The sequence below is a fragment of the Lates calcarifer genome, linkage group LG1 (assembly GCF_001640805.2).
Source record: "Lates calcarifer isolate ASB-BC8 linkage group LG1, TLL_Latcal_v3, whole genome shotgun sequence".
Lineage (NCBI taxonomy): Eukaryota > Metazoa > Chordata > Actinopteri > Centropomidae > Lates > Lates calcarifer.
Window position 1 is genome coordinate 6,448,714 of NC_066833.1, and position 117,306 is coordinate 6,566,019.

Here is a 117,306-nt window from a genome sequence, read left to right on the forward strand (position 1 = left end):
GATAAAATGTAAAAGAAAGTGGATCTCCTCTGTAGCTACACTTCTCTGAAATAATCATGCAACCCTTAATGATGTGTTCCTTGAAGCTTGAGTGGCTCTTATATTTGACTCACCCCAGAGAGAGCAACACACAGACACAGAACAGACAAAGGAAGGCTGAATACGTTTACATGCCGCAACAGAGCTGCAGAGGACATACAGATGACATACAGTGCACCACAAGCTTTTCATCGTGGAAATGCTAGTTTTAGTATCCCATGACAGTAACTATACTCATTCAGACCCTGCTGAAACTTTGTGCTTTTAAAGAACTGATGTACAAAATATTACAAAATAATCAAATAAATTAATGAGGGGGTTGGCAGGTATGAACAGTCCTGCTCCCAAACCTGAGTAACAGGATGTTTAAGTTGTTCAAAATAGAGAATTCGCCGGCGTGGTGTTGCTGTTGTCCATTCATGAAGGCAGCAGCCTCGGATCACATGAAAATCCTGCAATAAGTTAGATTTGTGAAATGCACTAATGCATGTTATCACTGTTTTAACCATGAAACTTTTTTTCTGTAAATGATTCTTGCTTTAAGTTTGAATATATGTTAATAAAATGTATGTTTGATAATAATCTTTATTGTGCTTTATTAACTAATTTTATTTACTAATCGCTTTGCTGTAATACTGTGTACGCTGTGGAATAATATAGAAAAGTTTCTGTGAAGGTTGGTATGGTGGCTCACAGGTTGGGTGTAGGCCTCTCTGTGGAGTTTATATGTTGTCTCTGTGTCTGTGTGAGATTCCTCTGTTTCCTCTCACAGTCCAAAGACCGGTAAAATAGAAACTCCAGGTTAAATGCTAGTATGAATGATGGTTGAAATATTGTACTTTGTACTCCAACACATAATGTCTTTTATTGAAGAGCCAAGTAAAATGATGCAGTGTTTGAGTTAGAGCATCAACACTGTCAAATACTTTTAACAGAGCAGTAATGTAACACTATTTTATAGGATTATAACATTAGAAATCCCACAAGGACATTGGTCTCCCGGAATGCTGGTTTACTGGTGGTCCCCAGAGTTTCAGGAGTAGAATGGGAGGCAGAGCCTTCAGCTAGGAGGTAGACATCCTCTGTACCTTTAAGAGTAGGCTTAAAACCTTTTTGATAAAGCTTATAGTTAGGGTTGGCCCAGGCTTGAACCATCCCTTAATTATGCTGCAATAGGCCTAGACTGCCGGGACATTTCCCATGATGCACTGAGCTTCTCTCTCTCTCTCTCTCTCTCTCTCTCTCTCTCTCTCTCTCTCTCTCTCTCCATCAGCATGGATTCATATCCCATATTACATGTTAATAACTCAATATCTTCTAGTATGGACTAGACCTGCTCTATATGAAAAGTGCCTTGAGAAGAATTTTCTTGTGATTCGGCGCAACAGATAAAATTGAACTGAATTGAATTGACACATACATTCAATTAAACATACACATCAAACCACTTTCTTTTAATAAAGTCAGATTTGCCATGGAAATGTGCACACATTCTGTTTTGCAAATGGACTGAACATGCTTCTACTTTACAAGATGCTTCCCTGAGAACATTTATTACATTCTTAAAAATACATACATGTATGCCGTTTGCAGTGGTGTTGAACTAGATTGCACTACAGTAAGGGGGATTTTTTATGTTTTGGCACTGCAAACTATAACCTAAGTGATAAGTACATGGTAAAATAATACCTCTGTGACAGAGTTAATGAAGTAAACATTATTATATTTATACAAAGTAGAATTAATTAAATTGGCATTAAATTTTACAGGTGTGCCTGGTAAAGTTGGCACTGATTGTATGTTTTTATGTATGTACATGCGTATGCACGTGTTGCCTCGATATGAGCCTTCACTGAATTTGACTTGGTTATTTCAGCAGGATATTTCTGTCACACCAAAATGAAATAAATGCATCAAAGAAAACTGCTTAAATTAGATAAATGCATGTAACTTCCATGTGCGCACATAATATATCACTCAAAAGTGACAGAAAAATCCTTGTGTAGTTCTCATTTGAGGATGAAGAAATGGAGGACAGTGGGTAACAGCATGACACTGTAGTTGAATACAGCTACTAATTTAAAAGCATTGAAACCATGTAAAAGGAAAGTTGATCAAGAACACAATGTGGTGGTGCCACTGCACAACATCACATGCTTGCAGTACATTAAAGACTGATTTGATGTTACAGCAAACACACATTAAGGAAAGCTAGAAGGTGCTGTTCTGTCGAGCCAGAATGTAATCCATTTTCTTTTTCCTTTTAGGTTTGAAGAGAATGTAGAGGAAGATGGAAACCACTGTCAGGAAGCAAGATATGGCCACTGCAGCTACCACCAGCCATGTAAATTTGGAGTCTGCAAAGAGAGGCAAAGGTAAATGAATGTTTTGATATTCAGTAGGGGCTATGGAAAATAATGCCACTGTATTAGATCTTGGATTGGCTATTATTTAAGATAACATGCTTTAAGTTATTTACTGAGATCTTAGAATATAGTGACATTTCTAAAATGGGTAAAAACCACTAGTAGTTCCAGATGGGTTTCAACATTTATTTTAGCCTAACTTATTTGGAAGCAAAATCTCAAGATTATTACCCAAACTGCTCATTTTAAACATCCATCTCAGTTTATCATGGATAGTTTCTTGCCCAGTCACATGATGATCAGTATGGTCATGTTGGTGTGTGCAGTATTGTCATGTTACCAATCTTACCCTCTAGTTGAAACTGTGCCACAACTTCCTGTCTTCCTCCTTGGTTCTGAGTGATACACTTCAGCTCTGTCTTCACATTTTCTTCTGTCATCTCTACAACAACTAGCCTCAGTTCAATCTGGCAGCCTCCAGACACCTTCGATACCCTAGGAACGCACAAAAAGCAACTTACTTGTGTCCAATTTACCATAAGTCCCCTATTAGTAGTCCTACTCACATCTGGAAAATCTTTGCACATCTGTCAAAAAAAATAAACAATTACCTCCTCCCTCCCTGTAGAGCCCACCCATTGAGGTATGATGACTCCACTGATTGGCCATTGACCAGCCACATGACCACAGTAGAATCTGCCATTTTACATTCAGTGAGCACCTTGCAAAACAAATCCAGTCCCGAACCTAAACAAAGTCAAAGAGGTAAATTGACACTGGAACTTTAAACAGTCTGTTTCTTCATTAAAGCAACAAAATGTTACTTGTGCTGTGCAACAGCCGCCGCTGCAGCCAGGAGTGGTAATTATCTCTGTTGGACTTGGAGTCCAAGTCATTAAGCAGTTTCAATTTACAGAAAATAAAGCGTATTGACTGCGTAGTCCCACTCACAGAACTGAAACATGGCTGAACAGTGTATATTCCTCATGATCCCTGGTTTCTGTAACTGGAAACACTGTTGCTGTTACAAACACTGCAAACTATGTTTAGAATTTCTTGATATTTTCAAGGTTTCCTTGCTGGATAATGGAAATGATTGCTGGTTTTTAATGTCTTCCAAGTCTTTTTAACTGATCTACAGTTTGGTAATATTCCTACTTGGAGGGCCTGATTCAGACAAATTAAATCGCTGACAATCACTCATTTACACGTCTCACAGGAGATCGTATGCTCTCACTAAAGTTATATGGTGTAAGAACAGACATTTTGGATATGGACTGGGAATGACACCCTGTCCCTGTTAAGTCAGTATACAATCAAAATGACTGTGACTTGTTTTAAGGTAAACTAGTTACATAATGTTTCTGTAGTGCATTTTGCACATGAGCAAATCTGATATATTAGGACTCAAAAATCCATTTTATCACTCACCATGTGGACTTTCAAAAATGGTTCCATTCAGTGGCAAAACAATCACAGGTGGTGGAATTATTGGAGCTAAGACATAAAGACAAAAAACATTTAATCAGTAGATACAAACATTAGGAATAAAAACAAAAGCATATAAGCAATATGGTAGCAACAGCATTACATTTTTGTGCCCACAGGGAAAAGTAAAGAATGAACATATACACACACCAAAAAACAAACAAACCACAAAAAAAAAGAAACAATAAATAATTCAGAAAAGCTCACTGTGAGCAGTGCTGTCGCTACTGCTGTTGTCTAGCTCTGGGTCAGATGTCATAGAGAGATCAGGGACAGTGGTAGTGATTGCTGGATCTGTACCTAGTGGACACAAATTAATACATAAGGACACAGATGTGAACAATTACACCCAGTTGGCCAGTAGAGGGCAGTGCATGCTAATAAGTTATGGTGTTGTGAGGAAGTAAAATGGCATTTCCTATTAATACATATGATTAGAACTCATGACCCCATAATTACAGCAATTTTGGTGACATATCACTCATTTTATTTTATTTCTAAACATTTGCTGTCATTCTGACTCAATTTGTGGATATTAAAACTCGATCTGAATGATCTTTTTATCAAATCAAATAAAAATCTGCAATTACCTTTTGCATTCTTATCATTAAATGGAGCAAAAACAAAAGTGTTGTTTACGCTAATCTGCAAAACAAGTAAGGCACAGCCTACTCTGTAGCAGTGTGCTTCATCAAGCACTGCATGCACAATATACACTTGGTTGTATTTTTAAACCTGGAATTAATAATAAATATTAGAAAAATAATGCCAATCTTCATTTATAGGAGTATTTATAATTAGGTTTCTAAATGAAATCTGCAAGAGAAATATTTTAAATAACATACTGATTTACCCAACTCTCCTCAGCAGTGCTATTCATAAAAGAAATTATGTCTGTTATGACATCACACATCACCTACCTTGCACATGGAGCCAGAGGATTCTGCTGACTTTGTACTCCTGGTGATTGATGAGCACTGTGAGCTGGCAGATGTAGACACCTGCATGGGATCGCCTCACAGCAGGGATCATTAGTTTGCCACTGTCCTGGCCAAAGGGGGCAATGCTGTCTGTGGAGCTGGATTCCTGTCAGAAAGCCACATACTGCATCACTCATGGGTAAAGTAAAGCTCTCAAGCTAAAATGGTTTGGTGTCGGATCTAGCTGAATAATGGTCAGCGTGCACATTAATGGGCCATTAACCAATGTATGATTTTTGTAGACCTCTACTGGCAGGTAGCAGAAATAACAACAGAATTCATCTCCTTCCTTACATGTACTGTGACTCCTCTTCCCTTGAGCTATATAGTGTCCACTGACATGCACCACAATATCTTACTGTTTAAATTTTTAGCTCAAACAGTTATAACAAATTATTTTCACCTAAAGCCTCTTGCTGAGATAATAAGTTATAACACAGATTCTCTTTTATAGCTGTTAAAAATATTGACCACAGTGGAAACCTCTGGAAAAAAATCTTTGATTGTGCGATACATGAATGCATTAATTTGACTGGACAAGATCTACACCTTAATAAGCACCTTTTTTTTTGGGTAACATTGATTAATTGTAATTCAACAATAGTGTCTTTTTATTATTAAAGTCTTATTGTTATAAAACAAGTACAAGAATGTGCCTTCAGTGCCTTTTTTTTCAAATTTCAATTTTTTTCAAATCTTGAAAATAAATGATGGTTGAACTAAACTGATTTGCACTGGCAATTGACTGAAGTTTAGGACTCACAAAGTTTAAGTTTAGAAGTTTAGAAATCACAAATTTTAAAATGTGAAACAGACTAAAGGGCAGAAAAATAGTTTTAAAAGATTGCAAACTGACCCAACTAGTCATTGAACTATTGTTGCTGATCAACATCCAGTATAAAAAGTATTTTTCTTCTCTCACCTTGTGCCACTCTATCAGTCTGTCTGTCTTGTTGAAGTTATCTAGAGATGGACATTTGAAATTCAGCGTCTCTCCCACTACAAGTGGGATGTTATAGGACAGTTTCTCCATGTCCAAAGATGTAGACTTGTACACATACAGAGTGATGCTTCCAGTTACACAGTGGGTTCCATTTCTAGAGAGAAAAGTAAGGAAATTTTAAATTGCAGGTAGCAAGAAAGTATAGCAAGTAAAGATATAATTTTTCACCAACAAAGTTTGAATCTGCATAACGGCATGCAATATGCCTCACTGAAATCTCTCTGAGCAAAAATATAAAATCTCGCTAGTTTCAGAGATGCTGTTTTGTTGCCCACTCTGAACCTAAACTCTCTAAAGAGGAAGGTAAGACAAAGGGCAACCTTTTGAAAGTCTGAACATCAAAGTTCATTTCCTTCCTGGGAAAACCCACCAGCTTATTGATTGGTTGCAAGACTATAAACCATTTGCAAAAGATGTTCAATAGAGCATAAAGAAAATGGTGTGAGAAGTGCTTTAAGTCTTGATGGCTACCTGTAAGTGCAGATATAGTCCCCTGAGTCTGAAGCCTGAGCTGGAAGGAACCACAGTTGTTTGTTTCGCTGCTGGACACGCCCATCACCCTCATAGGCCACATGCTCTGTCCCATTGTCTTTGGTGATGAGGTACCTTGCTGTTGGTGGGGCAAGGTTGCGAACTTTGAGCTCTCTCTCGAACAATGAGAAGGAGAGGATTACAGCTTCGCCCTCCACTCTGAATATCTGCACCTCTGGAGTCACCAGGTAACAGTTGTCTGCAGGGAAATTATTATGGTTATGGCAACATATTGTTGTTGTTTGCCCTTTCACCTACAGAAATTGTTTAAATGAATACCAAGAAATTAAAGATTGTCCAGAGCTGAATTTTTATGGCCATGATTTTACAGTTTCATAGCAGTTATATCTATTGTTTCCATGATAACCTCGCTTCCCTATAGCTTGCCTCACTTCAGCACAGGCGACTCAAGCAAGTTTTTAATTATGTATAATTAACAATATGTGCAGCTACATAAAATACAGCATGCTCACCTTTCGTAGGCAGAGGAGGTAATGGAGGTCTTCCATAAACGTATTCAGTGATGACTACTGCAAATATCAGTGCCAACCGGACCATAATTGCAGTCTGTAGGGACATACAAATCTGAAATAAAAGATCCACCAACAATACTTGAGTTTAATACTAGGAAGTAGAGATGAAGGCATGAGAGAAGGGCAAACCAGAGGAATCACAGTAAGGATAACAAAATGATGCTGAGCTTTATTGACGTTTAGCTTTAATTTAAACTCATTTATAGGTTGTAGATGAAACCTGTGACATCACGGGAGTCATCATCTGGCACTCCCATTCATCCCGCCCCCACACTCGGCAGCTAGATTTAACCACAGGGATTTACCAACAGTGACACATAAGATGAGTCATATTGAATGGCTAAAGGGCATTTATATCAGAGGTCAGCAAAATGTAATAACTAACAATAATAATAAACATTTTTTAAAAATATTAATTTATGTTTCTAATTAATTCTTTCTAATCAAAAATTGAGATCTGTTTTTCTACTGTACACATCTTTAATGGTTCAAGAAAACATGAATAAATTAGTAGATGATAATAGTTAGTATTAAACATGTGTCTTTTAATTTTTGAAAGCAGGTGTCCCCTGTGATTTTTGATGATTGATGATTTTTATTTACACACAGAAGAGGGCACTTAATGCCATAGAATATTTATTTGTTCATATATTCATTAGATATGTGCATTATCAAATCTAATGTAATTAACCATGTTCCATATGCAATTGACTTAATTTAACATACTTTATATTGTATTAAGTCATACAAAGTTATCTCTTCTCCATGTTATTCTGTTCTGTTCAGTTTTAGTTAGGCCTCTGTCAGACAGGAAGATAAACTCCTGGGTTCATTCAGAGAATTTTTGCTGCATAGTTAAATAATTTCCATGGAAACTAGCTGATTTTCACTTCTGCTTCTGTTCCCTTGCCTGTGATTACAGGATCAGCTGACAGCAGGCGGCACTAGCTCTAGCTCTAACAGACACACACAAACACACACACACACACCCTGTCACTGACATAATGCATTCCCTAGCCCCTTACCCTAACCTTAACTATCACAACTGAGCCCTAAAAGACTTATAACTCAAACAGCTATTTTAATTGTCAGACATCACAGGTATAGTGAGCTCCCAGCCTTCAGACCCCACAAATATAGTAAAACAAGCCCATGTTGGTCTTTCTACAGGTGTGAGGACACTCACTGACATAATGCCTCCCCTAGCCTCCCATCCTAATATTAACCATCACAAATAAATATATAAATTTAAACCTGATTCTAACCTCAACCTTAAAACGAAGTCTTGACCATCAAACAGCCTCATTGTAAGGACCAAACTTTCTCCACACAACTATAGAAGGACAAGAGCACACACACACACACACACACACACAAATCCTTTCCCCGAAAAAATTGTTTCAGTATGTCATCAAGGGGCAATTCCATTCATAAAATCTGTGGGAGTGCCACTGGTGTATACGCATGAATGACAATGCATTAAGCATGACATTATCTGGGATAATATATTGCAGATGGATAGTATCGATTAAAGCAAAACATATCCTGTTTGAAATCATCTTTAAAGACCAAATGCCTGACAATCTGTAATTTCTTATTGTTTGCCAATTATATAATTCACGTATTATACTGTAAGACGGAGGGTGACTCAGTTTCTGTCTAATAGGAGACAGATAATGAACCAGTTTCAGTGGTCCTCATTGCAGTACTTTGGCTGCTTTTGAATTGACTGTAAATGTGACATTGTGTTTTTATGATAAAAATAGATATATGTACACAAACAATACATGAATATATACATGTATATATTTAGAAATTATGGATTGATTATGTGGTTTTGTCAACTGATTATTGGCTGAATAAATTTAGAAATTAGACTAAATTATTTTTCAAATTCACTATCTATAAGCCAGAAAAAAATAAGAAGTGTAAAAAATATTCACAAGTCGCAATATTATGATGTAAAACATAATGCAGTAAAAGTATAAATATAAATACAAATGTCAGTCTATGTATATACACTGTTGCTCATAAAGGTGGAATAATATATTTTGTACCTCTTCTCATGAAATGATTGTGACAATGTGATTTATTCTTGATAAATCGATATTCTTGATATTCTTGATTCTTTTTAAAGCAAATTTGGTAACTGGGACTCAGTATGTAATCATTGCACCTGGTCAAAGATAATTACTGATGTGTATAAATAGGAATAAAAAGAGTAATGTGTTTGAAAAAGGTATTCCAACCCTATGGGCAACAGTGTACATTATGCAAAATTATATTATTATATTTAGATATTGTAAATAAACATATATGATATACTGTATAATACGTAAAAGCAGTGGTCATTATCATAACATACACACATACATATGCAGATATGTATATAGATTTATGCATATGGAATATACAAATACACATGTATATAAACATACATAGATAAAACGAATAAAATCTATGCATGTACACTTGTATATTATTACACCTACAGCAATACAGTGTACTCACGGTGTATAGGAGAGCGTGGCCGTGTGACAGCGAGGACAGGCAGATGTGGTGAGAGTGTGGACTTAAGCAGCATGTAGTCAGGGGGAACCTGCACTCTCTTTTCAAGGTTCCCACCCCTCTGAGATGGAAATTTCTGAGGTTTCCCAATGTAACGCAGTGTACTGTACAGCTCATATGTGCTGACTCTTCAACACACTCACATACACACACATACATTGTAGGGGAAAATGTACAGTTTTTGCCACTCAAGGATATTTCCTGCATTTTGTTCATTTTGAAAAAAGCCATTGGTTTAGTTTTACAAGTGTTTACAACTGTTGTTGCTGTTCTGACATCATCAGCCTCTTGCGTCAGTGGTGGACATCTCTATGTTTGTTTTAGCACAAAAACACACACTTAGACGCACATACCACACATGAGAGAAAGAGTGGTTGCTCACCCAATTTATAAAAAACATAGTCTCACTACTAGCATTATCTAGCCATGCAGATGCCCAGTTTTTGAGATATTAGTCTCTGGCATTTCACCCCAATACAGTGGAAGTGTAAAGAAATTTATTTACTTTGTGGTGGTGGTCTTGGGTATCCTTTTGAACTTTGGTCAGAGCAAGGTTAGCTATTTACCCCTGCTTCAAGTCCTTGTGCTAATTGTTAAGATTAACTAATCACCTCCTGGCTCCAGTTTCATGCTTGACACACATGAAAGAAGAGATATTTGGGGTGGCTGTGGCTCAGGAGGTAGAGTGGGTCGCCCACTAATCAGAGGGTTAGCGGTTTGATCCCTGGCTTCTCCAGTCTGTGCCAAAGTATTCTTGGGCAAGATACTGAACCCCATGTTTCCCCCAATGTGTGAATGGGTGTGCATGTGTTAGAGTGCTTTGTAGAATACAGCAAGTGCTGTATGAATGTGTGTGTGAATGGGTGAATGTGACACGTAGTGTAAAGTGCTTTGAGTGGTCGATACGACTAGAAAAGTACTATATAAGTAGAAGTCCATTTACCATATTGATCTTCTAATCTAACTCTCAGAAAGAAAGCTAATTATTATATGCACTTTTGTGCAATTATATTACTGTTGTACAGCTATATGTTGGGGTCAAACTGGAGGAGTAAGCTTACAGGATGTGGTGACAGTTTCTGTATTTTTTCTTCAGCATTTATCCATCATGATTAGTAATTACCAATCATACTATAATGAAATGTGTGACACTCCCTAATTGTCTTGTAAGGCGGTACGTGAGTATGCACACACTCATCAGTACAGGTGGCATTTGATAGTGTAAGTATAAACCAGGGAGGAGTGGCAGTGTGGGTTTTTGGGATAGGTTTTTATGGTGTGACACAACAGATTTCTGCTACCAGACCCAGCCATTTTGTTAAGAGGAGCTTTAAGCTTAGCCTGGGTTCAGGTTTTCTTGAAAACTTGACTGAAGCAAACTGCCTTAAGAAGGAAAAAAAACTGTCACTCAGTCAATCTTTCCTGAAAAAAAATGTTTAAAACAGCTGTGTAGTATTGGTGTGACTCACTGCTCGATCATTGTCCCACACAGAAACGAGGGTATCCATCATTTTGCATTCTTGTACATTACTCATTTTTGTTGACATATTGATCATGATTGGACATTTTCCAATATAGACAAAATTATGCAGATGACATGGACACTCAATGATGCAAGCTGTAGGGAGGCACGTTTGTCATGGAAACAATTAACATAACTCAGGGAGGGGGTTGCTGGCTGAATTTCGAGGAAGTGCCATATTCTATGTTTTATTGAGTCTGAGGCGAAGCAGAAAATGTATTTTGTTTAAATTTGTGCTTGGTCTGTTTGGATTAACAGCGAGTGATTCTAAGCAGAACCGCCCACATGACAGAGATTCTGATGTCATCCCATTAGGGTGTGGCCACACTATAATTTAATATGTGTCTGTCTGCCGTGTGTTTTCACAAATTGGTTCATGAAACCAGTCAAAGATGACTTATTCTTTGTAATATGGTGTATTATCATGTTAAATGTAACCATTAGAAGTGGGAAAGGGTAGCCTTGAAGGGGGATGCACATGGTCAGAGACAAAACTTAGATAGCCTGTGGCACTGAAATGACTGATTGGTATTAAGGGGCCCAAAGTGACTGAGCAGAAATCAAGACCAAGCTATATTTTTTCACTCTTCACTGTCCAGTTTTGATGAGTCTGTGCCCACTGCAGCCTCTACTCTTGGCTGACAGAAATGGAACCCAAAGTTGTCCTCTGCTTGTAGTCCCTCCACCTTAATGTTCGACAAGTTCTGCATTCTGAAATGCTTTTTTTCACACCACAGTTGTTAAGAGTGGTTAACTGAGTTAACATAGCCTTTCTATCAGCCTCAACCAGTCTGGCATTCTAGAGTAAATTCTAGGGACCGTTGTGCTTAAAAAATCCCAGGAGATAAGCAGTTTCAGACAGCCCATGTGGCAGTCATACAGTGGTCACACTTTCTCCTCTTAATGTGAACATTAACTCAAGCTCCTGGTGCCCAGCGATGCCACAGTCACCACTTTCTTGTTCTTGGTTTTTGCCACCATTTTGATTTGATTTTTAGCACGCATGCACAGAATACTTAGATGACAATCTATTGCACATGTATGGAACACTTCCTCCAAGCAGAGTATAAATGAAAACAACTATGCGTCCATGGTGTAAGCGACTGTTTTCATGCATGTCTGCAAGGGAGTATAATTGAGGTCTTAGGGTTAGGGTTAGAAGGAGAGAGACATGTATATTCAAGTACTGTGTTTGTCAGGTGTGTTCTCCTAGTTGCACTAATGTAGCCTCAAGCAACTAGTCTCAAGTAGAGCTACAAAAGTCAAGTCTGGAATGCTCACTAATTTTCTAACTCCACACCATCTGCAGAATTTTATCATTAATTGGAATGTGTTTATTATTGTATTTTTGGTATGGGAGGGTAAAGATAAATACAGAATGAGCAATAAGTAAGCAAAAACAAGCCTTTCACATGCAGTGACAATGTTCTTCCAGTATCTGGTTAAAAGGTGACAGACATAGAACATACCGTTCATTAATATCTAATGGCTGGTTATTGAGAAAGCAGGGGATGTTGCATATTTTGGGAATTCTCCAGTTCGCCTCATTATCTGTGATATACTGGTGCTCAATAACACTGGACAAATGACTAAACAGTTTGTAAAGCCTGCTTTATTTTTCATCTGCTAAGGAATTTACCTTCCAGCCATTCAACAACTGGGTATGTTACACTGTGGCCAAGTGGACCAATTTCTGTTTAAGAACTATTAATCAATTGGATAGCAGAATATCTCTGCAAATGGTGGGATCTATAAATTAAATATTCTGGTGAAACAATTGATTTAACATCTTAAAATTTGCATATTTTTAAGATCCAACACAGTAGGGCTTCATGGAAAGATCTGAAGACAGAAGCCTGGTCCCACAGGAAATGAATGTGAAATATGACACCACACTGCATGGACTCAACCAGAGTAGTTTTTACCATTAAACCTTCCCCAAACTATGACTAAAGCAATGCAATCATAGCTTAACCAGATAATCTTACCCTAACTGGAAATTGAGATTTAAAAAAAAAATCAGAAATGTGTGGCACTATTTTTGTTTTTTTCTGAGAACAGTATCAACTTCTGTAGGATATGCCAAAGACTGCAAATGAGATGGTGGCTGCAATAATATCAGTCAAATGATACAAACAAAAATTGTTGTGGATCTTTAAGGAAAGTCTCTTCTATTTTTTATTTCATAGTAGAAGAGCAAACCCCTCCCCTCCCTCCCTGTTACAACATTAAAGCAGCAACTATTTTACCTTAAAATAACAGCATCAAAAACATTTTGATGGTACACTGACCTGTAATTGGGATGGTCATGTCTCTTTCATTCCTGCTCCACATTCTGACCCCTATTCTTGCACTGTGCAGCTTCAGTTGAGCAGGTATGATCTCCCAAGAAAAGTGCATAACGGTAATGTAGTGGAGAGTGACACACATGCACTCCAAATAATAAGCACTCAGAGAGAGCCGGTAAAGACATGGACACAGGCAGTATAAACCTTAGGGATTCTTAATATCAATAGTTAGTATTTATTATTAAATTAAATTAATAAAAATCTAATTAGCTAATGTTAGCTAATAAAATATACCCATCTCTGTCTCTTCCTTTTTTTCCTCTTCTTTTCTCTCTCTCCCTCTCACGTCAACCAGGTTTAACTACTATCTCTACTTCCTGTAACCATCATTTCAAATTTAAAGCCCTCTGCAGTCATGTGACTGCAACTTCATGATGCTGCAGTGGTGGAAATAATTTTCCAGTGACTGCTGCCACAAAATGTATACAGCAAAAACACTGCTGACAAAAAGTTTGTGTCTTTGTCATAACTCAGTGATGAAATCCTACCTCACCGCGAAGTTAGGGTCTTCCCACCCGATGTATCAAATCATCGTCTTTTAGGGGGCAGATGTATTTGTTCAGTGAATAGACAATTGGAGGTTCAGTTAAATTAATAGGATTTGTTTTCTGTACAAGAGCTGTAGGAGTATGCTGCTTCCACTACCCATAACCGCTCAGACTTGGAGTCCAAGAGAATTTAATGCACCAGCATCCTGTAACATCCTGTGGCTACAGAGGGCATTGTTGGTTAGCAAACTCTACTTAGTGTTGCTTTAAATTACTTTTATATGCCTATAAATTATGACTAAAAGTCTTAACATCTCATTTAAATTTTAATTAAAGGAGTTAAAGTCATTTTAGGCTTTGGTGACAAAAAACAAAAGCAATGAACACTTTAACGCTGCTGCACCACAGCAGCTAGCGATTGAGAGACCAAACAGTTGTGTGCACCAAACTACATGAACTATGTAAATTGAATCTAAAAACCCCATCATCCAGGCAACTAACTTTTCATACCAATAAATGACCCCTTAAGATTGTCAGAAAATCACATTTCACATCACAAATCATTACTTCTCTTTTCAGCAGCACTCAGACACCTACTCACACTGAGATCAGACATAGAAACACCACAGGATGGCCTCAACAAGAAGTCAAAAATTACAACACAGAGATAATATTTGAGTGAATGGCTAATACAGTGTTACTATGAATGATTGGACAGTTTACACATTGTATTGCTTGAGTGCAGATTGTAGATTTATGTGAAAACAAACAACTTTAAAAATATATTTCCATGGAATTATGACATAGCAGTCAGTAAAACTTAAATCTGTTAGAATAGATCATACAAAAGCGCAGCTGTGCTAGTAATTTTCCAGTTAGCCAACATGTTACAACATGTCTTTTTTCAACATGGTTTGTATGTGTGTTTGTGGAACAAACAGCAGCAGAGGCCTATTAAAGACAAAGGACAAACTATTCTTTTAAAATTACTTTTAAAGTTTATTCAAAGAAAAAAGCCTTCAGGAAAATACATGACTTCCTGTCATACACAGAGAGGACATAAGTTAGAGTAGCATGGCAGAAACAGCAGAGGAAAAACATGTCGCCTCACGTCCAAGCCTGCAGGGAACGTTACTGCAATGTTTCCACGTTGAAGCAGCGTGATGTGAACATGTGAATACCTGAAATGAACAACATGTGTGTTCTTTATTGTTTTGTAAGTAGGTGATTTAGTAGGGTAAGGGACATGACAAAAAAATTCGAATATCCAATAAAAAACAGGCTCAATGAGCAAAAATAAGAATTAAAGAACCAAGACGCATATGCGTTAAACATAAATACTGTGATGCACATTAGTGTAACAAAACATTGCTCCTGTAAACATTTTCTCCACCTAAGGTGAGCGGAATAATATTAAACCACCGCAGTCGCATATTTACGTGTACGTAGACTTACAGAAACAACAGAAACTATAGTTAAGCCTCTCCACTAGCTCTAAAACTTAAGAATACACAATGCTTCAAGTGATTTTTTTTTTAAAAAAGGATTTCAAATAGTGGTTTTCATAACAATATGCTTACATATTTTAAATGCTGCCCTCTTAGCACTTTTTCCAATGTGTGTTGGCAAGAGACTGCTTTTTCTCATCAGATGTAGGCTCAATTTTTTTTTTTTTTTAGCCCATTAAGAATATCAGTAATAACCACAATGTTTTCATGAAGTCAATACAGCCACTCATCAAGGCCTTGATGCAATAAGAGACACACACTGGGAACTACTGCACACACAGACCTCAGACGACACAGCACTGGGGTCCAAACAGCTTCTCTGTACAAAGGGAGGGAGTGTCAAAACACTGCTCATGTGTGTAGTTGTTATTGTCAGGGTAAAAACACATCCAAGATAAACTTGTTTGTGACCTGACATGTTTAGACATGAAGTCAGAGCACAATTTGAACTTTCCCTTGCCCCCTTTTTCTGTGAACAATGTGCAATCTTTTAGAGTTGTTGTGGAAACAGAGGAAAATCCAGCCCAGTAGATGGCCTGAAGGAGATCAATGCTGCAGTTTGCTGCTCAGTCTTTCACATATACAGACAACTTAAATAACAACTGGAGCAGGAAGTGGAGAGCACATAATAGACAAAACAATTCCTTCCCGAAAAAGTGGGTTTCCGTCTTCAGCTTCTTCACAAACAGCCAGGTGAGGAAAAGTTCTGCTCCATGTTGCCTATTTTGTGACACTTCATCACAATAACTCTGAAATCCAAGTGTTGAAGTCAAAGTGTTGAATTGATAAGGTTTATGTCCTCATTTGATGGAAAACAGTGCCTGACGTATGTGAGCAGACTCACAGAATGCCAGATAACCTTCCTCAGCTCTGACTCAAGGTGTTTGTTTCCTTATAGATTCTGACAGCTATGGAAAATGTTGCTGAAACAAATACAGATCTCCTGGCCCCCCAAATCCAGGAAAATATCTACATCTGACGTAGAGGCTTGGCTGCTGCAGCTTCCAATCAACTTAAATCAATTGAACATCTAGGATTGATCACTTGTGACAAGATACAAAGCAAAAACATCATCTCATGCCTTGGACCACCACACAGTAAGTAAGTCTTTCTACATTCTTGACACTTAGTGCATTGTATTCATACAAATGAAAAATGAAATGATTTGAAATAATGAAATGGAAGGTAGAATATTGTCTTCTAGAAAAAATCTACTGAATCAAGCCTGTTGACTGTACGTTTACCTCTCTGCCACAAAAATCTGCCTCTTTGATGACAGTGAACTCTCTGACCGCACACACACATACTTACTGAACTTTCCTCTCTAGTTTATCGCTCCATTGTTTATTTATTTATTTATTTTTTCATTTTATATTTGACTATTCACAGTAGTTCAAGATTCTTGAGTTGAGATACATTGGATAACCACCCACCCCGAGTTCAGTTTAGGTTGTCATGTTTGACTGGTGGGGGAAAAACATGACCACTGACACTATCAAGAAGCTTAAATTAACTTTTATTGTACATAGACACCTTTTATTTATTTAATTTTTTGGACCATACCCACATCACTTTCTTCTTAGACAAACACACCTTGCACTTCTGTGGGTTCAGAGTAAAAGCAAGCAAACGGTAGACTGTGGGTGGATGTGCGTAAATCTTAAAAAACAAGGTAAAAGACATGTTTAACTCCACATAGTTACACTTATCTTCAAGGAATCATAATAATAATAATAATAATAATAATAGTAATAATTCAAAAAATACTATTCTGAAATCCATCTGCTTCAACATCTCTTTCTCTCTCTCTCATCCCCCTTCTTTTTAAAGCACCTGTCCAAACAACACAATACTTCAACAACACACATACCTCCTACTGTCGAATCTCATCAATCAAACTTACAGTAAAACCTCAATTATTAGGCCCTTCCCTCCTGTTTGTCGCCTGGCTGACAGTCTCAACAGTCTCTAACCAGTATGTCAGCTGACCAAACAGAAGTACATTTACACACACTACTGTAGCGTTAACACAACAGACTCCAACCCCACCAGCCCCATGAAATGCTCACATGAAAGGGCAGAGGGCAAGAACGTGGGGCAGAGGGGGAACTCTCTTACAAGAGGCAGACCTGCAGAACATAGTAGCAGTAGTATTAATAATAGTGGTAGCAGTACTAGTAGTTAGAGGACCCCAAGCTTACTGATCAGCCCAGGAAATGATGCAGAGGTACAAAATCTATCCCATCGCAATCTGATGAGCACCAAGAAAACGGAGGGAAACTTTGTTGTTTGTCTCCTTTTCTTGAATTCACATTTCATTTTTTTCTACTTCCTTTCATATATTAATAAATCACTAATTTCATTTTGTACGCAAGCTGTCACTTCAGGTATTTCAGCGGGCGATGACCAGTTGTCACTGTGTGGTATGCAGCCCTAGAGCTTGGGTGCGGCAAGGCTGTGGCTTCAGAGGGAGGGTGAAGCCATTGTTGTTGACTGCTCCAAAGGGCTGGTCGGTCGTTGTTTTTGTTCTCTTTTGTTTGTCCAAGGGCTGACGAGAGGTTGACAGTGGGTTCTGAGATCCAGTGTTAGCAAGGGAGGAGGACAATAAGGAAGATGAGGAAGAGGAGGAGGATGAGGAGGAAGAGGAAGACAGGTATAGGGTGTGGACCTCTACCAGCTGAGCAGGTTGCTTCGGCCCAGAGTCATAAAGTAGACCTGGCTGGAGCCTCCGGACCGAACGGAGGCAAAGAACACCTGAGGAGGAGGTACAGACAGATGGAGCTTTTACTGCTAGGTATCATTACACACTCCATTCACTCACTTTCAGGTGCAGTTTGAATTTGAATACAAGAAAACTTTTATATTTTTTATGTCTACTGATATGACAATGTGAAATGTATTGGTTGTCTGACTACGTTTTTTGATTCTTGATCTGGATTTCAATGAGACTGAATAATAATGACATCAATATTAATTTAGAGTAATATAACTTAAATTCTAGTCATACAATTTGAGCAGTTGTTTCCCATCTTTGTTGGATTTAGCGATAGAATTGCAACTCAGGAAATGTGTCAAAAAACTGTAGTTGATTCATACAAAATGATAATTTCATATGCAGTATTGGTCACAATAATTGCAATTAGATATTTTCTACAGATTTTTCAGCCCTTGTTCAGTCCATCAGCAAATCAGCTAGAATAGTAGACAGTTGATTATTTTTGTGTAAATGTCACAGGATTTCCCTAACTATTTGATCAGTGAATGTAACTGGAAAAATGTGTTGAATTATTTCTACCAAGAAAAACTGTAGTGCTGCTTCTTTTTGCATTGACTAAAATTGGCTACATTTCTTATAGGGACAAACTCTGTCAATTGATTAGTCAACAAATTGACTAAGAAGGGGCATTGAGAAATGTTTCTGAGAAAAAAACAGAAAAAAACTCCCATATATGACCAACATCTCACATATTGTTCCGCATTACTGAGGAACCACAGAGAGAAAAACTTGTTTAATCTGTAATTCTTTACTTCTCGTCAGTCCAAACAGGACAGAAAAGTTGAGAGGAGAAAAGAAACTAGAGCATTTTGAAGTTCCTTCCACAGCTAACAGAGGTGAACCAATAGAGGGTGAGCAAACTGAAAGTGACTTTGGAACACCTCAGGGCAGCAGACTGTAGCATTAGTTTAAAATCTATAACCATATTCACTTCGAAATGGCAAGGGGAGACAAGAACAGGCTCCTCTGTGTCTCAAATGCCCTGCAATGATGTCTGACAGCAGAATCAAGCATTAGAAGCAAACAAACAAAACTGTGTGTAATGGATGGTTTAAACTAACATGCTGTGTTGTGGCTTAAGGTTTATGTTTGTTACATCACCACCATATTTTGGTATTCATTTTTATCTAGCAAGCCAACAGCTGGCTGAAAGATCTCAAATTTGAGGGAATCATAATCTTAAAGTAACCAGATACCAGTACTGATGAGAAACTCATTCCACCTCACAGATCAGATTATAATGTGTTGGTAAATATTTACTTGGAAGTCTCACCTTGTCATTTCTTTCACAGAGGAATTTGAGTCTCTGGGCTCTCTTGTGCATGAAGACACCATCCAGATGGCCTGTCTCCACTGAACGGATCTCTATGGCCTTCTCCCCCCAGCCCATGATCTGGTTGGAACGAATGTAGGCTGCAGAGAGGTATTTATGTTAACAAATATACTGATAATTTAAAAAATATTAAAAGTATTAAAAATGTTAAGATCTCACTGAACTGTATTTGCAATTGTATGTGTCTTGTGTTACATAGCTGAGGAAGTAACAAACATTACAAAATGAAAGATAAATATCACTTTCTTTTCTTGCATATGTTACTTTATTCTTCTCTGAGAGGTTACAAGATAATTCTGAGGGGTCACACAGGTTAGTGGAAAAAAAAAAACTACACAAATTTAAATAACATTTTACTGACTGAAGTTTTTCCTGGATCAATTTACTTATTTAAGGCCTGAAAATAAATATTTTTGTTAAACTGTTCCCTATGACTGCATATTAGGCAGGTTGAAAACCAAACAAAACTAGAATTACCACCTGGCAGTTGTATGCTTCCACCAACGAGTCCAAGTTGCAGTTAATTAGAGTGGAAATTCTTAAGTTGAAAACATGTTTTGTGCAGTCACAGTGAACTTGACCTTTGACCACCAAATCTAATCCATTCATCTCTGAGTCCAAGTGAACTTTGGTGCCAGTTTTTTTCAAGGCATTCCTTCAAGGCTTTCTTGAGATGTTGCGTTCGTGAGGCCAAACGCATTTGTACCAAATTTTAAGAAATTCCCTCAAGGTGAGATATTGTATTCATGAGAATGGAATGGATGGACAATGGTAATATGATTTTTACTGGGGTCTCTACCATAACAATCATGTTCCTTTACATCTGGGGCATCTCTGTAACATTACAATGCTACATTTTTCATTTATAATGTTATGTGATGACACAAAAAAATATGTTCCTGCATTGTTATTTTGATAATACTGAATATTACCCCTCTCCCCTGTTCCATATTATTTTTAACAATATCTGAGGCCTTGAGGGAAATTCTAGTTTTTACCTACAATGGCCCTAATACAGCATATGTACAATGTGAAGAAATAGACACCTAGACGTCATTTAAGGGAGTTGTGAGGAAAAAAGGTGGGGACCCTCATACATAAATGTACCAAGAAAAACTCCTAGGTGTGTGTTTGTGTGGCGTTTGTCCCTATAACTCACCCACTGAGGTGGGCATCTCTCCCCACTGCAGTACCACATCCTTGGTGATGCGTCCATAGGTGTTGACGTAAACACCCTCATCCTCATAGCACACCAGCAGCTCTATGCCGTCTGTGTTGGGCAGTATGATGATGGCGTGAGACTGAATACTGGTTTGGATCTGCAGGGACACACAACACCACGTTTAGATTAGTTAGAGGAAATTCAAATCAGCCTAGTTGGTACATAAGTCAGGCCCAGAAAAACACCATTAGTGGAAAAAAAAAATTCAAACACAAGTCAGATATTATATTTGTGTGTTCCTACGTGTGTGGGCAGGTAGATGTCGTAGACAGCCCCAGAGTCGACATCAACAGCGTGGAAGCCTGAGCATGAGCCGTAGATGACCTTTAGCCTCTGACCTTCCTCCACAGTCAGGTCAACCAGCAGGGGTTTGTGCACCAAGTCACCGAACGACTGAAGGACACAAGTCAGAAAAACATTTTGTTGTCCAGTCAGCCAGCAGGAGCTTGAGCATCAGATCAATAAATATTTGCCAGAGCAGAGATTATCAATACGCAGCATTCTGGATAATAATACAGAGGCATGAAAATCCAGCACTAAAGATCCAATTCACAGAACCAACTTTAGAAATGTTTATTCACCTTGAAGGCCATGAACTTGTGGTAGGGCTTGGGTGCCCAGGCGTAGACCTCCACTGAGTTCTTCAGGGCAAGAACCAAGAATTTGATCCTCTCATATTTCACTGGGAAACAAATATCACAACAAAACATTGGAAAACACGAAAGAGCATAACCAGCATCAGAGTGTAAAAGCATCAGCTGGAAACTAAAATGTGGGTCAATATTTTGCTACTGTTGACTTTCTAGCCACTTTGATAGGTTATCCATCTGTTAAAGCGTCTCCTCTCATCTAATGGGTAAAATCAGACAGGTATATCATATTTATGATGTCAGACACACTGTTAGACAATAGATTTCTTTGTCTGACAAAGAACCAATAAGGTTCAACTTTTCCATCTTGGTTTTATTTTTAAAGGCAGAAAAATCAATTTACTGAACTGATGTTCATTTAACATGTAGGACAGTTGTTTCAATGGACATGCATGAATAGAATTTGACAGGAAGTGGATGTCATGACTGGTAGCTCTGATCAGCGGAGAGGAGTTTCCAACAGGAAGGGTTCAACTTTGCTCAGTGGCATTACCATCACCATGGGCATTCTAAACTTTAGACAGGACTGTGTAATTACATGTCCACTTGAATGTCCGTTCTGCAATATTACTTAACTAAGGGCTTTCCTTCCATCATTTATCAGTGACTTGCTCTCGTACACATATGTTTTGTATCTTAAACTGAGTTTGTGAAGTTTGTAAACATAAACTCCCCTGTTTGAGTCCAGATGTGGCTGGGTTTATTTCTAATGGGAAACATGGACAAAGCAGCGACAGTTAGCTGTACAGATACCACTAAATCAGATGGATTAGTGATGAAATGGTAATGATACTGAGATTTAAGTGCAGTTATGGGTATGACATGTAAATGCGAACCATATACTAGTCTTAACCACACCTCGCTTAACATATCAATTTTAAACAATAAAAATATACTTAACTCTCTCAAGCTCTAGAGTTTTACATAACCACTCTTTTTATAGCTTTTGAAAACAGCAGAAAGACAGCAAACATGGGAGAAAAATGAAGAGGAATGACATGCAGCCAGGAAGTTCTAGGTCATAGGGAAGCCCAACCATAACCATACTTAATATCTCAAGCCTCTATCCAATCTACCGTTTTGGTATGCCATTTGCAGTGTTTCTGGACATTAATGTGGTGACATTTCCAGTAGTGCTTAAAGTGTTTAAAAATATGGGCTGATAAGTGACCTACCAACTTTGTAGTGGACACAGCCCTCAAGGTCTCCTACAGTGGTCCAACCCTGTTTCTTTTCCACCTCAGGATCATTGTGCAGGATCTTGTTCCTCAGCCAGGACAAGTAGTACACACGAAGCTTGTTCTTCTTACCTGCCATCGATCGAGAAAGGTCAAATCAGGACAAATCTATTTTCTATGCCTACTTGTTAAGAAACAGTAAAGAGCTGCAAATACTTAATTTGAAGTTCTATTTGCTGTAAAGCTAAAGCTAAATTCTCTCCTAAATCCTGCATTAACTATTAATATTGCTGACTTTGCATCTGTGAATTTTACAGCCTAATTTCCAATCTTAGAAAACCATGTGGTGGGATTTTTCTCCTCCATTCTGTATGTCTGCAGTGGTTTGCAACATATCAGGAAGTAGGTGATTGCAAGTGTGGATCAAATAAGGACAGAACAACATGCAAAGGACCACCATGTGACCAGAAGTCTCTCTTGTATTGTTCCAAATAATAATAATAGTAAATAGTAAACAGAGTTTTGCTTTGGTATGAGAATAGTCTGATACAAGTTGGCTGATAGCGTGCCATATTTTGTTTACAACATATAAATAAAGTAATACTTTCCAATCAGTGGTACAGTCAATAAAGACTTATCTGAGCTCCTTGGCTAAAACAGTCAATGAAACATGCTCAAGACTTTAGTTTCTACCCATACAATTTATTAAGGTGAACATTGGGCATGCATCTTTTAAACCTGCAGTGCAGAACTTTTCTCTCCCCATTCTGGCAGTGAGAGTAATTATGATCCGTGTTTGTCCTTGCCAACAAGAGCATTAACAATCTTCTTGGATGCTTCCTAGGTTTTTTCCACCACAGGTTCCACCATATTCCTAGCTACCCTCCTTAGCTCTGGCAAACCAATCATTTCTGATTGACATAAAATGCATCAGTGTACAAGCATAGGAATAAAACTCTGGAATACTACAAAATACAAAGATTTACTTGGCACTGATAGGCTTAATCTGCAGCGAGTGAACTTGTTTGGACAATGTAATGAATGAATTGAATGTAACAGAAGTTAATTTAGGTGTCAAGTCCCACACTCCAGATTTAAAACAACATTATGCAACTACTTTACCTTAAAAAAAAACAGCTTCAAAATCATTTTGATGGTACATTTTGATCATAATATGGAGCATGGTGCCTCTGTCATTCCCAATCGATGCCCCAAATGCCTGTTCTTACACTATGTAACTTTGGTGAATAAGTACAATCTCCCATGAGAAGTGCCTAACTGAGTGATGGTTAGCAGCTGAAACTACTGGAATGAGTTAAAAAGACTAATTCAAAATAAGTGTTCTCTCCAATATTCAGCAAGGAAACTTTGATCAAGAATTCTAGACAGAGTTTGGTGTGCTTGATGCAGTGACAGCATTTCAGCCATATTTCAGTTCAGTGAGTGAGACACAGAGCTCCGGTCAAATGATAGTGAGTGAATTTGGTATTGTTTTCCTTCACCCTCTAATGTTCCCTGATTCCAAAAACACAAATGCTACAACAATATAAATTTAGATTTAGTCTTTTGACAACAATGGAGTGAGTTGTCAAATCAAGAAAGTTCAGGTGCACAAAAAGCCAGTGTATGTCTTTTCATGTTTATTACAGAGGCAGCCCGCTCTTGCCACACTGCCAGTCATCTCCACTTATGTTATAAGATTTTTTTTAACAAGCTAAGCTGTGGTTACATTTGGTCTTACAAACTATTTGTCAGCCTCTCAAACCTGTGGAATGATACAACTTCCCATGACGCGTATTTTTACCTGTTGGTAACGCAAACAAATTTCGGGGAAGGAAATCGACGCATGATTCTCTGTGGCATTTCCTTCTATCATGGAAAGCTCAAGTGTGTGACAACATTACATATTGTTCACACACGACGTGGTCTCAACAAGTGGAGATTTACCCAATATCCGTTTAACTCAAAATATCTGTTGTGACACTTATGACTGCACTGCCTCTGTGTGTGGTTGAAATTGAGAAAGAGGAGAAGTAAGAACATGCATGCACTTTCAGTCTGAGAAATCTTGGAAGAAAGCTGTGTGTGGGTATAAAAATATTTATGCAATTCCAGACAGACACAATTTTTCTCTGAATATGTGGGTTTTAGTGTGTATTTGTAAGTGTGTGTGTGAACATGTGCACAAGCCAGGGGAGAATGTAGACTAAATACTGTAAATACTCACATATACACACTAAACATACAGTATGAGCTGCCACAGCAGGATAAAGAGAAGTGAAATGCTTTTTCACTCTCATAATGAACTCAGACTTCACTATTTAGATTTAAATCTGATGATGTGGGTCTGTGTGTTTGTAAACATTTTTGCGCACAAGCATCTGCAAGCATGATCCTATTTATGTGTATTTTCATTGGAATTGTGTCTGTGTGTATATCACTTGTGTTTCATTGCATCTCACTGAACAATCCTACAATAATTTGGCTGGATAAAGTGCAATTAAATCACCTTTAAAATGTGTAGGTATGCTCATGTGCCTGTGTGTACCTGATATAGTGACCAGAACATTGAGCCCTTCCAGGACATCCATTTGCTGGAAGCGCCGTCGGTTGATCAGAGGGTAAACTTTCCCCTGGCCGCTACGATCCAACAGCATCAGACCGCTCTCTGTTCCAACCAACAGGTTCACTCCTACACACGCACACACACACACACACACACACACACACACACACACACACACACACACATTTAGGAGAACACCAACAACAAAGACCACAGCCAAGAAAGACACTGCATTCTAGTCAGACAGATGGAGTACAGTATTTTGCTGCCACCAAGTGGTGAAGACAACAGAAATGCTTTTTTTTATGGAATGATCATTCCAAATTACTTCAGCACTGGTACTGATTTTAGGAATGTAAAACCTGTTTTGTCCTGCTCAAAATTAAAAACCATCAGACCACTTTACTGACTTTACTTTACACTTTACTGATATGCAACTGCTAAGATGATAACTTTTGTAAAAGTTTGTGTCTTTGTTCTTACCCCAGAGTGCAGCACATAGGATCTCAGAGTTGAACCTTTTCTTGTATTTGCGGATCTCTGGTGTGTCGCTCTGAGGACGAGTATTGACCGGGTTAACATTAACCACGGAGCCCTTTCGAGATGGGTCAGCCCTCAGTGCCTCTGCCAGCCGGGCATCGTTGCTGTAGCCTAACAGGTCAAAGGGAAGGGCTTAGGTAGAATGGTGTAGGATGTAGAATTTACCAGGCAGGGTGGGGGTCAGTCAAATTATCAGCATTAGAGAGGTGGGTGGATGTTCCTCATTTGCTTTTGTTAATCATGTGTACAGAAATGATTTTCATAAAATAGTCTGAAATTGAAAGCTGGTAAAGTTGGTTTATAGCAGATTCTGAAAAAACAAGGGATAACAAGCATGACTTGACCATTCCACCAACTGATATATTATTCTTTTTTTTTTTTAAAGGCCTGATGTGAAGTTTACAAACATAACAAGCTGTGCAGCCTCAGAACGCCTTTGCAATCATTGCAACATATTATTTCATGTTATCTGTGTCAGAATGTGGGCCACTGCTAGTTTCTGCCTCTTTTAAATTGCCATCTGGACATGAGACGACTGTAGGAAAGTGATTACAGGCAGACTGAACAATCTAGTATACTAAAGGGGTCAGTGGCTGGTCACTAGCTGCATCAAGTGAGGTAATGACTCAGCATACCAGGGTCCTTAAGGCTGGAAGGATCTGGCTTTGACGATGGCCAGTCTTCTGAAGGATGATGGAAACAAGACGAATCCATGATAAGAGAGCTTTGTGTGTAAACTGTGGCAATTAATGAGCTCTGTGACCTCAGTGAGTCCATGCTAACCAACTGCTTTTGGCTTGATTTAAACTTTTTCACACACTCCTGATCTCCATCCCTGTTATTTACAGATGAACCTGGTTTTGATTTTGGTTCACTGGCCACAGCTCCAAAGTGGTGTCTGTAGTAGCCACTGGGGGAAGGGACGTACCAACATTGTTGAGCGCACTTCCAGTGGATGGAGAGACTTGGAGGAGGCGTGGGTCGATGAACGGAGTGAAGGAGGAAGAAGACTTGTGTTTCTGCATGTTGTTACTAGACTGGCTCTACAGAGAGATAGAATTAACATTTAGTGGTGACAGAATATCACAACTCTCAGTGTCATTTTGAAATATCAAATATATTTATAGCATTAGATGCTTACAGATAAAGATTCATATAAACAAGTAACAAGACAATGAAGTCAAACAAACTGGGCAAACTGGGGTATTTCTGTATGTGTTACATGCAAATACAATGGGCATTCAATCAGAGGGTAAAATTATAGATACTGGGGAAAAAGGCAAAAACAATGGTGGAGGGTAAAAACATGGAGTGCTGTTGACAAAAAGAAGAAAAGGGGAAACAAAACTTAAGTATCTCCATGGGAAGTATACTTGCCGTGATGCTGCCCTGTGCACTATGATCAATTGTGTAGGAAATGTGAGAATATGATGCATTTGCTGGAAATAGGCAACATCAAGGAATAAAATGAGATTTAGATGTTTCAGGGAATGCTTGTGAAACCAACTAGCCTCAGTGGACGCAACAGGCCTGTCAGCTCTGTCAGAGCTGTCTGTTGTGATCATACATACAAAACAATGAGGAGCGATGGGACGGCAGCTATAAATCCTTCCCCTAAAGTAAATTTGACATTTTTTGTATTTTAACCCTAAGTACACAAACCTGTGTACAATGAACTGAAAGTCTGTTTTTTCTTCTGATTGTACTTCTAGCCCTAAAATGCAGCCTTTCAGCAACACCACTATCTCTCCGCAGATAGCTTGTGTCAGGAGAGGAAAAAAAAAAAAAAAATCAAGAAATGGTGAGGGGGCCATGTAGAGATAGAGACAGCTTAGCAGTGCCAGTGGCAACCAGCAGAGGCCACCCTACCAAATCTAAGACCTAAAAATGAATGTAGTAGAAGATATTATCATCATAGTGGGTCAGAAGTATGGAAAGAATGGAGAGGTACCAGCAGAATTTCACTTGTTTTTACATAACATTAATTAACAAACTAATGAACTGGGTGAACTGGTTGGCTGAACTGATTTTTACTCTACTGTGTTCTCAGTTATGGCAGATAATGATGATTTTGACCCTTTTTTTGCTTCTCCTGTTCAAGATTATGCAAAAAATGCCACCCTTAAGTGGATCTCTGTGTTGGGGCTGAGGGACATACCTCTACGAGGATGCCGAGCTTGTCCAGGGGACTCTGGGGTGACATGGAGGAGGGGCTGGCAAGGCTGGAGGAGGAAGGGGAGTTGGATGCAGAGGAAGGGGAGGAATGGTGGCTCTGCTGGATGAGGTCTGGGAGGTGGTGGATGCGGCCAGCAAAGCCGTTCCTATCCGCATGCTGTGTGGGGTGATGGTGGTGATGATGATGATGGGGGCTGGGAGTATGGTGGCCAAGACCCGGCCCCGACACTGAGCCAGGGCTTGTAGCAAAGCCTGCAAGCAGGCCAGGGGTCTGGGCTTGGGCCAGGCCAGGGCCTGGACGCTTTCTGTTGTCACCTGCACTCTGGAAATAGAAAGAGGGGTAGACAACTTTGGGTCTAGATGTGTTCCTGATGAGTTCAGGCGAAGGGAAGGTGTTAGCTAGAGCAAAGGGCAAACTACAGTGGCTATTCTACAGGTGGAAAGAAAACTCTTGTTAGTAGTCAATTATATGGTAAAATAATATGGTATGTCATTTTTGGTGTGTATTGGTACTAACTGCATGTGATACCTGCTGATGTATCAAGTGGTGAAATATCTTTTCAAAATCATGAATAAATCCTTGAATTAGCTGGCAGTCTGCATAATTCAAATTTGTGTGGTTTCCTATCCAGCCTACACTAAGCTTCTCACACACGGCCAGAGAGGATGCAAGAACAGAAAATGATAAACACAACGTACAAACAAAATGGAAAAACACTCGGGGTATGAATGAATAAAATAAACAACTGAACAACTTGAAGTATGTGAAGTATGTGATCACTTTGTTTTTTTCTTTTACACCTCTACCTGTCTGACAATCAGAGTGCTGTCTTTGCAGGGCATTGAGCCTGCATCACTCTCGCCTTCATCATGAACAATCATGGTTTTCACTGACTCCGTCTCTCCATTGCTCAGCCTGGAAGAACTGCAGGACAGAGTAAAAGCTGTTTAAAACAAACACATTATGTTTTGGCTACAATTAAATTATTATATAGTGTTCTACACTGGTAGAACTCAAGAAAAAAATCTCTATATTCTCGATTTTAAAGTTTCATGTAAACCAACATTCAGTTCTGTTTAAGAACAGAATTTGACCTTATCCATTACCCTCAACTGATGCATACTGCACTGCATACTGTAACATGTAGCATGTTAGAGCGTCAGTACATAGTGTCTATGAGATCAGAAATTAAAACTTGAAAACGTACACAGCTCTGGAGTCCTCCGGGCCAGAGGTCGACTCTTCACCTGCCTCCTGGTCCACCTCTTCATCATCATCTTCATCAGTGGTGTCTGAGTCTTCACTGGAGGATGAATAATCTGTCACTTTATTTGGGGGGCGAACGTCATCCACTGCACGCAGCTCTTTGGCCAGAGCTGTCAGGTCCTAAAAGTCAGGAAGTTAAAGATAAACACTGGGTCAGGGGTCTTTTATCTCAGGGATTTCTATTTCCCTCCCTCTGTTGGAATATTGTCCATTCACTCAGTCAGCTGTTAGCCAAGACATTATTTAAGATTTTCAGTAATTGTCTTTCAGTAAAAGTCAAGCAGGAAACAAAAAGCTGCTGGAGAGGAAGAGTGGTTACAGAGGTACACCAGCCAATGTGAAGCCAATGTGAGAGCAGCGAAGCCAAAAGATGAAGCAAGGAAAGAGGTGACTATCACACAGCTGATGCTCTTCAAGCTACTGTAGGTAAGGTTAGTGGATTAATTCTAACAATGAGACAATTATTCAAGCTGAAAAGATGAAAAATTATAACAGTATAGAAGAAAATGTAAATTCTTTGTTGAGGTTAGAGAAGGCATGAGTTAAAATGGCCACTGCTGAGCCAGAGAGGCCAGTGGAGAAAAGCAAGCGATACTGTTCAGTCAGTGATCAATCCAAAGATAAAATAACAATTTCACAAAGTCTTATCACGTCACTCCATTGGAAGGTGAGCAGATAACATAACACAATTAAGGGTCCCACTTATTATTATTCTCTCATACATACACAAAAAACTCCAAGGAGAAAAATCTCCACTAGGCCACATCACATCATCACTCACACTCTAGCTTTCAAACAAAGCCAAAGTGGCACTATCATGTAACTGTCACCATAAACACACAAACACAGATGCGCACACAGTCCCAGATCTAGATCTATCCCAGCTAGCGGGCTACACTGCTGGCCAGTCAGCTTTGGGTCAACTCTCACCGCTGGTCTGTTTGGCCTGACCAAGTCTCTCCTCTCCTCTGGTTTTTTCCCAGCATTCTCTGGCCGTTGGAGGGGCGAGCCCTCCGATTTGGAAGAGGCTAAAGGAGGTGGAGGTGAAATGGTCAGTTTATTCTAAAAAGTGATGTTGTTGGAGAAAAAAGGTAAGTTCAAATGTGAATGTGTATGGTCACCTGTTTGTGAAGTGTCTTTATTAAAGTGGTATTAATCTCAGCATAATATGTATTTTCAGGTGAAGTTTTAGTTATATTGTCCACCTCCTGCATATTTGTAAGTGCTGATTTGTTAAAAGTGTGTGTGGACTCACAGCGGGCCCTGAACCTCTCTCCAGAGCCACAGTGTGAACTGGGCTGAGAGCTGGAGTTACTGGAGCTGCTGGAGGAACTGGAGCCTCCACTTCCGCTGTTACTGGTTGGTCTGGGAACCAGTTTCTCCACTCGCTCCCACAGCAGCCGAGGTTCTGTTGTACTGTAGAGTCACCAGAGTCAAGAAGACAGTCAGAGATGAAGCCATTGTGGAGACAGCAACTTTTGACTATTGCACTTTGTAATGTGATTAGGTAGTTCATTTTTTTACTCCAACACAGAAACTTATCATTTTAAAATCAAAATGGTAATAGCTAATACTTTGAGCTGATATTAAATATCTTGAAATTCAATTCAAATTGTCTTGAGGAGCAGGGCTGCTGATCAGAAAACAATAAATTCATAATTATTTTTTCAAACAGGTTTTTGCATTTAAGAAAAATAAAAGCTGAAGATAGAATGCTACAGTGCCTTAAACCACAAGAAATGGCCACTTGACTATATTTTCAGTCCATGATGATGAGTACAAACATGCCAAATAAGCAATAGTATATTAAGATAAAAAAATAAAATTAAATACAGTGGTCTTCTAACCCATACAGGTTAGAAGAAGAGCAAAATAGAAAACTCTGTATGTGCTTGTGAACACGCACATCCACACTGAACTAAATAAGTATCATCAGGCTAGACAGCTAGCACTATTGCATAAATCCTCCCACACAAATATACATGAAGTCTATAGCAGCACAGCACAGTGAAGACACTGAGTAAACAGTCCTGTCCAGCTGTATGTGTCTCTCTGTGTTAGATCTATCTCCAAAGAACTGTTTGTTTTGCACCCAGAGTCTTAGAGAAAGTCTTTTTTTTCATGTCTATTTGATTACATAGTAGAAAAGAGAAGCCTACATTCACACTGCTTCACAGTACTTAAACTCATCTCCTGAAGGCTACATATGAGTAACATAAAGGATAACTCTGGTGTTTTTGAACCTGGGTCTTATTTTCCCACATTTTTGGGTGTAAATGATTAATAGGGACAAAAATCTTGTGCAGTACTGAGCAAGAATGGTATACTTGTCCAACAACATTATGGACAGGATTCCTACAGGGACAAACCTTTTTATTAAAAAGTAAGATCCTTTTTGTTTAACCAGAAACACTGCTGTATGTTGCTACCAGATTCCATTGACAAAAACAGTAATTCGATATAACCAGTGGAGTCCCACTGAGCACTTGTCTGAGCCCAGTCCTATCCTATATACTTTTTTCCTCATATGTAATTTGATGCTAATTTTACATGACAGACCATTCATGTACTGTATGTAGCTGTAGGGATTACCATGAACTATTTATTTAGTGTTTAGTATTTAAATACATATAGTATTACAACATGACAGTTATCTGTGTGTTTTCCTCAGGAAATCCTCTCTAGTCCTATTAATAATATTTTGAGAACTGGGCTGAGAGCTGTATGTGCATTTCCAAACCACAAGACTAATTAGACTTGGCACTTGTATTACAACAGAGAAAGGACCTGAATTATGGAGAGAGAAGAAAAAAGAGCAGGAACAATAGCGACCAAAAATGTCAGAACAAAAACCAAGATCTTAACAAGTGTGCAATATTGAAGCAAAAACAAAAAACTAAAGAAAGAAAGAAAAACAGAATCATATGAGTCATTGGGTTATGTCAGTCAGGTTACCTTGCAGCATTGCGATGTACGGCATGGCTGCTCTGTGAGGCGTGGCTGTGGTGATGAGGCGAGTCTCGCCTTGACAACACTGGGGACCTTGATGTAGTCCTGACCGGAACCTTTTATGATAAAGACAGTGACCAGCTCACACATACACACTTTGTGAGCACAAGTGTACTTGATAGTGCGGTGAATACACAAACATCTCTCAAAACCCCTTTTTATAGGGCTTTGCAGCATCATCACAACAAACCTCACTGGCACCATACATGTCCAGACACTATACCATATTACACCAGGCTATTTTAGCCAAATAACCCTATGAAACAATAACTTGGAGGCATTCAAGCTATGCTAGTGTGCAGTAGGTTCACAGCACACCAGAAATTGTTAACAAATTTGATAAAAGGTGACACCTGACAGTTTGATGGTAAATGGACTACTTATTCAGTGCTTTTCTAGTCGTATTGACCACTCAAAGCACTTTACACTACGTGTCACATTCACCCATTCACACACCGATGATACACACATCGGGGGCAACGTGGGGTTCAGTATCTTGCCCAAGGATACTTTGACATGGACTGGAGAAGCCAGGGATCGAACCGCTGACCTTACGATTAGTGGGCGACCCGCTCTACCTCCTGAGCCACAGCCGCCCCACACAGTGTACTATTACCTGCTTGCAGAATTAATCTGCCAATCAAGAGAATGCTTCTCAAAAATGCATACAAATCACGTGTTTTAGACAAGTCTCCCTCCATCAGCTGAACTTTTCATCTCTACCTACCACACTCAGAGCACCATGGTAAAACAAAACTATTACACCACTAGTCACGGGTCACACACATGCCAGTAGTCATACCCTTCATTCTGAGTCATGTATCAATTCAGAAAGCCAATGCAGAACATTTGCTAGCATCCAAAGTGCAGCACAACACAGCTGTGCACAACAGAACTCACCTCAGTCACTGCAGCCAGTATCACTGAGAGTAACATAAACAGCCATTATTTTTGCTTTTGCTTAGAAGTTTACGTCAAGGACAAAATGGAAAAGTATGGACTGATGTTCATTCCTTCCTTAGTAACATGGTTCTCCTGTATTTCAAGCCTGAAATGAGTCTTGTAACATCTACCATTGTTTACTTGATGCTCACGGAGACATCTATTTTGTATTGGAACTCTATGTACAATACAGTCTTGACAGGGTTGTGGTTCGGCTTGGCAGCAGTTCTGTTTATAACAGAGGGTTTCCTTTTCTGGAGGACAGATAACTTTGGCCCCGGACTAAATTTAGGTCTTTCTAACTTTTTTGATTTCTCACTGCCCTCATTTGTGGGTAGTGCCAAAAGCTTTCCAGTCTTTCCCTATACTTAGCCATAGCATCCAACGCCCTACACATTCAAGTGAAAAAAACTACTCTCTAAATGCAAAAGCCTCTCCTCCTTTGCTTATTTTTTCTCCCTCTGTAGTTATTTTTATGTACTTCTGTGGTCATACAGTGAAAAGCTAAATATGTCTGGTGAGGGAGGAAAAAGCAACATGAGGCAGAGATACAAATTATGTCAACATGTCCTGGTGTTCAACATTGTCTCCCTACCTGCATCTGAGTTATAACAGGGTCATAGAGCGCTGTGGTCATATTAACAGCATGCTACCTCTCTTTGTGTCAAATCCGTTTCACACCGCAAAGTGATGCTAACTTTCTCATGATATTCAGTAGGAACACATTCAGAGGAACACCAGATTTCCTCAGGACACCTAAGGTAGACACCGAATCTTGCATATGGGGAGAAAAATCATTTAAAGCTGCCCACCAACCTGCTAATTTCATAAACTTTTATGTTAATTTTATGTGGATTTAATTAAATCATTAGTAATTCCCCTACAAGCATTTCTGCGCCACATGAAAGGAAAATCCAATGAAAATGAATTCTTGATAGCAGAAAGAATCAGGCAGAAGATGAAAAGCTATTAATGTGATGGATAATGTAAGGATAATGACAGTTTGCTTTCTTGGGGATCAGGACGATTTTCCAATTCGGTCAGTTAACAGAAAATTGTGTCAAGTATCTAACTACTGCTGACAGGCTACACCAGGGGTCTTTCTTCCTGTCCTTACCCTGGGTGGGACCTCTTCTGAAGGGGCTGGTTCATGGGGTGAGGGCCTAGGCTGGGGGAGGGGCTGTGGGTCAATGCGTGCAGGCGTTGATGATGAGGAGGATGGTGATGAAGATGGAAGGTGATGGTGTTGGTGGGGTTCCTGGCTGTTGCGAAGGTGAAGTTTTTCAAAGCTAGGGGTGAGCGGCTCGCTGAAGGAGTGCGACCGCGACACAATGGGCGGGGTGGTAGTGGGGGAGTTCGATGCCACGCTGCCGCTGCTCTTTAAGGCAGCCAGAAGGGAGCGAACCTTACAGACAACAAAACAGAACACATTCGGGGAGGATGGGTCAGTCAGCATGCAGTGCACTCTGAAAAGGACAGGGGCTTCAGGGTATCCTTAGGAGTTTGTCAGATTGGAGCCATATGGGAGCCTAAAACTGTTTTTTGAGGAACCCCTCTGTAAAAGCCTCAAGACATTAAGACATAGACATTGAAGAATTACTGGCTTTATGTCATTCAAAATGAGTAAGTGTAAATTCTGCTCCTTTTTTGATAATATCCAACTGGTCACAAGCATAACATGACAAGATGTTATATTGCACCTCTCATTTAATTCTATTGGCTAACATGCTGTATCTTAAGTGTTTTGCGGACACATGTGATTTCAGCCCAGTAGTTGGTATGGATGAAAATTTAATTAAAATTAAATATATAAGACATGCATTTAATATCTCTGTGTCTTTAACCTCTACTGGTGAAGCCTTTTTGTTTTCAAATTGCATCCAATTCAGACTTCTTCTGTTCTGTTAAAGTGATGGAGGATGGAAGTATTACAGGTGAGGAGTAAGGTTACCCTCATGACTTTTACATAAAAGTGACTCTGAGACTTATTTAGATATGAGATCAAGTTGCTGTCATATTTATGCAACAAGTCTGAAAGTGGCGAGAGAGGTTCTTTGCTGTAACTTTTTTTCAGTCTTTGGTTCTGCACCCAGAGCACTTCTAATTAATATTCTAGACATGGAGTCAGGAATAATTTACAGGAACCAACTTACAGTCTGACCTGGTATGATATCATACTATCAGTGTTGAATACAAGAACCAAGGTTAGGAATGACTTCCTTAAGATATTTACTGGATCAGCTCAACACCAGATTTAATTTCTCAGTTTGGCTCCAACAAAAGAGGTGAAGATTACTAGTGACATCAGCTGTTGTAGTGTATGTTTGGAGATAAAAGTGACAATAAAAGCTGAAGATCTTTTTGCCCTGGTGGCAGATAGTTAAAATATATGGCTCCAAATCTTTAGAGCCCCTAAAGAACCCAGGTTTTTAGAGTGCAATGGGAGAAAAGAGGGAACACTCACATACAAATGTAGACACTGTACCTGTTGTCACTGAAGCTACACTTCAGGTGCAGCCTTACAAAGCTTTTAAAAAGACAGTAACAACAACAACAAGCACAGGTGGTAGATGGAGAGATGAAGCTGAGTGGATCCTGAGTCAAACAGGGGCAAGACTTTTATTGTTGGCTCGCTTTTCCATCTATGGATGAATTGGAACTTATATAGACAGGCACCTCAGTATATGTTCTGCTTTAAATTTAGTCTCCTACCCACTTTTCTTTAAACACTAAGTGAGACTGCACATTATGATGCCATTAATGTTTATGGTGCAATCTTGACTCTAACCAATTTTAGGACTCTGGAGGACTGAGCTTCACCAGTACTGACCATGAGGATGAATTGTATTAAAGAATAACTCTGTTATTTTTTAACGTGGACCTTATTTTCCCATGTTTTGGTGTGTAAATGATCAAGAATTTACATAAAAATCTCTGGAATCAGTGCAGTACGGAGCAAGAACATTGTGCCTGGCCACCGCAAACAGTGGGTCTAATGGGCAATTGTCTACCTCAAAGTAAGTCCACTAAAGTTCTTGTTTTTGCCACTGACAGCAAAACCATTGCTATATATTGCTACCAGACAAAAACAGTAATTTAACTTCGCTAAAGATTTTTTTGTCCCTGTCTATCATTTACACCCAAAAACATGGGAAAAATATAGGCTAAAAAATACAGAGTTTATCCTTTAACAAGGCCTGAACATAGGCTGGCAGGCAAACATACAATGAAGACAGAGCCACATACAGGTCATACAGCATGCACACATTCATTGTTGGGGCAAGACAGCTACTAACTTTGACGATGGACACTGCTGTCCACATTTTGTCTTAGTTTCTTTCACCTTAACAATGATATTCCCCTGATCTTAACCACATAGCTTTAGTAGTTTAAACTTAACCAGACCTCAGCCACAGAGATGTCAGATCAGTGAAAGCTCATTTTAGATGTTTTAGAACAGTCATTTAGACCTCAGAATGGACCCATCCGTGTTTGATTCAGTTCTCAGTAAATTAGTACGTTAAACTTGCAGTTAGACTTGCAGCTAACGAGAGAAAACGTATTAATCCACTTTTAACATTATGGCAAATGTTTAAGGCCGCACTAGTGAATTACATCATTACCCTGCCACCCCATTTTACCAAGTTACAACATCACTTCTGTATAATTTAATCTGAGTGACATATTCAAAACAGATTGACTTCACTGAACTGTGATTATTCATGCTTAGTGGGTTGAATCCTTTTGCTGGGAAGATGACTAATACTGTCTGAGTCACCCTGCTGCAAATCTGGGTTTCCATGAATTATGGATGTTTTTAATCACCAGCACACAATGAGGAGGTACAGTATCTGTAGCTGACGTGTACAAACCCCCATGTACCACCACACAAACATTCTCATGTTCACACAACACACACATATACACACTAATAAAGTGACTTTAATAACTACAGATTTGACAGGTGGGAGGACAACCTGTCAATCAAAGAGTTAGGCATGGGAGAGGAGTATATAATCAGGGTTGTGATCCTTTTGTTTTCATTCGTACAAAAAGTTTAGTTAAGAAACAGCCTTCTTTCAGATGACAAGAAAATACTTTTTTTCACAGGCAACCACTGGCTTTGTATTCTCATAAAAACAAGCTCTTCTGTTTGAAAATAAAAATGTGCACTAGCACAGTTTCACAATTTAGTTAGTTAAAATGGGGGAACTGAATTAGAATTGATGACAACCCTAAACTTGGAGAGTGTCTAGCGAAGGTCAACGCCAGCAGAAAGGTGGATCCATTATCCATGTGAAACAACCTAAAAGAGCTGAGCGAAAGGCATAATTCAGGAAGGAGGAAGTCATGGTAAAGCAGCAAAACTTCAAAATATCTACATAGGGGTAATTAAATAAATGTAAAGAGCAAAGACTTAAGTATGCTGGAATCACCTGAAAAAGAGAAGGTTTATGAAAGACTAAGATAAGAAAAAGTTTAAAGGCACAGGCAACATCTGGAGTCAGTGGAGAAAGGAGGTACTGCCACATGAAGGTGAAGCTATGAACAAGGCTGATACTCATGTTTTCCAGTTAACTTGCATTGAGAGAAATCCTGTTCAGAGTCTGTGATGCAGGCACAGTATGACAATATGACTTCAATTAGCACTTATAGCCTGCACCTCTATGTTAACTACTACACTACCAGTTCACTTATGCCTGCAGCATCTGTTACTTGTCCTCTCTCAAAAAATAATAAAGTGATCCACAGCTTTTGTTTTGAAAGCACAACAGGAGGTCTTAAGTTTGAAATATAAACATGAAAATGTCACAGCAGTCCCAGTGGTACAGTAAGGACAGTCAAGAAAAAATCTAGCTATTTGTCAGATCACAGTATGAACAGGATGGCAGGCATCATGTGACATACAAGCATGTCATTTGACTGTGTATGTTTACTTTATGATTTGAGGAGCTTGTAAGTCAGTCTCCCACTGCATCTCACAATCTATTCTGTCTGTTGTGAACACATAGACCCAGAGCAGAGGGCAGTAGAATGCTTGTTAAGTCAGGAACATGCAAAATCAGATTTACATTACTGTCAGCCTTAGTGTCTTGATCTATCCATTAAGCTACAACACAGCTAATTCCTGCTAGCAAAAATGCACTAGCAGACTTAAACTAGTGGCAAATTACTGACTTCATACCGACTCAAAATGCTGCCTGTGTACAACAGCTGTGAAGGCAAAAAAGATGGAATAATTCAAGGGAAGGGGGAGAGGTTTGTGGTTATTCTGGTTACCTGTGGCTCCACAGGGCGGTGCATGGCGGGTGCCTCTGATGCCGAGTTCCCGTTGGCATAGGAAGACTCGGAACGTGGTGGCACCGGAGGCTGCTGTGGTTTGGTCTGAGCTGACTGAGGAGAACCCTGGATGTTCTTCCGGTACCGCTCATCAGCCTAAGGAGGACACACATTCATATGAGGGACATGCACACAAGCAGCAGCATTAGCGGTGGTTTGAGAGTGCAGGTCAACATGTGTCAGTTCATAAAGAGCAGGGTAAGTGGATGGAAGCCATCAGACACTACGATTTGTTAGTTTCCTCCCACAGAGAAGAGATGATCTGTACTAGCAGTAGTATAAGACATTAGAAAGTCATGTGCTGATACAGGCACACCAGCAGTTATAACAAAGCACTTTCTAAATAGCAGCAAAGTTATTTTTGCCACAATATTCCCACATCCCTGCTAGTAGGACAACAGCACCATGACCAGCAAAGAGTGTCATGCATGAAAAAAACACTGACGGTGAAAACAGAAAGGTTAGGACACACGCCAAGGTCCAGATATATTGAGTGTTATTTAATCTTTGAAGTTAATTACCAGAAAGTCAAAATTAGTTTTGCAAAATAAGCTGCTTTTTAATGGAACTTTTGGAAACTAAAATAAATGTCTTAGCAATTAACTTGGCCATTACAATGGAACCTACTGACTTCTGCTAAAACGGCCAACTGTGTTACAGACACCTGCTGTTTACAGTCATTGAACACCAGTTTCATCATCCAACTGGGCTGAAAGATCACTTGAAAGAATTTAAATTTTGAGGAAATTCTTTCAAACATTTAGACATTTTTTTTTGAGTTGCCCCACAAAACCCCACCTGTCTCAGAGCAAATAAAAAAAAAACCTGCATGTGAATAGTATGTATAGTATCGTATGTCTCTCGCTTATTCCTCCACCACCAGGTGCTAAATGGCAACAGTGGGATGCCAAAAAGAGAGAGAGACAGGGAGTCATACTGAGGACTAATGAGGTGGCTCATTATTACAGTACCTTCATTAATACAGTGGCAAAGACAGTGAGGTTAATTAGAGGAGCAGTAGTGCCCTCATTGAGGAGGAAAAGCTGTTCAGGTACTTCAGCAAACTGCTGCTTTACAATGGTCAAATATTGGAGGTTATTTGACAGGCAAATGCTGTATTCTAAAAAAAATCACAGGAGGCATCGGTTGTCATTTTGAGAGGTGATTTTGTAGGGATAAGAGTTGGGTTTTTCATCAGGCCCCATAAATTCTCCAAAACTGACTCCTTGTCAGTGGAAGGCCCAAGAGGAATTCACGGATGGGATTTATTCAGCAATAACTTACCAACAATATGTGTTTGCCACTTAAGTCCAAAATAAATTTACCTGAACCAAATATATTATCTTAAATCTTAGTAGTCCCAAACTATACATTTCATGATATGAAACAAAGAAAAGAAAACTACTTGCTTGCTTGCTTTTATAGGCTTCAAACAAAATATATGTATTCTTTTTCTGTATCTTTTGATTAACCTGGCTAACCCTTCTGAATTTAAGCACTCAATTAAGCTCTGAAACTTGCAGTTGTTTACCTTTGCCAATTAGTCCAGTTGCAAGTAATTAGCATGTAAATTCTTGAGTTATGGCCAAAAATGTGTTTTGTGAGATCACAGTGACTTTGACATTTGACCATCAAAATGCAATCAGTTCATCTGAGTCAAAGTGAATGTTTGTGCCAAATTTGGAGAAGACATTCTATATGATATCACATTCAACAGGCCAAAAACATTAGTGAGGTCAGAGCGGCCTTGACCTTTGACCACCAAAATCTATCAGTTCATCCTTGAATGAATGTTTGCCAGATTTCAAGTAATTCCCTCAAATGGGATGGCGGGATGGATGGATGGATGGATGGATGGATGGATGGATGGATGGATGGATGGATGGATAGATGGATGGATAGATGGATGGATGAGCAGATGGAAAACCTATAAACGTAATGCCTCTGGCTATGGCTGTCCCCGGCAAGGAGGGATTAAAACATTTATTTATTTATCAACTATTTATATGTCATTACTATTAAGGGGGAACTGAGCATGAGAGGGTTACCTAACATGTTGACTATGCTATTCAAAAACTGTACAGTTTGTGAGGCTTTAGAGTCTTCAGATTTTTTTTTACTGCATCTCCTGCGAAATTCTTCACAGAATTTGCAGAAATAGCCATGATTTTGATGAATGCAGTTCTCCACAAAGCATTCATTAAAAGGTAAATAGAGAGAGGGCCACCCAGTTTGTCCAAGTGACTTAGGAGTTTTGAAAGACGTATTAATACATTCCTAGTCACGTAGCTCTTCTACAAAGCATCCATACATCCCACACCAGCAACTAGCCATGGCTATGTACACACAGCACACCCAAAGCAGTGGGAGTGAGTACACACAAGCAAAAGAAAGCATTCTACAGTAGTCAGTGTGATGGCGTCGTGCTGCAAGGGTTCACCTCTCTGACTGTCTCAGAGTCAGGAGCGGGGCCTTGGAGGTCAGTGACAGGTAGCTTGTTGTCTGTAGTTTTCTCCAGACTGTGAGTTTGACTGGACCGTGTCTTCTCAAAGTCAATGTTCTGTGGTTGCATTGCTGTATCCAGGCCAGGGCACTGCGGGGACTTTTCCCTTTCAGGTTCAAGGTTCTGTGAGGGTTTGGTGCTCTGTTGCTGGGCTGTTTTGCTACTGTCCAGGTTCTGGTTTTGCTGGAGGGACAGCAGGTAGGCCTGCTCCTGCTGCAGCTGTCTCTGGAGCTTCTGTGCTTGACGCTGTTCCTCAAGCTCCCGCCATTTATACTCCTGAGTACAGGGAGGGTCAAACTGAACCAAAACTGTTTCCACAACATTGTGTTTTTTAATACTTTATTCCTTTAGTGCCCCTTAAGTGATGCCTCAGACCCTTTAACTCATACTTTAACCTCCAAACATTCATACCTATGGGAAATTTAGAGTCTCAAGTCCACCTGAGACCAAACCATATTCAATGTTCTGTTCCATAGTACAGCTCTTATTCAAGATCTTTGATGTGGTCAACCAACTGGTGAGCTGCCAGCTGTAAATTGAGGCTTAAGCATTGTATGAGAATTATTAGGGTGTGGCAGTGGCCTCAGAGAAAGGAAAGGGTCATGTATTTTTGCTGAAAGGGGGGTAGTCTGATTGTTTGGGAAGAGTAGGGGAGAGCCTACTTTTTCCATGCCCTAGATTTATATTTAATTTCTTCTCTTTCTTCCAAATTAACCCTTAAAAAGCAACAATAATGCCTCAGGTCTTTATTTTCTAGCAGCTAGCAGGACCACTATAGCAGTTTGTAGAAACTGATATAACTGATGAGAATTTTTTTGTAGTTGTTATGTATGTTATTTGTCGTTGTGTAAACTCTCTAGAGAGCATGCCATTTTTTACTAGTCAACAGTTGCACAAGTTAAATGCATCATAAAGAGTAAAATTCTAATACAATGCATACTCAGGACTACACAGCTTCCTTTACTAAGGCATACATAGGCACTGAGGCATAAGTATTAGTTTGTTTTTTTTTAGTTTGAAATCAGATTTGAGTCGACAAATTAGAGGGGACGGTATAGGAGTCTTTTTCTAAGTTAAGCCCCCTCCCCCCAAAAAGGGAAACTTTACTCAACCAACTGAGGGCACACTGAGGCTGTGGTTAGCACTGTTGCCTCACAGCAAGAAGGTTCCTGTTTGCTTTGGGGCTTTTCTGTGTGGAGTTTGCATGTTCTTCCTTTTCCTGTGGGTATTCCAGCTTCCTCCCACAGTCCAAAGACATGCATTAAATTAAATTTCCCATGAATCTGAACATGATCAGTTGTTTGCCTCTATATGTTGGCCCTGTGACAGACTAGCAAACTGTCCAGAGTGTACCCAACCTCTTGCCCACTGTCAGCTGGGATTGGTTCCAGCCTCCCTGTGACCCTCAAAAGATAAGCGGGGTTAATGGGTGAACAAATAAACCAACTGATGCAACAGTAAGCTTCAGGGACAAATGTCTAATGTGTCCAACTGCACATCTGTTAGAGCAGTTAACTTTGGCCAAAAGCAATTAAACTGCAGAGCTATTTAAACAGTAATGATTTTTAGGAGTTCTGATACTTATGCCCATTCACCAGGGGTTGCATTCATATATTGAGCGAGACATTCTTAAATCAAAAGTATAAAATATTTCTAAGTCTTTTCAAAGCAAATGTTCTAATACTTCCGAGCAGCTCTAACAGTATATGCAAGTGTGATAGCCAATAATGATGTAAGTTTTTCATATGGAATTTTATGAATGGTGACAGAGTAGGAACCGGAGAGCACAGCCAATGATAAAGTGATGGTGTGAAGCCTGGAAGTGGGGATATTACTGGTCATATCCTTTCATTATATGCATGTCCTCTGTAATCCCCAGAGGAGCAGAATCCTTTAAAAATGAAAAACATCAAGTCATACAAACCCTCTGTTCCTGTTGGATGACTAGTTTCCTGCTCATGACATCACCATCACTAAGGGCCCTGTAAACATCCCAACTTCCCCAGCAAAAATCTAAGACTTATTATGTCTTGACCTTAACTGTTAATGAATCCCCTCAGATCTACAAAAATCATAAGTTAGTTCCAAAAACCTGATTTAGTTTAGATTTGAAGGAAAACAGGAACAGGAAAGTTTGTGTAACGGAGGAATAATAAGTACCTGCATTATGAAATTTAATAACCTGGGAGTTGTGGAAACATTAAAAGTAACCACTGGGATACAGAAACAGATGGAAATAACATTAAGGAAACATTGATTTAGAGAGGCAGGGGGAAATGAAGGATCTATTTGAAGAAAGACATGGGGAGTGAGAGTAGGAAGGACAGTAGGGATAAGAAGTTTCTATATTTTTAAAGGAAAAAAATTACTTCAAATATAAATGTGATTTTCCAGGTTTAGACAGGGTGGCTAAACACTCACCAGCAGCATGGCCTGTTCATGAAGCAGCTGCTGCTGCAGGATCTCCAGGTGCCTCTGCTCCTCCTCCAACTGGCGACGGATGTACTCCTGTCAATTAAACACAGCCCAAGAGTTCAGCATCAGAAAATAAAACATTTAATTTCCACACATTATTTTTAAATTTAAATGTGGTAACAATAAACAACCAATTCTCACAATATAAAAAATAAACAAACAAACAAACAAAAAACATTAAAAACTGAACAATTTTTAAAACAAAAACAAAAAAAGGGTTGTATTTGAAGTATATTCAAAAGTATCGTAAATCCCTCTAAAAACATCTGAATTCCAAAGATATAATTTTGAAAATATCTTGTACGTATGTTTTTTCTCCATGTTTTTTTAGCTCTTACCTGTTCTCGGTCGGCCCTCCTCTTTTCTTCCTCAGCCCTCCTACGCTCTTCCTCCTCTTTTCGGCGTCGCTCCATTTCTTCAATGCGTCTCTTCTCCTCCTGCTCACGCCGGCGTTGCTCACGCTCCTGCTGCCTCCTCATCTCACGCTCACGACGTTGTTGCTGCAGGTGGACATGGGAGACAAAGCTCAGAGTTCATGTTTTCTGTCATGAGTCATTATTATTATTTTGATTTTCACTGACAAGTGGTACAAAAGTAGATCTTTAACTGTGTGAACTACATGCAACTTTTGTTAGAACACAACTGTGATTTGTTGTAGTTATAAGGTAAATCCTACATCATTCACCTAATATATAACCTTTGGGTGCATGTCTGTGCAGCGTTGATATAAACAAGATGCATATTGCCTAAGTGGAGTAACCAAGACATTATTGATCATGGTCACCTCCATTTACAGTTTGTGTCATGAGGGCATGTTATTATTTTCGTTTGCGTGGAGGGCAAGTGTTAATTATGACATTATGACTAACTGATTTAAATTGGCTTGATTAATCGACTTCAAAAAGTAATTAAAATGCCCATCCCTAGTATTTACTGCTACTTCCAAAATGGCAGAAACCAACTTCCAGCAAGTTTCTATGCTGAGATCAGACATTGCTCTAAGTAATCCAAGAGGCCCATTTTTTTCTGAGATTTTTGACATGACATTATTAATCCTAAAATGATCAGTCAAATTCATTAGTCAATTAAGCAATGAAAGTTGGACGACAACAGAACATCCTTTAATTAACTTTGCTTACAATCTAAAGATGTCCACTTTGGTATATAGTGAGGCATATAGATTCATTTTGAGCGCTATATTCTAAGTTTTTAAAACACAGAACATTCAAGCCCATCCGTTCAAGGATATATGCTGTTGTCTTCAAATCCAAATCCATGATTTTCAAGGCTAGACTAATGTTGCTTAAACCAGAATTAGGACTTTAACAACCCTTCAGATAGTCCAAACTATGATGTCTCTTCTTTGGATGGTTTTTAGTCTGCGGCACATGTGTCTGTATTTACCGGTCTGAGTGGAGAAAATATAAATAAATACAGACACTGGATGAGCTGAAGTGACATGAAAGAAGTTAAAATGTCAACATTTCAAGCACTGCATTAAGACTTAATCATTTAATCAGAGAAACAGTTTAAGTCTGACAGGCACTTATCCAGCACTTGGTTCTACTACTAAGCAGACAGATGAAGCAATTACACTGATTTCTGTCTGTCACTGTGTTATGAAAAGGTGCAGTGAAAGCTGCGGGACATGAGTTGTGGCTTTGGTATCTTTGGATCCACAGGAGGTAATCTATCAAAACAGGAGAGCACATGTACAGTGGTATTTCTCTGACATGGCCTGGGTTCAACCCTGGCTTCTACTACTTGATTCTTACACAAGCACTGGTCATGAATCAAAACCAGAGCCTCGAGCTGTGACTGTTTTGGGAAAACATGAGCAGAAATAAAACTTTTTCTCTCTCTCTTACACAGATGCTTTGCACCTTTGAGGTGAATTAACATCTACCCACTGTCTGTTTGAGCATGCTTAAATGTGCCGACAGTCACAGCACTCTTGTCTCATTTCAAATTTCCTAATTTCCCATGTATTTATTTCTTTGTCAGTCCCTCTTACGGTATTTGGTCTGTCTCTCTTCCTTTCCTCTCAGAGAATTTGGTTCAGTCTGCTTCTGTCCAAATTTCTAATCATCTCTCCTCATCTCTCTTCCTCGCTCCATCTCCCTCTCTACTCTATCACTATACATTTTTTACTTTCCTCTAAGAGAAGTGAAGAGGAAATGTACTTCACACAGCTCACACAGACACTAATATAAATGGACCACAGCTTAAAGAGATAAAGGATAATTACAAAAAGGGTCTTCAAACTTGTCTTCTGGGGACACCAATTCATTTTTCTTCACTGCAGCCTAAAAATGATTTCGGGGCCTATTATATTAAATGATTGATCAAAAATCTAACCACTAACCTCCAAGTCAAAAGTCACTAATCTTATTACACAAAGATAATGTACACATATACTTGTATAAACTGCACTAGACTATCTGACCCTTTGGCTTCTCACACTATCATCAGCTATATAAACAACTTGAGAACAGAGTGGAGTTTAAGTGTTACCAAAGTCTGTTACCGGTTACCAGAAATATTTTTGTGAGGGACAGTTATTTCCTTCTGTAGAAATAATTCCTATGAAAAGACAGTGTGTTGTGAGATTATCCGGAGTAATACTGATTCTGGAAAGAGATCTGGTGCTGACTTTTTAAACTGAGTTGTTGATGGTGTAAGCATCATAAACAAAATTCAGGCATTCAATTTACAGTGACATTAAACAAAGAAATGTTTGGCACTTTTTTCTGGTTAATGACTTTAAAATAATTAATCAATCATCAGACACTGTTTTGATCACACTTTATAAAGTGTTTTTATGTATGTAGACTAAAGATGAGGTCTGTATTTACTGTTGCCTCTATTTATTATGCATTTTATTTTATTGAAATTCAACACCTGTCTTGACTTCCATCAGGATTTATCAGAGCAGCAGAAGTGTACTCATGTTTTGGAAGTTCCCTTTACCTGGGCCTAAGTACAGTAGCTTGTCATACATCCACAATACATCGATCTTCTGTGATGTATTTCTTTTTTCCTGCATCAAATCCCCTCTCAGTGTTAAAATAGTGATCTCATTCACTCAAAGGAGACTCTCCTGCTTGTTGAGGATGCATGCAGGAAGCATCATGAATAACTTAAGTCCTTCTCTGGAGTATGATTATTTTTAGTCCTAATCTGCGTTCAGTGCTACACTTGGGAGAGATCCCATGATGCTTGATTAATAATATATATACTTCAGATATGGTTTTCAATTAAACAGGTGACTGTTCAAGCAAAGTTTGAATTTCTTATAAACTGGTTTAGGTAGTTCCGGGCATCACTCCTTTGGATTTCGCAAACATTTGTCTGTGCATTTTAATTACTTAGAGGGAGGAGGCAACCCTTACAGACAGCACTTGGGCAAGTAATAGGAGTTATGGGATGGGATTTTTTTTTTTAATCTCAACCAATTTAACAACTAAATAACACACTATATGACTGATGTAATTTTAACATCCATCTCTGTTTTCCAAAAATTAGTGGTTTTTATGATTCTGTTCTAGTGTCACCACATCCCCAGCAATCGCCGCAATTAAGCTGATGTGTCAAAATGATCATAACCCATAAAAATTGAAGATTAAACTTGTAAAGAAAACAGATTATATTCGAAAGGGTAACCAGCATTTCTTCTATTTACATAGTCTGACCACAGAAGATTCTTCGACTTAATCTTTCTTCTCCATTACACTGATATTAACAAAAGTCATATTAAGATTTATTCAACTTGAGTTATTAAAGTAATCTACGAAGCCTATGTGCTCACCTCCTCCAGCCGTCTTCTCTGCTCCTTCTGCTGCTCGATACGTTTCTGCCTCTCAGCCAGTAGTTGGCGTTTATACTCCTCCTGCTCGCGGAGCTGCTGTTCCTGGAGGAGCTGTTGGCGGCGCAGAGCCTCTGAACGCTCCTTGTTCTCCTGCTGCAGCCGGATGAAGTCACGGCGCAAGGTCGACTCACCCGGCACGTTGACTATGGAGCTACAGCGGTAGGACGAGGTAATAAAAGTTTTTTTAGTTTAGGATACAAATGTAATCGTTTGACTACCCCATGTAAGGATACTAAGAAGCTAATACGTTAGTGGCATCACTTGTAATGTATGCGCTTTTTTCCCTTTCATTTTCCCCTTCTTTGTTATTTTTGTGATAAAATATTGAAGTATTTATTAATCTATTTATTTATTCTATTTTTATTATTCTATTTTTGTTCTGAATGGTAGTGATTACTATAACGCTATTGTTACCTTGGCTCTCCTTCTTGCTCAGATGCTTCTTCCTCTTCTTCTTCACTGCCACTGTATTCATACTCTGTCTCATCTGTGGAAAGCAGGGAAAAATAATGGAAAACAGCTAATTAAAAGTCATTAAAATGACTACACCATGTATGTAAAGGTCACTGTGGGAAACTTTGAATGAAATAGGGAAATTAACCATGTTTAAATGTTTCCTTTTTAAATCCTCATATTATGACCTTTCTAACACTGGAAAACACATTTATATAGTATGTGTTTGTCTGTGAGTTTAGTTTTGTCTCATATTGACAAATTTCAGATGGTTTAGACAGGAGCTGTTGTTATTTACAGAATCAAGCTACCTATGAATTTCAGCAAACACAAAAGACAGCAACAAATCTTTCTCCTGAACTCACCCTTTTCACCCCTCTTCTTCTTGGTTCGGTCGATATGGTCTTTGAGCTGGATGCGGACCTGCCTCTCATTGGGCTGGTCCCGGATGAAGGGGTGTTTCAGCAGCTGCTCAGTTGGGGGGCGCTGGGTGTAATTCTTCACCAGGCAGCCCTCAATGAAGCTGAAGAACTTTTTCGACCTATTAAAATTAAGTTTAAGTTAGGTACTGAGTTGAGATGTGTATTTGAAATTCAGGCAGATGTTTATTTGTTAAGATGGGAGATACTTTTGAGAAAGAGAATAAAGATTAAAAACTTAGCCCACCATTTTTTGGACTTGAGTCGAGGAGGAGGGTTTCTGGGAATGAGGAACAGGGCTCTCATTGGATGCATGTCACACAGTGCTGGAGGAAACAAAAAAGAGGTGATCAGTGAGAGCCAAAAACACACAGAGAAGTCATACATTTCAGACTAAATTTTAAAGAAACTTTTTGTGTATTCATGATGCCATCTGAATAGGAAGGTGAAGGTTAAAGAGAAAGTTAAACTTAATAGTCATTAGGGTTTTTTAGTATTGGGCTGAAGGTTAAATGTTATGTTGATGTAAAAAAAAAAAAAAAGACATGTTATTGTAAAATTAAGTGTGGTACTTTGGTATAAACAAATCATTAAGTTAATGTAACCATACTTACGTGGTGCTCCCTCAGCCATCTCTATGGCTGTGATTCCACAGGACCACAGGTCACTCTGGAGGACAGAGAATAAGATTAATGCAGTGAGTTTGTGTGCACATGTGCATGCATGTTTCTCACATTTATACAAGTGTCTATTCCTACCAAGGAAGTAATTTCAGTTCTTTAAAGAATAGTCTCAAACTCTTATACCAAACTCTGATTTCTGACACTTGCCAGGCTACTCTACAGATGGCAGTAGAAGTCTCAGCCACATAGATTTCAAAAGCAGTTCAAGAAAACCTTTAATTATGTGCCTGTGGAAAAATCTGTGAGGCTACAGATACTTTTTTTGAAAATCTACTTCACCTTAAATTGCCTTGTAATCTCTTCCTACCATCCAGTCCATGCTATACTGTACAAGAGCAGATCTAGTTTTTGTTCTTACCCTGTAGTCATAGGTAGCATCCGGGTTTTCATCACAAGCAATAACCTCTGGAGCCATCCAATAAGGAGTCCCAATGAAGGTGTTCCTCCGGCCTACTGTCCGGTCCAGCTGAGCACTCACACCAAAGTCCACTGGGAAAAACAAAAATAAAATAAAAACTGGTTACAACTGGTTCAGAATATTTTCCTTCAGGGAGTGTTGTGTGCGTGTTTATATGTTTGAACTTGTGTCAGTAAACTGATAAAGTATAAAAATGAAATTGTCTAGTAAGTTTGGGAACATAGTGACAGTGCTCAACTTGTGGATTATATATTACGTTTGAAGTCAAGTTTCAAACACTGAATATGAGAACCCTAAACATTTCATTGTAACACTTCAGATCCTGTGTGAAAGCAGATTAACACTGTTAGAGGGATCATTTAAATTTCAGCCTTTAGGCTAAATAAAAGATTCAGTCTCTCTCCCTGGGACACTTCCTAATTGAAATTTTACTCATTGCCACGTTGAAACCACCACACTCAAGTATCAAGACTGTCCGTGTTGGTTCTTGACTCAGAGTGTAAAGGTCAAGATGCTGCTGTGATTCAAAGCTCTGTCTTGCCTCCTGTTTAAATTCCAAAGTGTTTATTGTCACCACCGTGGAGACACAAGATTTATACTGTGTGTCAGAGGATAGTCACAAAGAGTAACATGATTACAAATTTTATTTATTTAGAGAAATAACAAGAGAGAATAAAAGGGCTATTTTGATGTAGTGGTTTTAAAATAAAACATCATGCTTGATGACTAGTTTAAATGTTGGAAAGGCTGAAAAAGCAGCTGAGCCAATCAGTTATCTGTTGGTGGGATTATGAATGGTAGGATCATCTTCCGTGTCACAGCAAGGAAGTAAAAGAGAAAACGCAGCGAAAATGGTAACAAACATGACTGAGAGTGATGCAACTCTACACTTACAGGAAAAAAATCACATACATGATGCTACAAAACATAGACTGAAAACATTTAAAAATTAAATATCAGTCAGACTATCACATTAAATTAGAGGAGCCAGATTCCAGAACCTTATTTATGAGGTCAAACAATGTCTAATCCAGCAAATTAGGAATTTGATTCTTTAATAAATAACCTACAATTTATTTTAACTGTGTATCATTAAGAAAAACATAATAACATTGAAATGAGGGCTGTGAAAACTGATCAGTAGTGAGGTGCAGGCAGGCACACTTGGAGCACCTGCTAGAGGAGTGGGTATTCCACCTGCCAGCTGGAGCACCTGTCCTGAATCAGGTTAAAGTGTGTCTGCTTGCTAACAGACAGCCACAGAGAGGTGCAATTTTCTCCAGCTGCTCAATCAGAGTAATCAAATTTCTTCCTTTTTTGAGTTATGACTATCAATATGGCTCTTTTTGTGTCATTAAATAGATATACTGTGTTGTTGTGGTTCTGTGAAAAGATAGATAGACGGTGCTATTTTCTAATAAAGTTACATGAATGCAAAGCTTTGTGCCAGCAACTGAATGTTTCACATCGATTTGACTTTTATACAGGCCTACAACTGTGCAATCATGTGAAACATTATAAAACAACAGTGGTAATGAAAAAGCCCAAGTTGGCACAAGTATGGCGCTGACTCAAGTCTGGTACTGCAGTATTTTTTCATCATCCAAACCTCAGTGCACCCTGCGCTCCTGCTCTGCAGACCCAATCTGGACCTACACAATTCAACCAAAGTAAAACCAACACATACCCAGTTTCACCTCAGCATTCTCAGTCAGCAACACATTTTGTCCCTTGATGTCACGGTGGATGACATGATGGGCATGCAGGTGAGCTAATCCCTGTGGAGATAAATGGAAAAAAAACATTATTACATACATGCAGCTTCACAGAGCAGTTATGCCAAGAAAGGCAAAATACAAACAATGGACTCTATCAAGGACAGAAAATTTTAATTTGGCAACAGGACTGTCAAAATAACACTGATGGACAAATAAATGTTTTATTTTCTATTTGAAAGGTACAACTTAATACAATTCAAAGACAAATGGTAAATGGACTGCATTTATATGTGTTTTTCTAGTCATATTTACCACTCAAAGTGCTTCACACTACAGATCACATTCACCCATTCACACACACATTCATACAGAACTTGTTCTATATATATATATATATGCACACACATTCATACTCCGATGCTACATTGGGGGCAATTTGGGGTTCAGTATCTTGCCCAAGGATACTTCGGCACGCTGGAATGGAAAAGCCGGGGATCAAACCACTGACCTCCCAGTTGGTGGACAACCGCTCTATCTCCTGAGCCACGGCCGCCCTCAAGATGGGAAAATTGTAGGAGCATTGCAATCTGTACCAATATAGGTCACTGATATTCAAACACTACTAACTCCACTTTTAGAAGTGACCAAGACAACAAAAAGACAGTGGTAGAGATTCCACTGCCTTTGATTGTGTCCTGAGACCCATTTTGTCCAGTTAATCAGCTATAATCCTTAATCCAATAAGTGCCAACCATACACATTCTGCAGTGAAGTAAGTGGTTAACAATAAAGAACTGACCCTGAGAATCTCTCTGGAGATGTAGGCAATCCAGTCCTCCTTCAGTGAGTTGCCTTTTGTGTTCTTTACCAGATCCGTGATGGAACCAGCACCGCAGAACTCCATCACCAGCTGGAGAAGAGAGGACAGAAGACTTTGAGAAGACTGTGGGCATTTAGGCAAACACATGCGTCTTCATTTTACTTGGAAAACAGTCAGTCTCTATTAGCTTATACTTAGTATTTTCCATTTCCAGATCTGAATGCAAACTGATGTACGGTATCTGGTAACAGGAAATGGTAGGAGCAGTATAAGGTCGATGGAAAAATCACCTCCAACCTTGTGTAGTGATTGGAAACAGTGGGGCTAATGGGAGAAGTGGTCTTCATGTGGGAAAAACAAGGGCATGTACAAAAACCCCTGGTGTAAGACAAATACATCCAGTCATCATACATACAGTGTCTTCAACAGGTGATTTGCAAGGACTAATACTCATCACTGCTTAGTTGAGGAACTTCCTCTATGCAGCTCAGTGGCTGGTTAAAAGAATATCATGAAGTTAGTAAGACTATTTTATATATCTATACATATCATCATCCACAGTCTATATATCTATAATAAATCATCTATTGTTCATTGCAGTGCAAGTTTTTAAGGGTGGGATTTTCCTGACAGTTTATTCATTCAATTTAAATTTAATCCACAATATGAACTCACATATAAAACAATATAAATGCATAAATCCAACTGTTCCACTGCTATGCTTCACATGAGACAAAACTCATTGTATAATTATAATTGTATAATTATAATACAACATGATCATATCATGATGTGATTCCAGTTAATAATAATACTACAGACTATAGGGCTAGGCAATATAATGTTTATATTTAAAGGGAATATAAAAATATGAACAAATAATATTTATCACTGTCAAGTAGTCATGATATAAGCAGAATGATCTATTGTGATATTAACGGTTATAAACAATAATGAATTCCAGAAACAAACACCTCCCCTAACTTGCTTTTCAACTGTGATTATTTTCAAATTATCACAAAACTTGTCATGAATTGTGTCTTAAAGGTAAATGTGTTACAAACACACAATCCTGTCCTCTTCAGAAGACAGTAGAGTTAATGATGATCAATGCAGACAATGAACATAATGAAAGTGACACTTATACTCTCACTCTCCCTCTCACATACACACATACACACATACAGCAGACAGCATGAAGCCATAACAGTGGGGGCAGTGAAGTGGTCATGGAAGCAGCTGTAAAAACAAATACAGGGCCATGTTGTGAAGTGAGAGGGAGATCTCTTCTGTCTAGCATTGGCAGAGCTGCGGGGTCATAAAACAAGGTACTCCTACCTTTAACAAACAAGCTGCTATAAATCTCTCCTGCTGCTATTCTCCTCTTCCTTTTTTTTTTGTTCATTCCTACTACAGATCTGTTCATGATATTAATCTAAATATCCAAAAATTCATTCTAACATAAACCTTTTTTTTTTAAAATAAAATCTGGTTTAATTAAAATCATTGATCAGGATTAGTTGAATGACCGCTGTACTAAGTTTAAGTCAACTTAACTTAAAACACTTCATTATTGATGGTTGAAATAAACTCACCCATAGCTGATCATCGTGGCCTGGTGGACTTTTTTTGATGAAGGCTCCATAGTAGGTGGCTATGTTTCTGTGGTGGGAGTACTTCTTCAGCATGTTGATTTCCAACTTAATTTCCTCCTCTTCATCCTATAAGAGAGAGAGAGAAAGAGACAGCAGGAGACCCATTAGTGTGCCGTTAATACACCAGAGTTGTTATTGAATTTTCACGATCAGGTCACCTGGAAAGATGGTGACAGTTTTTTAATCACATTTCTATAAGTGGCTCGATCTCCACTACATGGAAATTGTAATGTGCTACATCCTGTTACGTATTTGTAAATGTGAGGATTTGCTGCTTTTTCCTATTTTATGTAAAGTGTACATTGTTATTCATATCTTTTGATTTGGGTCTGTCGAACAAAACAAGGTATCTGAAGCTGCCCAGCACAGCAATAGTCTTAGCTGCTGAAAATCAACCAGTTCCATATAAAGTGCAGACGGTGGATTTTTCTTGGATGACTTCACAATTTGGTAACCCAGTAAAGTATTAGAAAACAAATTAGCCTTTTATTCAGGTTTCTTGCACTGTGTTTTAAAAGAACCAGTATATGATCTGAATATTTAAAGATCTGGTCCTCCTATTGGACACTTTAAAATCATACAGACACTAAAGAAAAAATAGGAAATACCAAAACAGCTTGAAAATAAAACAATCACAGTCTCTGCAACCAAAGCTTTAACCCTGGATGTTCTGCTGGTTGATGGCTTTCAGTCCATCTATGAAAGACATGCTGAAGAGCCAAACAAGGAAACAAACTGTCCAAGCCAGTCTAGTAAATAGATATCACTCCAAACGAAATGCAGATACAGTCTGAACTCGAGATGATAACAGAGCCAAACAAACTACCATCTCTCCCTCTCACACACTCAGGATATTACAGGACAGACTCAGACATGCACACAGACGTATAACAAGATCAAGCGATTATTTCTCAATCATTGCAGTATCACTGAGGCTGCCTGACATTTATTTGCAAGCACTTTGCTCGGCTGATGCAAAGTGCTTGCCTGATCCCGCAGGCCGACTGGGGCAGACATGACATGACATTTTCACTGTTATTATGGCCCGTCGATAAGCAGGAGCGTGATGGACAGCTCTGGCCCAGACTCATATGTCCACAAAGGAAGAGCTCTGAGGAAATGAGAGGGGCACAGTTTGGCTTTTCATATCGAAGCCTGTGACATTTTGGCAGTTTGTAGTGCAGATGTAACAGCTGTTTCACACACACTTGTGTCACTGCTGTTGTAATTTGGCTCCATTTGAAAAGTATTAGATCAGAATTTGCTCCATCTTTTATGGAAGATAGATAGATAAGGAATGTTTCCAGACACCTCTGTGAAGGGGAAATCTTAAAGCTACAGCATATTGATGATATTTTAGACAATAATGTTCACCCAAGTTTGTGTTCATTTGTGTTTGCCTGGTGGACAAGATGGAGGAAGGAGATGTTCAGCAAATACATAAATGTGTAATGTTCAAGTGTCCACATACTTTGAGCACATTATGTGGCCCAACATTTTGTGTCTTTCTGTGGTTCAACAATGTTTTTTTTTCTGAGGTGACACACAGTATAACTGTTTTGTGCCTTTATTTTACACCAAAATTTTATACACCATTTCTTCTTCTTCTTCTTTGCTCCATCTTGTCTTCACTACCAATAAACACATGTAGCACCAGACAGATGCAAGGGGAAAAGCAAGCGGCTAAACAAAAGAAGCTTTAAGTACTGTAATTTACCAAGCAAATCTTTAAACCAATGCTGACGCAGATCACGGTGCTAAAGAAGACGACAACCCATACTTTAGGTTGGTTTTCCTGAAAAGAAGATACTGTATCATGCAATGGGACTAAAACAATTGCATAAGATTGTTAACAACAGAATTCAAAGTGGAGCAGAAACATAAAAACCAGACTGTAGAACATTAAGTTATATAAAAATAGTCTTTTAACTGTAGGAGGCACAGTAACCACTGGTTATAATGCAACTATAAGAAATATTTCTTCATACTGGGGGATTACTGCTGCCAAGACATTTACCACACATCTTATCGAGCACTGCAGCCGAGGAAGCAACAGATGACAGGGAGCCAACGACTCTGCTGACATTTCTGAGTCAGGTCCAAAGGTTGGAGGGTAAGTCTGCCAAACTTCAGCATTTAAAGATGAAAGATGCATTCAGTCAACTTCTACATGTCTATAAAAACACATCACCTGCAGCTCTATTCTTTTTAGAGCACTATCTCTAAAATACAGAACACCCAGTAAACCTGATATCTGGTCTGAACTTAACTTATCTATGATTATTTAAAAAGTAGCACTTTTTATGCTGTCGGTCATTTGGAGAGTGTTCTCAGATGGTATAGGTGTCATTTTGGGACAAAACAGTTCATATGATCCTGTTAGCTTCTCCCACTAACAATTTTTTGCTGCTACTACTGTTACAAAAGTTATACAAAGCTGGTTCTATAGAGTATATTTCCTGCTTTTTCCTGCAGGTAAACTGAGCAGCTTTCAGTATTTTCATGCTACACTTGTTTTTATCATGAGATGAGAAGTAAGCAGCAGGTTTTCATGAGAGGACATAGCTGCATGCCATTCATACACCGGGGGTTACTTATTTAGCTTTTTGCTTTCTTTTTGCTGTTTTAAGGGGTTCAGCAGGAGTTTTGCCTGTATGTAGAGATGATGGGTTCAGTTGGTCCGCCAGCCAGTCAGCCTATCCCTTGAGTCACCGTCACTCAACTAGCCAGTTGGTTACTGCTTCAGCCAGGCAGCCAGTCATTAAGCTAGGCAGTCAGCCAACCAATCAGTCAGGAAGCCAACAAACTACACTGCTGGCCAGCCAGTCCTTCTGTTAATCCACTTATCAGCAGCAGACCATCAGTAAGTCAGCAGTCATCCAACCAGTCAACAAAGCAGGTGAGTCAGTCGGTTACTTACATAATGTAAACAGTATTAAAAGAACCACACAAGAACCTTAAAGAATACTAAAAGATGTGCAGAGAACAGACACCAGGACCTTTTATGGTCAACAGAACATCCCATCGCCCACAATCTGTCAGTCATGTGAACATTTTTGGAACAAATCAGCATAATTACAGATACCGCGGCCAGACTGAAGGAGGAGGAATACAGCAGAAACGTTCTTACACATTATCCAGTATGGGACATTAAATAAGGTTCAGAATACCAACTACAAGAGGGGAAGAGAAGAACATTAAGAAGGTCATGACAAAACACCAAATCTACATGTCAAAACATCTAACTTACATCAAAGTGAATCATCTGGATTCAGAATAAGAGTATCATCAATCTCAAAATCACCAAATCATGGGCTGATAAATGACAGTTGGTTAGGGAGCAGCCAAAACCTTCAAAATTGAATTATGTATCTGATCAAAGTATCTGCAACTGATGATTTTCATTGATCTTTCTGATAATTATTTGTCTAACTAAACATTAATCTTTTACTCTCATAATTGACCGTTTTTTTTAATTGTAACTATTGATGAAACCTGCTCATCAGAATTTCCCAGGGCCCAAAATGTCTTGTTTTGCCCAGCTAATAGTCAATAGTCAATTGACATGTTATAAACAAAAAGCAGCAAATCCTCACATTTGAGAAGTTTGAACTAGATAATATTTGGCATTTAATAAATCATCTAGAGTGTTGTTGTTTATTAATGTTCTGTCCAAGGACTAATCACACCATTTCAACACAAGAATCTGGCCAAGCAACTGTTCCCATTTTTCAGTTGTCTATACTGTGGCTTTACCAGTCATACAGCCAGCTTAGACTTAAGTCAGTCAGAGAACATAATTTGGATTCAACAGAGAAAACACAGAAACACACACATAGACACACAGACTGATGTGTGTGTGTGAGATAGGCGGGCAGAAAATGACCTGGAGGTCAAGATACAGCTGCTTCGACAAGGAGACAGTGACATCATCCTCTCTCTCTTTCATACTTTCACTGTTTCTCTTTCTCTTCATCTTGTTTGTATGCTATCCATTTATTTTCGACACTCATTGTCTCTATCCCACTTGTCCTTGCTGCATCACTTTGCATTGCTGTCTCCTATGATGATTCTAGTCCCATATTCATGTATCCCATCATTACGACACCTCATCTCTCTCTCTCCTTCACTCTGTCTCACTTTCCCTGAAATATATATTCACAGTCAGTCATTCAAAACAAGGCGTCCTGAAGCTACTCATTATCATTCCTGGGCATGAAATGGTGGGGAGACTCAGTGGCAGCCATATTGCTGCTGAAGTATAACAGTACATAATGTGCACAGAGCTAACAGAACCACGACCACGGGGGAGCAGACAGCCGCAAAATGGAAGGATAATGGAAAATGGAAGCTGAGTAGGAGGGAGACTATGGCTTTAACAGAGGCCAAGAGAGGTCAACACGTCTTTAACAGGCAACCAGGAACCTGGAGGGACTTGTTTCAATGATTATTTTAGACACTCAATGTGGTCCTGTCATATCAGAGGATGCCTCACACATTTAACCTTGAATTCATCACATTTAACATTCATTATTATGGTCAAGTTGATTATATAATTGTGAATCTGATCTCTCAACACAATCTCTCACTAAGCATTTCATATTTCTGGTTTGTTGAGACTTAATTGAATCTAAGATGAAAACTAAATAAAAAAGAAACAACAACTTTAAGCAACGTCAATAGAATATATTTGACTTCCTGGCTGAAAGCATTAGTATTTATCAGATGTAAATTTCCATCTACACAGGCATTTTCAGAATGTGCTCTAACTGTGTGTATGTATTAAATAGATCAGGATACCAAGATGAACAAACAGATGGACAGTGTGAATATGGTGCAAGCAGAAAGGTCATGTAAAACCACTCATGAATATATTGTAGTAACATACTAGATTATTATATGTCACCACCAAAGCAGAGCAAGAATGTCTGCGTGTGCTGATCCACCTAGATACATATAGATATTTAAGATATTTCACTGCCACAGTGAAAAACTTTGACCTGTTGATGGTGCTAGAAGTGGCCTGAAAAGTCTTTGAGATCATTCTCTGGGGACCCTGAATGTCTGGATTAGCAATCCACTCTGTTCTGACCAACTGAGTGACAAAGCAATTTCTTCAACTCTCAGAAGAAGAAATGTAGACTGTGTAGATGGTGGCCCAAAATAGAGATATTCTTCAGCACAAACATACAATTCCATGCCTTCAACACCTTCCTACTTTTCACTTTCACACCTCTGAATGGACAGGGAGGGTGGGAGGTGAGAAAGACGAACAGAGAGTTGGTTTACTTGAATGTGTCTAGTTTTTTTATGTGCAAATTCCACAGAAAAAGAAATAACAAGATAGAAATTATGGCAACAAAAGCAATTCATTCCCCAGTGGAAGCAAAATGTGCTTGCTGTGGAGATTTTCCACTAATCAAGATCAATTTTTTCCTGCTGAATCCCACTGGATTACATCAAGTCAACAGCAGCAGTGAGCAATGCAGAATGCAGAGCTGCTGCAGCTACATTTCTCTCTCTCTCTCTCTCTCTCTCTCTCTCTCTCTCTCTCCTCGCTATCTCTCTCTGTTCTTCCTTTCCTTTCCTATTTCCTATCAGGGAAAAGATGGATTCACTCTTTCTCTCTATTCTTTCACACTCTCTCATTTCACTGAAAGAGAGATGGCTAGGGATGGTGATGGGAATAATGAGAGCAGGATTTGTAAAGGGGGTAAAGGGGTAAAACATGGGGTAGAATGTGGATGAATATAACAGAAACAAGCAAAGGATGTAGGGAGAGGAAAAATGGACAAGAGAGAAGAGAGGTGGTGAATTGATATGAGTGATGGAGGTGAAGAGAGAAGCGTGCGAGTGGTGATAGCCCATCCCATAATCCCACTGCACTTCATCTGAACCTTCTCAGAGGGGAAAAAAAACTCAGTCATGGATTTCCTCTCCTTATCCGAGTTCTTTCACTCTGTCTCTCTGTCTAAGGTTTCACTTGCTTAGACCCTGCCCTTCCTTTTTCTCACAACACATACAAGCCAGGTGAAAGTAAAAAATATTCATATTCTATGGTGACAGGTGACAGGTCTGCTTGATAATGCACAAACAAGCTGATTGGTTAATTCAGCTCTTGTCAGGAGGCTGGTTTGAAAAGCTATTAAACTTTATGTTGCGAGTGTTGTAGTATTTAGAAAGCAACTTAAGATTATTTTAGCTATCAATTAATTTGCTGATTATTTCCTAGAATAATCTATTATCATTCTATAAAACATCAAGAAATAATGAACAATGCCTATCACAATGACCTATAGTCACTTAAAACCTGCAAACAAACAGTCCAAAACATGAAAATATTTGGCTCTGTTGTTTGAAAAATTATGTTAAGGATTATAGTATAGTATAGTATAGTATAGTATAGTATAGTTAGCTGCAAATGTTTCACACTATGAAATTTGAAAGTACTGAAACTAGAAAGATGTAAGATTTTGTCTGTTTTTGATTGAGATTTTCTCTGTGCAACCCATTTGTAACATTCTGAATCTCCAGTACTACTAAAGAACGTGAAACCTAAATACAACACAACAGTAATCTCATGATCTCACTGATTTTGTATCACAACATGGACTGATGTGAAAAAAATCATGACAATTTTTTTTTATACAGCACAGTCCCACCCCTGCATTTCACTCATTGTCCACTTGCTCTTTTCTCCCGTTTCTCTTTCTCCCTCCTCTCTCCTGCTCTGTATATGGAGCAGAAGTGGAATGTGGGTCACAGCGTGTATGCCGAGATGTGCGCACGTGTATAGCTGTGTTGTTTTGCATCCATGACACATGAGTGTATGGAAAACTCTTGTGGTTCCGTTCATAGGTTTCTCTCTCTCTCTCTGTCTCTGTCTCTCTCTCTCTGTCTCTCTCTCTCTCTCTCTCTCTCTCTCACACACACACACACACACAAATAAATGTTGCATGGGATTAGTATGTATGTGAAAGTTTCTGGCTTTTCCAACACAAACAACTTCCTCTGCTCAACCATCAACCTTGGCAAAGATCCAGAAAATCTGAGTGTGTTTATTTTAGAAAACAGCTGAACTGTGTGGAAAAGAGACCACTCTAAACATTCTGAAGGAGCAGAAAAAATATCTTGAATATTCTCTGTATGTGCATTTTTCTTCAGTGATTCAGCTCATATTAATACATAAAAATCTTTAAGTCTTTCATGTCTTTAATCTCCACAGTTGGAAATGGAGATTTGTGCCTGCAGGTCATAGTAAGAAGAACACTCCAAAGATTAGATTACCTTTTCAATATTCCACCATGAACTAGATTTTTAACAGGACTTCCAAAATGTGTTTGGTTATCTGCCAGAGAGGCTAGTAAGCACTTTTTCTGAATTTCCTTGAATTTGGCATTGTAGTTTTTCTGTATTATTATACTCAGTGAACCTGTAAAAGTCTTTAAACAATTTTTAAACATTCTAAGACACTAAAACCTCCCACCAAACCCCACATTTATTACATTTTCTCAGGATCAGAATGTCTTGAAGGCAGAAAAATGGATGATAATTCTGCCTAAGCTAGTCAACAAGCTGATTTATCATCATAATACCCACTGGTGTATGAAGACAATTTCCCAGCAGCCATTTCTTACCTTTCCTCCCTTTGTCCTACTGGATAAAGGGAGGAATAAACATGGAATTACATTACTGATAAAGGTCATGTTTATTGACATGGTTTGGTTAGACCACAAAATAGCAGACTGGATATCATCTGCAACTGGTAGAATTTCAGCTAATTAAAGATCAGATAGCCCAGTAGATACCATATCAATGCTGGGGAAATCAACTATAAAATGCTTTTCATTAGCAGGCCTGGCTGTCAAAATATTAAGATGTGTTAGGTCTTTGTTCTTTCTCTTGTCCATTACTTGAGAAAAAACTGCTAATAATGCCAGGTCCCAAGATAAATAAGAAGGATCAGGAGTAGTTCCAACCAAGCAATCTGATTGGTCAACAAGACATTTAGAATGTACAAAATCAAATCAGCATGACAGCACGCCTTACTCATCAGTAAAAATATTACTCCACCACATACATTTTACTGTTTTTGGTAATAGTTGTATAATCGCAATGTTACACACTTTAACAGCCATTTGAGCACTTCAGTGATGCTTGCGGACCTTGGCGCAAGCGCCTCGGCTTTCTCCATCAGCTGTGTCAGTGACACAGCGCTATAACTTAAAATTAATGTAAATGTTTGCGGTTGCAGAAGCTACATCTCTGTGAGTAGTGTCTTTGTTATAACGTGGTTGATAAAAGTAACATTTATTTGTGCAGTAGGCTATTGATTTAGTTCAGTAAATTCCGAGACCTTGATAAAGCATTAATGTCAGCTCAGAGTTCGCTCATCTGGGGCTAGAAAATCATTTCTGTTGCTAGGTCGTTACTAAGGGTCTGATTATTTGCTGTAGTGGTAAACTCGGTTCCATTACACATAGGAGTCCACTGACATGACTGATTGTGTTCCAGTTATTAGTCAGACCCATGTATAACGAGAAAAACACTCGCCAAAACCTTTTAATTTTGAGAGCAAATTGCTTTTCAACATGAACGGATTTTGATTACACATTTTATTTTGTTGGTTGTATAATCGCAATGTTACACTCGAGGGTGTGTTTTACAGTGGTCAGGAAGCGCCTCGGTCCTGACCACATCACTGTCATGCTCATATGACGTTAAAGCACACCCTCTCAGTTAATATTGCTTAATTATACAACAAGTAGTTCCAACCAAGCAATCTGATTGGTCAACAAGACATTTAGAATGTGCTCAAATCAGCATGACAGCACACCTTACTCATCAGTAAAAATATTACTCTGCCACATACATTTTACTGTTTTTGGTAATAGTTGTATAATTGCAGTGTTACACACCTTAACGTCATTTGAGCACTTCAGTGATGCTTGCGGCAATAACAACTACCGCAGCGCTCACATCTGAGTTTTTTGTCACCAGTCACCTGCCGTTACATTGACGGCAAAGACAAGCCACCATTATTGATTCAAATAAAGACAAAAGCTTCAATTCTTTCAAGCACATCAGCACCAACTCCAGAACCTAATTCTCATACATCTTATTATTTCTGGAAACTGTTTATATCAGTATCACCCTTTGTACTAACTGGCTGTTAATATCATAAGATATTATTTTACATACCCTGTCCTAAAAACAGGGCTTTAGGTGAATTATAATGGTTTTTATAGATACAGCTAAAATCAGTGGGGTCTTTAAAGACAGACAGTACAGTCTTCCTCAATGGTTAACCTGGATTAAAGGATTTTATCTGACAGCCTTGATGATAGACTCATTCCTCTTTTCAGCATCTGCGCAGGAAATAGTCAAGTGGCCTCAAATATGTGTTTGTGAATACTTTTCTCATTCTCTCATTTAGTTACGTGTTCATTCAATGATGAGTAACACGAAAGGCATGGAAAAAAACACCAGAATACCATTATCAGCATAATGAGATGCAGTTTTACTGTATAAGGCTACCAGGACATTTCTGCTTGTAACGAAATAAAGGCTCCACTCACACAGGCAGAAACAGCCCTCTGGGTCCTCACTCAACTTTGTGGAAGCTGACACATGGGCTTGAATACACACACTGATCTTCAATCTTTAGGACTATTGCTTAAACTGCCCTCAGGAAATTGAAAATCTGTTGAGCTTTACACACAAACTAAACTTTATACAATGAAGAAAAAACTACTGGGAGGGTTGGAAGCTGTGTGATTATCAGTCTGAAAATTATGACTATTTTTTGAGAGAAAACATTGACATGGTGCATAGAAAAGAAAGAGGAAGGGGAGTCAGAGAAAATGTTAGTCTTGTTGTTAACTGTTACACTGAATGCTTGAGTAAAGAATTAGTACTGATTTAGTCTGTCAGATTCAATAAAACTAAATTATGGATAAATTCCAAATCTGCAAAAGCTGCATTTTGTGGCTACTGTCAGTCTGGTAACTGTTACAGCTGCTCTATTTGTCTCACTTCATACATTTTTCATGCATTTGTTCCATATGGTTTTAATTTTAAATGATTGCAGCAACAGTTCAACAATAACTGCATTTCAATGAGGAGACTGTAATGTTACTCAAATTATGTACATAAAACAACAACGTACTCTTCTCATTAGGGATGCACCAATACTGATACCAGTATCGGTATCGGGTCCAATACCCTGTTCCTGTACTCGTACTCGTAAAAGTATTTTCCGATACCACAGCCCAATACCATGGCAGCATTCACTTGGGCAGTCAGGTGCTAATTGAGAACTAGGAGCAATGTCGCAGTGTGGAGGTATTTCAAAGTGGATGATGGTGACTAAAGTAAAGCGGACTGCAAATTATGCTCTGATAAAATATCTAAAAAACCAACACGATGCAGAGTTCAAAGTGTTTGCTAATAATGGCAAATAGCAACTACCAACTTTGCAGCAAACTCTGGAGAAGAGGGAGAAGATGTTAAGAGACAACCTGTGCGCAGTGAAAATAACAGAGGCTCTGACCCAGTACATTGCTCTTGATGACCAGCCATTGTCGGTTGTTGATAATATGGGATTTAGACGTCTTGTCAGCATACTGGAGCCGAGGTATGAGATTCCTAGCCGACACCACATCATTGACACAGTGTTGCCAAAGCTACACGACTTTGTGAAGAGGCACATCCGCAGTCTGTTGCAAGACATTTCGGCCCTCAGCTTCACCACTGATATTTGGACGAGCAGCATTAGCCTGGTGTCCCTCATCAGTTTAACTGCACAGCAGATTGACAAGGATTTTACTCTGCGAAGAGTCGTCCTGCATGCAAAACAATTTAGGGGTTTGCACACCAGCCAAGCCATCACAGGTACGTTTGATGACATGCTTCAGACATGGGGGGTCCCTAAAAGTTCTGTTCATGTTGTGCTACGGCAAGTACTCAGATCCAAGTATCGGTATTGTATCGGTTTAAAAAAAAGTGGTATCGTTGCATCCCTACTTCTCATAATGTTGTTGTTGTTACCAATGTTCTCTCTAAGCTGCGCGCCTGCGCAATTGCGCACTGCTCCCGCTTTCTCCACGCACAGCAAAACTATGTAGCACATAAAATTACAGTGTGCAACAGTGTGCACGTCTGATGTTGCTCACAGTGGTCCAAGGAATTCTCAGGGAGTTTGTGTGTATGCTCAGACATATGAAAAATTAGGGGGAACATTGGTTGTTACCTATTGTTGCTGTCTCTGCTGCTCTAACACAAGAATTTCCCTCACGGGATCAATAAAGTACATCTGTCTAACTATCTATATTTTGTATGTTTCTACACTGTTTTACACTGTGATTTGACTGGTGCTCTTAATTACATCATCTTGTTGCGCCCTCTTCTTCTGCAATGATTTAATGGCACACAACTGGAGAATTAGTGCCACCTCAATTCTCTCAAACCTCATTCTCAAATTTTCTGGAAATCTGGTTGAAATTTTTACTACATTTCTATGGAAACCTGGCTAAAAACAACAAATGTTAAAAGTATAGATTGATTGGCATTTACTTACCTCTGTGACGTCCATGACCTTGATGGCCGCCAGTTGTCCTGTCTTGACATGTCGACCCTGGAGAGAAAACAGAAGAGAGAGACAATGAAAAACTGTAAGCCTGTGATTTTTCCCCATGCAGCATACATAGCATCATGGTCATTTACCAATCTGTGTATCTATTGTTCAGACATGAATAGCTCAGTTACGGCACAATTAAGAGCACAATATGACAATAATGATGGTACTTTTCTTTTTTTATTTAGTTTTGTTGAAAGAAGCCTGAAAGTGAGCAATTTCCATCAAGGACAAGCACATGTCTGTGCAAATTGCTGGTAGGAATCAAAAAGCTTTCCAGGCAGTAGTTTCATAGTTTGAGTAAACATACAGTGATTCAGTTGGTCATAAAAACAAAAACCACATTCATAACAAGCTGTTTGCCTCTACAATAGCATGAAGAATCATGGGCAATGCTCCAAGTAAGGAATTAAAACATAACTTTCCTCTTATTCAGGCACAGCGTGAACATTGAAAATCCAATTTAACACAAAAGATTTTCTTAAAAAGCAAATAACATGAACAGTATGTGAACTGAGACAAGAGCTAGTAATAAAAAGCACGCTAAAAGTAAAATACATATGCATGTAACTAGCCTAACTTGTATGCTAAAAAATCCCATTTACTCATTTTCAGAGTAGTAGTGGTAGCAATAAAACCCTGCAGCCATATTGTAGTTGTTAAAGGCCACTCTGAGGGTTAATCTTTGTTAACATCAGGTAGACAAAACAGCCTGAACAAACAGAATAAAGTATGGTAATACAGTAATACAGTATGGTGCACATTTTGAACACAGCAACAGTGTAAAGAGACTGCTGTTAAAGCCCCTTTTCCATTTACAGTTTGACCAGAAGGGTTCACTTACTGCTGTGGGTTAACAATGCTATCTGAAATGTTTCCACAGAGGGAAAAGTGGAGAGGGAAGAGGAGTGAGTGAGTGTAAGTCTGTGCAAATCTTCATGCCTGCATTGTGTTCGTAGCCTGTGTCTGTGCATGTGTGTCTAAACTACCACATGATCAGATTTCCTTTGTGTGAAACAGGACTGCGACATCTGAGCCATCGGCCCCTGCTCCTGAATGAGTTGGTGCAGTCCACAGTTTGAGTGATGACAGATTGGGCCATTTCAATTTAGCCATGGGGGACAAGTGTATGTGTGTGTGTGTGTGTGTGTGTGTGTGTGTGTGTGGAGGCTGGGTTGATGAAAAGGTCAAGGCTGATTGAGAGAGCAAACTGCAAAGATGACAAGGAAGCAAATCTCAGCTGGTGCCTGACTGTGGGAACTACAATGTTGGAATGGAAAGGTGAATGAGGACAAAACTTAAAAAAAAAAAAGGAAAAGGAAAAACTAAACTAAACATGAGGTAACAAGGAGACAGAGAAGATCTAAGATCTTAGAATTCTTATTTATTCCTCTTTGTGTAAACTGCTAAAATAAAATCATTTATCTCAAATCTCTTGTTGCCACAAAACCTAGTTTCTTACAGTGTTTTCCTCATTGTAAACTAAATTCCAGTTGAAATGTAAAGATAAAATCTTTCTCACATTTATTCTCTTACTGTGAAGACTACAGTGCAAATGAAAGGATACTATATTGGCCATAATATAATATTTTTCCTCTGGTACAACTATGTTTCCATTCATTACAACCGATATTCCTTTTGAATGGCATTAGTGCAACTACGGTATTTTAGACAACATTTTATTATGTTGCTAAGCTAGCAAGTGTGGTCGGTCCGTGTACAGTGAGTAGTAAATCAGCCCTAAAAGTCTTTGATTAGTTCAGTTTAACATGTGCTGTGACAGAGGACATAAATTAATGACAAGTGAAAATGAGTTCACAGCGTCTCCTGATGTCTTTACTGCAGAAATGAAATGTGGTGTAAATCTGTCAAACAGCCAGGAATTACAGCTGCTATAGATGATGAGTCTGAAAAATACTGTCAGAGAATACTGTCAGAGAAAACAATTATTCAAGAGGAATAAGAGTGATAGAGGGGTTGACTCACTACAGTCACTCAGTCGCTGATTAGTGGTCACTAGGAAAGCAAGCTGTCTACAGACATTTGACTGAACAGAACCTGAAGCTGCCAGATGCTGTTACATTCTCAGAGGCTGTGGGAAGATGAGAAGATCGCAGACCAAACCTATTCACTTTAATTTTTCTTTTACCAATGCTATCTCATATGGCGTACAGTGTGTAATATGTGTGTGTGTGTGTGTGTGTTTACACAGAAGTGTAAAGGATTATTTCAGGACAGAGTACTCACTTCCATCAGTCACATCACGATACAGTTTTCAGTATCTCGATGCATACGGGCATGTTTTCTGAATGACGATGCATTGTGTCCATGGTACATTGTTACACCCCTAGTGAACAGTGTAGGCAGTTCTTCCTAAGTGACACATTTTCATTAGCCACTGCTCACTTACAAAAGCACAACTCCATTGGAGAAATGTTTTTGTACACAGACATCATGTGTGTGTGTTCCTGAAGTTCTTGTTCTAAAATGTGAAGGACAACAATTGCCAACAACTGGCTCATCAGCGTTTCATCAGATCTGCTTATTTAAGTAAAATGCTTCTTATTTTTAATTATTTTAAATCACAAAAGTTCAAAAGACTCATTATTTAAAAATTAAAACTCAAAGATCCACAAATTGAAACTGCCACCAATTAATAGCTTTTACTTGATAATGTAATATGGAAAGGGCTGCTGACAGCTAACATTGAATTAGCACAAACTCTACAGCTCTGTTGTGCTTCTTAGCCTCTTTTAGCTCACTGTTTTTTTGGTTTCAAGACACATCCAAGAAAAAAAGCTGGTGAACACAGTGCAGCATCAGGAGTTGGTGGAGACCAAAGAATAGTGAAACTGGACCTACATTCATCAGGTGGTGAATGATTATGTTTCTTCATGCCTGCTGATGTGGAAAAGAGCAAGAGCTTGAAGAAGGCAAGAGTTGGCTAACCTGATAAATTATAAGGTGATACTATGCCAGGGCTTAGGTGGGTGTCTGTAAGCATATTTTGGAGCTCTTCTGAGCCCAAGAGATCTCAAAAACCAATCAAGTATTTACTAATGAGTTAAATGACAACCTGAGTTTTTTTTCATTTGCATACTGGACCAACTTGATCAAATCCAAACTTAAACCAAATCACTGAAACCCCAAATCCCTAAATGCCCTCGAAGCTCTGTTGGCCATCCTTGAACTAGGGAATGTTATTGAGAATGTAATGGACTAGTGCGTGTGTTTTAAGTGTGTGGTGTCTTTGTGCTTTTCAGCCACAGCAGGCTGACCTCCATCAGCCTCCATTAAACCCTAGCATCCATCTTACTGTAGCACTGCTGAGTCATCCATTTCTAACTCATGACACACATACGCAAAGGGTATTTCTGACATACTAATGCAGACAGAAAAATACACAGGCCAATGTACCAGCACATCTCAGCTGATGACACTCTAGTAGTAGACACCTCATATTCCTCCACACACACACACACACACACACACAGTGTATGTATGCATGTGTGCATACATGTTCATATGTCTTTCAATGGTTGTGTGGATAATTTTTAGTTTGTTAGTTTTTAGTTTTCTGGTTGGACCTCACACCCTAAAACAGCATTTAGTTGTGATGGTTAATGTTAGGGTAAGGGGGTATTATATCAATAATGGGAAACTGATGGGAAACCAAGGTGTGTGTGGGGGTGGGGTGGGGTGGTGTCAGTGTGTGTAATGATATAGCTTTGTCTTCTGACAGTTTTGTCTTGGTATGCAACTCTGTAGGATAGAAGAGATTTTACTTCATCCCCTCATTTTCTAATCACGTTGGGAAATATTTGCTGTTTTTCCTTTTGTGAAGCTGCCTTTTCAAAGGACGTAGTCTACTATAAGACGCTGTCTAAATGATGAAAAGTTTGTGTGTGTGTGTGTGTGTGTGTGTGTGTGTGTCTTCTCTGTGTGAGAAAGGTGACCTCAGAACACAGACTGTAATAATTACAGAATCCCCCCAAACGCCCACACACAAATACACACACACACACACACACACACACACACACACACACACACACACTGGTGATGACATCATCTTCTTCCTTTGTTCAAAAATGAGACACAGACATACACACACACCTGGCCAATAAAAGACGGAAAAAAACAGTCCATCAACAGCCACCATAGCTTTTTCTACTTTAGGTTTTGTCCGTCATATGATTTTCTTAAAAACAATTGGGGAAATGATGACATTGCTCAGTGTCCCAACAGAGCAGGAAGACAAGCGTTCAGATTATCACAGATTGTGAATAAACCTTCAGTTTAGCCACATGATCTAAATCAGTAGTCCTCAACCTTTGAAGGGCTGAGAGATGAAACTGAGAGGTCAAAAGATGATTAACAGAGTAGGAAAGCAGAGAAGAAAATACTATTTCTGCAACACATTTTTTTCAGACTGTCCCCTAGAGTGAGATTTTTTAAACTCAATAACTGGATAATTTTGACGTCTTCTGAATGTATATCTAAGTATAAAAAGAATATAAAAGAGACATTGCTTCATTTTAGGGAATCATAAGCCAAAAATATTGGGAACCACAGATCTAAACCACCTATTAGGGCCCAAGCACGAGGTGTGCAAAGGCCCTATTGGAATTGCTCAGATTATTATTATTCTCGACAAAAGTAAATTGCCTTTTTGAGGGCCTAAACATGCTCAAAAACTTACAAAACGTTCCACACGCGTCAGGCCTGGTAAAAATCTACGTATTTTAAGGGGGTCTCATGTACAGGCACTGCAAAATAGCGCCCCCCCAGAAATTTTGCCCTTGCCATTGGGCTTACTTTAACGTAGGTGGGCAAAAAAGTCTCTTGACATAATGGCCTCAAACCTACTGGAAGTCAGCCATTTTAATTTTAATTTGAAAATGTTGCTAATTTTTGGCCATTTTTTGCCATTTGGGGACACTGTATTTAATCGAACTCCTCCTACAGATTTTGTCATACTGACCTCAAACTCGGTCAGGATACTCTTAATAGGTTTTTAATTAAAAGTTATTCAAACATTTACAGAATATCGAAGGGCGTGGCTGTGGTGGCACCTCAAATTTCGATGCCTCGTCATCAAACAGGAAGTTCCATTTAACTTGCTGTAACTCAGCCATAATTTTTTCCAATCCTGCCTCAAATTTCACAGGTTTGATAATGGTCGGGGCCTGAACACACCCATTTGTAAAAATTCATATAATGTTGTAGCACCACCTACAGGCAACAGGAAATGATGTTTTGTATTTGATGTGCTGTTACTAGCAGGTTGACCCCATCCACATCAAATTTGGTCAGAAAAGCCTTAAGGCCTTCATGATGCATTATTGTGAAAATAGCAGCAATATGCGATACGCTGTAGCGATGCGCTGAAAGGCATGCCTGCGGTGCTGTGGCGAATTTCGATATTTTGCCATGAGTCAGGAAGTTGATGTAACTCATGCATGCCAAACTTAACATGTTTGAAAAGGGTCCTGGCCTGATGACACCTTTATGCCAATGTTCAATTAGTAACATAGCACCCCCTACCGGCAACAGTAAATGACAATTTTTTTATTTTGATGTACTTCTCCTACTGGGGCCAGATCCATGTCAAATGTGGTCAGGAAAGCCTTAAGACCTTCATGATGCCTGACTGTGAAACTTGTGAGGTTTCATTGAAGGGCATGTCCACAGCAGTGCAGCAGATTTGATGCTTCTATGTGGAGTGGTAACTCAGATATACACTGCCCTATCTGGCCCAAACTGGACATGTTTGATAAGAGTCCCACATCTCTGGTAAGTGTCATGGCCTAAACACATCTACATGATAATATCCAGCTGGAGTCATAGCGCCACCTACTGGAAACAGGAAATGACACGTCAATGTACTCCTCCTAGCAGCTTGACACAGAAATATTTGATATTTGGTCAGAAAGCAACAAGGGTACTTCTCAAGTCTGAGGGCAAAAGGACAGAGGCTTGAGACCCTCTTAGGGTCTCTCTGTGCAGGTGGCTACCTTCATCCATGATACAAATCTGCAACTGGTGGGCGAAGTAAGGGACTTTTGACTGATTCATTCTGTGTCCAACGATCACGTGGTTGCGGAAGTGCATCATACGACCTGCGGCGACCCCACGCCTGCAGGTTTCCTGACAGGTGCAGGGTGGGAGGGTCCATTCATTGCTGCTTGCAGCTTTAATTTGAAATTGAAATGGAAGCCAACTGCACTTAAATGTTGGTAAGAATGACTAATTGCATAGAAAATCTGTACATGCACAAATACAGTGAGTATAGGAAGTCTAAGCAAGAAATCAATATATAAAATTTAACTACAGCTAACTACATTTGCGTTTGTTTCTACTTTATATAACTTTGATGAAACTGGGGGTTTGTTTTCAACCTGTGTGACAGCTTGACTCAAGCAATGCTACTGTATCCTTTAATCACTTATTTTTACTAAAATTTTAACAATATTTATGGGTTTTCACCACATTCACTTTCAAGATACATAAGCTGTCCGCTTAATGGAAAATTAAGGATCTAACAATGCTGAGTTTCTCATCCACATGATTTAAAACATTTTTTTTTCTTTCTCCCATTACATTCTGATTTCAGTGCTCAAATCTTCACACAAGACAGGACAAATCCAAACTTCAAACTTTCTCATAAATTATATCAAGTTAGATCATTCATTTAACTTTCTTCAAAGCCTTTTATGACCTTGAGTGTAGATAATGTACTTATTGAAACTCTGTTAACACCCCCCAGCTAACTCCATGCTCCATTCAAACATGACATAATCCTTCAGTCATCCGACTCTCTCATGACTAGCACCATGATCACTCTGCTTGGTCAAGTCTTTGTGGGGGATGTTTGGACCAGAGTTACCCTTATCATGGAAAAGCCTGGAGGGTCTAGGAGGTGGGAGGCCAGTCTGTGTTGATTTCAGCGCAGAGTTTTAGGCTCACATGCTCTCAACACATTTTTTTCCAATGCCCTCAAGGCAGGTTTGTATTTGTGGGAGAAGAAGCTATGTCTGAGATAAAAATATACGCTTGGTTCTGGCACATTTCCACATGGATATACTATACTGGATATAGTGGTATGCTATGTTGTCAAATTCAACAAAGATTCAACAATTCTCTCAGAAGTACACTCTTGGCAGACCAAAACAAAACAGACAAATAAAACTTCAATTTTACATTCTGGGCTAAGTCCCACAGTTTGTAAAGGGTTTTGTGGAAATGTGTATTAAATTATGCACAAGACATGTAAAATATTTCTATTTGATTGAATGGTCCTGCCTTTAAATAGATATTACCTCATGCCTTAAAATTTCATTCAATAAAGCTTCAACACAGCAATGTAACATGCAGATTATCCATCTATCCATCCATTATCTATACCCTTCTGTATCCTTTGAGGGTCGCAGGGGGACTTTGGGCAAAAGGCAGGGTAAACCCTGGACAGATTGCCAGTCCATCACAGGGCTGACATATAGAGAAAAATGATCATTGACACACACAGCCACACCTAACAGCAATTTTCAGAGTCACAGTCTTTAAACTGTGGGAGGAAGCCAGAGTACCCACAGAAAAAAGGCACACACAGAAAAAGCCCCAGGTGAACCGGGGTTCAAACCCAGAACCTACTTGCTGTGAGGCAACAGTGCTAACCACTGCACCACTGTGCCGCCCAGATACAGATTATGTATGTAAGAAACTTTGGAATACATTTGACAATTGTAATTTAGAGATGTTAAAATAATCAATTAGATGTTTTGTCTATAAAATATAAGAAAATAGTGAAAAATGTGATAGACCCCAAGGTAACATCTTTAAACTTTAAATCGCCTATTTTGTCCAGCTAGCAGTTTGAAACGCAAAGACACAAGAAGATGGAGCAAGTGTGTTTGGAGTCCTTGGGTGGTGTCCTGGAAAGGGTGCCAACTGGGGAGTCCATAGTTCTGTTGGGGGATTTCAATGCTGACGTGTGCGATGATGGTGACACCAGGAGGGGCATGATTTGGAGGAACGGCCTCACTGATCTGAACCTGGGCAGTGCTTTCTTATTGGACTTCTGTGCTAGGCATGGATTGGCCATAATGAACACCATGTTTGAGCATAAGGTTGTTCATAGGTGTACTTGGTACCACAACACCTTAGGCCAAAGTTTGATGATCGACTTTGTGGTTGTATCATCTGATCTGCGACCGTATGTTTTGGACACTTATGATCACAAGTTCTGGGTAGTGACCAAAAGAAAGAGATTGCAGATACAGGCCACTGAAATGAGTTCCCTCTGTAGGGTGTCTGGGCTTAGCCTTAGAGATAGGGTGAGGAGCATGGACATCCGGAGGGAGCATGGAGTAGAGCCACTGCTCCTTCATGTTGAAAGGAGCCAGCTGAGGTGGTTTGGGCATCTGGTTAGAACGCCTCCTGGGTGGCTTCCTTTGGAGGTTTTCCAGGCAACCAGAAGGAGACCCCGGGGAAAACATTGCTGGGGAGAGGGATGTCTGGACTACCTTGCTTAGCCTGTTGCCACCTCAGATAAGTGGAAGAAAATGAAAATGAGAGATTCTGCTTTGGTTTTGGGGCATCACTGATTCACCCATTTCTCCTTCCTCCAACAGCCAGCAATCACTTTAATCAGTCAGTGTTTGCCAACATTGCCAGGCCCGTTGCCCCCCACAGATCACCAGCTTGACTGATTCATTTTTTTGTTTTTTTACAGTCACATTTAACAACTGCTGACTTTTTATTTTGCTGAGTTGGCCAGACAATTTTCATCAGGTTTGTCAGGTTCATCAGGTTTAATGAATTAGTCTGACTCAGAGAGTTAAATGGACTGTACTTATGTAGCACTTTTCTAGTCTTTTCGACCACTCAAAGCACTTCACACTACAGATCAAATTCACCCCATTCAAACAAACATTCATACAGCACTTGTTCTATACAAACAGTGCTTTCAGACACACACATTCGCACACCGATGACACACATTGCAATTTGGGGTTCAGTATCTTGCCCAAGGATACTTCGGCATGCAGACTGGAGGAGCTGGGAATCGAACCACCGACCTGAGCCTGAGCCACAGCCGAGAACGTTTACCAGTCACTAGCAAAACATCCTACTGTGACCAAAACAACTGACCAAACACCAAATTTTCCATCAGCTCTGTTGCTTTTTGCCTATAAAACATTTACTTTTAGCTTGCATGAATCCTTGAGATCCCATTTAGTAGATGTAGTAGTAGATAAACTCACAGAATTATCACTGGACTCTGCAGTTCCCTTAAACTGTACATTAGCATTTCTCTGCTAAACCAACTGTGTGTGTCTGTCAGGCATCAAAAAACAGACTGACAAGTTAGCAACTAGCTGCTGTATACAGGGGAACATTTAGCAACACAGGAGCTGGATAACTTTCTCAGGAGCTGACATGGACCTAAAACACACCTAGAAGGAGAGTGAATATTGGACTTGATTTCTCTAGGAGACCACTTACTGCCCATGTGACATTTGGAAACCATTTGTTTACTGACACTTTCACAGACAAAAGTACATGTGCAGTATTTGAAAAAATAAAAGCAGATAATCAAAATGACAATCATCAAGCCTAAACAAGCCCCAAAGCGGACATTTAGAGATGCTTAGTCATGTCCTGATGACCTTTAAAGCTGCCCTCACTCCTCTTTCCAATTAGGAATGAGGAAGCAGACATCAGCTTTCATGACGTCCCTTACTCAGACGAGTGCTACCTGAACCCAGGCTACACCCCATTACAATCCTTCAGTTGGTGTGACCTTTGACCTGAAGCTTTGACTCTAAAGGGGAAGGGAGAGGGAGAGTGATCTGGGTTTCTCATTAAAAGTGGAAAAGACAGAAACTGAGCGCAGATGCTGATCTATGGTCAGCTTCCTAGCTACATCTTAGGGTGATTAGAGAAAATCAAGTTTTGCAACATTAAGGTGAAAACTATGAAAGTATAATCCAAGTGCTAATAATGGAATTATCCTTTAATGTGCTAACATTGAACCACAGATGATGATAGCTCCATTTGTCTTTTTTGGGTTTTTTCGGGGGGGTTAAATGTTTTGGGAGAAATTTGAGAGAAAATTCTGCCTTTTTATGGAAAGTGGACATGGGAGAGAGAAACAAAGGGGGGCAATGACAGGTTCAAAGACAAGTTCAAAAGCCACAATCAAAACAGAACACAATTTGTTGATACTGTTCTTTTCTTATGTTCATATTCCCAATTTCTTGCTCTCCTACCTTACTTTAGTCATTACAACTACAACAGAGAATCATTAAATTATTACTATTAGCCAGCAATGCCTCACAGCTACATATTTCTCCTCTTACTTTTTACAAACATTTTAGGTGTTATGCTTTTCCTTTTAAGACCTGGAAATCGTTTTTTCATACTTTTTCACTTTTTGTATGTGTGTGTGTGTGTGTGTGTTATGACTCTAAAGCCCCTTGATGCTGTGTACCACTCTCAGGGTCATTGCTGGTGATGCTGAAAAACACACATCACTGCATCCACACATATTTATTTATAAGGCCCTTATCAGTAATCTGCTTTCTTACATTTCATCCATGCTAGTCCAGGCCACTGGACTACGAATACTGACTGACTTACACTCCATGTCCTTTGAGTTCATACTGAGCTTGGTAGGTCTGCCTTTTGTTTCTTTGCCCAGTCCACGTGAAACACACTACAAAGCACTTTAAAAATGTATTCATTTTAATTCCATAATCCTAAACCTTTTACCTTCTGCTTGTACCTGTTTTAATTGATTCTGTTGTTATATTATTTATTAATTGTATTTATATGTATATTTTAACTTGATTGTTTTTCTTTTATCCTGTATTTTTATTTTCTATTTCATTACTTTTTTTAATAAATGAGGGCTCTGCCCTCAATGATTCTCGAGTTTAAATTAAAATAAATAAATAAATATGATGGCCAGATAACTAAGATGAGGGAAGACAGGAGCTGTGCGACTTCCCCCTGAGGAAATGCCAGGGGAGTGGAGTCATCCTGGACCAAAACACGCACACACACACACACACACACACACACACACACACAAAGGAGAATAGTTTCTCAATATATGTATGTATGTGCCGTCTTAAGCAAGTAACATATACTTCCAGTATCTGTTATTAACATACCCATATAGTGTGTTTAGCTTAAATTTGGACATATGCCTAGCTCCACAGACCATTAAGAGTGTGTTATGTGTGTGCACACATTGCAGTTTTGGGGACAAGGCGTTCTTTATTGCACCTCTCTGGGCTTTGGGGCATAGACAAGGAGCCAGGTGCAAGCTTTGGGACACAGCACACACACACACACACACACACACACACACACACACACAAACACACACTTTCACAAATTCACAGTATCACATGCACAGATGCACAAAGACAGACAAACACACACAGAGACACTGGCACATGAAAAGACACACTCAAACACACACACTTCCTATTTCAGCAGCTCAGCAAGTGTGAAAACTGTCTCACTAACAAGTCTATATTGATCAAACCAGTGATGCATGTAGTTATGAAAATGCTGCTAATCATTGTTGTAATGATGAGTTCTTAACCTCAGGGTGTTTTTCACACACTGAACAGAATTTGAATACACAACATAATAATACACACACACTTACAGAAAAATGGTTAGGTCCAGAAGAAGAATTAAAATATTTCTGGATGGTTCCAGACGAGCAAACAGGCAGCAGCTGTTGCTGAGTTCTGTACATCCTGTCACACGTTATCAACAACAGCAAGGACAGCTTCACCAAGTTACAACCAGTTCTGCTGTGTTTCCTGCTGCCATTTGAAATTCACTATAAAAAGTTAACTTTATTGAGGATGATGAAGAGCATGTGGTTTTGCATAATATAACAATACAAATTCATCATGCACACAGTAGGCAGGCACAACAGTTAACAGCTAATTTTCAGCTGATCTACCTATCTACCTTTCATTTAACCTGTAATCTATTGTACTCGGTACTCATTGTCCGTCTCATGCTTGAGGAGTGCAGTTAGTCCGTTTGCAAACGTAAGAATTAAACCTACACAAAGACAACCATTGACTCTGTGCTTTATTCAACAGAAGAATCCCATAACAATTTTAGTGTCAGAAGTGGGATCACTCATACGAGACAGCACCGGGGACTCAGAGCTGCAGGTGGAGACTGTGCACAGCTAGAGTCTGGGACTCTAACCTCAAACCTCCCCGTAAAAGAGGGTGGAGATGTGGGGGCCTGATGCCTGAGTACTGGGGCTTGTTCAACACGGTGATCCGGCGAATCCCTTTTTTTGGGGCGAACAACCTTGTCTTTCTGGTAAGTGAATTTTGAGGGAAAAAAAAGATTATAGCCACTTGGGGGGCTGTGACAGATGTGTCAACAGGGCAGGTATTGGAAAACCGCTGTAGAATCAAAGAAGCTTCGGGTCCGCGGAAGGACCAGGGAAAAGCGCTATAGAAATTTAATGCATTGGTACAGTAATTGATTATTCAAAAATGTTTTTTTGGAAACTCATTCTCACTTGGTAATTTTTAACACCGCACAAACAAAAAGTGACAGAGTGTAAAAGAGTAAAATTATAATTGGAAACTGATTGATTAAATCCAAGGTCCCTACAACCAACTCAGAAATAATAAATCCTAAAATTCTTAGGTGATTAATCAACTAATTGTTTCAACTGCAGTGAGAGTAATTTTTCCAACCAGGTGACCTTACAAACAGAATTTAGATTTTAAAATGTGAAAAAGATGATCTTGGGGATCCTTCACATTTTATCAAGAAGACTTTACTGGCCTGAAAAACAACAGGACACATTTCCCCTTCTGTCTTCTGGCTGAGAAAGCCTTTCACTAGTTGAGATTGTGGCAAGTTCATGGACACGCACAGAGTGGGACTCTCCAACGCTAAGTTAACTGAAAGTAAATGATATCTAACACAACTACAATATGAACTTTATCTATGACAATTTAGATGTTAATTGCAGAGAGCGTCTGCAGAGTTGTGCATTTGCTGTTAATGCATCACACATTGCATGGTATGACGTGGTGCCGTGCAGATGAACCAGACATGTGATTTGCGCTGATATGCTGCTTCCTGTCAACAGACATGCAAAGTTAATGTAAAAAGCTTGTCGTGTTGAGTCATGTTTAGCTGTTTTCCCTGAGGAAGACCACCACTGCCTTAATCTTAAAATCTGGAGAACAGCACCATGACAGCAAAATGACAGCAAATAGAAAATAAATATCCTCAGGGAAAGCCATAAGAGCCCTTAGTTTGTTGTTGAGGTATTTACAGCTGGACCATGAGATATGTTTGGGAAACTTATTTTGACTTTAAGGTGGATTTCATATCTCTTAACCTCAGGGGCTCAACACATATAAATGAGGATAGAAAATCAGAAACAAACCTCTGTTCAATAACACATATGACAAACTATGGCCTCAAAAGTGACAAAGCAGTGTGATTAAATTCCATTTTTCAAAGGTCTGCTAGCTTCTAAAAATGGTTGTTGTTTATAATTCAAATAAACGTGTAAGGGACATTTAAGGGGAAAAGGTTTAAGTGAAGGCACATTTTAGGTAAAAATCCATTAGTGAGGAATGAAGAAATGTTGCACTGAAGCTTAATTTCTGTTGCTGCTTTGCTCTGACTGGGTATGCAAACAGGGAGCTCTGTGTAGACCAAGAAAACAGACTCACTGTGGGGGAAGAGAGAGAGAGAGAGACAGGCAGAGAAAGAGAGAGGCTGGTCAATTATAAATCTCTATTGATTGCTTGGGTACAGCTAAGAAACTAGGGGATTGTCTGCTCCTTTGCTATACTGAAAATGACCATAAGGAACGATCAATATGGAATTTCTTATTTTGATATTAATGATTGTTTCAAACATAAATTTCTCGTAGCAGATACACACTATCAACCGATATTTTAGGTATTTCTGTGTTTGCTTTTTAAGGACTTAATTTCCATAAACATACAGAGGATACAATCCTTCAAGCAAGATGGATTTAAAAAGAAGTGAAAAGGAGCAAGAAGTAAGAAGGTCAAGAGACACAGTGAAATAATGACAGAGAGAAGAGAGACAGGTAGTTAGAGAGAGAGACAGACAGTATTGTGTAGCTCATGTAATTATATCTAGTAGTATGGGGGTTACATTCTGGGCACTGGTGCAACTTTCCATAACCTAATGGGCTATCACCCCATTTTTAGTCACACAGAGAGGACTGACAGCCAGTGAAATGGATATTGCTTATAACCAGGCCGACAAACCACTACATCAGGGCTTTTCCATAGCCATGCAGAGGCAGGGGAAACGCTGAGCCCCTTGAAAGATCAACTCTTGAGTATGCCTAAAGATTAACCATGTTCCCAAATCATACTAGACCTAACAGAGTACATTTTTTGTAAGACAAAGCCCAACTAAAAGTTATGTAAAAGACATTCCATGAGATCATATATATTTAATCTAAAAATGATCATGTTGAACTCCTCAATAAACTAATCACAGAGGTGGGAGATTCAGTCTTGAAATTAGTAAATGAAAAAAGAAGAGTTCAAGAAGTTCAAAGTGTCAAGGCCTATAAGGAGCTGATGCTTTCTTTGACTGTAAAATCTAAGGACATCCAGACACAAGACAACCAAACATCCTCATCACTGTTCCTTTCATCATGACATTCCTCCATCAGCCCTCTGAGCCTAGAGGATCAGTAGGGAAAACATACCAACACAGTGGAGACAAAGGCAGAGAGAAAGGCATAAGGGAGAGTAGAAAGATGGATTAGTGAATAAAAAGGTGAAATAGGCAGAGACAAGTAGATTAAGGCAGTTTTCTGGTTTCTTCAGTCCAGTTCAGAAGAAGAGTTCCTGCTTTGTCTGTATCTCATCTTTCCTGTCTGGATCTTCAGGCAACTCTTCAAGCATCAACATCAAGATTCAACCAAGCCAGTGATGCTGTAGTTGGTTTGAATCCCTGAGATCACACCACCAAGAAAGTGCAAATATAAGGGACAATATACATGGAACATGAATAGGCACTAGTGTACATCTGAACAAAGAGTCCAAGATTGATTTGGACATGTACCAAAAAACCACCATCTCCATGGAGTCTCCAAGTTGGCCAACATGTAAATCAATGTCCATCTATTAGACATACACTGGGCAAACACTGATAAGCCACTTTCACTCCTGTTTGATTCAGCTTCATAGTCTTTAACTATGCTAATTGTATGGTTCTGTGAATGGCAATGACAGAAACCTACAGAAGTGCAACATGAAAGTGAGATTTGACAACCTCTGTAGCAGCCACCTCCACAACCTTTGGTATTAGTCTAAAATGGTTTTCAAAGATATATGGTCTCACATGCCATCGCACAAGTATTGGTTGTGTTTGTTCATATATTCAAACTATGACAAAAGTTGGTGCTTTTACATTTGGTATAATAATGCTTAAAGAGATGGAAGAAACCAGAGTCACTGCCTCCTTAACTCATCAAACTCTCCAGGTCTGAAGCCTCTGGATAGGGCCCAGATGAATCGGCTGAGTACACCGGAGGAATTAGCTTGCTGTCGGATGCTATTACCCCTGTTGTTACTGAGATACAGCGCTTATTTTGCCTCCACACACTGTCCTCTCCCATCCGCAGAAGACATAGCTGAGCGACTGCTAGAAGCTCATTATTTTCTTTCATAGGCTCATTAGTGTTGATCTTGGCTGACTGGGGGTTGCAGAGATATGAATCAGGGAGTAGTACACTATTAAATAAATCCTGTTAGAAAGGCCTGCTTGGAGGCTTGGGATGAAACAAGATAAAATGATAGAAAAATGTTTTGTAGGAAAGACACTAATGCTACTCACTAGAAGGTAATTAAATTCAGTTGAAAGGAGGAAGTAAATAGAGAAGTTGGTGAAAACTTTTTAGGGATTTACAGATAGAGTCCAGTGTAGCATAGTTTAGCAAGGTACTAACATTGTCTAAGTTTGGAGTTCAATTTATCCTACAAGAGCAGCTATTAATGGACATATTTGTGCTCAAAAAGTTAACCAATTAACCAATACCCAACCACTTTCACTCCTGTTTGATTCAGCTTCATAGTCTTTAGCTACACTAATTGTATGGTTCTATGAATGGCAATGACAGTAGGTACACCCTTTTGGTCCGGTCTAAATATTTCAGCAACTACTGAATTGATTGCGAAGAAATTTGGTACAGACATTCACGGTCCCCAGAAGATGTATCATAAGCATTGTTAAATGTCTAGAGTTAGAGCTAAGACTTTTTATTAAATTATTTTACCAGATTAATATGATCTGGAATTTTGTTTCCACCAACTCAACTTGTCATTCAGAGTCCTGGACTTCTGAACTGAAATTATATTGCACCTTTATAGTTCATTCGCTCTTACAACTGTTACGAGGCAATTTCAGTATGTTAGGTAAATTCTGCAAAATGTTGATAAATGCTCTTTTAACCTATTTTTTTTCTCTTCAAATGTAATTTCAAAGCAGTGTATCAACAACGACAACTATGGAGGAAGAGAGGAACGATGGGCTCCACAGTAACAGTAAGTTTTTTTTCACTCAGGAGCAGAGTCGGACACAATCACAATAACTACAGAACATCTGTTTTATCCCTAGGTTGGCTAACTGCCTTCCTCAGCTCCCTCAGTGACCCAAAACTCCCACACAACTCTATCTTATCTCCTGCCTGACTTAAGAGAACCCCCACCCACCAACTCAACATCAGAAAAGAGCCTGTGTCTGTTTACGTTCCTGCGTATAAACAGGAGTGGGAGTTTATCGACAGGACACTCAGGACTACTGATTCTTAACTTTTAAAGTATTTCTGCACAACTTTTGTCAGCATGGTTATAGAGAGATTTTTATATACCCAGTATTGCATTGAATGAGTAAAATTAAGTGAGGAAAGAGGGATGACAATCTGATTCATCATGACTCAGTAACACTAATAACTAACAAAAAATCTCAGAAGATTCTGTACCTAAGGGTTGCGAATATCAAACAGCACATCTGCTTTCTATGGCAGATACGTTGTGTAGGCATCAGCAGCTTAAACTATTACTTTTAAGGCATAGTTTAGGGATTTAAATCCTCTCCCAACCCACCATGGGCTCCTAGCATAATTTTTGAAAAACACTTCTTCCAAAATGCAAATGATGTGAGTGAAAATTAGCAGTGAAATAAGAGGTAAATAACTTACTCTGAGCAGTATTGAAGCAAGGGTGACTAATCCACAGTGGCCAGAAGCTGCTTACATTCAACCTGGAAACAAATGCTGAGCTTAATCAGAGCAGGGCTGTGTTCGGCTTAAGTGCAAACTCAATTAGCTTGTTAGCTTCTCTGCCCTCTAAAGTGAGTGGGGAGTGCTAATGGCTAAGCAACCACCAGATTGGCAATGTAGTCAGATAAAATGATACCGTAATGCTCTTAATGACAGAGGGATATTATTTCCCTTAGGGGTTAAAATATATGATGATAATGTCTAACAGTGAGGAGATTTAAAAAAGAAACTAGAGGAAAACTGAACAACCTAGCAAACACAGTCAGAAGCCTAAGTGCTGGACCAGTCAATCATCTACAAACTGTATGCAGAAGCGAATGTAGAGAGGCAACTCAAAAACCTTCAGTTAGTTAATAGATAAGCCTGCCTCAACTACAGATAACAATGCTGCTGTTACTAGATCAGTTGGACCTGTGGAAAATATACATGAACCTGACATGCATCAATTTATTTTTGAGAAATGGGAGCTGAAAATTGTCAGACTTGGTCTCAAATATGCCTGATGATTATTACATTTTATCCAGAGTGTCAGTGTCAGTGCAAAAAGAGCTGGAACTCTGTTAATATATTGACATGTAGACCAAAAACCCACAACCATAAACAGAACTCAGATTGAATATAATTTGGACCTGGCCCCCAACTTGCATCCTACGTCAGGTCTCGATATCTATGAATTTAAAGGACCCGTGAAGGCCTTGACCTGAGAGTACTCCTGCTGCTACTGTGACTTCTAATTAAACCGGGATTAAGGGAACCTTTTTTACTGAATATATACAAATAATTTTAATGGTTTACTGTTACATACGTGCTGGATTTACTGCAACGCTACAGCAGGTTAAAACAATAGAACCATCTCTAAACAGATCAATCACAAGGCATTTGAACATCAAACAGGGACCACCACACATCACACAATGTTGGCCTGCTTGCTCAAATGCATAGCTCCATTTGTGATGGGAAAGAGCGGACAAGTTGAAGTGCAGCATGTGTGTGTGATCGGCCATGTCAGACATGGCTCGTTTTGATGACACAAGTGTGCTGTAGAGATCAGCTGTGTGTCTGCACAGCCTCTTGCCTGTGCGAAAGAGGCCGGTGGCCTACTTTCCCCGGTCACTGATGCAAGATGGCCACTCCTACAGCAGACTATTTAGACCAGTCTGGCTCTAGAGGCACACAGACCTGCAACTGCTGATTTCGGCTTATGTAAGAGTTTGCTACTTCTCTGTGTTAAAAGCAATGTCTTTTTTTATTATTGTTGGTCAGACACAATAAACAGTGTGAAGATGCGATGCAGGATAACAAAGGAAAATGTCACTGCAGGCTACACATGCTCTTTGACTATATGAAAAATCATAAACCATTATTACCAGTCTTACAGGTTAAGTGTGAGACTGACATATAGAAAGAGCTGCAGGTCATTATACCTCTGTGAGTGTGTCTGCGACTGTATGTGGCAGGGAACTAATGTTCTCAGTCCCATAATGCATCAGCCTTACAGCAGCTGCAGCATCATACACTGCATCCCTATGGAAACCCTGGGAAGGCAACTGTGTAATTTAAACAGGGGTCAAAGGTCACAAACAGGTCCTCTGAACCAAAATCACCTATTCTGAAACATTTTGAATTATGACTCTGAGCACACTTACATGTGCTTATATTAGATGTGCAGTGTGTGTATTTATTCTCAAGTATTCCAAAGCTTGTTCTTCGTCCCACATTTGCAAGTGCAGTTGCAAGAATTTAGATATAAAAGCTTCCGAGCAACACCAGACAAACACAGTCCACAATGTGAAAGGTTCACAGGCAAGTTTATGGATATTCATGTATATTTTCTGATACAAACTGGCAACTCTTCTGTCTTTAACAGTCCAGGAGGATGACAACTAAAACACAGACAGGGGAAAAGACAAAAAGTGAGGAAGACTCCCCTGCAGTAGTTAATATATTGGTGTATCCGACTGAGTGAAACAGCTAGGCCCAGTTCCAAACCAAACCTTAGCTCTCTTGATGATTCGGCCCTTTCATAGATGGCGCATAGGGTACTGCAGTGCTTAGTGTGCTTGAAGAGCTGGCAGATAAACAAAATCCTCTGAACATACAAGCGGAAGGATGAAGGGAAGGGAGACAGAAAGGAGGGAGGAGATCTTCAAAGAGAGAAAAAACTGTGCCAAGCTTTTCAGAGAAGAGCCAAGGAAAATGACTGCTCTTCTCCTCGTCCTGCTCCGTCATGTCATTTATAGCAAGAGTCTGGACCACGTTCACCTCTGCAGCTTCCCCGCAGGCTGATTTCTAGTCATGCTCCGCTTCATCTCTGCATCCCACCAGACAGGAAGCTGCTGCCAGACGGACGTACAAAGTCACAGGAAGTCACAGGAAGTCAGTGGTTTGGGGCATGTCACTGCTAAAGAGAGATTTTTGTTTTTGTACAATCTGATGATTGGGTCAGTGACATCTCCTTTTGATGATTTGCTTCCAACCAGGGATGTTAACTATGCCCTCCATTTTCAGACACAAGGGCAGGGCGATATCCAAACCACTGGAACTTTCTACACTGGCATTTTTATCACCTCTTCAAAGGCCTGCAGGAGTAATGAGGGGGTTTTGTGGGGGGGTGGCTCTGGTAAATATAGGGCCCTACGATGGTGAGAAGTGAGGTCTGAAGGAGGTTTCACATTCACAGCAGGCCGTAATAAAAGAGAGAGGACTCTTTTTTCAGCACAGGGTAGGGTGAGGCACACCTAATTAAGACAGAGATGCTTTAACCGCCAGTGAAAACACATGGCTGAAAAAAGAAAAGCGGGGAGGTAGGCAGGGAAAGAGAGGGGAAATTTTAGCCTGAGGATTGGATAACACTGGGGCTCTGCTGTATGAGAGATCTTCCTTTTCTGTTGAGCACTTTTCTGTTCTATTCTGTTTAGGCAAGTGGCAGAAAGCTAGAAAAAGAGAGCAAAGAAATACAAGAATCCTCAAAATGGCTCAAAACATTCCACCTCAATGATAAACAGAGAAATACAATTTTCAATATCAAATCATGACACTAAAATCTCAAAAAGGAATAAATAATATAAATCCCTTCACCTCAAAAGAAGCTGAGCCACAATGACAAATGAAATAAATTTAGTTTGGCTTTTGCTTGAGTATTTGCCCAAACTTGGCTGAACAACAAAACAGACAAAAACGTGTGACACCTTAAAGAGGCAATTATTTGGATTTTTAGCCCTTCACAAAAACATGGCTTCTTCTCTCCTGATATTAATCTGCTAATTGCAATTTCCAATCCAATATTAGTGCTCTCTTATTAATGAATTTTAAAATCTCTATACCATAATGTGTGGCTTCATTGGAAAAATTCCTAATGTAAAGTAAGATGGAGCCAAGTATTGGCAGCATATCCTATTGATGCATCCCTACAAATGACATAATTTGCTAGAATTAGAAAGTAAAGAGGCCGTCATGTGTTAGGCCTGGTTGGGGTTGAGCATCAAACCTAAACACTTGTCTGTTATGTCGGCAGCACTTGGTGTCAGAAACAGTCAAGAGTCTGGCAAGGAATGTCTTGTCAAATTTGTAATCATGTTTATTCTTTGATCAAATAGTCAAATAGACTTAAAACTTAATTCTGGGCAGCACAGTGGTGCAGTTCCAGGTTCAAACCCCAGTTTGCCAGGGGGTTTTCTAATTGGAGTTTGCATGTTCTCCCTGTGCCTGCATGGGTTTTCCCAAGCTTCTCAGGCTTCCTCCCACACTCTAAACACATGCAGGTTGGGTTAACTGGTGACTCTAAATTACCAATAGGTGTAAATGTAGGCGTGAATGGCTGTTTGTCTCTATATGTCAACCCTGTGATAGACTACTGATCTGTCCAGGGTGTACCCTGCCTCTTACACAATGTCAACTTGCATTGGCTCCAGCCCCCCATGACCCCCAAGAATAAGTGGTATAGGTAATGGGAGGATTAATCATAATTTTACAGTTCTTTTATGTAGTCAAGCTCTGTATGGCTGATCGTGTCTAGAAAACATTTAACATTTGGAAATATTTCTTATACTATTACTCAGGTTTCAGCACTGGTATCTAAAATATTACAGCAATACCCATCCTTACACCTGGTGACAAAGGAGTGACAAATTGAGGGATAAATTGATTGACAGCAATTGCACCATCTAGATGACACACAACCACCAGAAATTTGGTGTCATCTTTGGTTCAGCTTTCCACCAGTTTTCCTCCAACAACTTGAGATCATCAGTCTAAAAGGTTGGCAGAACCATTTGTCTGTTTGGCATGAGCCAAAAAAAAAAAAACAGTTTGGTTTCACTGCTGTGGCAATAAGTCAGCCTCTTTATTTTATTTTCAAATGTAGAGGACAGTGCTGACTCTGTTAGAGCTCTGAATGACATACAAAGAGGATTTTCTACATGCAGTCTTGTGACAACAATTACAAAAGTCACATATAGAAGCAAAGTCACAGTAATAATCATGGTAATTCTCTCTTCAAAGTGCCACATACCAAGGTCTCAGACGGATTGGTTAAAGAACATCCGACATACAAATTTATCTAGAAATTAGCAACTAGAATTTGAATTGATAATATAATTAATCCCTTATGATGTTTTAATTTAAAAGGTCCTGCCAGCATCATTTTCTGTAAATCAACCTGCTACACAACAACCTGTACAGCTGCATCAATCTCATCCACAATGGCCTCTTTTCTGTTGCAAGTGCAGAACAATGATGCCTCCATTCTCAATCACATCACATTCAAACATTACTACTACTTTTGCTGGGGCTTAGTGCAGTGAAAAGGTCTTTGTAGGGATTCAAAACAAAGAATTAGGACCACATATCTACCAGCCACAGTGAAAACTATTCAGAACAGTGCCAAAGCACAGCGCAAAAACAGTCCAGAATTCAGCTGTGTGGGTGAAAATGCTCCTTTAGAGCACCATTGAGCTGCTATGCACAAAGCTATGGGATTACGATCCATAAAGAGTAATTCAGTCAAAGCCTAAAGTCAACAGTAACTGCACAAATGCTGGCTCACTCCTGGGTGAGCTGTGCTGCTGAAGGAGGCAGGCTGATTTGGCTAAGATTAGTTGTTAGCATAGCACTGCTGGTGGATGTAACTGCTAAAATGTACTGCTAAAATCAAGCTACTGAAAATACACCCTCCTCTGGGTTTTGTTTTTGTCTAAATTGTTTACTTTAGCCTCTATGCTAATATAACTAATGAGCTGGTAATATGCTGGTATTGTGGTAAAAATTGGTTCTTGATATGCTGTTCATAGAAATAGTGTGTGTAGTGCAGCCTTTGTTTTCAGGTGGCTAATATTTGGCTGGAGGTTCTTCTAATAATAGTATATCGCCTGCTGACCTGGATTCAGCTCCACCCAACCTTTTCCTTCTGTCAACATCAACCACAACAGGCTGTTTGGCAGGTACAGTAGGCTGGTGTGTGTGTGTGTGTGTGTAAGCATGAATACAAATTATAAAGAGAAAGACTTTTGTGGTTTAATTTTCCCTTTCATAAACTTATTGTAAGATACATGCAACAAGTTGTATTTGTTTGTATTAGCCAGTTCCCACCCAAAAAAGACTTTTCCTCGTAGAGCAAACATGGTCAATTTTTTTTTCTCCTCCAAGACAAGAAGCCATGCAAGTTGTGATGCGCCACACAACAGCAGCAGACCCTCCTCCCTCTCAACATACTGACCCACAATTCATCTCTGCTGCTGCACTCTATAAATAGATCGAGATTTAACCTGCAGCAAGGGAGAAAGGGAGGGAGGGAGAGAATGAAAGGGCAGCACAGGGAGATAAAGAGGGATGAGGGCAGAGACAAACATGAGTAGAGGTCTTCAAGCTCCACTCTGACAATTTTGATGTTCATGTATCTGACTTGTCTTGATTCATACTGCTCGCACAGATGTATCTTATATCTGGAAACAATGTGGAGTGCCAACAAAGTTGAAAAGACCTGCAAGTGATCAACAGCCACAGGAAGTCACATCCATCTGTCAAATTAGACAGACAAATTAGCTACAGAGCAGCTTTTTTGAGGCCTTTCTGCTTCATTAGGTGACTGTAGACATATGAGAATTATGGGGAGAAAAACAGGTCAAAAGATCAGGAAACATCCTCTCCTTTATAAAAGGGACAGTAAAAACTAGAGGCACAGTGACAACATGACAGATCAGTCTGCACCAAGGTTAAAAAAAGGACGACACAAAGAGGGATTTGACAAGTCCGTCTGCAGCTAATCAGATATTTCTGTTATTCATTAATCTATTACATAATTATTTTCCTGAATCAATTTACACTTTGAAATGTCAAAAAAAACAACACATCCCCAGGAAAATATCAAGCTGAAATCACTGACTCAGACTGACAAGTGGTCACATGTGCACATACACATGCACATCCATACATGCAACCTTACATGTTTTAACTGATTAATTTAATTGATTTAAAGTGTTCATGCAGTATTTTTCTCTTTATGCTGACAAGCAGAAACACTCAATGTCACTTGTGTAAAGAGGATCAAATGTAAGATTTAGGAGCTGCAGTGAGAACACAGCCAGCAAAGAAAACGGTTAAGTCCTCCGTTCTGCTCTGTCTGATAATCCCCACAGCCTGGCTCCTCTCATCTGACAACACAAACCCTCCACCACTCCATACTGGAAAGCCTGGTATGATTTATTTAGCAGTGAGGGGAGAGTTGGGATTACAACAGAGGAGGAGGAAGACAGACTGATGGAGAGAGCCTGAATCGTCTGCCTAGTGAAGCGACAGCAAATCCTCCTCAGGTCTTCAGGTTTTCACTCAGGTGGGCTTGCACCAGGCTTGCATCATCCACCCTACATCTGCCCCTGGTTCATTTTTAACTTCAGGAATGATGTCATCCACTTGCCCTCTATGCTCCCGCCTCAGCCCACATGGCGTGACAGCGGGACAGCATGGCTGGCAGAGGGACAGGCCGTACTGTAACCATCACATCCGACAACAGACACCCTGCCTGCCGCTTCATCCAGACAGTGAGCCCCAGACTGGCTGAGTCATTTTGAGTGTAAACACAGGGAAGCAAATCCAAAAATGCTGCTTTGAAGTGACTGAGAATACTTGGTGCAATATCCATTCTCTTCAAATCTAAAGTAATTTGATAATAAGGGAACTGATGGTGATTTTCTTTATCAACTAATCTCACGATTGTTTTCCAAATGAATCCATTTACAATGTGAAACAATGGAGAAAAATAACTATAATGATTTCCAAAGGCCCAAGGTACAGCTACAATTTTTTGTTTAGTTGTACCTGAAAATAATTCCTAGGAGACAGGGTTGACTTGTTACAACACACCAAAAGTTAGTGCAAACTGATGTGTGAAATCCTTCACCAAGCCATCCACACGGACCCTAATTTACATGGATGGTTGATAGATTTTCAAAAAATGCTCCCTTGTGTGTACACATACATGTAAAGCTGAATTTCTGTGAGCGTTTACTATCTGGCTGACACAAACTGATCGGACCTGAGGCTGAACCTGAGGTTTACCACATCACAGTACACATACTGGAGGTCATACCTTCAAACCTATTGACCTGAAAGAAAAACTACAGCATCACTTTGCCATTAACACCTCTACTAAAAGTGTTAACCTTTTACTGTCCAAGGCCTACAGAGCTCATCAGCTGAGTAGCCAAAAATAACCAGCAATCCCAGCATGCCTCACAAGTTACCATGGGATCACACAACAGGGGAGGAGGGTGTAAACCAAGGGTTTGATTAAATCACATGGTGGAGGAAGAATAGGAGGAGAAGGGGTAATGGCAGTAAGACAGAAAAAGAAACAGTTTGAGAAAAGGGAAACGAGGGCAGTTACAGAGTGATTTCACTGCAGAGAGATGACATGATGATAAAAGATAAACAATAAGCCCTTTGGCTTGACTGAGAGATTTACAGTGTGTGTGTGTGTGTGTTTGTGTAGTGTTTTATGACTAGGCAGATCTTCTATTAATCCAGGTCTTTTATTTTGTCCTTTACACTGTTGACAAAGTGCCAGACTGGATGCTTTTGCTGCTCGTAAATATGCATACATGTGTACTAAACACACACACACTCTCTTCTTCCCCCTTGTAGTCATGTCGAGTTTATTTATAGAGCTAAAATCACAAGTTTGTCACAAAGGGCTTTACAATCTGTACAACACAAATGACCCTTAGATGTTCAATTTTTCCACAAAACTGAAAAAAAAAAAATAGTTTTGCTTTGTTTTGCCTAATCCATACATATGAATTAGTAACAAAATGTTACTAATAATAAATAAAATCATTCTGCACAAACTCATTGCCAGTTGTAGTCACGATTCAGTAAGGTGCTGCCTTGCATATCAAAAAGCTTTCAGATGGTCAGTGGGTTGTTTCTGTGAGTGTTTATTTGGCTTTTTATGACTTTTCTAAGTGTGAAGGCACCCTATGCTCTGTGAAGCAGCCAGTCACAAGTAGGACAAGTTACAGTATGTAGGGCAAAGTGCACACACCGAAGCACTCAACACCCACCAGCTCCTCTCATCAATGCCACTCTTCCTGCCATTGAAAGACAAGTGCATGACAGGGCAGAAAGGTCTTCATTGCACCAAAGGAAACTTGTGTCAAAAATTATTTCCAAAAAGAGACAAAAACTTAAACAACACCAGTCAATTGTCATAATATAAGAACATTCTATTCAAATTCTATTATAAATATTATAAAAAAATCACACATTTTTTTCATGTTGCTCCTAATATAGTAGTCACAGAAAAAAATATAATCATTAATGCACCTCTATGAATATTCCCCAAAACCTCCTCAGAGACAGGAGAAATGTATGTACAGAGGAGACAAACATTTCAGACCAGAGTGCAGTGCAACAAAGGGGCAGAAAAAGAAACATTTTAAGTTGAACCCCAAGAGTCTCCAAAATGGGCAGTATTGCAGCAAATAGGCAATCATTCAAGACAGATCTAGGTGGGGTCAAAGTTATTTCCAAAGGGCAATGAACACACAATCACACACACAATTCAGCTGAAGAGGTGCTAATATCACCTTGCAGACTCACAAGTTCAAGTTCAAATATGCTTCACATTACATTTCTTCATACAGCAATTCCTCACAGTGCATGTCAAGTTTATGTATGTTATTGTATTTTTCAACATAAAAAGATACCAACACAGTATCTGTATCCCAGGTCTATACTTTATCCTGGTTTGTTAAGTATACACCACATAATAATGTTACATCTATTTTAGTGGTTAGAATAGCAGAAATTAGGGCAGCATGATGGTGCAGTGGTTAACACACTCGCCTTGTTCGGACCGGGGCTTTTCTGTGATTGGTTCCAGCACCCCATTGACCCTCAAACGCAGTATAGATAGATGGATAGATGAGAGGAATAGCAGAAATTAGTGTTGCAGTTTCGAAATTAATCATCCACAAATAGTGAGCAAAGATTTAATTCCATGTGTTTTTTTTTTTTCAGAGCTGACAACAGAGTTTTCTATTATTACAGATTTTTCAGTATTTCATAGCAGTGACATGGTCCTTTTCTCTTATACAGAGGGACATAATAAAAATTTTCAGTGCATGTAACTGCATTTTAAATTTTAAATGTGTCCGCTGTGCATGTGTTACATTCTTAGAATTACTATGTAGTGTGTAGCTAGGACATTTCTTATCCACATTCACAGGTGTAGCAGTCAGTGCTATTCACAGACATGTCCAGACTTGTTCTCAAGACTTAAAGAGACAGATGTGCAAGGGGGAGCATTTTCATAAAACAATCAAACTCTGTCTACCAGTTAGATTATATTTTTCAGCTCTCTTTTACATCACTTGGACCTGAAGCCAGAGATAACTGATACAGAAAGGGTAAACAGTCAAGAGTTTTACCTTGAATTATGTCAACGTGATCAGTTGAGCAACTATACAGAGTAGAATTTCCAGAGCAACAAATCTTAGCACATTCATAAAATATAGACTTTCAGATTGGTTAAGAAAATTCCTTAGGTTTTACACGGCATCAAGGCATTTAAAATGACCTTTTTTGAAGCAAAAAGCAACCTTATGGCATCACAAATCTTTAATACTTTGGAAATCAACCGCAGAGTACACAAAATAGATTAACCACTGCTAGTAGTTCTAAAATATGCCTATGTATTGCGTTTACATTGACATTGAGGAAAGGCTATTAAAATCCTGTCCTCTCTTCTTAGATGTAATATACAAAAGACTAAACAAACAAAACACCATACAAAATATCATAAAAATTTGGCTGAATGTGTACCATGTAACTGTACGATTAAGTAAAAGTAAATAAATATTAAGAACAACATAGTAATTGAGGTTATAAACCAAAATTAGAGTTAAAAAGGACATAAATATTAGATTGAGGGATGTGGGTCAAAAAATATGATTGGAACTTCCCTCGTAATTGCCTTGTTTGATCGATTGATCTAGATGTGAGAGGACACATGACATCTCTGCAGCATCAGACACTACAGCTTATTTAGCCAGATCCCCACCTTTTACCAAGCTGAGTGTTGCACTGCTAAACGCTTTCCAAACCAGTCTCCAAAGCAACCTGGTGAACCAGGGATGGGTTGGGAGTGTACAGGCTGGTAGCAAAACAGTGGTAGGAGGGCAAAACTGCCAAATCTGACCCTACAATGACCCATGTACCAGCTGCTGTCAACATGCCCGGGGCAGAGCAACAAGCATCCAACAGCTAAACACCCACAACAACAATAAAAAAAGGTGACTTCTTCACAGACTGTGCCTGCCATGATTGCACATACACCACAGGAGAAGGGTGTGTGTAATCGGCAACAACTGTGAGTGATGAGGTATGTGTTTGAATCAAGTGGTGAGTGAGACACAAACAGAGATACAGAAAAACAAAGTAACAGAGGAGGATGTACAAATAAGGAGATGCTGAGTTTGTGTATTGTTTTTTTTTTTTAGTTTTTTAGGGGCATTTAGCATCATCGTTTCTGTAGGATCCCAACAGGGACAGAGATTAATATAAAGTGACAAATAATCAATCAATAGATATTTTTATAGCTCAGTGGAAACATTTTGTTCCAGTCTTTCCATATATGCACAACAGAGCTGCTTACAAACGGAGTGAAAGTTTATCACACTAAATGATCATATACTGACTGTTATATTTTCATTTCTATTAAACAAAGATGCTTTGTAATTTATGTACTTATTTACAATAAATCCCCAGCCCAACTCTGATAATTGGAAATTATTTCTAGTTTTTCTAATCTAGTAATGTGATTTTATGGTTTACATTTCACCTTGTTAAATGTCATTTTTGAATCTCTAGATAGATAATATTAGGTACTTTACTAATGGCTCTGACAATGCTGATGTTAATTAACAACTCCAGGCTCTTTAACCTGAACGTACTTTGTGACTTAACAAGTTGATAACCAGCATCATAAGACCGCTTAGCCAGACTGCAGTTGTTAAGTTTAGTGAATCCAGATAACAAAAAGACATCCTGGGTATGTTGAACTTGCTCCGTAATGCAGGCCTCTGGATTCTTACCAGGAACATTGAGATTCATGGTTGGCACCATAAACCTCAAGGCCACTGGGGCACCTTAGGCTGGGTATTGTTTGGAAATGTCCAGCACTGGTTTTCAAATCTGAGTATTTTTTAAATTCCTTTCTGTAAAGAATATCAATAGTTTTTTCAAAAGTTATTTTGACTTTGATAAGGAAATCAAAGATTAAAGAACAAGTAAAAAAGGCATTCAGCTGTTGAATCCTAAAGACACATTTTGGTCGACACTGAAAAAGTATTAAGTTTCAATAACCAGCAGCATGGTTTTCCTTTCCCCAATTTCTCACTTTGGTGGAGGAAGGCTAGCATAGTCTTTGTGCTAAGTCTATAGGTACAGAGGACCCATCCTTGGACAGGATGCGCAGAGATGAAAGTGATTTCTACTATGACTCTGAGGGCAAACAAGGAAATGTCCCAAAAATGTCAGACTGTTCTTTTAACAATTAAAACTCAGTTCCAGCAGCTTCTTCCTTCCTGCACAAGCAACTGCTGAAGTCTGTTTGATTTATTATATCTGCCTAGTAACACAATCTCAGAGTCACAACAACATCACCTGCATTTGTGAGGTTTTTCCAATTGTCAGCAGAGGTGATGTGAAATCCTTGTATCTTCAGTTTAGATTATTATTTTCACCTTATCTGAAGGACTACATGTCTCTGTTCAGTCTTAGAGAATATCCTTAGCTGATTAAAACCTTTAAAACTCACTATGTCAACATGAACATGAATCCAAAAAATAGGGTAGCTGATATTTGTAGCTCCTGGTATCATCTGACAGGTATGAATTGTAAAATTCATTCACTTGGACTTTATAATGGTTATCTAACTATTGCAGAGGATTAATGTAGAAAATAGTACTACTTTTAACTGTGTCTCTCTTGACTATCTGTGTTTTCAAACCCTTCAGTACTCATGGGAGTCTGCCCGGCTACAGGAGGAAGTGCTCTTAAAACTCTAACCCAATCACAGGCCTGGCTTCTGGTCAGCTGGCTGAGGTTCACCACTGTGGCCCAATCATAGGGCAGGGTTTGTGGTCAGGTGACAGCTCAGACCAGCTCACAATGTTTTGAAGCAGATGAAAACAAAAGCAAATGAGGCTGTCAGTAGTCCCAGCCAGCTGCCTTGCTGTGAGCATGGCTAAACGAAGCTACAGAACTCCATGAAAGAAAAACAGGATTTATTATCAATACAGCAACAAGTGTGTGCTGCCGTGTGTGTGTGTGTTGTTGTTGTTGTGTGTGTAGAGGAGTATAGTGAAGAGAAAGACATAGACAATGAATGAAAGGTAGGATAGCAAGTAGACAAAGGATGAAAAGAAAGTTCAGACTTATACTTTGAGCAGAGTAAAACCATTTTAATTAGCTGACCTCAGCTCATGGTGTCAAATAAAGAAAAATATTCTACTGTTTACTATTAATGTTTTTATAGTACTTCTGTTTTGGGCTGAAAAAATTAGTCAATTTATCAATTAGTAATTTTACAGGAAAATCATGTGTGGTAATGAACATATATTTGCCTTTTGGACTCCTGGCTGGACAAAACTCTGGAAATCTCAGACATCTGGAATGAATTCAGCCTCTTAAATGTGAAGATTTGCTGCTTTTCTCTGTTTTATATCATTTTAAATTGAGGATGTTTGAGTTTTGGGCTATTAGATGGACAAAACAAGCAATATGGTGACATCACCTCAGACTCTGAGCATGAATTGTTAGTTGTAGCCCTGAAATTCAATTTTCAGTGCTACTGGGGACAATACTCAGTTCTGATACAAGATAACTGTACGTTGAGTTCAAGTCTGGCATCTCAGATAGATACTGGACCATTCACCAAGCATTTAGATGATGACATAGCTGGCTGCATGTACTCCACCTACACTCTCAAAACTTAATAAAAATTATTTTAACCTGGTACTATTGTACATAAACAATTAACCATGACTCCTCCACTGCATGGCCTACTAATTTGCCCAATTACTGATGTTGGGGGATTGTTGGAAGAAATACAGCAGCAGCAACATTTAAAGAACCATGTGTTTTTTCAGTTTTAAAAATTGAGGCAAAGACAAATGAGTGGTGCAGATGTATCACAGCTATACTGACCACGTGGCTCTTTCCTCAAGAAGAGAAGTTTGGTATTGTAGCTTTGAACTACAACACAAATGTCTCCTTCAGGTCAACAATATGCACTTCAAGACTTAAGCTTGTACCCAGTACAATGACCCAGTAAACAACCCCACCACTCAATAGCAGCTTTGTTTTCTCTCTCCAGATGGCCACCATACAGTAACTGCCCTCCAACACCACACACACACTCACAGAGTCCACCAGTGTCCACCTGCTTAAACCAGAGAAGCTCAGACAGGCCAACAACTGTCATTAAGAGCCTCAGCCAGACGCTGAGAGTTAGTTGGCACATGTGTGTGTGTACATCCTGGGGGGAGGGGCTATAATAAGCCAACGGGAGGAACACTGGGTTGTGCCTTTATCTGGCGGGCCAGTTAGTCAACATCTTATTCAGTCGCATTAGCCAGACCCAGATTCACTGGGCAAGGCCCAACCAAAGACTTTTCTCAACCCTGGAAAATACATAATTTCTTCTCCAAACAGGATCTCAATCTCAAAACAATTCTATATCATCAAGCTCATCATCTTCTCTCATACAATCAATGCTCAAATAAATTAAAAGCCATGGGAAAAAATTGATAACAGCTGGGCAACATAATTGAAATCAATACCCAGTATTGCAAATGCATAGAAAAATCACATAAAATAATCCACTGAACCATAAGCTTCAATCGCTCATCCTAACTCAGCAAAATCTTGCAAACATAAATAAAAAAAGACATTATGGTGATGTAATCATGATTAACTTTGCTCAAAGTCAGAGAGAGAACTCTATGAACTCTATGAAAGAATTACATTATTCTTCTCAGCCTTTGGGAGGGAAAAAGAGTAGGTGTCTGCAATGAACAAAGATGTGGAAACATCATTATGGATATACACTTATGATTTCATAGTGGCTTTTAGCTGCAGGTATGGGTTTTAAGCAAAGAATATCCCAAACCAGTCTGTTTATTAAGCCCTAGTTTACATTAGTCAGTAAAGGTGCTTTTATGTTGTATGGCAACAGTTAGAGAAGATACACAAGGTAAGCTTCCTACAGCAAAATAACACCTTGAAATGAAAAGTGAAATCATCAGCACAGATATTTAGCATCATGAATAACCCCCATTTATTAAACACAAAATATGAGTTGGGTTCTTTGGAAACCAACTCAGAGCACGTGGCGCCAAGTTGCCGGCCATTTTGGTTCTTAACAGAGAGGCATTCAGTGGGTTTTATCAGGCAGGAGCAGGTCACAGATAACAGAATGAAGGGGCCGTTGTATAAGATGCTATCTAGTGCTGTGGAAAATCAATAAGGGTGGAGTCCTGGGAAGAAAGAGAGGGTAAGGGAGAGAGAGAGGGATGAAACACATCTAGAAACACTGGACACACATGACTGAAGCTTTGACCTTGGAAACATGTATTTGTGTGTCCATGTGTGAGCATACTCAAGACTTGACTATTTACCTGAGAAAATAGGATGGAAAACTGATGAGACTTTCTAAAAGATACATTTATAAAGAAAAATAATTTGTATAGACAGTGCTGCAGCTGGGGCTTCTTTTTTATTCCTAAAAAACACTTCTAACGGTGTTGCTACATATCATTAGTGCACTATTGTAGCTAACACATTTTCAACTCTGAATGGAGATATCACTTAAACCCAGCAGCTGCATTTAAGAGACAAACTCTTATTGTGTCCTTACATACCACATTACCAGTTCCCACTTTAAGACTCTGGTGTGCAGCTTTAAGTGGAAGACTAGATTTACTGATTCCCATCTGGTTTAAAGTACATGCCCCCAGATGACAACCAATGAGCCACATTTTAAAAAAACACCTTATTTACATCTTACATTTCACTTACCTCTTGTTTTTTATTACCATGGTTAAAATGCTATGCTAACAGGAGGAACCAGAAGATGGCTTTTATTATATTATTATTTATTTTATTAGGCTTTCCTTTTAAAGAGTAAGTGCTGATGCTTGTTGAAAATGTGATATAGTGCCAGCTCTTTAACATCAGATGGATCTGTATGCTGGATAATCCATTTTCCTGTGACTGACTGAAGTTTTCCTGCTGCTTCTCCAACTGGACTTCAGTTTTGGTCACATGGATGTTGAGTATTTAGAGGTTGTGGCTCGTCAGCAGTTAAAGTAGCATGACTGATATAACACACAGGAAATATTAAGCAAGCTGAAACAAAAACAAAAATCTCTCAATCACCAAGGAATATTACTATTTATAGAAACTTTATGCTCAGTGCTTACCAGTGCCCATTTGTGAAGTTGGAGTTAACAAACTGGATTCTTAGAAACCTGCATTGTTGTGTCTATCAGCATGTGTACTGGTCAGTGTGACTGCAGCAGAGGACCAAAAGAGCAACACAAAGGGATGTCTGTCTGTAACAGGAGACATAATCAACCGAATAAACTACTAATGGCCTTCCCTCTAAGTCAGACAACAGCTTCCTCACACAGAGAAACAATCCCACAACCTCAACTTCCAAATTACATTTCAGGCATGTAGCTGACACTTTAATCCACAAAGATGCACAATGAGAACCACTGAAACTCACAGTTTATCGCTAAACTATCAGTAAAGTCACACAGTGTAGCCAAGAGACAGCTCCATGAGAATTAGGTGGACATTTCTGAAGCAGAGTGGAAATCAAACTTAAAAGCCTGGCAGAGTTAAGGCCAAACTTTTCTCACTGATGTAAATTGGACAGAGATGAGTGAAATTTGACTAAAAATGTCATGTAAAATAATTAATGATTGTTTTTTTCTGGGAATATGTGGCCTTTTTCTATTAAGAAATGAGAAAACATGAGGAACAAGAAGAGGACAAAGAGAGGGAAGGAGAGGACATAAAAGAGGAAGAAGATAAGGAAGAGGAAGGAAAAAGAGGAAGCAATATAACTGGACATGCTGGCTGGGATATTCAACAGAAAATTAGAGACTGACATCCCTCACGTGGGGAAAAGGATTTTCATTTTTAACAATTAAAAGTTCATTTTGAGATTTTAATATGCTGCCAGGCATCTATCTCCACCATCTCACAGCAGATATGAAGATAAATATGTTTACTGATCTTAAATCTTTAATAGTCTGTGGGCTTTTCAGAAACTTTACTTTCAAAAATATGAATATATTTTTCTGCAAAATATCTTAACTCACTAAAAATTGGCAAAGTTGTAATTTCAGTATGGATATATGAAAAGAAAATAAAGTGACCAGACTATGAATCTGACCAGACATTAAATGCCAGGTTTGAGTATACATTTTGTCAGTGAGGTTTGGTAGCCAGCTGTAGCTGTAACAGTAAAAGCAGTAAAAGCTTTCTGGTTTTGTTTTCATGTTCATGGAAATGTCTCAGCAACACCTTACATAACTAACAGAGAGCGATAAAGTTAATGCTCCCAGTCTCTTCAGCATCACTGCCTCAATCAGCGCTGCAACAACAAGCCATCTGTTTGCACTGTCTGCATGCATCCATCACTCCACCCAATACAACATTAACACATACTGTAGGTGAGTGTATTATATAACTACCTTTACAGAGGCTAGCAGATACAAAACAAAACAATAAAAGGGGTAATTTGTTAATTATTAAGAATTAGGAATTATTTCATAGAGAAGACAGTGTCAGTGGAACTAACACACAGCTGATGCTGCCATCTAGATTTACATTTCAGTTCTGAGGCATTTAGCTGAGCCTGAGAGATTGTAGGTGTTTAACAGTGAAACAAGATTCTACATCATCAACATTATGATGGAAATTTCCAATAGTTTTTTCCAGATTATCTGAAGGTCTTTCAATACATGCTCCTTTACAGTCCAGTCCCAAATATATTCGGCTTATAATGACATAATCCGAGAGAAGCAGCAAATCCTAACATTTGGGAAGCTGAAACCAATGAATGTTGGCATTTTTTGGTCAATAAGTATCTTCAAGAATAAATCAATCACCACTGTCATCTACTTCCTGTCATTCAAATAACTGCTTAATTGTCTAATAGTTTCACCAATATATTGTATCGTAAAGACCATAAATATAAATTGTATTGTAATTGATATTAGAATCACTAATTCACTCTTCTCAATTAATGATGATATAACAATAACACTTGTAGGTCCAGTTTAGTTAGTGAACAATGCATACAGTGTGTGATGTGACAAATAGCTAATTTAGTTGCCAACATTATATGATGTGACCACAGAGCAAGTACTGAAGGTGACCATTTTGTAAAGAGTACAATAATACTTTTTGAGGCTTTAAATATAATTTCACACATTAAACAAATTGTATATTTCACCACTGTCAGACACAAGGGATAAAATAGCATATTATAACATTAACATCTAAGTGATCACATGTAAAAAAAAAAAAAAAAGTGCAAATGCTTGATAACTGAAGATCAGTTGGTAAATTATTTTAACACATCTTGTTCTTTAACATTGATCCCTCCCTCCTTTTCCCATCCATGCCTGCTGTCTCATTACAGTTGCCATGGTGCCTTCCATCAAACCCCCCACCCCCACCCTCAAACTCCTTCTCATCCTCCTGAGAGGCACGTGACCAGGGTCGAGCAGGAGGGATGCGAGAAGAGCAACAACCTTCCTCTGCTGCTCTTTTCTAGCTTCTTCCTTTGAATCCATCCCTCATTCTCAATGCTCTTTTCCTCTACTGCGTAATCCAAACATCTCTGTCCTCGTTCTCCTCTCATGGAAGCACCCTGACCCTTGAATTCCACATCGAGGATGGGCTTTAAAAATGGTTGGAGAAGCTTTTTTTCCATTTTCAACCAGGGTCAGGGGTGTGCTATGAATGGGTGGGTGGGCTCAAGGAGGAGGAAAAAGGCAAACAGAGAGCTCTTCTTCTGTCCACAAAACTCATGTGTAACAGTGCGTCTCAATAGCTTACTGTGAACTTTCAGCGCAATGATGTTTGTCACCAGCCTCTCCTGTCTCCTGTCTCTCACACTCCTGCTGCTTGCTGGCTAATAAAGCATAAATCCAGAAAGTGTGCTGTCAAAGGTAAAATCCTGATAACACAGGTGGATGGGATACTAGCTTATACGATGCACCCGTAGCACATTAGCAGGGGAAACAAGGCATCAAACCATATGACAGTGACAAGGTGATAAATCAGATGCAGGAGTCCTATGTTAATAGAACATTCACAGACGACTTCTTCTATACGTAAGAGTTTGATCAATCAACTTGTCAATTGCCATAAAATTAACAGACAATTCTTTTGATAAACAATTAATCCTCTAACTTATTTATGAAGCAAAAAATGTTTGTCTGGTTGTCTGGTTTTTCTCTGTTTTATAAGATTAAAGTTAAATATCTTTGGGTTCTTGACGGTTAACCAGCCACATGAAGATGTGATGAGCATTTTTTTTTACTATTTATAGACTGTAATGGATAAGCAATAATAATCAGACATCATTATAAACTGCCTGAAATCAGTGCTGTGCTCAAGGGAACACAAAAAATATCAAGTGTAAAGAGAAGGCAGTTACACTGTGATTCCTGAGCACAAACTCCTGTGTAAAAACAGGAGCAATGGATGCCAATAAATGGAATCTGTGCCAGAATTATGTCAAAAACCCTACAAATATGAACAAACAAAACACAGAAATCTTGCTGCCAATGTATGCATGTATCCACAGAGAATCGCCAGCAGCAGCAGCAACAGCACAGTCACTGCATCAGTCCACAGAGTAAGCATCAAAGAACATGACCCAGATACTGTCTGAGGCTGTGTCTTATTTTTAGCTTAACTGTAGCTAGCAGGCAGAGCTGGTCACTGCTAACAGACTCATTAACAATGGTACAAAGAATGTCAAATTTGTAACTATTATAACTTATAACTATAACTATTCTATGATTGCATTCTAAATGGATAGGATAAGACCAATTGGCTCCTTTTGTTCTACAGATAAAGGAGAGCCATTGAACTCAGCATTGAAATGTTTCCAACCTCTAGCATGTATTGGCATTTCTTTCACATCATGTGACCTTTGTCAAACAGCAGAAACTGCAGATACCTTTTTTACTCAAACTTAAACTTTTCTTACTCAGCTCATTAAGAATAATAAACAAACAATCAAGATAAGCTATAATTGTTTTTGTAATTTGTATTTCAAGCAATTAATCCTCTGAGTTCTAAAAACATTTAAGTTCTTCATGCTTTCAGGGACATATTACCATAAAAAGCAGCTGGCACTATAAGGATATGAATCACAAAAATATCAGATAAACCAGCTTGAAGCTCAGCATTGAAATGTTTCCAAGCTCTTAAAACTTGGTCAAAACATTTATGCAGTTTGAAGAAATAACTGTGGGTTCTGATGTTGGGCATTGGTGCATTTGTGGTGAACCTTTAAAGATTCAGTATTTGTTCATCAACACTGACAACAATGATTATGTGGAGCTGCGGGTGGGAATACAAAGCAGCACAACTTCGCTATCGTGAATCGTGATGAAGTCAGGTTCCTGTTGCTGCTATCAGTGGCAGAGCTTCCACTTCTTCTGTTTGGAAAGGTCACAGCAGATAACAGTAGTTTTGACTGTAAAGTAAAATTTCCCAGCGGAGGCACAGCTTGCTTTACTGCTGCTGTTGTTGACGATTGTGGCCGTGCTTCACTTCCTGTGCTGTGAAAGGTCACAGCAGACACGACTAACATTCCAGTTTGAATAGCCGGAAGGTCGGTGAGCCAGCTTTGCATGAGTCTATTCCTTCTGACAGCTTTGTAGTTCCTCCACTTTACAGAGTAGGGACCAGCCTATAAATAGCTCCCCATAGAATGGGAATAAGTAGAAAACAATAGAAATTGAAGCTGTATGTAATACTTGGCGTCTGATTTTCTTCTCATATATTTTTCTGTTAAAGCAGCTGACAGCCAATGATTTGGGCTGATTTCTTCTTTCTTTCTATAAAATTGTCACTTATTAATAAGATAAGCAAAGGAAATCAAATGTCATTGCAGGACTGACAGTCTTTCTTTTGTAGCTGTGGCTGTCAGTACCAGTATTAACTTGTCAATATCCATTATTTAATGAAAGGCCAGTATTGTCCTGATAAACCAGATTTGTTAACTCACATATGAAGAAATCAACAAAATAATGAATCATTACTTGGTATGTGTACATTTCTTAAGCTCCAGATGTAGACTTACAGGAGGATAAAGTGAGGTAGAAGCCTGATATCATGTGCACTTAGGCTCGCATGCATCTGACAGATCTGCCATGCGTTCAGTGAAGTGCTGCGGTGCATTTCCTGAAGGACTTGCAGTGATGGTTCTCTGCTCTACTGATGACAGGCTGCTGGTGAAGAGCCACACCCAGCTTCTCTTTGTCAGCAATAGAGAAAAAAAGCATCTTTCCTGTTATCATGTCAGGATGAAGAGAAGTAGAGGAAATGAAACTGCTTTGAATGACAGTTTTTTTAATCTGTTTTATCTGCACATATTCTGCACATCATCCTCATTTTACCTCCTGTTTCCAGCTTTTCAGATGTGAGGATTTTCAATAATGCATCTAATAGTTGCAACCATATAAGAATATAAATGTTTCTGGCTGCAGCTGAGACAAAAATGGTGCAGCTTGGCAGTTAATAAAATCTAAAAGTTAATCACATTACACCTACTCTTGCTCATCTTGCTTATCTTGTTTCCTGTGAAGTCAACAAGAAATTAACAACTGCTTGATCTAGATTAGCAGAGTTCATACTGATGGTATTTGGAGAATAATGAATCACCAATACCAATTTAATGATGGGATATCAGCTGATTGATTTTACTAAACCAATAATCAATACTTCCCTATAATGCACAGCTGGATGCAGGTTAAAAATGTGAAAGAAAAGAGAGCACAACAGAGAGAGTTGTGGATGTTTTACGTATTTTTAACAGGACAAACATTTGTTTTACAGAGAACACCTCAGCAGACAGGCAGGCTTTATCTACAGTGCACGATATCCGACACTGGAGTTTCCCTGCTAAACTTCAGGAAGTCTTCAGAGAAATCCAAAATGACAGGTTAGGGGGCTAAGATTACAGCACAGTGCTGCAAAGTGAGACACTGCATACTCCACCTCTGATATGATGGAGGGTTCTCTCTGAACAGTTACAGAGCATTGCTTGGACCACCTGCAGTGCAATCTGACTGTTTTGTACATTTTATCTCCATTTATTTTAAATTAATTATTCTTTTCAAGACAGTGAAAAAGTTTTTCAGTGTGTTTTCACTTCAAATTCTTGTCTCATGATTAAAATTTTCACTTGAAAATACACATTAGTATACAGTGTAGAGTAGTATGATATGTAAATAATATATTTAGCATAAGTAGTATATAACTGTTAAGACTTAGGGTTTTTAGATGGAGAATGTTCATAATTAATAATTTTTTAAGTAACAGTGTCAGACATTCTTGATAGTTGCAGTGTAAATGCAAAGATTTGATAAGTTTTCTGTGTTATCTATCACTTAAATTGATTAAATTGAAGATTTTGGGGCTTTTTGGAGTGTTGGTCAGATAAATCAAGCAACATCAAGCTGAGCCTTTGGATTCTGGAAAAGAATCGGTAATCCAAGCAATAATCGTCAACAGATGAACTGCTAATGGAAACAATTGTTAGTTAGCGCTAAAATAATTCAAACTAATATTCTGTTTTGTTGGGCACAGAGATAGTGAAATAAATTCAAATAGTAATATTATTATTTTACTATTATTATGTTACTAAATTATCCCTAACTAAAGTTTGCTGTATTATTGCTATTTTGCTTTAAAATGTGCTCGTGTTGGCTAGTCATTTCAATTTTTGGACGCATGAGGAAACTTTTTTGTATTATTAACGAGTGACCAGCATCGTACTTCCACGTTAAACAAACATGCCCAGACAGTCCACTGAGGATGAAGTTGACGGTTAGTGTTTGTTTCAGTTAATCTTAGGACAAAATAGTCTGATGGTTAGCTAGCAAAACTCTTTTCTCAGTCCCTGGCACTGAAGGTCCAAGGAACCTATTGTTTTTGTAGAGATTATTAGGCCCTATTGTAATCGCTCCATTTATTAGGGCCCGAGCTGATTGGAACTGGTTGGACCAGATCCACTTCAAATTTTGTCGGGAAAGCCTTAAGGCCTTCATGATGACGTGATGTGAAAATTGTAGCAATTCACAGAAGGGCGCGCCCTGTGTCATGGCGAATTTTCGATCCTTCGCCATGACACAGGAAGTTAACTCACAAATAAATTGTCCAATCAGGCCCAAACTTCACATGTATGATATGGGTTCAGGCCTGAACACATCTACATGTTAATATTCATTAATTTTCAGGTATAGATAGCGCCACCTACTGGGAACTGGAAATAATATGATTTAGATTTTATATTATTGTACTCCCCCTAGCATGTTGAGCAGATCCACCTCAAAGTTGATCAGACAAACCTTAAGTCCCTCATGATGCTGGGGTGGGGTCTTTTTCTGTAACTGCTCTTCCTCTGTCATCTCCATCACCCTCTCTGTTTCTTTTTCTCTCACTCTCCTCATCTTCTCCAATATGTCTGGGCGTGGAGTGATGCAGTCTTTACAGTTTCATCTGGGTCAGTTAAAAAATTACACACAGGGTCAATTGATACTTACATGTTAAGGTGGTGTCTAGTGGTAGCAAAAGTGCACAGCTGTGTTGACCAGCATCCCACCAGTACCCCCGACAGGCGCAGGGTTGCGATGGTCTGATCAACGCTGCTTGCAGCTTTCATTAAGTTTAGGTTCTTTTATGTTATCTATGTGGGGGAATTTTTTTTGTTTGGTTGGTTGCCGTTTTTTTCCAGTCACCTAGATTGGTGATGTTTTGTCTTGATTAGTTATACAATCAACTGCCTTGTTTTGTTTTTAATTCAAGCTTTGTTGTAAAACAAGACAATTTTCCACACTGCAGACAATGTATTTCTTAACTAACTTTTTCATGGTTAAAAACGCAGCGACTGAGATAATACACATTAAGACAACTTACAACTATAAATTACAACTGTCCCCAATTGCATTGTCTAGCAATATTTGTTACTATCTGAAAAATACAAATAAGCCTTATTTGATGGCCATGTGGAAATGCATGGAAAATGGTGAGAGACAAGTGGAACTGAAACCATACTGGCAGATGTTTTCACTTAAAAGGTTAAAATTTGGAGGGTTTTTTTACAGCTTGATGTTTGAAATGTTCATGGTTCAATATATACTTTTCCAAACAATGTCCGGGGATGCTTCCAAGTCCTTCTGCATCCTTTTTTTAAACAACAAAAACACTTTAGTGATTAAAGAATGAGTTCTTTTTTCTCTCGTCTCGTCTTTCCTCTTTTTTCTATGTGCCTCTACCTCTCTCTATTCCCTAACCTCCCTTCTATTTTATTTTCCATCTCAACAGCTGTTGTCAGTGCACACAGCTGCAACAAGCCTCAGTCAGTCACACTCTGCAGCTATTTGTTAGCCTGGGAAACCCAACCAATGGGTAAGTGTTGAGGATCAAGTTCACATGTGCAGACCCAAACACACATAGGCATGCATTTTTGAGTCAGATGTTTGCAAGACAGGCATTGCAGACAAGGGAAGAAAAACTAAAAAAAAACAGCTTGGTTCATCCTCACTCAAACTCGCATGGCGCACATGGTTATGATTCGCTGAATCCTGAGGAACTAAACTAAAAATGTCAAGGTTAATTTATGTCCCAGTTCATCTGAGCATTTCTACAAGCACTTGTCCCCTGTTTTCATGAAACGTTTGCAGACGCCCTCATCCTCCCCCCAAGCCACAAAAAAACACAAATAAAGCAAACAAACCAAAAAACGAAATCAAGATGTGATTTCAGTGGTATTGTTTTCTTCCAGCACCAAAAAAGATCAAATGTTCCCACACAGCCGTCACTGTGTTTAACTATGAAGAGAAATTTCTTTGTGCACGCTGTGAGGTAATAGCAAAGCAGACGTTAAGAGGCTCGCCTGAGGGCCAGCCTCATTGTCCATAATTATAAAACCTGATTCAAAGTGACACTTGTCTCAGTAGTGGAATCATTCAGTGCTGCTGGTCACTTGTGTAATCCTCAGAGAGAAACATACAGTAGACCCTGAGATTGCCCTGTGCACACTGACACTGTATTGTATATGTGTATATAAGTCTATAAGATCTCAACTGTCAGCATATTCTTGCTTAAACTCCGTGGATGTTTTTTATTCTGAGTAGCTCTGATCATCGTGTGACAGAAAGAGTTACTTGCTCTACATGCATGAGTTTACAGCCAAGTGACGTCCAAACGATGGTGATTCAGCGTCAACATCTTACGACCTAATTCTGTTGCAGCAGTGCAGGTGAGTTATATTGCCTTCAGCTGTGCCTTCTCAAACTCCACGTCAAGGCCTAAAATGGCTCCTTATATATACTTTATGATTTCATGGAGCTATCATATGTCATACAACAAGTAAAGCTCAAAATAAATTTTCTGCACATTGTCTGTAGTCCACATGGACCGTCCATGGATGGATGACACCTGGGGCATGTGTGAATTTTAAATCAATCACTGATTTGTCTACAAGTGGGTGTTCTCATCATGAAGTGACAGAATCACCCCTGGCTGTGCTACATTAATGCAGCCTTCAGTGTCATATGGAACATCCAACTGATCTTGTTTCTACTGAAAGCTTAAACATATCCAGCATAACCAAGTCACAATTCAACACAATTCAAGGTAATTAAACCATAATTCAATGCTTATTCAACAAATGCTGGCTGTTAAACACTTACATGACCAACTCTTTAATACAATCAGTGCTCAGTGGTAGAAAACATAAATTTTGTGTACAAATTAATCCTGCAATAACTGTGGCAATCAAAGGGGTTTAGAATTGCTGCAACACAACACAAAAGAGAAAAGGCGCATGGCTCTATTTTCCAGCTACATGCAAATAGGAGTCAATTACAGCTGGACACAGCTTTGATTTGCAGTTCTTGGTGCACAAACATCTGCAGGCAGGGGTATCCAGTGGTGTGAATACTTGCAGGTCATTACCAGGGGAATATTTCCCACTGCTGCCTTCTGTCTCATGTGATGTTAAAAGGACATAATTCCAAACAAACTAATTGTCCTGCAGAACACACCAGTGTTCAGAAAAGCAAAAGCTTTGGTGAACTACAAAAAACACTGTGACATGGCATTAGTAAGCCACATACAAGAAGTAAATACACATTTCATCACACAGAGTGCTATGTATGATTGATTTCAAAACAGATGACATGTGAAAGAGCTCAGTAGAAGCCTAGAGTGATCCAGCAGCTCTGATCCAGTCCTCCTCTTTCTTTTGCTCTCATTTCTACCAGGCAACAGCAGGATGATGTCGCTGCTTGCTGCTCATCTCTGATGGAGCAATGGAGGCAGAAATCTGGGCTGCAGAAGCACCAGGTCTCCATCAACTGCCTTTACCACTGTGTGTGTATGTGTGATGGGATAAACAGGCCTATCCCCATTAATGAAGCACAGAGCCACTCCAGCAAAAGGCCTGCTGGGCAATGCTGTGCACAAATGCGCAATGAAACACCGCCCACCCAATGGCGCACAAGTCGGTCAGCGAGGTAAAAAGGCTGTCATGCTCGGATGGGGTTGGACTGATCAGTGCAAAGCAACGCGTGCAGCATGCAGGGAATATTTTACTGGGGTGTGGATGAGAGGATGATGGAGGGGGATGAGGAGGAGGAGGGACCTCCTTGGGACCAAAATAGGTGTACTGGGATGATGTTTGCATTGGTAAAATTATATATATATATATATATATATATATATATATATATATATATATGAGAGGCCAAAACGCTATCTGAGAGATAATCCAGTCCAGACTGCACCAGTCCCAAGTGAAGGACGGGAGGGGACGTGTTATAATAAACGTGTTCCTGAGACCGTGAGAGGGGAAAAAATACATAAATGCATGTTTGTGCTCCAGTTTCCGCCTGTTTGTTCTCTGGGTTGGGGCTTTAACACACACACACACATATATACACAACACACACACACACAGACAGATGGAGGCTCACACCAACCTTGTAGACTTGTCCATAGGTGCCATTTCCGACTACTTCCACCAACTCGAAAATCCCAGCAGGATCCTGTTTTTAACAAACAAACAGATATTAAAAGGCTTGATTAATTGATTCCCTGAAGTAATTACTATCGGGTTAGTTCGATGTACGAGCCGGCTGCGCCCGGTTTGCTGGCCTGCCATGCCAGCGGATATTAGACAAAGAAAAGCTACCGCAGGGCTGTGTCAACAACAGCACTTTTTGCAATATGACTGTGTTTTTATTTCTTAATGTGAAAAGATAATTTGCACCATGGAAACATCCCTGTGAAACACACTCACCCGCAGGGATGCCAGGTCTATATCCACCAGACTTTTGGCCGGAGAGTCGTTCGCCATTTTCGTAAAAAACGGTGATAACTAAGCGGAATAACGGCGTGTTTTAGATTCTCCTTCAAGCGGACGGTGTGTGTCTCATCCTCGGATGGTTTTATTTTTAATCCAGCTGGTGATATTTTCTTTCCAAGGCGTGTTTTTCCCTCTTTGTAATCCCAGTCAAAGGCTTCGCTGTCGCTACATACCGACCTACTGCCGGAGCCCTGCCTGCTCGCTCTCTCTCTCTCTCTCTCTCTCTCTCTCTCTCTCTCTCTCTCTCTCTCTCTCTCTCTCTCCTCCGTTTGTGTGTATGTCCCTCTGCCGCTATTCTCCGCCCTCTCTCCCTCGCAGTCTGTCCGTATGTCTCTCTTTCCCTCTCTTGTCATTCTCCGCCCCTTCTGTTTCCCAAACAGAGACAGCCCCAGACTTTTTGGGGGCCATGAACAGCTTTTGATTGCCCCCTCATAGCCAAAATGGGAAGTGCAAATTGACCAATCCTGCCTTAAAGTCATATGGAGCTCACACATGTAATTGACATGCACCTCTTATATATCTTAATTTAACTACTGGTGAAAATGAGTAAATAAATCAATTAAAAATAAATTATGAAACTTAGCTACTAGATTCTACTGGTTTTGCCAGTTTAATACATATCAGTTTTGTACTAACAGCCATATGCTCGCACTCTGAAGTCCAACATAACAAAACAGTTCAGTGCTTGCTGTTTTACATTTTGATTTGAATACTTTTATCATGTACATACGTAGTATTAACACAATTGTCTCTGTAAATTAAGTAAAAACACTTGTTGATTTCATACGTTATCAGCTTTACAGGTAGCCGACATCATTTGAAAGGTGCGCAACACCCAAAACTCAAAATTTCATACTAGATATATGCCAACGTCCAAACCCAGCTATACTGAGACATCCTAAAACTCAACCCTCCCAGCACCAACTACATATTGAGAAAAGGTGACTGCAGAGGTGGCTACCACATGGATACCACAGGAACTGTAACTGGTCAGTTTTAGAAGTTTGTGTCTCATCCTGCAAGTAAATGATGCAAGTGAAGATTTTGGGGGGTCAAGACAGAACTGAGCAAGTTGACAAGCAATGGTAGTGGAAGTATTCAGATCCTTTACTAAAGTAAAAGTATTAATATGCCAAACTAAAAATACTCCATTACCAAAACAGTATTATCAGTACTATCAAAATTTACTCAAAGTATCCACTCACAAAATATTTAGCCTAATATTTAAGATTTATGTATTTCAATGGCATGTAAGATCTCAATCCATTTTGATTACCCAGTTTTGACATAAACAAGCATAAACTTAACTAGATGCAGATTTGTCACTGAGCTACAGCTGTCAGGTAAAGGTCATTCAGGAAAAAATATAATATTTCCCTCTGAATTGTTCTGGAGTACAAGTATAGGCTCACACAAAATGGAAATAGTAAAGTACAAGTGCAAGAGTAAATAGTTACTTTCCACCACTGGTGGAAAATAAATCAACATTTTCTGCTTGTGTTTGTGTGAAAAATGAAATTACAAATCTTGTGCACATTGAAATACTTGAAAAAATGCACAGTGAATTATAATATGGAATTATAATATTATCAGATAGGCTTACTTTACTTTTACTTGTGTATTTACATTAAGTATTTTTGTCCTTCTCTTTCTCTTCACATATTCTTCTCTCTCAGCCCTTGTTTATATTTCTGCCTCTGTCTCTCCATCAGACAGATACAGAGCAATTAGAGCATGTGAGATGGAAACTGATAAATATTTCAGCACCACTGTCACTGCTGTGGTGTTCCATTGGAGGGTATGATATCCATACAGGATGGATTATATCCTGCTGCTATCACTCTTACCTGTCAGCTACCCTGCCTGAATTTGGCTAGCACTTATACTAATATCAAGAGCTAGTGACACATGCAGATAACATATCATGTCATGTGTTGGTGAAGATGTAGATGGGTTTGTTGACTGGTGTGATTGTTAATTTACATACTTTATGTCATCCAGCAGTACAGATATAAGTGTCAGTGCTTGATGACTAATGTTTGAGCCCAAAGAAGAGACTGTCTGAGGATCACGAGTTTGTGTAGTTTCTATGGATGCTCTGCAGTGGTGATGTGTGTGGGGTGGACAGAGGTGCGGCCCTACCCCCTCTTCCCCTCCCCTGTTAGCTGTAGTTCAAGAACATGATGGGACAGTATACTATTTTTCAGAGGGTGTGGCGGGCTCATTGTTGAGGTTACATATATTTTATGAAAGACAACGACTTGGAGTAGGTTGGGAAACGGTGCCTCACCAACAATAACCCAAATGAGGAACAAACTAAGAAAATCTGAATATTTAAACTCTCAAAAATAAAAATTCCCCATCGCATGCACACACTATTAAACATAGATTTAAAGATAAAAACAATTACTGCGTCTTACGTATGTACATTTATGTAGCTTAACTGCATCTGAAGTTATATTCACTACTTGAGTAGTTTTTACAAGATGCTTTTTTAAAAGCTTTTTTTCAAGTACTTATTTTAATGAGTACTGTTACTTCTACTTGAGTAATGATAAAGTAATAGTATTTTTACTTAGCCTACTGTATTCATTTACCCACCACTGATATTGTGTGGTTTGAATATTCTCTTTCACCTCCTTCCTGAAAGTCTTTTGTTTTTTTCAGTTAGGTCAGACTTTTTCAGTGCTTTGCATAAGTTAGATATACCTTTTAGATTTTCAGCCACACTAGTAGTGTGCCTCTATGGATGGCAATGTTGGCCTGTGGTTAGTCCACCACTTTGGTCTAGACTGAAATATTTCAACATCTTTTTGATGGATTTCCATGAGATCTGGTTCAGACATTTATTATCCCCTCAGAATGGATGTTACTTTTGCGATTTCTGAGATTTAATATCTTTACAATTGTGGGGAGGATTACTGTGAATTTGCAGTAGACATTCAAGGTCCCTAATGGATTCAAATGACTTCAGTGATTCTTTAACTTTTCATTGAGCATCATCATCAAAATGTAAGTCAGTAATTTGATTTATGATTAAATTCCTGCAAAATTAATAAAATGAAACTGTACATTAAGTTTTGTGCTAATACTAGTATGCTAAAAGGGTAAACTAAGCTGATGAGTATGGTAAGCACTGTACCAGCTAAACATCGGCATGTTAGCATTGTAATTGCATACAGCTGATTACAGGTATTACTTTACAGACAGAATATGTATGTAAAAACAGAATTTAAAGGACATTTAAAACAATAAAACAAAACCAACTTAAACAACTTTAATAGAAATATTGATTTTTATCACTCTCATTGTATCTTCCCAAAATGCTAGTTCAGTTTACAAACCATCAAAAACAGAACATAATAAGAATAAAATAACAAGGAACACAATAAAATAGTAACAACCACATCCAAAGCACAACATAAATACATCAGGTGACATTAACCTCTGTGCAATTTAACCAGCTAATCTCTGCAAAATGTCAAATCTTTCAGGGCTTAAGTGCTGCATCATGTGCCATGTTGACAATATAGAAAAAAAATGTGGTACACTGCCGAAAAACTTGTGCTTTGGTCTGTATTTTGAGTGAGTCTTTGCTTTGAAGGTGATGGAGGGGGACAATCCATAGATATCAAAGTATCACCCACTGGGTGTGCCCTGCTTTCATGTGTAATCTATAGCAGGAAGATTTCAAGGATTTCAGGCTCTATGGACATCTAAGTTACTGAGTTTATTCTAGACTTGGAATATACATTTTAACTATTTCTTAGACTGCCCAGATTTGCTCAGGCGCTGCACGGTTCAATCCCCTTTGAAGGTCAGTGTTTTAATTTACGTTATGTTATGTGTTTGCTATTTTCTACTCTGAACCCTTTCCCCCAATTTCTCATACAATGTGCGTCAGTTCAGGTTAACTCAGCTGTTCCTTCATCTCTTCAGAGCTAACTATGAACATGAGAACTGACAGAATGTGATGTCAACATTTTTTTTAACTAAATGATTTTCTTAAGTTAAACTTTGTGTAATTATTGAGCTAAAGTGTGGATGTTGAGCTATCCTCTCTTTACAAGACTACATACAAGCTAAATACAGTATGTATTGTGGTTTAATTTATATACAATACTTTTTTGAACCTATCATTTACTGACAGATGACTACATACAAACTGTCCAGCAGCCAATGTAGATATTGTGTAGCTATTTAAGCATCAAAGGGTCCTGATGTACAAACATACTGTATGAAGCAAGGTTGAAGAGCACAGTAAAGAAAACACCTCTCACAGTCATTATTGTGTCCATCACTCAGTATCACATGATTCGTATTTTGCTGAACAGCATGATGAAATAAAAATAGTGTTGCAGAGGAGAAGTCTGAAGGAGAAGTTTTTAACAAAGCAAGCAACCTGGCTGAACCTGAAATTAGCAACATTGTTGTTTAATCTCTCTTACAAACACACCCACTTACTTGGATCCACACCTTCAAGGTAGACAATGGTTGCCGGTGTTGCTTTGTCACATACACAGTCCATAAACACCATGACTCAACAACCAGAGCTCAGATCTCACAAGAACCAAAGGTCAATTAGAAAGACAGCTCTGATGATTTTTTCCTTTCTTTTTTCATTTTTCAAAAATCTCTTACCACCAGCCATGTATATGCTGATGTTTTGAGATATTTGTCTCTGAAATTTCTATCATTCTATCATCTTATCATTCCAGTATAATTTCTTTATTTTCATTCCCACTTTGCCTCCTCAATGTGCTCCACTGAGCTTTGAATTCCCTAACATTTCAGAGTAGAAGCACAGGGACAGTTACTCAATTTATATGTGATCAAGCCATCCAAATTTCTATATGTTATCTATGATATGATTTACTTATGTTGTAGTAATATGATATGTGCAAGACATAAGCAACACCCGGAACCTGTCAATCAGACAATTTAAGGATCTTTACTGCCACTGTGTCTTCTTACTCTGATGAGGACGTGCTGTTTGTTGAGACTTGGTTGTGGAACTTGACTGATGACACACACTTCTGGAAACAGAATCAAATAAATCCTCTGTCTGCTTCCTCTTTCTCCTCTGATTCTATTGTGTGTTCATGTGCGTGCATAGTAGTGAGTCTTTGTGTGTGTGTCTGTGTGTGAATATCTGGAGCTCTGTGTTTGGATGGGTCAAACACTTGGCAAACATTGTCTGTTTGTGTTTGACATGCAACCATTTCCTCTTTTATGCTTTGCTTTGTACCTGTCAGAGGAAGCTGTGAGTGTGAAGCTGGAATATCAGGTTTGTCATCACATTAAATATTTTTTTAAAAAGGATTAAGTGATAGCTCTATCCCAAAAGCCTCTGCCCTGATGCCCCTGAGCAAGCTATGTAATTGTTTTCATGCCCTGTAGAGTTTGCCAGAAATGAAGCTGTGATACTGTGTTAATGTAAAACAGAGTGGTGCTTGAAAACTGCACAGTATTCACTAAACTATTCAGTGTTCAGTATTCAGTCCATAGACAAACAGCAGAAGACATACTGATGTGAAAGAAACTGACAGTATTGGTAGCACTGACCTTTAAGAATAACACCATTTAAGTATAACCACACTCCTCTCGTCATTAATGCCCAAGATTCAAATTCCAGCTCCACTGATCTTTCTGTCACTACTGGTTTGATGTAACTAGTAGTAGAAGTAGATGTTGGGTTTAGGAGCAGGTTAAAAAAATAAAACACTTCCCTGACAAATGTAATCCATGTTGTTGCTGCCTAAAATCGGTCTGACTTCTTCGCTACCGTCACAAAAATGTTGACAGAATGCAGTAAAGGAAACAGTCAAAATTATCACATCAAATGTAGCAGTTACCTCTGAGATAGGTTAGACAGATTAACACCTGGTTTTAGAGCCCTGTCTACTGCGGGGCTTAGGTTTGTCCTAAAGATGGCACTACATGAAAGGCCATGAGGTCATTAAAAAACAAATAAACAAACAAAACAACTTAAGAGTTCATGCCCTCTAGACTGTGAGTAATGTGTTTTTGTTGTGAGAGTGGAGCTGGAGAAAAGCACCCTAAGCGTCCAAAATCAAAAGGGTTTAGCCTCTGGAGAGCATGAATACACTCAGTAACTTGGTGTAGTGGCTTTTATTTACTGTGTACAAGCAGATAGATATTTTGGCTACAGGGGAGAAAAATCAGGTGCTTCTCAGAGAGTCTACTATAATAATTCAAAACAATCCTAATTCAGTCCTTGAATTACCTTTCAGGGCAGATGTCATGATCCAAAGTGGCAGACAGTTAGCACAGTCTTCCCTCTTCTGGGGTCGTTGTCAAGATATCTTTCTCTGGATCAAAGTGTGAACAGACAGATGGTCCTCTGCTCTTTGTGTCAATGATATGAACCACAATCTGAGCATTAAGTGGCAGCCTAATGCTTTTAGTTTGCCTCTAGAGGTTGGAGGGGATGTGGTGAGGGTGCGGGGTTCAAGTGGGTTTTAGCCACCAATGTCATTGCACAGCACTGCAGTTGCATATATTGGTTGGATCAGAGCAGTAAAATTAAAAAAGGTGCGTTTTTGTTCTCCTTAATAATTCATCAATGAAAAATGTGACACAGGGAGAAGTTAGGAAAAGATAACCATGTGCTGAGAAAAAAACAGCATCAAGGGAAGAGTATCTTATTGTTTATGGTAATGAGGTCCTTTGTACGTGATACAAAGGGAGGCAATATTTGACATTTCATTTGCATTCCAAGAACTCCAGCTCTCTTGACCACACCCCATCCATTTACTTAGAAACTGTCTTAATTGAGAATGACTATTATAATGAAAAAAAATATATATTTTCAAGGAATGACACTGACGAAACTGACACACTGAGCAGAACAGACATTCTAATGATCATATTGTGAGGATGTTGACTAGATCAGTTTACATAATGTACTTAACATAAGTGGTGTCAAAAGAAGTGTTTTGACTGGATGTTTTGACTGGATGTCTCCCTCTCTATTTTGTCTATCCTCTCTCTCCTCTCAGTATGAACCCTGTATGAACTCAATGCCCCCACAATTCATCTCACCTGCTATTTCACAAACAACAAACACTGCCCCCCTGAGGCCCATGGGTACCATTGCATCCTACAGCCAAGCAGGGAACAAGGGAGATGGTTAAAAAAAAAAAAACAGAAACATTCAAAATCCATTTTGCCCAGCAACAGTCTCACTGTGCAGACTATATAAAACACCTGCCTGAGAGTAGAAACACAGGAAAATGCTTCTTGTCTGGACTACACTGGCTAAAACAGACACCAGCCAAGACTACAGTGAGCACCATGTCAGTCTCCTGCTCAGCTTTCCATTCCTCATCACTGACATGTTTCAGTCTTTGAAGCATAGTGGTAAAGGATTGGTGCATGATAATAATTTGTGTCACACCTCTGGAGGTATTTTTAAAATATTTTGAGAAAGTACATTCGCCAGTTTTTACAACATATTTAGTCTAAACCCAGGATATTTATATTTATTCTAACCTTTGTTTCTTGTAAATTAAAAACATGTTTTGAGAAATAAAGCATAGTGGAGAAACGTTTTGTGACGAAAACTGACGCTCTAACTGGTCTGTACTTCTGCCAGTAAAATGAATAAAAACCAATGAAATGTGGGAGACAAATATTGCCATAGACTTGACACACAATGAATTTCAACTGGATTACAGACACATTCTAACACAGTGAGCTGATATGATTTATGACACTAACGTGT

At 39.1% G+C, this 117,306-nt stretch overlaps 2 protein-coding genes across 11 annotated transcripts; both read right to left on the reverse strand.

Annotated features, from left to right (window-relative positions):
* Positions 1 to 1,465: 1,465 nt before the first annotated feature.
* LOC108897084 (interleukin-1 receptor type 2) lies at positions 1,466 to 9,640 on the reverse strand. 2 transcript variants are annotated; one of them, XM_018696499.2, is made up of 10 exons: positions 9,452 to 9,640; positions 6,881 to 6,974; positions 6,348 to 6,606; positions 5,796 to 5,970; positions 4,814 to 4,979; positions 4,101 to 4,193; positions 3,837 to 3,902; positions 3,017 to 3,152; positions 2,755 to 2,900; positions 1,466 to 2,396 (listed from the first exon to the last, which is right to left on the reverse strand). In XM_018696499.2, exons 1-10 carry the CDS (start codon positions 9,623 to 9,625, stop codon positions 2,251 to 2,253), a joined length of 1,455 nt encoding a protein of 484 aa, XP_018552015.2. In that variant the 5' UTR covers positions 9,626 to 9,640; the 3' UTR covers positions 1,466 to 2,250. The 2 variants fall into 2 exon arrangements, with proteins under 2 accessions (XP_018552015.2, XP_018552014.2); XM_018696498.2 differs by having other exon boundaries at positions 6,881 to 6,992.
* A 7,233-nt stretch (positions 9,641 to 16,873) lies between these two features.
* LOC108897085 (mitogen-activated protein kinase kinase kinase kinase 4) lies at positions 16,874 to 109,786 on the reverse strand. Of its 9 annotated transcripts, none has more exons than XM_018696509.2 (32): positions 109,494 to 109,786; positions 109,174 to 109,239; positions 64,963 to 65,019; positions 53,325 to 53,450; positions 51,709 to 51,819; positions 50,879 to 50,969; positions 49,132 to 49,262; positions 48,705 to 48,759; positions 48,338 to 48,416; positions 48,037 to 48,212; positions 47,633 to 47,705; positions 47,159 to 47,369; positions 43,689 to 43,850; positions 43,297 to 43,383; positions 40,813 to 41,151; positions 38,313 to 38,468; positions 34,150 to 34,437; positions 32,037 to 32,146; positions 30,337 to 30,497; positions 30,012 to 30,109; positions 29,023 to 29,201; positions 28,622 to 28,739; positions 27,798 to 28,244; positions 26,568 to 26,682; positions 25,583 to 25,750; positions 25,082 to 25,225; positions 22,531 to 22,665; positions 21,287 to 21,387; positions 20,949 to 21,098; positions 20,643 to 20,802; positions 19,424 to 19,563; positions 16,874 to 18,128 (listed from the first exon to the last, which is right to left on the reverse strand). In XM_018696509.2, the coding sequence occupies exons 1-32, from the start codon at positions 109,548 to 109,550 to the stop codon at positions 18,045 to 18,047; spliced, it is 4,575 nt and encodes a 1,524-aa protein (XP_018552025.1). In that variant the 5' UTR covers positions 109,551 to 109,786; the 3' UTR covers positions 16,874 to 18,044. The 9 variants fall into 9 exon arrangements, with proteins under 9 accessions (XP_018552025.1, XP_018552017.1, XP_050925539.1 ...); XM_018696501.2 differs by having other exon boundaries at positions 27,798 to 28,136; positions 109,494 to 109,785; XM_051069582.1 differs by lacking the exon at positions 109,494 to 109,786 and adding an exon at positions 82,289 to 82,350 and having other exon boundaries at positions 27,798 to 28,136; positions 109,174 to 109,218.
* Positions 109,787 to 117,306: the final 7,520 nt, after the last annotated feature.

Coding starts and splice junctions, on each gene's coding strand:
- LOC108897085 (XM_018696509.2), bottom strand. CDS start 109,550: ATGGCGAACGACTCTCCGGCCAAAAGTCTGGTGGATATAGACCTGGCA. Junction 65,020..109,173: donor CCTATGGACAAGTCTACAAG/GTTGGTGTGAGC, acceptor TTTTCTCTCCAG/GGTCGACATGTCAAGACAGG. Junction 47,370..47,632: donor GAGCAAGAAGGAGAGCCAAG/GTAACAATAGCG, acceptor CTACCGCTGTAG/CTCCATAGTCAACGTGCCGG.
- LOC108897084 (XM_018696498.2), bottom strand. CDS start 9,625: ATGAGCTGTACAGTACACTGCGTTACATTGGGAAACCTCAGAAATTTC. Junction 4,980..5,795: donor GACTGATAGAGTGGCACAAG/GTGAGAGAAGAA, acceptor GCTTTCTGACAG/GAATCCAGCTCCACAGACAG. Junction 3,903..4,100: donor TAGCGACAGCACTGCTCACA/GTGAGCTTTTCT, acceptor TTTATGTCTTAG/CTCCAATAATTCCACCACCT.